Source organism: Centropristis striata, chromosome 13, assembly GCF_030273125.1.
Source record: "Centropristis striata isolate RG_2023a ecotype Rhode Island chromosome 13, C.striata_1.0, whole genome shotgun sequence".
In the NCBI taxonomy this organism is placed as follows: domain Eukaryota; kingdom Metazoa; phylum Chordata; class Actinopteri; order Perciformes; family Serranidae; genus Centropristis; species Centropristis striata.
In genome coordinates, this window is record NC_081529.1 from 30,136,385 (window position 1) to 30,280,563 (window position 144,179).

The 144,179-nt window shown below is 39.7% G+C and overlaps 1 long non-coding RNA gene across 1 annotated transcript; it reads right to left on the bottom strand.

Annotated features, from left to right (window-relative positions):
• Positions 1–13,736: 13,736 nt before the first annotated feature.
• On the bottom strand, positions 13,737–84,341 carry LOC131984156 (uncharacterized). The gene is made up of 5 exons (XR_009395527.1): positions 84,234–84,341; positions 82,808–83,497; positions 35,223–35,284; positions 17,754–17,818; positions 13,737–14,579 (listed from the first exon to the last, which is right to left on the bottom strand). It is a non-coding gene; the product is annotated as an uncharacterized LOC131984156 (long non-coding RNA).
• Positions 84,342–144,179: the final 59,838 nt, after the last annotated feature.

The following is a 144,179-nucleotide window of genomic DNA, read 5'->3' on the forward strand; positions in this document are numbered from 1 at the left end:
ATAATGGCCGAAGAAAATCAAAACGTGCTTCAGCATACGAGCGTGTCACACAAAACATTCACATGCAGAGGGCCTGACCTTTTGGAGTGAAAGAGCTCCATTTAATTAGCTATTATGTGTTGTATGTCACTACTGTCAGACGCTACTGCTGCACTTTACTCCAGAACTCTCACTGACTGGACAAAGTCCAGTGCAATGCATTTCCACATCCAAATAAAATCCCCTTAAATGAGTGAATTCATGTTTGTTTCTGAGCACATTGAAAGTAAACTCTTGGGAGTAGCTCGGCTCAATTACTGTGTTTTTTTTAGCAAATGGACTTGCTGAGTCGTGTCCAGACACTTTTGAACAGTTTAATCGCACAGAGCTTCAATTCTAGAAATGCTGGACAGATGTTTTGAAAATCACCATAAAATGAGTCAAGATTTGATTTTTTTTAAAATTAGCATCATCATTTGGAGGACATTAAGCGTCACCATTGAAGACATGGCTAATTGCAGTATTTCTATTATTTTCTAATACTTCCATTTTACAATGAAGAGTCAAAAAAAGGGTACATTTTTTGTACTTTGGCAACAATTGAGATTTGCACTTTAGACTACACTTTAGATTTACGGTTGATTTTTTATTTTGTTGTACGATTTTTACTTATACAGACTGAAAATTAATTTTTAAAAATCATATTTTCTATATTTTTTCCGTATTTTGTAATATCGTCAAAAACATTGTTATTGCAAAAATACCGTGAAATATCGTGATATTCTTTTAGGGCCATATTGCCCACCCCTAATGACTAATATAGAATCCTCCTTCCCTCCACTACATGCACTAACTACAAGTAAGTTTTTCATTTCCACTTAAGTGTTTTATAAATAATAAACATTTTATATGCTGAATTTGATGCTTCCAATGGCAGTCCACAAACCAATGGGTGATGTCACGGTCACTACGTCCATTATTTATACAGTCTATGAGGCAAACGCAAAAACAAAACTGACTGTGACAAAGCCATAACCCTTAGGTCATGTTTGCTACCTGGCTGCAATGACCGATCGCTGCATATCTCATCATGACACCTCTGTTCTCTAATAAAGTGGAAGAGTAACTGTACATTTATGTTGTAAATTATGTATAATTCTGGCATTAAGTTGGACTTTTGCAGCATTGGCTTCACTTCTCAGCCCCAGAGGTTGCTGCTTGGTTAGAACCAGCATTATTTTTCTTAAACTGTACAAAAGATAATGGCGCACAGTTTAAAGTTAAAGCCAAAAACTCAGTTTTGCCCATCTACAAGTCAGCAGAGGTTTACAAACCTAAAAAGACACTTTTGTTTACAAGAATAATCAGCAGAGGAGATTTAATGAAAAGAAAAAGAACTCAAATAACAGCAGATTAGCATGTTATGGATATTGTGCCACTAATGAACTAGACCTTAACTTAATCCTCTACCAGCTAAAATGTTATACTTGACATATCAACTTATATCAAACTATGAAGTAAAAAATTAGAAACCCAGATGTTAAAACCAATCATTATAACTTTCTCTGATGTGTAAGTGAAAAGAACATTTATATGAACAGATGCTGAGGAACTCAAAATGGGTCAAATGCATACACAATAAAATGTGATGATTACGTAACATCCCCTCAAGTCAATGCACCCGAAAATGGATTAAACATGATATACTCTAAAGAATTATGAATGGTGTTGACCTCGGTGCTTTCGATGAAATAGGAAGCGTTTTGAATTTCTGGCGAGGACAAGAACATTCTGGGGCTTGCTGATAAGATCACACAACGTCAACTTTCTGGGCTACATTTCAAGCAGGATGAACAGGAAGACAAAGCTGCCTTTGAAATACAAACACAAGTGAAGAAAAACCCTGAGTCTGCAGTATTCTGATCATCCTCCGTTTCAAGATAAAAAGCAGGCCCTAATTTTGTCTTGGATTCCTCCGATTTCTGCCTACATGCTGGGTTTTAACCTTTACCATCTTTGATATCATTACCAACCTTTAGCAGCTTAAATATAAACTCATTAAAATCTACAGTCATAGCAGCAGTTAGAATATTTATGTGGCCTGTAGCTCATTCACTTTTCAGTATAAACACTGATTCAGATTGAAAGTGTGCCACGGTCCCCGACAGAAGGTGGGAAAGGACTAGATGGTGTCGATTTTGTCCGTATCTTTGTTATGTCCTTGACTGTGTGCAAATATGGGTGTCCAACAGTTATCCTGGTGAATGTACATGTGTGACGGGGGTGAAGCACCTGAATCAGAAGTTTGTGTTGCTGCTGAGGCCCTCACTGGCTGTGTAAACAGGACCTGAGCTGATGGCTATCGACTATCCCAGACCCAGGAATGACACGTCTTATCTGGCTATGTGAGATACATGTCTATGTGTGTCAGTGTGCACAATACCTACAGTCTGTTTTGTGCTGTCTCAGTTCAAACGGGTTCATACTCTGTGCAGCAAAACAAGAAAGAAAGATTCACGTTGCACACAATGCCAGTGCATGAGTGACACAGCACCAGCGTCTTGTCTTTGCGATCATTGTGATAGATGGCCGTGTGAGTTCTCGTTGTTCCTCACCCCTCTGCCAGCTCTACACATCAGGAAACGAAATTCAAGTGCTGCATGTAAAAAGGAACTTTGTGCGTGTGGGTCAAGGGGTCACTGCTTTCTCTGACCAGAGGATTCCTGCAGTGTGGGAGGCAGGGAACTGCCAGCTCTGCCAGGATAAAGTAATGAGATCCTGGGGCCGGATTCACAAAAGTGTTAAGATAAAACTTTAGAAAATAAAAGATGTGTAAAAAATAAATTGTTCCTATGAATGTTCTTAAATGCCACTAATGAATATTACTGGGGATTTCCACCGGACGCGTTACAGCAGCAGCACGTCAATTTAGCGAGCCGGCCATATACACGCGAGATCACGCGATAATCCTGACCATACGGGAGACCGCAAGCTCCCGTGATAAACTTTAAACTCTATTTATACAGTCTATGGATAAACTGTGTGTATAAAGTAAACAACAACAACAAAAACCAGCTTACTTTGCTTCTCTGAGGTGAAAGATATGTTGATCTGACCATCTATCCTTATAAAAACAATGTGTTATAACATAACGTTGATGTGAAGTAGTTTTAGGCTGCATGAACTGCGTATTGTGTTTTATTTTGAAAGGGGCGGAAGTGTTTTGCGCTGATTCTGAGTCGGACTTCCTGTCTGGTGCGATCTGCTCTGTTGAGATTCACGCGATTTGGCAGCGTCTCGCGGAGAAACAGAAGTCCTACCTAATGCTCGCGTAGAGACGCTGACGCGACGCTGCAGTAACGTTACGCTACGCGCCCAGTGGAAATGCTCTCATTGATTAGAGTGTTACCTATTTGTAACGTCATACGCGACGCTGCAGTAACGCGCCCGGTGGAAATCAGGCTTTAGTGGCATTCAGATTTTAAATTTTTGATCACTAGATCATTAATTAAGTAGTATCAAATACAACAACTGCCTCTGTGATTTACTAAGAGTATACTGTAGTGTAATCTATAGGCCAGAATAACTAGAATAACAGAACAACCAGAAAACTGCCAGAATAAGCTTTATGTACAGGGGTCTCAAACTCAGATTACCTGGGGGCCGCTGGAGGCATTATCAAAAGACCACAAAAAAAAGACACAAAATGAATGAAAAAACACAAAATTACGAAAAAAGACACATGACTGGAAAAAACACAAAATTACTTTAAAAAGGCACAAAAATACACACAAAATTACAGAAAAAACTAAATTACTTAAAAAAGGAAACAAGACCAAAAAAAGACACAAAATTATTAAAAAAGACACAATTATTAAAAAAACACACACAATTATTAGAAAAAGACACAAAATTATATAAAAAAGACACAAAATTACAAAAAAAGGTCATTAAAGGGACCTTCCACACACAACACGGTAAAGTGCCATTCATATAAATGTCACAATAAACTTTCATATCAAGGTGAGGGCCACAAAATATCGTCACGAGGGCCGCAATTAGAGTTTGAGACCCATGATGTAATACATTCACAAAAACTACCCTGACCAACCTTCAATGAACAAAATTAGTCTAGGGCTAAACTAAATATTAAAGACATCTAATAAATGTCATACAAATTTGTTCAAGTAAATCCATATCAAGACTTACCTTTTCATTGTAGCCGTTTTAAGACTGGTGAGGGCTTCTCTTAAAGTTGTGAATAAATATGAGAAGAAATCTAAGAACTTTGTTTTCAAGAATCTCATTTGTTCTCAAGTTCTATCTTAGCAAAAAACTTAAGAAGAAAGTTAAGAAAAAAACTAAAGGAAAGATAAGAATTTCTTCATGAGTACCAAATCTTCTTAAAAGTTGTCTTACTCTCAACACAACACAGAAGGCAATCATTTTCACCGACTTCATTTGGAAATTCAAGCTTAAAAGCTGAATATTCTTTAATTATACCTAGTAATTACATACTAGTGCTGGATGCAGCATTAAAACACTTGATTTTAAATAAGGCAGGTAAGTACCAAATATGGGATTTCTTTGGATATGCATGATGAGTCTGTGCCACAGGTGGCTCCAAAAACAGTGCTTTTGTTTTTGGTGAACCTTAAACTGAAGGTATACGTTTGCAACAAATAAACTTGAGCATGAGCTGTTATAACTCGACTATGCTCATGTTCTGTTTTATGGCACCTGAGGATTTTCAGCACCAGGTATGCCAGTGTTGAGTCAAAGTTTGTTCCCCCATTGATGTAGCATTTCCCCCCAGTTAAAATGTTGTTTCCCACCGAGTTTTGTGTTTTCATTATCATTAAACCAGAATCATCAAAATTACAAGAAAAACAGGCTTGAAATATTTCACTCTATGCTTAATGAATCTATATAATGTATCAGTTTCACTTTCTGAAATGATTGACAAAAATATTGAACTTTTTCATGATATTCAATTTTTTTGAGATGTACCTGTACAGACTATATTTTTCGCGCATTAAGTTATTTACTGATGCTGCACCTCACCCATCCAAATGGATCAACGAGCCTTACAATGCCAAAATACAACTTATTTGTAGCCCCACTATATTGTCAGCTTAAGGGCAATGATGTTGTATAAGACAATCGAAATGTGTCATGCATACATAGTTGCAGTGGTGGGAAGTAACTAAGTACATTTACTCAAGTACTGTACTTAAGTCCAATCTTGAGGTACTTGTACTTTACTTGAGTATTTCCATTTTATGCAACTTTATACTTCTACTCCACTACATTTAGAGGCAACTATTGTACTTTTTACTCCACTACATTTAGCTGACAGCTTTAATTACTTTTCAGATTCAACATGAAAAAATACCATATATTTAATATGATTACACATTTATAAAACATAACAGTGTATTAAGTAGTTAACATTAGTCCTATCTGGACAACAGTAAAATGCTACTTATATAAATGCATCAATACAAATAATCTTATAATATATTTAGAACATATAAAACAATCTGAGTGGGTTCATTCTGCATAACGAGTACTTTTACTTTTGATACTTTAAGTACATTTTCATTCTGATACTTTTGTACTTTTACTTCAGTAAGTTTGGAATGCAGGACTTTTACTTGTAGTGGAGTAATTTCACAGTGTTTTATTAGTACTTTTACTTAAGTAAGGGATCCTAATACTTCTTCCACCACTGCATAGTTGAGAAAACATATTAAATATATGTGGATAGCTGCATGTGAGACTTACCTTTTTAGCCAAGAAGCTAACAGCTGAGCCATTCCAACAAGGCCTTCCTTCCGGTCGTTTCCCTTACAGAAGCTTTTAAAGCCGTGTCAACTGCGGCGACTTTTTGGAGACTTCGCTAAAATAAATCCATAATCAAATATCCAACACTGAATGTCTCATATCCATTTTTATCGCATTGAAAACAGTCTTGGTTGTTGTTAGCGACTACTAGCGGTGCATGATGTCTTCCGGTTTTGTCTGTAAACACATTAGATGCCGCATTTCGCACTTACCGACCAATCAGAGGCGGTGTTTATGATTGCGTGACAGCGCTGCTTTCAAATGCACTGGGTAAACATGCCTTCGAGCTATATCATCAGAGCAGCACATAAAATAATGAATAGATTATCGTCACCTTGTTAAAATAATCGCCTAACTCATTTTTTCAAGTTTTGCAGGAAACACAAAAAACTTCACCAAAAGTGTAACATATGACATTTATTAATCATTTCACTCAAAAAGGATGTAACAAAGGATGGCTATTGGCATAGTAATAACACTGTGTGTAAATAATTTAACTTAAGAGAAATAAATGACTTAGGCAATTTTTTGAACATGCCTTTGTGACTTAAGCAAGATATGGTAACACTTTATTTTGAAGGTGTCTACATTAGAGTCACACAGGCCTGTCAGAAACATGACATGACAAGTATGAGCATTAATGTTACTTCAAAGTGTCATTAATGTTCATGACACATCCCATGTCATGTTTATGACTCGTTCATTCATCTCAATAGTAACTGCTTCCTCCTCCTTGTCTACGTTGCTGGTTTTGGACAGCTTGACGTTTCCAAAATAAAGTGTTACCATATATTGCTTAAGTCACAAAGGCATGATTAAAAAATTGCCTAAGTCACATTTTATTTTGACTTAGGCATAATAAATCCGCTTAAGTCACACACTTGACATAGGCCATTATCTTAAAGGGGTAAAACCACATGATCCGATCAACTGAGGATGGAGGTGATTTTACCATAGGTGGCTGGCATCATGGGGAGATGATTTACATGTTTGTGAAATAAATGATGTTAAAATTATTTTTAAAAACTTTCTTTTTCACTTGTGCACCGTTATGGTACAATTTTACCTACGGGCAACAAACCCCAAAAACTTAAAAAAATATATATATATACTGTATAAATATATATATATATATATATATCTATATATATATATATATATATATACAATTTCTTCAGATTTTGATTATTTAGTCTATTTTAATACAAAAACACTCCAAACTTTTTTTTTCCTTACTGGCATCATAATGCGTACCATAGAGGGTTAAGGTATAATTTTCTCGTAAATCTGCATTTTAATACCTTCTAGGCTTTAGGAAACATCTAAAACAAACTTTTAGGGAAAAGTTATGAGCTGAAAGGCTTGTAGTTTTTATCATGACACTTTATTTGCATCATAAAAACCCAAATGGTCTGTCAGACTCTCTTGGCAGTACATTGCCTTATAGATTGCATTTATTTTCAAACATAAAAGGCTTCATTTGATTAGATATTCATATACAGGCCTCTTTTTTTTCAGAGCCGGTATTGTTTCATGCGTAGGACACAAATAATGTCACCAACTTATTGAAACATTTGTTTCTGGCAGCTTCACATGAAGACTTAATTTATCTCTGCAGCTGACAGGTTGACACCCTCTGTCTGAATTCACCAGAAGAATAATGAGACATCTCAATCTGACTATGTTTCCCAAGGTAAAGTCCAGAGTATCACCACTCCTTCCAACGAAGAGGACAAGTGCTGACATAGCCTTTGACACGACCTTTCTTTCACAGACAGTATAAATGAGCAACACTGAAACCCACCTTTAAAAAGTTTTAGTGTCTTCTGTTTAAATGTGATCCTTCCTCTTTAGCGACCAGTGAAAGGTCAAGCCACTAAAGCTGCTGTGCTGAATCACTCTGCTGGAAATTTTTCAGATTTTCAAGCAACAAAAAAAAGGGGGGGGGGAGAAATAAAAAATAATTTGTCATAATTTCCCCTGTCGGACTGACTCTGCTCAGCATCCAGTCGGCAAAAGTTCAAACGTTGTATCCAGCGGGTGGGGAGTGACGTTCTCACCAAACGGGGACAACCCAAAGTGTTTGAGGTGGTCTCTCAGCTGGAATTCTGAATCCAGGAGTGAAATAGCCTGTCAGGGTGATGTATGATGTCGAGGGGACAGAGGGCTGGCATCCTGGACTTGAGAACGTCTCGCATGCTTCTTCAATTCACACAGACAGGCAGGAAGCACACGTGCACATGAATTATTTTATTGTCTCACACATACGCAGGAAATATTGACATATACTTGCATGACGAATGTGTTAAAGGAGGCAAACAACTCAACAATAACGCTATAAATTAAGTTGAAATCCTAAAGTATGAGGACTTGCTGCGAATCAGCACTGACTGCAAGTCATTAAAACTCACTCACCCAGTCATGTGTGACCTAAAACATAAAACCAAATGCCAAGTGGCTTAATCAGAGATAAAAATGTGCATGACTTGTGACTTCACATTTGATGATGTACTGTAGTTCCTCTGTCTATAAATATTTCTATTCTTGTAATCACTTCTCCAGAGACCAGACACGAATGAAAAAGGAAACACTGCTCACATCATCTTCGCCGTAACTGAAAGTAGCTCTGCATCACTCTGCACCTCGCCACCTCTCTCACTCTCATTACAACCTCTTCTCATGATTGATTTCCATCTTGGACTGACACCCCCCCCCCCTCTCCATCCCGCCCAGCCCCACCCCCACAACTCTCCCACACCCCCTTGCCCCCGCCCCTCGCCTTGCCACTGCCTCTCTGCATTGATGCTAATAATTACGAGTGAATGGATCTGCAGATTCCCATGGATGTCAGTGGAGCCTTTGGCCTGTTCTGTTGCTCCCCTCCTCCTCTTCATCCTCTCCTGCTTCCCCAGTCTCCCCTTCCCCTTCTCAATGGGGATTAAGAGAGAGGGAGAGAGAGGGTGCTTGCCCAGACTGAGGGATGGTTTCCCATGCAACTGCTTCATCTGTGTCACCTTGCCAATCAACGCTGTCACCGTGAATAAACCTGAAACACTGCTGTGTGCTTTATGATTTTTGGGAAGTACAGAACCTTAATGTCACTATCAATTTGCTGTTGATGTATTGATAAAGTTCTTACTTGGGAAAATATAGTCATAATAAACTCAAGGTAAATCCCATGACACATTAGAAAGTAAAAACCTGTTGGAAAATAGGTTACCTCTATAAAGAACAATTGTGGAAAATAGAGAGGAAAGGAAAAGCAGTGAATTCCCACCATTTCTCCTGTGCAAGCGGAGCTGAGTGGATCGACGTCATAGTGACTGGGAGCCCACGCACCCTCAGCATGCCAGAGGTAACCGATACCCAGTCAACGCTCATCCAAGCTCGAAAACCCACTAAAGCTATGCGTTCTTCCAACAAAGTCCAAGGAGGGGCCAACCCGGCACACCACAGTTAATCACATCACACCACAAGGAGCGGCAAGAAAGGGAAAACTGTAAAGAGGTGCACTTTAATGTGGGTAAGAGACTTGGCATGATGGACAAGATAAAGACAGAAAGCTGTATGGTAAGCGCAAAAAGAGAGAATTATCTTATTTTTCCATTAAAACCAGTATGTAGCAACACTACCATGCGTCATACATGACTCTTTAGTGCAATATGTAACGTTCAACATGAAATGTGGACATTTTCCAACACCAAGTAGTAATTGTGTCATTTTTTCTTCGGATGCAGCTCCAATTTGAGGAAATGGTTTGGAGTGTGCTTAAAGGCGTCTACGCTGCAGGAGTGTTTGGAACCAACAAGGTTTGGCTCCGGGCTGCATGTCAACCTCACTTCAAATTATCCTCATTAACGACAATTCCGAGGGGAAACGGCCATTTGTATGTGTGTGATACTCTGGTGTACAGGGCCTGTAAAAGTCCTGGATGCACACCAGCATGAAAAGTGGCATTTATTAGTCAGGGTCACAGGTTGTACCGAGCTGAGCTCAGCAGCCAATAGCAGCTCCTCTGGCTTTGATACTGTGGAAGAACCCAGGATTTGTTACTTGACGTCAGACCGACAAAAAGAGGAACACCCCAATTACTGCCCTTTGTTGAATTGTGGATACATAGAAAAAAAGTGGGGGGAAACGTTTATCGTAGAAGCCTCCATCCTTTTTATTTGATTTCTAATTTTCAAAGTTAAAAAAATAACAGTAGATTTACAAATATTTGGAATGTAATGATACAGTTAATCAAATGTAGACAATTACAATCTGTAATCCGTAAAAAATAGCGACAGTCATTTTTAACAGCTGAGGGCGCAACCTACTACTAACTTCAATTTGTTTGACATCCTTTGTAATATTCATCGGAAACTGGACCGAGGCGACACACTGAGCGGAGCCGGCCCAAGGCATAAGCAAACTAAGCGACTGCTTAGGGCCCCATGGCCATTAGGGGGCCCCCAAGAGCAATTAACAAAAAATATGTATATATTTTTTTAAATATTTTGCATGTATGAGTGACGCTTTCTACATGATCAAATATATATTATTGGAGAAAAATACAATTTTATGTCAACAGATTGCTGCTGCTGATGGCCTAGTGATTCTAACTACCTCTATTTAATGTCAAAGATCCGCTGCAGCGGTAACGTGTGCCTCCTGCCGTGCAGTGAGCACTGCTCATCCAAAATGCAGGTAGTTGGAGGCAAAACAATGTTGCAAAAAAGGACATATCCTTCAGTATCAGAGGAAAGGGAGAGGAAGAGGAGAAAAAAACGCCAAGATAAAGGTATGTTTGCAAGTTTTTTGAAGTCAAAAATAATAAACCAGATGACATTTTTACAGTAAATAGGCCTACAATGCTTTACCATTTGGATTGTTGTGTAAATCAGCCCCAAGTCACTCTTGTAGTTGAATGTGATACATTTTTAGATTAAAAAACAGATGTGATACCCTGGACATCATTTAGTTATTCATTGGTATTATTTGTATTATTATTGCATTAGTATTATTTATGTAATTAACTGGGCCACCCCCTTAAATGTGTGAAGACATATCAGGCTGATAATCAATATTATTGGCAGAAATAGAAGGCCCCAAAATTGGATTTTGCTTAGGGCCCCATGGAGGCTTTGGCCAGCTCTGTCACTGATGATGCTAACTTCATACTGCTAGAAGGTTTGCTACACAGAAGCAAAACAAAATAAAAAATACTTCCAATTCTTGCCATCACACAAACATAAACTGCCAGTAGCTTCTCACAGCACACTGATTGGTTGAACAGCTGGCTGTTGTGACACAAATGCATTTCTTGAAGCCTGACAAGATGGATTCACGATCTTTTGATCCTGTGAGTCTTGCATGATATTGCGAGAATCCAGCTGGTAATGAGGATGCACCCTCCTGTTTTAGATCAGAGACGTGGCAGCGTTTTGGCTACAGCAGAGAGCTGCTTCAGGGACACTTGTGACATGATGCAGCTCCAGTGGCAATGTCACAGCCAAACACGTCACATTTACATCTGATGGAATCCAGAAAATGAAATAGTTAAGTTCATACCACAAAAGACAGAAAACAGTGTGCTTTGTGAATTTCAAGATAGCTCCGCTCCTGCCTGAAAATGTAGATATGATGATATTAAAAAACCAAAACATGCACATTCCAAGCTGAAAACACAGACCAAACCATTTCTTTATTTTAGTGATTTTCATAATATGCACTTATTCATTGAATTCAGGATTTGATTTTGTAATTAAAAACAAAAGGTATTTTCAGTTTTACTTTTACAAAAAAAGGACATTTCTGTGTAAAGATTATACCCTACCCGAGAAAAAAGGAGTCTTTAATTTGATAAAGAAAAGAAGAGGGAAAACACATTTTGTATTTAGATCAAAGGAAACTTGTTTACGTATAATTTCTGTCTTTACATCCCTTACTTATATACTAAAAAACATGGATTTGGGTGAAAATAAATCTCAACGTAGGGGAAATTGAACAGGCGTGAACCTTCTGTCTTCATTAATTAGAGAATATTAATCATGGCTTGTGGGCCGTGCATGAGCCCACATCCCTCTTAAATAGCCCCTTTTCCATCCCACAAACACACACACACTCCCTCCTTGAACCTCATGAGAGAGAAAGTGAGACACAATAAAACTTGCACCAAAACTTGGCAGAGCTTCAAGTGAGAGCCCACAAAGCTCGTGCTTGACATTAAAAGTTTGTGGCTTGACACTTCCTTCCTTCTTCATACATGTCTTATTGCACAGAGTTACATCAACGCTCCCTGTAGAGCCGGAGGTGGAATGAAGATTATACCCAGGACAGTGTACTCATCTCTCCCCTTCTTCCCATCTCCTTCTATCATTTCCCAAGACTGTTTACCGCAAACACAAGAGCAACGCCGCCTGAGCTCATTATGGACAGCCAAGCCGCAATATACTGCCAAGTCCTGCCCCATATCCTGGGCCTAGTGCGGTTGTCTTGGGAACCCAGCATCCAAGAACATGGAGGGGAGGGTTGGTTGTGTGCCGGTGCTGGTTGTGATGCGTTGAGCGGAGGAGGAAGGGGGGGTTGCATGATGTCATCCTGTGGCATGGAGGGGGCCAATCAAACCCTGAGAAAATTATGTCACCTTTTGTTGAGCCGGTCCATTCAGGGCTATAGAAGTGCAGTGAATTGAGAGCTGCAGAGAGGTCATTTTTCCCCTGAGCTGTGTATGTGTGTGAGAAAAAGCGGGGGAGAAAAATAAAAGAGGGGGAGGCAGGCAAGTAGGGAAGTCCATTGTGGACATGCTAATGTTGTTGACCATAAGCAGGGCCATAAAGATGTCATGAAGCTCAACTTCCAAAACATCAGCGCCGGGGCCTTCACACCCCTTTTCTTTTACACATGGAGATGACCTCGTCCCCCTCCCACAAATTTGATTCTTAATATGATCCCTATGATGCTTTGAACAACTTGTCAGAACATTGTCAAGCGCCAGAATAAAAGCCTGAGCACACAGCAAAGGAGCCTAACCCCGGTCCGCTTTGTTTTATCGCGGAGAGAAAGACAACAATAAGCAACCCCTTGAGGAATAATTACCCCCTTAGCAACTCCGCTTCCCCGCGCTCCTGCACCCACGTCCCATCCCCCGCAGGGCCCACAGCCCCCCCCCATCCCGAGCAAAACCTTATTGAATCACAGCTGAAATTGACAGTGAAAGACAGTTGAATGGGAAGTCAGTGCTGAATTGTTGAACTCACTTAAAACTAATTGAACACAATAAATGCATTTGTAGTGTACTGTGGAATGTCTTTCTGCAGAAGGCTGTGGAGGGGCTGTGGGGATTTTCATGCACAAAGTGAAGAAAACTCCCTGCAGTTTGACTCATGGTGACCTATGTGACAGTAAGCACTTCTCCGTCAACATCCTACAAACAAGGTTTCCAGAAACTAACCGCAGAAGCAAACACATTTTCCATGAGGTCATCTTTTTTTAAGGAAAACTCTCACTTCTAGAAAACACCCTGTGATAAAAAGTAAATCTTCTTGCGCAGTAAATTTTTACACCACTTCAAAATTGACCTTATTATTCACACTGGGATTAGTGAAGTAAAACCCTGTGATTTCCAATAACGATACAGCTGATCGACATTTAAATGTCACTGTTTTCCATTTTCACTTTAAACTTTACTTTTCACTTTCTTGTTGCCTTGTTGCAGGAGAGAAAAAATAAAAAAAATAGTGATAAAACTCCTGATAGTCCTCCTGGTAGCAGATTGGCACATACTGGCCTAACTGGTAATGAAGCCAGAGTGACTAATAATAACAGCATAAGCACACACACAACGAACATTGTGAAAGGATCTTATCAGTTATTAATCTCACAGATCTGCAGCTGCAAAGACAAAACAAACAGACAGCATCTTGGATACACTTTCTTTATTTCCGTTAATGGGCAGACACAACAAAATTATACAGCTATTAATCAATATCAGAATAAACAGCTTGACAGGATAATTAACCAAAACTAACATAGGCTGCCAATTGTCAAAATGAAATGCAGTGTCAATAGATGCATTCATAAGCACCTTGATTACAAAGGCTTCTTTGTAATCACAATTAGAAGACATCAGGTGATAGTTACATTCCTAGTGAATGAGTAATCCTTTAGAGGAATCTCAAATTTTACACAACAGGAAACATTTCTTTCGCTCTTCACAAGACTTTGTATGCGACTGGTGTACATACTGGTGTAAGCGCTGCCTTTCGGTCTGTAAAAATAGGCCCCAAAAATGAAAATAACATCTGATTATTTTCCATTTACAGTTCCAACGCTTGTTGATACTGTATCCAGAATAACACAGTATATGTCACAATTGCAGTGTATGAGCAACAGCGTGAATAAACACTGGATATCGAAAGCAGATGTATATACGGGAAAATATTAATCCAGGTTCAATTTAGAAAAAGTCAAACAATGTGTAGATCCATTGTGGTAACTACGGTAAACGCACATTCATCCAGTTGACTTTCCTATCGAGCGCCTCTCCAGACAAGGTTGACTGATCTGTTCCATAATGTCGGAGCAGCAGAATACACTCCACTGTCCCGCTGAGTTTATGTCACAGCTTCTCCAAGTCCAAGCTGCTGGCGCTGGATCCTGAGAGCGAGATTGTCAGTGATGGAGCTCACGCTGTTTCTCAGCCATGCCAGGAGCAAACATCTGCTGCAGGGGATGCTGGTCCACGGTCCAAACCAGGATTTAGTATGATCCTAGAAACATAATACAGAAACTAATGATTGATTGAAGCCAAAAACCACTTGCAGCTTGAACATTGACACATGTTTCTCATACCCATACTAAAGAAAATTAGAAGTTTTAATCTTTTCTGGCAACATTTTATTTTTAAATGTTAAAAGCAACTGTTCAGTGACAGTAACTTAAACATCCAGAGGTTCATAAAAACACCCAGAACTGATCAACACAAAGCTGATGCCTTAAGCAGATTTGGCTGCTTTTACAAACTTTCCCCACAAAAAAGACTTGAGGATTCAAACTGGAATTAAGACGTTGCACACAGTGAGAACCACTCAGAGGCTCATCCACAGCTGAAAATATCTGATATATATTGTGATGGGTGGCAAAATCTAGGCGGAGTGTTTTCCAGAAGTGCCGATACGAATCGCCGAGCTTTCTCACGCTGCAGCTGGAATGAGCTACTTTTCAATCCAATACCACAGTTACACTGCTCTGTACCCCACAACCCACCCATGGGTTTAAAAGGCATACTTTCTTTTTTTTCTCTTTTTTTTTTTAAAGCCAAAATTACACCATTTATCATAGTCAGAGCATGTAAAATCTGAAATTATTTTCAGATTTTGCAATTTCTGATGGTCCTCGCTTGAATCATGCGTCATATGAGATCCTGTAAAAAAATAATTCTGCGCTTCTCAGCACAACTAGGATGTCATGAATGACTTGAATCAGTAAAACTTTAGGCTGTTTACACAGATCAGAGAGGAGAGGGCAAAAGAAGTTGTAAGTAGAGGTTGTAAAAACGTAAAAAAGTTAAACATGTATCGCATGTGGAACACTTGTGAGCACTTCAATTTTATTTTCAAAATTAATATCAAAGAAAATTTAACTTGCATCTTTCGTTTTTTTTTAATCAATAATGGCATTTTAACCGTCTTATCCTACACAAAATACATGTTTGTGTTCCCCTATTTCTAGCCATGATTGTGCTTGTTATTATAAAGGCGCAGGAATTATATATTTACGCGATTTACGTATGTGCGTGCATGCATAAGCACCTGCACAGATTTATCTTGTTAAAAACACTTTGCTTTTTGCACAGGGTGAACAACATATATTCTTACCACTAACAGCTCTATAATATAATTTAATTTACTGCATTTTATAAAGCGATGAAATTCACATGGAGCAGAATTTAGTTCAGAGTATTGGTCCGGCCCTCCGCAACTTTTACAGCAGGGGTCTCAAACTCAAATTACCTGGGGGCCCCTGGAGGTAGTATCAAAATGACCAAAAAAAGGCACAAAATTACAAAAAAAAAGACACAAAATCACAGAAAAAATTAAATTACTTAAAAAAGACACAAAATGGCCAAAAAAAGACACAAAATTACAAAAAAAGACACAAAATCACCAAAAAAGACACAAAATGACTGAAAAACCCTGAATGATTTAAAAAAGACACAAAATGACCAAAAAAAGACAGAATTACCAAAAAAGACACAAAATTATTTTTCAAAAGACACAAAATTATTCTAAAAAAGAGACAAAATTATTTAAAAAAAGACACAGAATTATTTTTAAAAAGACACAAAATTACCAAAACAAGACACAAAATAATTAAAGGGACCTTCCACACACAACACGGTAAAGTGCCATTCATATAAAACTCACATTAAACTTTCATATCAAGGTGAGGGCCACAAAATATCTAGACTATCTAGACTATAAGTGTGTGAACAGTTGAAGGGGAAGATAAGAAAATTGTTTATATCCGGAGCAACAGTTGCATGAATATGTTGTCTGATGAGAGACGTGTTGATGAACGTACAACATCTGCTTTTTTCACAAAAACATCAGAACTCCCTGAGGTGAGGTAATGCATGTAGGTGGCCTCTTGACAACCTGTACTCTGCTTTACCTGTGTTTGTGCGCACAACCGCCCACAACATGACATTACGTCGTCTGCCCCCACGCACTATGCACTCAGCCAAAGTGGCGGGACCGGCCTGTCCCGCCTGTCTTTGCCCGGGGACGAAACAACGTGTCAGAGGATAAGGAGTCATCCATCAATGTTTCTCATCTTCTTTCTGCCTGTCTGCACCTCTGAGCTGGTTTACCTGCGAGGAGTCACGTTCCACCAGCGTACAGGATGTGGCCTCACTCGCGCACTCTTTCTTCATCTCCCTCTTCTCTCTCCTTCCCCCTGGGCCTCACACATCATCATCTCTCTCCGGCCTGCTTCCCCACCTAACCTAAGCCACAACCACTCTAGTGCTTTTTGTTAACACTCTCTGTTATTATCTGCCCTCATTTTTTGGTTGTGTGCTTTTTCAGCTCCACCACTCAACAATCATCCTTTCACCTGATTTTCTCTATCGCTCTCCTGGTTTTTCCCTTCCCACGTTTCTCCTCTATGCCTCACCTTTGGAGCAGAGCCAGTAGAGCAGCATCAGCACACAGAACCAGGCCTCAACCTGCCTCTGAGTCTCAGCCTGCCCATGTACGCCTGTCTGTGCCTGGGGCCTGCGACTCAGGCCGGCCCCTATCGCCCTCCCTCATCAGCACATCTACTGTACCTGTCTGCTGGCACCCTGCCATCCACACACACAGTTCCCCTTCATTTACCCAGAGAACCTGGTAGGGGGAGGGAGAAAAAAAAAGATAATGCATGTCTAAAATCTATAGAAAATGACTACTCATGTCGGGGTCAAGCATGTTTGACCTCCATTGAGAACACCCACAGCTACCCTGAGAGGCGCATGCATACAGTGCCACTCATTCAGCTTGCTGGCTGCCCCGCACAAGCCCATCAACAGGTTTCTTTGAAGGCCACCGACTCTGTGGTGGGCCATCAAAGCATATCTTCATTCAGTTCCATTGAAAGGATCTGAGGCTCCTGAGAGACGCCGTGTTTGAAGTGATATCTCTGTGCCACTGCATTCTTTACCGTGCTGTCATGACTTGAGTTACACAATAAAAAAAAAAAGAAGCAAGAAAATGGGTATGGAGCCAGTGCCACCACCCTGATCAAGTCTCACATATATGTGAACTACTGCTACCTCTGTTTGATCAGTGGATGTACCGAGTTCTGGATGTTTATAGCAACTGTCAGTTCATAATAAGGTTGCCCTGTGTGTGATCACATATTCCACTGAATGAAGATCAAACAAACACCAGAGTCATCCTTACCTGTTAAATCTCCTGAGATCATGTTTCCATTAGTCAGCCTCTTCTGGGTTCTCACCTGAGATCATCTGAAAAAGAAAAAGGACAGGGAATAAAATGATTCAGAGAGGAGCCAAGAAAACTGTAGAATAAGATGTAATTTTTTTTTCAGCTCTGTCCAAACTTGCTTTAACACCTCAACAAACATTTATTTTCCTACAGTACAAAGAGAGAGAAATCAGTTCCTTCCTCTGTTTTCACAGGTACTATGATGAGGTTCTCACCTTTGAGTCTCAAAATGAATTTGAGGAATTATGAAATTATATAAAGGAAAGGAAAATGGGGAGAATAAAATGGAAATTGTAAATAATTTTTTTGACATTCCTCTAAATGTACCAGATTAATTTACCTTTCCATTCCTCTAAACATTAGTCAAATAAAACAAGGAGAAAAAGCACTTCTATTTCGTGCATACAGTGTGCAACAAGTGATGATTGGCAACATATACACAGTACATCAGTTTTATAGGAGAAGAATAAGAAGTCTACATTTATGTCTAGTCATAAATATGATCCTGACTAGGAATGTCCCAAGTTTTTTTGCCCCTGATCTGAATCATAAAATATTGAGTGTCTGCTAATACCGAGTCCTGATCCAGTACTTCTTTTTTTCTAGATAATAAATGCGCAGTGGAAAGCTTCTGGTACAATAAAGTTATTCTAATCAATGAAATGCAATATGCTTGACAGTTGTATACCAAGAAAAAAAAACTCTATCAATTTTTCTTTTTACAAAATAATAAAATTCTCATTGTAATCTATTTGGAGCTGTCACTGTCTAAAAGGATTGTGACTAGAGTGTCTTTTTTTTCTGAGTTACCTGAATGAAGAGAATTGTGTTTATCGCTTATTTTTTTCAAAAGGTGACAAAACTACGGTGGCCCTGAGAGCTCACAGTGCTGCAACTTAGGAAAACACAAGCAAATTGAAAAAAAACATCTTCATCAATTTGACAACACAAGCGCAGCATTGAGAAAACGCGCTGCAAATAGACAACAGAAGTGTTTCCAGAGGACACTTAAAAGTGATGCACGTCTGGACAACACAGGTGATTTTATTACATTTATACATTTATAAGTTATTTCAAGATAATGGTAATTACATGTTATAATGTTATAACGCGAAATTATCACCTTATTTCATGATAATGGCATTTTCATGTTATAACGTGATATATAGCATTAGCCCGCTAGCACAAGCCCGTATCAATCACATTGCAGTTAAACGAAGCAAATAAATAAATGATACACGTTGTAGCTGGTCTCTCTCAACGGCACCGAGTTGGTCTTGGTCTTGCTAGCCCGCTAACGCTACATACTATCGATTGCCGGCTAACGCTAGCAGACGTGTGCATAATTTTTAAGGGTCCTCTGGAAACAGTTTGTGTGTTCTGGTCTATTTGCATCGCCTTTTCTTATTGAGTTGTGTTGTGGTCTTTGCAGCGCGTTTTCTAAATGCTACGCATTGTGTTGTCTAATTGATGATGTTTTCTCAATTTGCTTGTGTTTTGTGTATTTGCATGTGTTTTCTTAAGTTGCAGTTGCTGTGAGCTCTCAGGGCCACCGTACAAAATGGCTCATGTTATCACCCAACTACTCTGACTGCCTTGTTGTTGCACTACTTTTTAGTCTCTTGGTCCACCAAACCTGGTTTTATAATGACCACATGCATCCAGACCCTCTCCAATATCTTCACAGGACATTAAAAAAAAACCTGGAGTGGCGACATAGATCACCCCACTCTGTTTAATGTAAATCTAAGGTTTCAGTGGAGCTCTGCAGTAGCTGGCAGGTGAAGAAAAAGGCGGCAGTCAGAGTGGCTTTTCCATTTTACTATGTTAAATTACGTGGTGTGCTGGTTTTATTCTATAAGGTTAAGAGGTTCAGGTAGATATTGGATCGAGAACCTTCTCTTGATCGCAGGTTTCTTTGTACAGACGTGTTTAAGACCGAGGCTGTGCTCTCTGGACCGGTGACAGCTCCAGTCCCTCTTCATCCATTCACGGACAAAGGTGCTCTCTGCTTCTGAGTTTCACTGTCCCAGACCTGTTACCTTGGAAACAAATGCACTGTTTCCGAGTGACACAAAGCCTGAACTTAAGAACCTCCTTTCAGGTTGAAGGCTCCAAGAGTTGAGGGGAAAACAGCAATAACAGGACGGCGGGGAGAGAAACTGAATACCGGCAAATTGCTTCCCAGAGTTTCTGGAGGACATGGTAAAATGATTCTTTCTTTCCTCTCCCTTTTAAAATACCTTTCCCTGGCACCAGGCACCATAGGTAGTTGTGCACTGGTCCCATTTCTTTTATATCCCTTCTTATATTTCCCTTTTTTCTAGCTATCGTACTGAGCTAAGTGAGTTATCATGTAGACCAGCAGGCCGGAGCAGCATGTGGCTAGGCTAAGCCTCCAGATGAGGTAATGTTTAGAGGGTTGAGGAGCCAGGAGAGGGGTTGGTCAGGTCTTGATTAGCTCAGGGGTAGGGTCTCTCTCTAATATTGGACACCCCTTTGTGTGGTGAGATTACTACCTTATGAAAAGCTGCCCCTGCTGACACGCCTGATGGGATCAGAGCTTCCTGCTCGCTGCAATGTCCTGCTTATGAGCTCTCCACACAGGAGAGAAAACACACAACCAAACACAGAGCACTTGAACCTCTGAAAAAATGTTCACCGACAGACCGATAAGCACACACATGGCTGCAAACGTCACCTCACAGGGCCCCCCTCTCTACCACTTGTGGATGTGATGACCACAACTGATGACCCCCAGATGGAAAACAACCTGCATTTATTAACGAGGCCAGATGACACACAAACACACGCTCACTTGCTTTTACTGTGGTCGTCTCCTCCGGCCACTCTCCAATGAAAATCACATGATGGACCGCATCCAGCAGAGAATCTCCACCCCGAAAAAACATCAACAAACAATGTTAAAAAACAGAGAGGATTCCGAGGCAAAGCTTTCAGGGGATTTGATCCCAGCAGTCCTCTAAAGAGGGCTGAGGCTATAGGATGATTTCAATTATTTGATATAATTTCTGATGGTCCATTAGTTCAAAATAAAGCTCTGATTATAGGAGATGTGTAAACAGAAAGTTGCAAACAAAACCTGCATCAGAGTCTAAAGCAGAGCTGTACTTTTTTCCAGATGTGTAATCGACTGTTAATTAGCAGTGGCCTTACTTTCATGTAACCTTTTCCCAAATAAATCTGATTTAAAACCAAGAACAACGGAATAAAGGCAGCATTCTGGTTTGTTCAACCGCAGAGAAAACTTTTACACCTTTGTTTTTCTACTGTTTAGGAGCGTGCACTAACAAATGCTCAAGTTTCTGCAATGCACTTTGTGAAGACAAATAAGTATTGGGCGTACGCACACAAGCATGCAACTACACACAGAAACACACACACGTTTGTCCACATCACTTTTGGGGACACTATGCAGACTTAACTTGACTTAACCTAACTGCTACTTTCTCAAGTCTTCAGTTTAAAATGTATTGATTTACCTTATAAGGACTTGAATTTTGTCCCCACAAGGAAGGCAAGTCTCCACAATGTGACTGTATAAACAGATTTGTGTCCCCACAACATGAGTAATACAAGGATACACACACACCAGTTAGGGACACTGGCACAACCTTGCGCCAGTGGTCCTTTAAACCAGTCATGTGAAACGACCCGTTCATTTCTGCAAATCAGATTACATCTCAGAGCTGAGGTCTGCAAGTCCACACACACATTTAAAGCTCGGGGCTCAGGTCCACACACACACACCCACACACACACACACACACACCCACACCCACACACACACACACACACACACACACACACATGCAGCTTAATCAGATTTTGTCCCACAAACCTTCTCGTCTTTATGAATGTACGCAAACTGCAAGTATCAGCCAGGCCCAGGAATACTGGCTCAAACTATACATATAAATTAACATGATACAGTCAATATACAGCTTGTAGACTAGAATGACTGTAGCTAAGGCCACAGATTCCCTTGAATAAGTACAAAACAAAACAATTTCTTTGTCAAGAAAAATCATAGAAGTCTGCGATAAGCCTCCTTTCAGCAGCGCTTGACTGCTGTTTGGCAGCTCGGCTGTGGAATGAGCACATGTGGAAACATGTTTATAGTGTGTTTGGCAGGAATGCAAATGATAGATGATTCGCAAATGATTCAAGTTCTATTCAGGTTAACAAGCACTGATGTGTTAAAGCAGGAAAATCAAACTTATTTCTTCTACTTACATTAATGTCATATCTTCCTGGGTCACTTCTTTGTAATTATTCTATTGAATGATTGAATAAGCAGACACTTGAAAAAGCATAGTAAGAGCGATAAAACATGGTGAGCATGCAAACATTTTTATACCGTTTGCTTCTTTGGTGCTAAACACTTTTAAAGTCTGTGCACATTTTAGCTTCAGTGATTGGATTTGCAACTATCCAAGTTTTTATCTCCGAGTCTTTCATTCTAAGTCACAATGTGAAAGAAGCTGGTTGGCTGGCTGCTGGTGGACTGGTCTCATAATTAAACCCAGACAGTTGGAGGAAGTACAAGTCTCTGTCCCTACAGGATCTACATTAAGTCTCCACTCTGCTAATCAGAAAGGCCTTCAACTACATCAGCATGTCCCTCTGGCCCAACCGAAAAACCAAATCTCATTTGTCTTCACAACTTTTTAAGGAAATTGGAATTACTTATTTGAGTCTGGAAAATCAATCACTGCTGTCCCGGCGTACATCGCAAAATCCTAAATAAATCAGCTGTGTAGCTCATTGTCTGAGCTCTTTTTGCCCTTGGTGCCATGGAGGTCAGAGGGTGGGAAGCTGTGGGTGGCAGGAAGCTGAGACAGTTGCGCTCACAATGGGGTGTCAGGACTCTGTCAGTCAGCCCAACTCAAGTTCAACTCAAGCGGGTTGATTCTCTCCTCACAGTGACATCTGAGAAGGCCGGCGATGGAGACCGGCAGCGAGGGGGACGGAGGAGCAGAGGGACCGCACCCTGGGTTAGATTGCACAGCACGCTCAGATAAGACGACAGGAAAGGGCAGATGGGGGCGGGGCAACGGGGGAAACTGGCTGGAGCTACTGTTACCCCAGGAAGAGCTCACTCATCCCTCAGATCACCTGCCACACCTGTGGACGCCAGATTCTGATTCAGTCACACAGTGGCACCAGCCAGAAGATGGGAACTGGTCACCAGAGCCTCAGGTTGGGCTCAACATAAACTGATGTACAGCACAGTGTATATCGTATTTCCTCAAATAGTAGCCGGGGCTTCTATTAATAAAAAATCAGTTTGGGACCCGGCTAATAATAGGGGCAGGCTATTATTTGAAGGAGGCTTTTATTAAAAAAAGAAAATCAGAGCAGCTCTGACCGGCACTTTTTAGAGTGTTTTACACAGCGCATTGTAGCCAGTTACCCGGATGTCGGCCATATTGGAAGTACTCAGATGTAAACAAACAATGAACAGTACGCTGAATGTACATTTTAAGCAGGATTTAAAATGTCTAAACTACTAAAAAGCCCAGAAGAACGTGCGTAAACGGCTCGACTTTACAGAGAATGACTAGGACAGTGGGAGAAACAACGATATTTACCTACAGTACTAACTCGTGTGGCGAAACTTCAAAATACAGGTGTTGTGTTGAAATCTGTTACCCGTCAAATGATGTTTCCTGAATAGTGTTCTCCGTAGCATCACCTCCTGGTTGGAGTTAGGATTTAAGTTTAAGGTTAGGCCTTGTAGAGAGAACTGTTTGGGGTTAAGGTAAACTTGGGCTCATGTTAACAACTTAAAGGAGGACTGGTTGGGGTCAGGGGTCAGGTTGGTGCAGGTTAAGGTAAGGGGGACACATATCGACGGGGGAACAGACTTTGACATAACACCGGTAAGACACCCGGCTTATAAAAGAGGCCGGCTTTTATTTACTAAAAATAGTTTTTACACCCGGTTACTAAATGAGGCCGGTCATTAATAGGGACCCGGCTTTAGATTGAGGAAATACGGTAATTAATTATTGTAATGATGGTTTTAGCTGTTTTGACCAAAGAAATACAAATATGTGTCCACTTAACATTACTGGCAATCATTTTCCAAAGCATACCAAGTGTTTAAATTTTGAACATTCCAGGCAGCCATTGGTTTTTACTAATTTCAGTGCAGAAACATGATTTATAGTGATTCATAAATGTAATCTCTTCAACATTTTTGTCAAAGTTAGATTGTTATGTGCATAGTTTTCATGAATTCTTTACAGTTAACTCCCAGGTCCATTCTTACAACGCAAGACACGCTGATAAACTTCATCTTCCTTTTTGCCGCACTACACATACTCAGGCTCCATACTTTGGAATTCTCATATTCATGTAGTTAAATTATCTTCATCCCTCAATAATTTTAAGTTAAGACTGAAAGCTTACCTGTTAAATCAAGTATTTTCCAGTATAGTTGTCATTGGATCATTATCTCTTATACAAGCTAATACACTCATACACTCAAATACAATTATTTTACGTTTTATACACACCCATGTTTTTATTTCTGACTTTTTTTGTGTGTGTGCAATAAAATGGCACTTGTATTGCTTTCTTCTTTGTTGTTATTTGTTGTTGCTTTCTCTCATTGTTGTTGATTTATTTTTTAATGTTTGTATATTTCTTGGGGAGGTGCTTTTTATAAGCCCATATAGGTTTTTTTTAACCTCCCGCACTTACTATTCTTGTTTCATTTCTGTTTTTTTGTAATTCTCTTTTCTTATGGTGCAAATAAATGAATTCAATACAAATACAAATAGTCCTTTTTGCTGCTAAGCAAAATTTGTGTACAACTGCAGTACAACTGGCCAACAGCAATAACAAGACAAGCAAGTTTCAAGTCTCTGCGTAAAACCAAGTAGCATTTGCTGGTTACAGCATCTAAAATATAAGGATTTGTTTTTCATTGTAAATTAAATATTTTCCTGTTCATCAGACAAAATGTTGGCTCTGGTAATGATGGTATTTGTCTTTATGTTTGACAGTTATGAGTGAAACAAGTGATCAATTCATTGATTAAAGTTAAAATTAACTATGGGCTGAGTAAGTAACTGGATATAGAAATGCTGTGATGTAACTTGAGAGACATATGGTAAGTCCTACAGCACACATTCCTGACAACACACACACCGGTAAAATAAACCACATTGTAGTGTCTTCATCTGGAGTGCATTTCCTGTTCTCTAGGTTGGCATATGTCTGCTAGTTGCTGTTTCACACCACTCCATCTCTCTGTTGTAGTTTCCTGTCTGTTTTACCACTGGAAACAGAACAGAGCTTTAGGGACAAGGACCATGATCTTAAACTTCTGTTCAGGGTGTTGAAAATCTTAAAACAATGAGATGCATTCCCCACATCTGGAAACATCCTACATGGTGGATTATGTTGGTTTAAGGTATAGTTTTGACAAGCAAAGTTCCCAGTTTTGCTTAATTCTCCCACCAAGGAGCAGAGAGGTGCAATCATCAAACACTGACCCAAAACTCACTACTGAATGGAAATTAAAGATGTTACATCAAACAGCTCTTTAATAAGACAAATTTGAAAACTCAACCGTCCTCCATTGGTGGAAAGAAACTCATTTGTGTGTCAAATTTTACAACGTCAGAAGTGAGGTGACAGTTCTTAACAAAAATGTCACCAAATGATCTTCTATCATCTTTTTAACCCAGTTGAGGTACTAACCAGAAGTGGTCACAGGAGCTGTGAAATGTTAGTTTTAGAGTGAAAGTAAACAGCCTCTCCCATGGTGGGCCTGTACCCTACACAGAGTAAGCACATGTTTCCCATTGTGGTTAAAAGGGAAGGGGATTAAAGTGTAGTGCAGCCGGAGCCACAGTCATACACCCCATGGTGGGATCACAGTACTCTCAGGTCTTTCAGTACTGCTGATGCAGCCCAGTTGGAAGTGGCTGGCGTGTAGGGAGAAGCCGTGGCCAGATCTATCAGATGGACGAGTCAGGGTCCTCCAGAGCCCAAATATGAGGCCTTTCTTTGGGGCTGAGGAGGCAGCCATGTTCCCATGTTGACAGAACTGCCTGACTGAAGCTGGCAGACACTCACACAAACACAGGCTAGGTAAGGATTATGAAGAGGTGTTGAAACCGAGCGGATTTAGCTTTTCAGAGGCTCAATACTGTCCCAGTGAAAAAGAGATCACCTTCAAAACTCTGGTTAAAGACAGAAACAGACTGAAAACAAAAGCAGAAAAAAATGAACGGTCATTGGTTTGGGCTGCCAAAAAAAGAGGTTTTCACCCCGGGGCCCCAGGGTCAAATAGGCCACATTCAGGTACCACAGGGGACAGTTAAAGCAGGAGACTGTGACTGTGCAGCCAATTAAAGGACACTTTAAAAAAGGCAAATAGTGCAAGGGACATTGAGGAAGATATGCATAGTGAAGCATAACTGCACTTACCAAAAACTGCCAATTAACCAACACCCCATGAAGCTCAGCTGTGACCGCTGCAGCTGGACAGCTTCCATGTGCACTGAGTAAAAACACTTTCTGTGCAGGGTAACAAAGGTTGTAGAGGGAGGGTCAGACCCTGTTTGAGGGTTTTATCGAGCTTGACTTCAAAAATCGGACCCAAGTCATAAAAGTTTTGACTTGAGCCTTTACTTGAACTACTCTAAAAACTTAGACCTACTCTAACAGACTAACCTTGAGACGTGGATGCCAAAAGTCACAAGTTTTGGGGTGAAAAGAATCGCACAATAAAGAATACATAAGAAGAATTTAGACACTTTGAGTATTTAACTATTGGGCCAATGGGAATTACTTGATCTTAGCTATGTAAAACCATCACAGGTTAGTTATGGAAATGTTTAAATGCTGTGCCATTTCAACCCTGTCTCCTAAAATGTATGTTTGCATTGAACAACACTAAATTCTACACTGAAAATGTGTCGAGGTCAGCTGAAAACACATGGTTAATGTTGTGAATTTTAACAAAACTACTTGGTTAGGGTTAGGAAAAGATCATGGTTTGGGTTAATAATAATTAATAATGTTAAAATCAGTCTTGACTTTTTGGATTCACATCAAACTCTGTTTGTTTTGACCCACCCACTTATTTGCGATATGTCGAAAACAAATGCAATCAGGGAGAAAATATGTTGCTCTTAAGAATGCAGCTTTTTTGTATGGGAAAGTAATGTTTTTGGAGACAGAGCTGCCTGGGTTAAAGTCCCGTGCTTGCTTGACTCATCCATCCACACCAACCTCCTCCGCCTCCCATATTTTTGACATGACAAAAATGAATATAATTACTAGGAAAAAACAAGTTTCCCTAAAAAAGTATGTGAAGATAACTGTGAGTAGACAGGGCTCGCCATTCACTTACATCTTGTCTATTTGTGCCTACAGAGACCAGTGACTTGCCCTAAATTACTCCAAACTTGAGTCGTCTTTGCCCTGAATCATGCCAAGTACACTTTGCTCTATTCAGTGAAATGAGACTATCACACAGACAAGTTTAAGTTAAGTATTCAAAAAATTATGAAGTGTCATTCTTAACCTCTTGGCCTCACCGCCCACACACATAAACATAGATAATTACATGTCAATGTCATGAATATCTCTGTCAGTCTCCAGTTGGTGGATCTTCTTCTGTGTATGTTTGTGGGAGGAATTTGGGAGCAGAGATTTTGTGAAGGGCCTACGTGTTTGTGCAGATCTGCAGGACTTTCTCACCCACAAAAACACTGTGGGTAAAAGAGTAAGGCATGTTAATGTGCATTTGCGTGGTCGTGTTTTGAAACTGGAAACAGATTTATGTAGTGTTAGGGATCAGCTCTTTAAAGGTCACACTGAACAAGCTAGGTCTACTGAGTAAACCCTGTTCCCTCCCTGATCCAGGTGACTCTCGGCCAATAGTTTCACAACACACGGGATGGACACGTAAGCACCACTCTGACCACTTTCTCCTCCTTCATGACATCAGTAATTTCCAATTTCCAGTGACGCCAGGCTGACATTCAGCATCGTTGATTAATTGGTTCCTATAGGGCTCTTTGTGTGTTTCCGTTTGAGAAAAATGTCAGAAAACACTTTCTGGAGCCCTGAATTGGTAGATCTGAACACGCCCCCAGCCGCAACTAGGGCCACAGAGCAAGATGCCCTGGCATGGGATAAAATATCAGCCTCAGTAACAGAGTTTTCCTATTGACACTGTTCACAGCGTTACATGGGATGGAGTTAGAGGGGATATTTATCAAACTCCCTTGATTACAAACATCCTTCAGCGACACATGTGAAATGGCACACACACTCAAACACACATTGCATGGACACACAAGCCTAGAAGCACGCCGTTGCATGCAAATGTGTGTGTGTGTGCATATGGTCTATGCACACATTCACAAAACGTGCAAAACTCCTTATGTAAATGCCAGGGACTGCAACGCTGGAAAAAGGTGGGATGAGGAGCACATCAAGGCTAATCCAGCAAGGGATTAGGAGTGGGCAAATATCACCAATAATAAACAAATGACTAACGTTCGCGGTCTGTGTGGTTACAAGCCCCAGGGCTCCAGCAAGAACCCAGTAGGGTCTGGATCCAATCCCTGCTGTTTATCAGTGCAAGGAGAAACGGCCACTTGTGAAAACTCCATGATGAACACTTGGGGGACAAATGCAGAATGGTTAACAGGGTCCAGAGGGTTAATATATGACAAGTGGTGACACTGCAAAAACAATTAGGACGGATTATTAATCAAATTAAAGTTATAATCATTGATTTATGCTTTGACCCAACTTTTGAATATTACTGTGATGGTTCAGGTCAGCAGACTCTTTTTTTTGTCTCTCGATAAAATTGAATATGTGAGTTTGTAAAATCATGCTACAAAGTCCTCGAGCTCAAGGGCAGAAATGATTTTATGGCACGAGAAATCAACAGGAGAAAGAAAGCAGAGCAGCACACCTGGTTAGCATTATTGACAAAATATTGATTGCTTGTCTCGGCGTCACCATGGAGATTATTGCGGAGGAATGTTGGACAGATAAAGTAATGGGTCATAAATTCCTTTAAGTAGTAACAGGGTTGGTTAATTAGCAGCGTGTGATGAAACTGAGATCAAAGGTAAAGCGGTGAAAGTGGGTTGTAATTTGGTCGCAGCAGTTTCTGCTACCAGGAAACAGTGTGCAAGAGGGGAAAAGGCTTCCACTGGAAATGCACACGCAGCAGGTTTTCCTCCCTTTTCTACCAGCTCTTTTGTCTTATGTGACATCAGATGAGACGCTCCAATAAATCTTAACTTGGGTGGATGTTCGGAAGCCTTAATCTCACTCTGAATGTGGGTGTGTATGCGGGTGTGCCGAGAAGTATGTCCTCCCTTTGCGCCAATCCAACTATTTTGTTTCGGTCCACTGTTCAGAATCAAGGTGGAAAAGTGCCGAGACCGCAGCATTTTGCCTCGCAGTCAGTCTGGCCCACAGTGCTTTACCTGCTGAGCACAGAGACTCAGCGAGCCTGAAGGACTCTGTAGCTTTAACCCTGTCCCCAAGCATGTCCCTGGCCCGCACAAAAGCCATCTGGGGTGCGGCTGAGAGCTTTAGCAACAAAATAACTCTTTCAGTCTGCACTCTGCATGGTTCTGACTGCAGGGCGCTGAGGTCGCCAATACCAAGACTCTTACTGGACCTCCTCCTCCTTCTCCTCCACCCTTCTAATCCTGGCCTACATGACTGACTCCAACTGAAAGCCCCACACGCCAGAGGTGGGAGCCAAAAGCACTGTGAGATTCAAAAAAGACCACCTGCTCATCAAACTAAATTGCACTCACTGAAGGCAATGGGGACCAGAACGAGAATGAAAAGGAGGGGAGCGGGAGGGAAAAAAAAGTAAGAATAAAAAGAAAGACAAGTCATTGCTCTCCCTCTGTGATCTTGGCAGACAAAAGAACAAATTGCATTTCTGCGTCATGGCACCCGAGGGTCAAAATCGGCATAGGGTCCCTCTCAGTGCTGTTTGTGTGCGAGCATGTTGATAACGGTTCCATCAGTTCCCACAAGAGAGCCAGAGAGGTGCACAAGCCTGCATTTCAGCCTTTCATCTTGGCTTCTTTTGTATTCCGCTACACTCTGTTGTCTCTCCTCTATTGGGTGGAATTGACTGTTATTATTCCAAACAGCATTATCTTTATTAATGCCACAGGTCTCAGGACTGTGCACTCCCCGGGAGCCGGGTCTGGACAGAGCTGCAACCAATCTCCCTAGATAAAAGCTCAGCGGAGAGCTGTATGCAAGCCAGACAGCTCGGACAGGCCTTCATCCTCCCTCCTCAGTCTCACAGAGAGGTATATTCCCTACAAAGACGAAGATATGGCTTTAATCTTAGCACTTTCAGTCAGACAGAACATTTGAACTGAAAGCAGCTCTCTAGAAGGCTATCAAAAGTCACTCGGGGTTGTTAGCCACTAGTCAGAACAAACAAATTGCACTTTGAGCAAATGCATTGAAATAGGTTTTGAAAATTGCAACAAGAAAAAAATAAAACTAATGAAAAAGTTCTGAAAATCTGGATATTGAGGCTATAGAGTCACAAACTGTTCAGGTTATAAGTCATGAAACTTTATCTCCTGGTGCTACAGTTTACGAGCGTGCCCTCCATTTCTGCTGAGGCTTATATAGTCGGTGCCTCGTACGTTCTTGGAGCCGAGGCTGTTTCCCGAAGCCGGCCATGCATGACGAGTTATTTTAAAGGTGGTGTGGAGAGCTGACGTGTGGCCAGGCCAGGCCGGGCCAGCGGCTGGGGTCTCGGCTTAGTGCCTCAAGCCCCCTCGCTCCACTGGTCACACAGCATCAGCTCCCGGCCCGAGCCCGGACACTGATTTATGGGACAGGGGGATTACCATCAAACCAGCCGTGAGGACCACCCAGATGGTGGCACAGGACGACAGCCACACAAACACACACAGGCACGCAAATTCAAATATAGTTATACATGCATGCACCTTTTTATCCACAGAAATCCATATATTTACACAATTGGCAACTTAAAAAAAAAAAATCTTGCCATTTTAGATGTTTTACGAAGTATTAAAACTTTCTGGGAATAAACAAGCATAAAAAGCTGCACATGCCATTTGTAATGACTCTGTTAACCACTCGAGTGCAGTGGGAGGGATTAGTTTGCTGAGGCTTCCTCATTACCACAAAGCGAGGGAGCCAACTTTGCTCATCAGGGTTCATATGTATCTACAGGATGTGCCTGGTTAGAAGTAATTCCTCTAAATCACGTCATAGCATTTCTTTTTTCTTGGTTTTTTTTTTCACCTCAGTTTGCATAATGCATAATTGAAGAGTGACGACTTGTGTAATTTTCTATCTTAACTGACCCAGGTCCAAAACAGGAACCTTCCATGTATACAGATGTGGAGCAGAAGCCAGTTTCAATCTCTGGCTTCCATCAAAATGTTTGTAAGTTCTCTGAAACTGGTGACATTCAACTTGATCATGATGTTTAATAATTCACTTTAGGTTTAGGTTTATTTGCACACTTAGAATTACAAAAAATTACAGAGATAACATATAGTGTAAAGTGCAGGGAGAGGCAGAAAACTCAGATGGGCTTATTTAAACCCCATAAGAAAATAATAATATGTATAACATCAACAAGTTATAATGACAATAACAAAAATAATATAAAAACAAAAATGAACATGATATAAAAGTGTATTTGTGTGTGAATTGGAATTTTAAAACAGCAGTTAAATGGACTTTTAATCATCTTTTGAAACATTTTATAGAGTTTGGAAAAGGTTTTCCATAATTTAGTCCCTAAATTGAACAATAAATTGACCTCTGCATGTAAGAAATCTTGGAGGATGAAGATCTAAAGATTGACGTGTTGGATAAGAGTGAACCTGATAATTAAATTTAAAATAAGTCTTAAAGTGCTTTGGAAAGTTTTCATGATCTGAGTATACCTAAAAAATAAAAACACATACTTGACAGATATTGATGTCATGAACAGTAAGTATCTGAAGGTACAGATGATCATGTGACTCAACTTTATGCTGCAGGTTGCCATCCTAATAAAATGTTTCTGAAAAAACAAAGTTCAGTTCCACTTTTGCAGGTCTGGACTCTCTGGATTTTCATTCTGAATCCATTTACCATCCTTAATACTTTTCCACCAAGTCGCATTTGGGTCCAAGAACATGTGCAAATACACTGAGCAAAGCAGGAGAAAAGAGAGCACATATTTCTCACTTGCCAGGGCACAGCACAACTCAAGCTCAAGGCACCGGTCGGATGAGGCGAACAATAAGAGTCAATGACAAATCGGACGTAGAGCATTCCTTGAGCAAACACTCACCTCATAAAGGGAGACGGGTAGGCAAACACTCACCTGCCCTAAGCTAATAACTTGTGTGGAGGCAAACACACAACACACACACATGTACACACTTGAGCCATTCGATATGTTGAGACAATGCTGGGAATTAAACTGTTTTGGCATAAAGATAGGATCAAATTTCATCTCAGAGAGCCACATGTAGGGTTTTATCATTACAAAACCAAGAGGAATGCCCTCTTTGCATGGGTGGATTATGAAACTATGGGCCCCTGGGCACAGACATGTAAAAGGCCCCACCAGCTCTCCTACATATGAGTAAAACACAAGTTGCTGAATTTTGCTATAGTCTCATGTCTCTTTTTAGATGTTACGCTTCTCTCTCTGATCGTTTTCTGTCTTTTTGTGTTTGTTTTTTCTCTTACAATAGTAAAAAAATTGTCTGTGGTTGTTGGCCATTTTGGAGTCACATTGCCTCTCTTTGTAGTTTTTTTTTGGCTCTTTTTACTTGTTTTGTCTCACTTCATAGTTCATAGTGGAGCTTTTTCTTGTTATTTTTAGTCTTTTTGTGGTTATTTTGCCCCTTTTTCTAGTCATTGTTAGTCTCCATGTGTCTCTGCAGCTGTTTTGCATCTCCTTGTAGTTGTTTTGTGTCTCTTTGTATTCATTTGTGTTTCTTTGGGGTCATTTTGAGTCTCTTCCTGGTTGGTATGTGTCTCTTTGAGTGACATTTTATAGGTGAAGGCCAGGAGGGCCCCTGACACTTTGGGCCCCAGGTCCTGTGCCTTGTGGGTCCATTCAGTAATGAATCCATGTCTCTTTGTGCTGTTTTGCTGCATACTAAAGCATGGAAAAAGACCAGCACACAACTATAATGTATATGACAGACCTGCTCTGTTTAGGGTTTCTCTTAATCATTGCACTGCAAAAATAAACAGAAATTGAATTATTTTAACGAAGGCCATCACAATGGCTGCAGGAGGAGGATTTAGGCAGCTTACACATAATGTATTTTATAATAACTTGCACATTATAAACAACATGTCTGTACATAGCTTTCTCAAAATGTGTGCGCCTGGCCCGACTGTGTGTTTAAAAAATTTCCTAGCAAACAAATCAAACACATTTCCCCCTGAGGCCTGAGTTCCCAGCAGAGCAGAGCTCCAGTGACAGCACCCTCGACACTTCCTGACCACGTGACTCCCTCCAGCTGCCTTTTGATTGGCTGCTCCGAGGCGGTGAGGATGAAGAGAGAGGGGGCGGTTGTGGCAGAGGGTGGCGGTGGCGGGGAGCTGGCTGGCAGCGGACACATGAGAGAAAACAAATTCCTGCCCCATCGCCATGGAGATGAGTCAACAGCAGGTCGGGGGGGCCGGGGGTTGTGGGGCACAGGCTGACCTGCTGTAGTTAACAATTCATCCCCGTATCCGGCTCCCAAATGATTGGGCAAACACGGAGTGCTGCGGAGTCAAAAGGGCCCCAAGGGGCTGAGAGAGGGGCATCACCCTGGGGTGACATGCTGACAGGCGCACACTGGTTGGTAGAGGGTGGACCAGCTGAATGAGTAAAGGATAGGGGGCACCAGTGTGGAGGGAGGGGGGCTGATGGGATGTGGGAGAGCGGCTAAGTACACTGAGTACCGCATGCTACAGCACAGTCACAGAACAGAATTGATGGCTGTGGCTTTAAAGAGCAACATGATTCAATGATTCGTGTATAAAGTGACATTTTGAGGATGAGAACAATCTTTTAAGCAAACCACAACAAATATCGGCTAGTAAATTATGTCTAAATTCTTCATGTTAAGCTAAATAATTAACATTTGGCTGCCAGTTGTGCCAACAGTTAAAGCAGGAGTTGCATCAGTTTTATAAGCCTAAACCACAGTAACACTCAAACTCTCTGGCTTTGTTACAGATAGTGAAAACATTCAGCACATCTGGGTGAGCCGCAGGAGCTGCAAAGAAAACACGACAGGATAAAAAAAAAAAAAAAAGCTTGTAGATCGCAATAGAACATAGACTCATCACAACTGACTACAAAACCAAAGAGCAAATGCCAAAAAAAGATGCGTAACAGTCAAACACTGTTGTCACTTGATGTCATTTTTTTGCTCTCAATCAAAACAATAACAAAAGATTTACGACAATTTGGTCATTTGCAGCCTGAAGCACCTGGAGCTTCTTCATGTAAGGATTTTATCATTTCTACCAGAAGCTGAATTATACGCAGAGGTCAACTCTCCTCAAAAACAAACGGACCCCGATGATTAAAACCGGTAGAAATACAGAAGTGCAGTTTCATGTTGAATATCTGTGTTTTTCCGGGGTTTTTTTCAGCAGCTGCTGCTAACATTTGCTCAGCTTGTTTCTCTGATAACTTAAGATCCAGATGTCCGCTGACTAAGATGCTTCATCCGGGTATATTATGTGCTTAAAAAAAAAAAAAAAAAAACAAGATCTAAAAAGTGTATAATTAAGTTGCTTGAAACTGAATAAAAAGGCATTTTATGTCTTGAAGACAACACAAAATGTTTTGGGATAACTTAAATACACAACTCAACAAAATATGTGATATAATATAGGTCTGGTTGTCTTTTGACATTTTAATGCAAAATAAAATTGAATGAAATGAAAGAATAAAAGAATAAAAATAGGCAATACACCGAAAAAATATATATTAAAATATAAGAAGATTAAGAAATATAAAACTGAAGAATGAACATTAGTCTGTATATGATTTTTTGTTCGAGCATATATTTTCTTTCTTTTTTTAAATTTTCAGTATAAATCTACAGGGAAGAATACATGAAAAATAATGTAAAAAGGGTAATTGGTCAGCATAAAGTTGTTTTGGTTTGTCAGTACTTGTTCTTTTATTATTTTTTAATGAGTTGTATGAGCTGAAAAGCAACCAAACCAAACCAAACTAATCTAAACTGAACTTGCCCAATAGGGACTCATGATTAAAGCCATAGACAGGGCCGAGGTTTACAGCAGAGAGCTTTCACACTGAAACACCAGAAGCACACTGAGACTATTTTCAGTCTTTTAAACACATATACTCACCAGAGGATCCCTGGGAAGCAATTAAAGGTTGACATCTCATTCCAAGAATGTGGATTCCTTCACTGTGAGGAGAAAAAAAATCAAAAGAGGACAAACGTCACTTCACACACCAACTGCAGTTTATAGTATTACATTGCTATATCTGCTTAACTCTTCGCTCTCCATTTGTTCAGCTGGGTTCATTTAGGTATAACAGCGTTGGAGCATGTAATATGAGGTATGAATGGAAAATGGTTCAAAGCCTCAACCCACAGGACAAGGTTCCAAAACAGTGACCACTTTACAGCGGAGCAGAGCGCCGCTTGACAATAACGGGTCAGGAACAGAAATAACAGACGGGCGGATCTCATCAGTGTCACATCGTACAGAAGACTGTACATATACTAGGGTTTTCACGATACTAAAATTTCCAACTCGATACCGATACTCAAGAAAATATTCGATACTCGATACCATTTTCGACACCACAAGGATAAAAACAAAGACCCCAAATTTAACAGAAATATTTGTATTAACAAGAAAAATGCAACATGTAAAAATTAACAGAATCACAGGTTAACCCTTAATAGGGCATTCATTGAAATACTTGCAAATTCCAAATTTCAACCCTAGACAATATTGGAGGATATTACATACAGCCAGAATGTGTAAAAAAAAACATACGAAAATAATATTTTGAGAAAAAAGTTCATTTACGAGATTAAAGTGGCAAATCTACGAGAAAAAAATGCGTAGATTTATAAGATTTAAAGCGGCGAATCTGCGAGAAAAAAGTTGCTTTTTTTCCACTTTTTTCTCGTAAATCTGCGACTTTTTTGGCGCAGATTTGCCACTTTAAATCTCTTAAATCTGCGACTTTTTTTCTTGTAGATTTGCCACTTTAATCTAGTAAATTTGCAACTTTTTTCTCAAAATATTACCTGAAGTTACCAAATATAGTCCTTTGCCTGATAAAGGGTTAAATATTTATAATAAAAAACAGTTGTGCAAAAAGAAACTGCAACTATGATAACAAGCTTCAGATACTCGATACTTTTGAAAATAAGTATCGTATCCGGATACAACGTTTTAGTATCGATACTTTTTTGACTATTGATACTTTTGACAACCCTAACTTATAATAGGACAGACTTTATGTACAGTAGGTTTGGTCTCAGTCACTAGAGGCCGGCTTATGTAACTTTTTGCACTGTCACGGCTCGGTTTGCTCACCAGAACGGCAAACCAAATCCCATTATCCAATTGGCCATTTTACTTTGAAGGGCTGAAATGCCACCATTACAGCAGACCTTTCACTGGGCAGCAGTGTGAGGAGGGTGTGTGAGCAGAGAGGACCTGTTACTGGTCCTCCACTGCTACTCACGTCAGAGCATAGTGTTTTCATAAATATTGCTGAAGCATGCCCTTCCTTTAGCGGGAATTAGGAGCCTCTCTGTAATAATCCACCCAACAAATCTTATAAATGAAAAACAGGACTGCATCATTTATAGTGTGTCCGTCAGAGAGAGAGAGAGAGAGAGAGAGAGAGAGAGAGGATCGAAAGGAGGAAAAACAAGGGGAAAAAAGTAAGACCATGATAAAAATAGCAGATGTTGAGAGTCACTTCTCGAAAGGTGTGTCATTCAGGGAGTTTGGGACGTGCTTCTGGCCGCGGCCGAGCTCTAAATTTAGCATATTTACTAAAATAAAAAGTGAGTTCAGTTGCTGGCACTGGAACTTTCTCCTCCCCAGTTTATGACCTCAGTGGTGCTGCCGGCGTCACTCGTGACGAAATACAAACCATATAAAACAACAAAAAAAGACCTCCTCAAATACTCGGAGTACATAAGGAAACAACCACAACTTAATGTTCCCCGTAAATGATCTTATTATGGCAATCCAAGTCCAGATCAACAGAAAAATATGGTTTTGCACTTTCTAATTTTAGAACAGGGTATAAATGACCTTTTACATAACAACTTTTAACAGAGCACAGTGTCAGAAATTATATTCAGAAATTGAGAACAGGAGTTACTAGAGTTAGACACGTTAACGGTACATTTTTTCTGGTTTTGCCATGTTGTCTGAAGGGAGGTTCAACACATGTAATGATAATGCAATAAAGCAATGCTTTAGACCTGATCTTTCCCCCGTGATTCCTGGTAAGGTTACAGAGAGACTGTTTCATTTTTTAACTTGATTATTTTGTTTGGGAAAAGTTTTCTTTTTCCTGTGAACTCATTGAATATCATTAAAATGTGCATGCTTTTATTTTTTATTAAATGTCACTTTATTTTGAAAGGATGCAAATAGAAATGACAGAGAATACATTTGGAAAGGTGGGAAAAGCTTATTGAAGCTGAATGCTTTTTATGAATTAAAAAGTACATGCAGTGTAGAATTATTATTATTCTTTTTTTGGTAATAATCCTGAAACGCAATCAATGTTTTTCTATACATTATATGAAGCAGGATCAAGCTTTTTCTTACCATTTATTCACAGCTTTTTTCCTTTAGTTTGACTGTTAGGCCTGTTGACATATGTTGTGTTTGTGTTTTTTTTTAATATTTTGGTCTGTTTTAGTGTGAATCTGGGGTTGAACTATGTTGAATGTGCTTTATAGAACCGAATCAACTGAAAATAAACAGAAATGAGCCTGGTTTAATTGCTAAACTTGCTTTTTGGAACAATCTGCTGGTGTTTATTTTGTGTTTTTTGCTTGTTTTTTGGTGCTTTACATCATGTTTTTGTTAATAACAGTAAAGAAAAATGTACTTAAGTTGCCATGAATGTTCACTTGATAGTGTGTGCATGAAGGGAATAAAGGGCGTATGACACAGGGAGCTAGTTAGTTAGTTTGACTGTTAGGCCTGTTAACATATGTTATGTTTGTGTTTTATTTTATATTTTGGTCTGTTTTGGTGTAAATCTGGTGTTGAACTATGTTAAATTTGCTTTATGGAACCGAATCAACTGAAAATAAACAGAAATGAGCCTGGTTTAATTGCTAAACTTTCTTTTTGGAACAATCTGCTGGTGTTTATTATTTGTTTTTTGGTGCTTTACATCATATTTTAGTTAATAACAGTAAAGAAAAATGTACTTAAGTTGGCATGAATGTTCACTTGATAGTGTGTGCATGGAGGGAATAAAGGGCGTATGACACAGAGAGCTAGTTAGTTAGTTTGATGGTTAGGCCTGTCGACATATGTTATGTTTGTGTTTTATTTTATATGGTCTGTTATAGTATATTGGTCTGTTTTAGTATGAATCTGGGGTTGAACTATGTTGAATTTGCTTTACGGAACCGAATCAACTGAAAATAAATCAGACTAACAGAAATGAGCCTGGTTTAATTGCTAAACTTGCTTTTTGGAACAATCTGCTTGTGTTTATTTTGTGTTTTTTGCTTGTTTTTTGGTGCTTTACATCATGTTTTTGTTAATAACAGTAAAAAAAAATGTGCTTAAGTTGCCATGAATGTTCACTTGATAGTGTGTGCATGGAGGGAATAAAGGGCGTATGACACAGAGGGCTACTGTGTTTGTTGACTGTCTCCATACATGGCGGGGATGAGCCTGTGTGTGGCAGGCTGGGGAGGATGCCCCTGGGCCAGGCTGAGCAGTAACTGAAGCAGAAGTCCCATCTAAGCTCTAAAGCATGCGAGTATCAGGCCTGTAACTAAAACACAAGGCATAAACACAGGCGATGTCAGGGATTACACCCTGCAATACCGCCGCAGGAAACCACAGACAGCGCAGGTGTAACCATCGCCACCGACACATTCTTCCCCATCTCCGTTCTGCCAGTGGAGGTGTGACTGACAGCTCATCATCGGCCCTCGTTGGCTGTGTGAAACTTGTGTAAACATCTGCGGGCGTTTGTATGCCTGTGTGTGTGTGTGTGTGTGTGTGTGAGGAGTGGGAGCCACAGGTGAGGAGGACACACACACACAGAAGGATTACAATGGCCAAATGTCATGTTGAAGAAGCCTTGCAGCACAATACCACACACTTTTTCAGAGACAGTGAAATATCTCTTTCGAGAAAATGCTGTGATTATTAAAGGGCGCCCCCTCTTAGTCAGTTTTGGTCTAAGCTGACTAAGATATCTTTAGTCAATTAGTCATTTTTTTAATGTTTTTTTCTTATTTCCAAGAAATGTATGAGCACATTTGTTGACACGAGATTCAAAGTGATGCCTTTGCATGATTCTTTGTGCAAAAGCTAAGAAATCTGTTGAATAAATCACCATATAAAACTCAACATAATTACATGGTGTTTGTTGACTTATCATTTCTTTATTTGAGGACCGGCCTAATTTATCATATTGCTTAAATTTGTGCAACTCTCCTCTGAGAGTTGAATCTGATTTGATGATACATTTGGAAAAATATCTGCTAATAGCAATAAATCAAAGGGCTGCACGGAACATTTTTAACACTGTTTTCACTCGTAGGATATTTAAAAAAAATTTTTTTAAAGACTAAACATGTTTAGTGAAAGCAGCAGGGAGGAAGAGGGAGGAAAGCACATTTCCTCAGTAAACAGCACCCTCTAGAGCAACACCCTACTTTCAATCCTGCACCACCTCATTGCTGCTGCATGTCTCTTCACAAACAGCACAGAACTATGCTCACAAGGCAGATTCATCAGTAACAATTACTCAGTTGTTAAAGAATATGATCAGACAAGCTCCCGGGCTATTTTTTTTTCTTTAAGAGATACCAAATAAGCAGGTTGTCTTGTTCTCCGGCTTTTCCCTGAGGCACATATGTGCGATTACAGAGGTGAGGTCGAAACACTCATTTTCCCAGTGTGAGTTGATAATGAGGCAGGCCGTGATTAAGATGTTTGCTTTAATCGTGTGCAGGGTTATTAGGGGCGGTTTACAGTACACAGGAGAGATTAACGGAGGCCACGCATGACGGAAAGAGCTGAGGAGGCCAACGATAAGCCAGCTACCGACAACTGTGAAGAGGGCTGAGAAATATGAGCGCACAGTGGGACGTGAAACCCAACAAGACAAACCTCTCCCTCTCTTTCTTTCTTTCTTTCTCTCCGTCTCATTCGCCCGCTCTCTTTTTTCACCTCAAATCATGTTACACAACCACAAAGGAATGCCTCGTATATCGGAGACAGATTTAAAACAAGCGGAAAGGAAAAGAACAGTAAAGAGAGGATCGCAGAGGGATGTATAGAAGCAGGAGGTGTTGTTTGGTTCCTTTCTGTTTGTATAAAAGGACAACATGGCAGGGAGCTTGGCAGCACTGTAAAGACACACTGCAGTGACACACAAGTCCAGACACATAACTACTTCACACATGCTTACATAAACTAAATCAGCCCGGGACACACAGTTGTGTGCACCAACCGGGGAGCACTACACGTTTTCCTCCATATTTTTCCATGCCATTAATAAAAATAGACATTGTACTGTTTCAATACATTTTGTTGGGATTAAGGGAGTACTTGGAAATCCATCATTTTATGAGCTTTTAAACTTTCCCACAGAATTCCAACTGGGTTTTTTTTTCCATGCATTTGACCCAAACACATTAAAGTAGCACTCAATTAGGACAGCACACGGTGCCTGAAATTTGGCACTAGTGTGCTACTTAAACATGACATATAGCACCCACCCATGTTTATGAGACCCGCGTTGCATTCAAAACAAAGCTACTTCCTGACTCGTAGGGTTGTTAGAAAATATTGATACATTTCAGTATCCCGGTGTTGTTTTGTGATTCTCAAAAACACTGTATTGATTTCTATTTAATAATTACATGCAAAGATTTGGTAAAGGTTGGTTAAAAAGTATTGCTGTGATGCTGAAAGTTACGGTGATAAATGCAAATACAGAATCCACTGATTGCATGAAAAAGTTAACTTTTATAACTTTGATTATGATAGTGTGTTCTTTATGAGTTTTCTCTTAAATTAGATTTAAAAAATGACAATATTTCGCCTTGCTTACAGCATTGCAATATATTAAATCTTAACCTGATACATATCAAACTAATAAATTCTTGCCAAATTTACAGTCTTACTGATACTAAATGTAGACAGTATGGAAAGTCATTCATTAAATACATTTAAGAGATTTTTTTTTAAGATCTTAAACTTTTTTGTCTATCTTTTTAATCTCAAAAATCACAATATAGACAACAAACACTGGAGGTGCAATATTTTTAAAGGAAAAAATATTATATATAATAATAGTAATAATACCATTCAAAAATTAGGTATTGTTGTACTGCAGCCTAAAAATAATACTTTACAGACTTAAGAAAAAAAAAATCACACTGTGATCATTTTATCATATTTTTCATTGAAAATGAGAATAATAACACCAACATTATAATTCTACCCAGTCACATACCAATTGTAATAATACTTTATTATAAAGAATCCAATAGTTTTTTCCAAATCATTTAGCCCTGAGCTGAACATGTCAGTAACATCAGCACTTTAGTGTTATTTACCCTCCTCTACTTTAATAGGGGGAAAAAAGTCGGATTCAAGTTTGCGTCATTATTATCTGTGTCTTTGTTGCTTTATTGTATCCAGTTGCACAACATTAAACCACAAGAACCTGAGATTATAATGAACATTTCCCAGTTCCTTTTGCACAGCACGCTTTGGCTGCATAAGTAAAAGGTGTGTGTGTGTTTGTCTATGTGTGTATCAAGTTAGCAGAAGGTCAGAGTGGTGAAGTATTAGAGCTCTGTTTGCTCTCCTCCATGTACTCTTGGGGACCAGCCTGTTTGAGAGTTTGAACAGTGACGTGTGAAACCCGTAAAAACAGGACATAGCGCCGCTCTGTTTGCTTAAGAACACCCAAAGAATGGACTGCCATTACAAAACAAATCCCTCAGCCTGCATTCCTCCTGTCCATCAAACCCTACCTGTTGAACAAGATATGACACAGAGCGGAAAAGGTAGTTACAAGATGATCTACTTCACGGTGGGATGACTGGCATTGTGGATGCGTGCTTCAAGGAAAGACAACAACTTTACACAAACACATACACTACAGGCCAAAAGTTTGGAAGCAACTTCAAGATTTTCTGTTCACAATTGCTTTCTTAAAAACCAGTATGGATTCTTTGGATTTTTGGATGTGTTTACTGGAACCTGGTCTCACAGGAATCTGTGGAATAGCCACGGAATCACTCAAATTTCCATGAAACTGACACGGATTGCGCTACAATGCAAGTTAATGACAGTCATATCCCGTGGCTATTCCATGGATATTTTTTCCTATTGGTTTGTTCCAAGTCACGTGACTTTCAAGGTCCCGGCTGTCAGAACAAAAAACATGGCGGACAGTTCTCTCATTTTTAGTGAAAAAAAAACAATATTTTGACTTAGTTTCTGCATAAAAATGGATTTTGATCACATTTCTAACGAGAAATATATGTTTTATTTTCTAAATATTCACTCAGTGAATGTACATAATCACTTTGTATGTTGGAATAGCCACGGGATATGACTGTCATTAACTTGCATTGTAGCGAAATCCGTGTCAGTTGCATGGAAATTTGAGTGATTCCGTGGCTATTCCACAGATTTTGAGTTAAACGAATCTGTGGCTATTTCACGGATTCCTGTGAGACCATGTTGGTTTACTGCATGATCAGACTTATTGAATTGAACCATTTTCCTCAACTGACCTTTAGGTATACATTGATGCTACCAGACCATTGCTGAATAAATGTTAACAAAAGAGAAGAAGGGCTTAGTTTTAGGGTTGAGAAGAGTCACAACTTCAGTGCAAAAGAAAAACAAATCACAACTTGCATTATTCATGAGGTTTTTAAGTCCTCCTTAAAAACACACCTTTTCTCCCTGGCTTTTAATCAAGTTTAAGTGGACATCTTGAAAAAACATTTATTTTTTTATTTTTTTAATTTTAATTCATTGTATTCTATTTTTATTTATTTTATTCTATTGTTGCACTGTGTTTATGTATTTTAGTATTTTAGTTTTTACCGTATTTCCTGCAACTGTGATATCTGTACAGCACTTTGGTCAACCCCCGTTGTTTTAAATGTGCTTTATAAATAAAGTTTGACTTGACTTGACTTGACTTGACTTATTCGCTTTAACTCTTTGGCTTTTGAGTTTCGATAAAAAAAATCCCAATAAATCTCAACTCTGTTCATATCTCTGACAAACTACCACAGAAATGGCTAAAATTGAAGCAGCTGAGTAAAGAAAAAAGAATAAAAATGTGTTCTAATAAGTGACTCTTCATATAATAATCAAATTTTTTTTTTTTTTTGCAAAGTATAGCAATTAAACTATCTTTTTTTGTGGAATTTTTGATCTTGCATCCAAACTTTTGGCCTGTAGTGTAGTCTCCTTTGAGCACGAACAAGCAGCGACAAGTACACAGTGGCACATCAGCAAGGAAGGTATTATAAAGTTACTTCAATTGTGTGAATGGCTATTGCATCACAATAATTGTGTGAATGGCTATTGCATCACAATCCTTAAAATACATTACACAATTAAGCTAATAAAACCACAGCATTACAGTTGATATTTAATTAATTTTTTGTGCAAAATACCTTTATAATGACCTGGCAGTTTCGTAAGCACATCCTAACTGCACTTTGCTGTTTGACCTGTTGCCAGTAAAACAAAATGACAGGTCGAAAACAGACGACTTTAGAAATGACGACTACTTTAGTTTTTGGTGTAACTGCACTGATGGAGCCGTCACTCAGGGCGAGTTCTCGTTTGCTGCTGTTGGTTGGAAGCTGCATTTAAACAATATTTTGTTCATGCTAGAGTGCTAGAGATGCTGTCTGAAACGGACAAGATCTATTTACCTAAAACAAGACAACATATATAAAAAATAAAATAAAATAAAATCTATTTTAAAAAAAGAAGCTTGTAATGTTTGCAATAATTCAAATTAATACATAGATATACAATTAAAACAACGTCAACTTCTATAATGGATTAATTGTTTAAGACATTTTTCCATTAAAAAACCCAAGAAGAAGCAAAATATTTGATAATTAAGGTGCTTTTCTAAGTTTAATATTAAAATATTTAAAATGTAATAACGTGCCCTTTTTAGATTGTCGCCTTAAGCTCTGGGAAATTAAGATTGACATTGTTTTAGCTTTGTACAGACATTATCAACAATTAATTAAAAAAAACAGAGTAGGTCGGTAACTAGTAAGTACTTCACTATTGTCTAATCTGGTAATTTTTCTTTATTTTATCTATGAATAATGAGATAACTGTGAAAATGTCGAATCGAAGGTGACTCAAAAGTTTTGTTTGCAATACTAACAGTCCAAAACCCCAGGCACAATTACATGTGTTATAAAGTAAGAAAAATAAAGGCAGAAAATCATGACGTTTCACAAAAGCTTTGGCCATTTTAGCCTTAAAAGGACTTGATTAATCAGCAATCAAAATAGCTGCCAATTACGTGTGAAAACACTTAATGCAGCCCTGTCACAGTCCTGCTAATCACAATGCTGCAGGTTGTCCTGATGGATGTTTTCCCCATATATTGTATCTTAAGGCAACAGACAGTTTAACTGTGCCTTTTTTCTGCCTTCTGTCCAGCATCTGTTATATCAAACAATTTAATGATGTTTTCAACAACTTGCTCTTATGTAACATGTGATTCAGCGCATGAAAACAAACCGATGGATCCGATAGTAAAGCTCGGGGGTGACACTGGGTGGAAATCCATCAACTGGAACATATGAAAAGGGAGAGAGGCACCACGAGATTCCAGCCCCCTTCTTTCCCCCTCCCTGCCATCATCCTCGTATCAGAGGAGCCATTGGGAGAACTGGATGTGATTTGTATGTGTGTTTTTGAAGAGGGGTGCTCATAAACAGCCATGAAAGGGGCCCCTCTATTCAGCTCGCCAGCAAAGATGCGCTTCATTGGGTCGGCCTTTTGTTTTCCCCTGTTCACAAAACCTTAAGCACAGAAAAAAAAGGGGTTGATTCTCTCGATGTGTGCAGGCTCAAATGATGCCATTAGATTGGTGCCCGCTTTGGGTGAAAAAGGCTTCAGTAGCGCTTGAAGTGATTTAAAAGATGCAGGAGAGAGAGCTGCCTGCAAATCCTGTTTGGGAATAACACTGGGAGGAGAATGGGGAGGCAAAATGCCAAGCTAGTGATCGTTCTATAGTATGCAAAATTGCTCTCAACTCCATGAGTGCCGTGGATGTTAAAACAAAAGATGCGGAACATTCCTTTGTCACGTGATGAGGGTCAATGTGCTGCGGTGGTGCGTGGGGTCAGGAAGTTCACCAAACTTCCCACGCTGCCTCACACCAGAAGATCACGGCTGAAGCCTGTAACACTCTTCAATAATGGGCAGGGCAGGGGGGGATTTTTTTTAAACATTTTTTCCAGAAAGAGCCAGTGCACAAGTGCCCACACAGGGATGAGCCATCAGAAAAAGAAAAAAAAAAACATCCAGCACTTCCTCGTCAGTATGACAAGGATTAATGATTACACATGAAAGAATGAGTGGGAAAAAAACACAGACAGAAAAAGGTGTTTTCACATATAGGTTTCACAATAAAAACGCATCCGGTATGTTAGTGATGTCACAGTGATACAATGACAGTGCAGGTATGTCATCAACTGATACTGTAACACTACACTGCAGAAACATACAGTACGTGCAGCTTTCTACTCAAGTGGTCTTGAATGGTTCCAGTCATGCAAACAGGTGATATGTGACGATGACACCGTGCCAGCCTATGGCATTGTGTGGGGACATGTCATCACGGTGCCCGCTCGCAGACAGCAACCTAATAGGCATGAGAACCTCGCAGTGTCAACAAAAGGGACAGTGCCAAACAAAACCACTTGTTGTGAGTGAGAGCGCTCCTGAACAGGCTAGGTCCGGTTCCACTCTGCTCGGCCTTCATTCCCAGTTACATTATGTCTCTTTGGCATCTCGGCTATCAGGAAGAACATTTTATGTTTGTTTTCTTTCTGAAATGATGCATGCGCTATTAAAAGTAGCCACCCACGCTTACCATCAGATGTTATCAGTCTTTGAATTCTTATTATTGTTCTTAGTTTATTTAGTTTAGAATTTGTTGTCGCTGTAAGTGTGACACACTGACAAGAATATAATAACCTTTAGTAATAACCCATAAGGAATAATAAGCAGGTACATATGAATGACTTTTACTAGGTATGATTATTGAGGCATAATTAGTCCTCATTCCACAAGGCATGAAAAAAATGATCATATCTTTGGCTCGTGGGAACTTGTAGAAAAAACAAAGCTGTTACAGGTTGAAAGTAGGGCTGGGCGATATGGACCAAAATTAATTTCCAGATATATTTAGGCTTAATATCGATATACGATATATATCCCGATAAAAGTGAGAGCAAATGTTCAATCAAAGTCAAATATGGCATGTCACAAGTAGTTTTATTGAAACCGTTTACTTAACTGAACATAAATAATGTATAATAACAGGAGTACCTTTTTAAAAAAAAAAATAAATCAAAGCTCCATAAAGTGCACATTTAGAAAATATCTTGAATAAAAAGGCCAATCTTTTTCTGAAATAAATATATTTATATGAGAAAAGAATAACGAACATTACAAAATAACTAAATATGACAAACCCTAGTAAGGGCAGCATTTATATATAAAGAAACTTGAACTATATCGATACATGCCATATGGTCTAATTCCATATCACTTTTAAAAATATATCAATATATTTTTTATGTTGAGAAATATCGCCCAGCCCTAGTTGAAAGGTAAAAATACAGGAACATTTAATCTGTAAAATACCCAGGTGAGCCAACAGTGAGTAGGTTGGAAACACTCTGTGACTCAAATGGGCTCCAAACTGATGGGTTTTCCCCCCGCTTGGCGTGTTTGTCAGCTGTCTGGCCTGCCAAGCAATATCACCTCTGATTGCACATGACAGGGCAGTCAAATGCCCTAAATACCTCACTTATCAGTGCTCGTTAGTAACACAGTTCGAGACGTTTGAGATAAAGTTTGTGCTGTCGACTACAGTCACCTCTGAGACGTATGGACAGTAACTCTATGTGGACACACTGTTTTCTTCCTGACGGGCAGAATTATCTGCAGTATCTGCTTCTTCTCAAGGTTTAACTTCCCCTCAGGACAGTATACAGAATACAGTTTCACTACAAGTAACTAATTAATGCTGGACCCTGCAAGAAGCTTAAACATTGAGCAGAAATGCTGAGAGATTTCCTCACTGCAGCTGCTCCTTGAGAACATTATGTTTTACCACATACATGGTATGTAAAAGATAGCGAAAAACACAATTAACTACCTATCAAAACCTGTGTTTATGAGTACGATATGATGATGATTTATTCGTCCATAGTGCGACCACACTCAACAGATTGCAGTAGTTAATCAAATTCAGGCGTTCCCTGACAGAATGTTCCTGGAAAAATGCCTATGAAATGCCACTATGAATGTTCTTTAATATTAAAACAAACATAATTTATGTCACGTCAAAGAAAACAATCAAATGTTCTTCTTTCTTTTTGTACATTACTTGGAAGCAATTTTGAGTTTCACAATTCTGCATGAATTCTAATAAACCTAAGATAAGATTAATAAGATAAACTGAAGAGAATGTGGCTGCATGATGCCCATAATGCTCTTTCACCTTGTTAAGCAGATTCTAAAAAGGTGAAACTGTAACTGAGGAAGAACCTGGAGGCCATGATGTCAGTGGAAGTCTTTACCAGGATGCTTGATATGGGTCCTGTGGGCTCCTGCTGATAAGATTGAGGAGCAAGTCATTAACAGACCCTCAGCATACTGCTCGTCGGCTAACAATGCTGCCTCAGTCTCGGCTATCGGACCATCTCGCCACAGACCACATGTGGGCCAGTCGGACACAGGTAATCAGGGCTGTCAGAATGGGACCAGCTCCTCTTGCAGAAACCATGAACCGCCATATCCACCTTATAAACTATTTCTACTGAACATAAAGTATATTTGGGCATAAACACATCTATAAAAGCAAGAAGCGTCTGCGTGTGTGTGTGTGTGTCTAGGGCATACCTCACTGACCGTTAGTCAGACTGACCTCAGATTTCGTATATGTTGCTTGCGCATGGCACGAAGGTGTGCATCCTCGATTTTGAAGATTTTTGAATTCATTTATCAAAATATCATTATTTACGTAGGACGTGTTGTTGCATTGCACTGTTTCTGATCGGACGCCTTTTAGGGGAGCTCCGCCCCATTGTGTGATAGACCTACACCTGGTCAGTAACACAATTCACTCTGGATTTCCACGCCTGATTCATCTCATCTGTAAGTCTATTTAGCCTACCTATCTTTCGGAGTTTTAAAGTGCGCTACAAGGTTCAATTTTCCAAAAATATTCAAATAGTTTCCAGCGAATATCAATGTTCAATGTGTATGTGCTGGATGGTGTGGTACCTTATGAAAAGTAAGTGTTTTATGGAGTTGCAGACGTTGTAGTGGTCTGCATGTATTGTGCAAATCCAGTTATTCCTGGTTAGCATGCTAAGCGGAGATTTAGCTTTATTCACTTCTTATGTTGCATAACTATGTAATTCAGGGATGACATTCATGTTGCTTAGCATAAATACCCATAATCATTTCATATGAGATACTTACATGCAAAATAGTATATCAGCTAATTTGGTTCATGTTAATGTACTTTTAGTGCAGCATACTGCGTAATGTGCTATCTCACGATTAGCATGCTAACAAATACATACTTCCTATGGGCACTGCCATAGTTTTACACTTAAATTCTGAAGGCAGCTGAGCACTTCTGCAAGAACTCCTTTGCACTTTGTGTCGAGTAAACATGTCTCTCCTCTTTAAGTGACCCTCCTTGCACAAGCATCAACGCAGACTTTCTGTCGAACCGGTTGGTGGCGAAATCACTGTTCATTGTGATGCCCTGTTGTCATGGATACACCCAGGTGTTGCTCACGAGCCAACGAAGAAGAATCAGAGAAGCTGAGGCGCTCACTAATCCTCCTCCATACCAAAGTGTGTCAATAATCAGGAATGTACTGCCTAAACTAAACCATTGTTCCTCTGCCAACAAAATCACAAATATAAGCACCGACACTGCCTCTGGGCACTGCCGTCTCTGGGACTGGAAAAGAAATGAAGTGAAGAGAAACAACAAGAGTCAGAGATGGAAGAGGGAAGCTTTGATACCTCTCCAGACAGCTTAATACTGTCTAAATCATAAAGCTTTCTACTACAGTGCATGGGGGGATGTATAGTGTTGTACTGTTGGGGATTGACTAAAGCTGAGTAGTTGCTTTTTTTGTTATACAGTAGGACAAAGTCAGAGCTCCTGAGAAGACCAGCTGCTGTCAACAGTTGGAAGGCTTTGAACTCGCGCTAAGCCCTGAGACAGCAGGAAATATCCTCTTCTCTTCTTTGAACTCGGCCCCATCAATTCAGAACATAAAATTTAATAGAAAAATAATCTCACAAGGATTTATACAGACGCACCTCACAATGGCGTCTGATCTTTCCGGACAAAAGCTACCAAACAGAACTAGAGGTTTCCTACTGTGCGTCTGTCCTGGAGAACAGTTTTATTACTTTGCTCCTGAGCATGTGGCAAGTTGCCATTTTTCAGAAGGACGGGGGACTCGAAAAAGTCGTTTGCCTACTGTGTCATAACTCTAATATCTCTTACTTTTCAGAGGTTGAATGGTAGTTGACATGTTTAAGAGTCGTCTAGAGATAAAGCAGCAGCAACTCAACGGTCTTTCACAAAACTACAGCTCATACTTGAAGATCAGACATGCAGACATGAGTAGTTGTGAGTCCTATGTTAGATAAGACAATAGCTCGCCTGTTGTCTCCCCTCATCTCTGTGTGTGTGTGTGTGTGTGTGTCAAATATTGCGGTATCACAGAACAGACAATCGCAGAACCGGGTGAACGGATGCGGCCGGAGTGGTGAGACCATAGTGGAACGCCCCGGCACTGAAAAGGTCCTCCTGAGAGCTTTATTGTGTGGGGCGGCTAGCCACAGCAAGTTCCATTTCCCCGAGATGCAAGGGCCTCGCTGCGAGCCACAACAATGAGCATCTTTGTGGAGCAACACTATTATCATCGCACATTACTGTAAATGACAGGAGAGGGGTAGTGTGCTGAAGATCCCATTTAATGAGCTCCAGGTATGTGCTTGTCATAAAACAAGAAACTAATTTAAACATCTGCAGAGCTGAGCTCATGCGCCTACGGTGTCTAAGAGCGTGTAAGTGCTGATCTGAAAAGTGCTACCACAAAAAAAAGTCATTTTTTTCCGGTTTGAGGAAATATAAAATATCATCAATTATGTTAAATAGCGTCTCTCAAAACATCTTGGGATATGAAACTGCATTCTTTTGGGCCACACAAAAATATAAAACTGTTTATCTTAGAGTGCAATCACAATTTTTCTCTGGCCCAAACCATAAATTAAATGTTTATTTTGCAATTTTTTTTGTTTTTGTTATGTTTGGGTTCACAATTACAAGTGGGACAGGGCTAGAAACCAAAGGTTAAATGGACATGCAAGTGACTTTTTGACTGGATGGAATTTTGGTAGTTTAGAGACTTTAACCCTCCGAACCCCACTAAAGCCGTTTTGGGGCATTTCTGCCACATTTTACTCACTGTGGCCTTGTTTTTCACTGCAATATATAAATCTTGCACCTCAATGAAAATAGCACGATGATGGCTAGAAGAAGGGAGAACTAAGTAATTTGTGCAGCATAACAGTTATACTACCATAAATCATAAAAAGAAAAATACTACTAAAATACTTGGAGCATTAATTTCACAGAAATTGAAATTAAATGTAATCTATATACAACCTTTCTCAAGTGCCCATAAGTGTTACCAATACTGGAAACAAAAATGGGGGCTTTACATGCTATTCATATTTAACTATTTACATTTTTACTTCCTCTACATGTCTGGCCCACTTCTCTTGATCTGTGTAAACAGCCTGCAGTTCAGTGAAGTTCACTGAATTTTTGTCACACGACTATTAGTCTCAGCCAAGTCGATAATGGCTTTGTAGTTGCGCTGCGGAGCACAGAATTTACTGCTTTTTACAGGATCTAGTTAGTATAAATGATTTATTTTTGGCGAAATTTTAAACGAGACATTTATAATGAATAGAAAAAAGTGATTTCTTTTCACTATTTTAAGCTTAAAATAAGTTACTTCTACTGTTAGAAGCATTTGTCCCAAATGATTTGTTCAGTAAACAGTCATTTTTGTGATTTTTTTTCTTTTAAGAAAACATGCTTTTCAGACTGTAAGCACCAAAGAGAAGAGTTTTTCTTGGTGCGTAAATTAAAGCAATGGATCAATTCTCATCACCACAATTAAAAAAAATATGTAAATGTTCCAGAGACTGATTAAAACATTAACGCTTGGTGTAAATGCACCCTGAAGAGCTGAAAACACAGATCATCTTGTTAAGTCAACAGGTCAAAGGCAATCAGACAGGCAGAGGCACTTGAGTCGCTCTGCTAGATTACAGCTCCACCTGAACTTGACCCCTCCGTCACCCGATTTAAGAGCCTGCATTTTAGACGAAGCTGGTTGGTTGAGGATCATCTGACCCCAGACTTGAAGAACTTGGCCCTCCTCACTTGGCAAGTGCTCACTCGTCCCGATGTCATGCGTCTAATTGCTCACACTGCGTGGGATGTGAAGTCTGATATAAGGTACATTGTTGACTGAGTGCACGGGCTTGTGTGTGTGTGTGTGTGTGTGTGTGTGTGTATGTCATCAGGAGCAGAGCTAACACTTGCCTGCAGCAACACACACACTCATGTCTTCACCCGCCACAACCTATCATTACCGCTGTCACGTTGCCACCTCCGCAGCGGGCCTCACAAGCCCCGACAACCACCGGCACACACACCTGGAGGGCCAAACACTTAGTTCCCAGCCCTGTGCTTCATAAACACAGCCTTTTAGCACACACACATATATACATAAACACACACACACCTATTCATATCCTGCAGCCTCAGCTTCTACCTTACCCCTCCCATTCTCTGTAAAGTATGTCTCACTTTTCTATCTCCCTGACCGCAAATGCTTCAGTGCTATTTAATTTATTTCCTTTGTTATCATTTTCCACACCAGCTGAGTGAAACAGCACACAAAGTGCAGAGCCAGGTTGGCAGCTGCTTCCAGGCTGCTCCTGTGACTAGACAAACAACAGGCCGCAGTATGTATTCGAGAGCAAACACAGCACGGAGAAATGGATTCTGAGAAGTCGAACGGTGCAATTCAACAAAAGAAAAAGGAACTTTCTAATCCAGTCTCAGGCTGAGCGGATTATAATACTACAAACCTGATATTTAACCACAATGTCTTCCTTCTTGCATGTTTCTTCGTTTATGTTTGCTCAAGCCGGGGCAACTTGAGAGTGTACACGGTTGAAAGAGCACATAAGACCACTGAGCAAACACGCACACCTGAGCCTGGCCCTCCTGCTGCAGATGTATGACCTTTACAAAAGCTGTCACTGTGACAAATCAGACACAAGAAGAACTTGTGATGATCCCAGCCTGCCGGTTTAGGGCTGCTCAGTACAAACAGACACTTCAGTCAGAGTCAATCGAAGGAACAATGGGGAACCACTGGAACGTGCTACCCCAACAGAAGCCTTTGAAAAAAGGACAAGAATCACTGTGGTGTTTGCCCTCCTTTTGTCATGTTACAGGGTTGTCTTGGGCCTGTGCTTGCTCTGCACCATGTTCTATTCAGAGAGGGCTTAGTGTGTAGCAGGTTACTCTGATAGGTGTGTGCAACTTGAAACCCACAGGCTTTAGAGACAAACGATGCAAATGGAGAATCCTGAAAAACAGCATGTCACACCTTTCAGGCTTCAAGACCCAGAAACTAAAAGCAGATTGTCAAGGAATTATCTTTCAAGGACCTTGAACATGAAACTTTTCTTTTTGAAAATTACCAATTGCAGCATGCTGTGTAATGGAATGTGTATGAATAAAATGCAAAGTCAAGAAAAGAAGAAAGAAAAAAAGACTGGATGTTGGGTGTGATTTCTTTCTCCTCTTAAAGGAGACTTTTGTTAAGTCTGTCTTAAAGGGGAACTCCACCAATTTTACAACTAAGTCTGACTAAAGGTTTTGATGTCATACTGCAATTGTGAAAAAAAGCCTTTTGTGTCTCCATAGGGAGGCTTGTATAGTCTGAAATTTTGCTAAGCATCCTGAAGGCTATTTTGGTTGTTGTTTTTTTAATAAAAATAAATTAATAAATGAAATTGTCATTAGCCCAGTTGCATTGTGGGTAATGAAGACACAGGGTTTCAGGAGAAGAGTGTGTGGAAGAAGCAGCAACCTCCAGGGCTGAAAGGTAAAGCCAAAAGTAAAGTACCTTCAGCTGCATTGTCTCTCATGGCCAGCAGGGGGCGACTCAACTGGTTGCAAAAAGAGGTCTAATTGTATAGAAGTCTATGAGAAACTGCTCACTTGATTTCATTACCTAACATATTCCTTATGACCTCAATCAATAGTTTCAAGTTTTCTTCAACACAGCATGATGTTCATTTTGTAAATTTTGGTGCCATTTAGAGTAAAATAAAGGATAAAAACGTTTAACACTGTCCGTTGTAAGTCTGACAATATTATAATTTAGTGCCATGCTAAATCAGTGGATTATTGTTTTATAGTCAGATGCCTAACTGCAGTAATTAAGCAAAAGGTAAAACTGAGAAAAACTGCTTTGAAGTTTTATAACGTTTTTCAAAGGGACCAGTAAAATTGGTTATAGGTAGGTAAGTGATATGACACTTATTTCTAAATGTATTGATGATGTATTTTTTATGCTAAAAAATCATGATGATTTACTTGACCCTTGACCCCAAAAACATAGTTACTGCATTGCTGTAAAAGGTTCTAATAGTAGGCCAGTACAAAAACAGCGTGCAGTAACAACAATGTTGTCATCTTCTTTCAGGTTTTATATCTTGTTTTTAGTGAATAAAAATTATCAAATTGAATTTGTTATAAGTGTGTTTGAAAGTGTTTAACAACTCTATTCTTAGTGTAATTTTATCTCACTTTTTTACCTCATCACTATCTAGATAATTTCCCTTTCAAAATTAACTTATAATTTCTATCATCTGTATGTTTAAATTAGTATATATATATCCAAAGCAGAGTGCAATTACTGCTTGGTTTTGAGTTGGATTTTGTTGTTTTTATATAATTATTTCTCTGAAATAAAGCAAAACTGAAGATACACAAGATAAAACAGACATCAAGGAGTTCATTTTTAGTTATAACTCAATTTTGACCAAAAATGTAGTTACTGCAAGCAGGCTTTAGGGCAGTATGGGTATATTGGAACATTCATACCTATTTGTGAAAGATCCAGGCTTACTTCTTTTTGTCTACCTTATTTCTGTGCCTACAATAGTGTGCTGCCTATGTGCGTGTATGTACTGTGTGTTATGAATGACCTAATCAAACCCTACAATATACAGCGGAGGGGTCTGGGAAACATCAGGTTCGAGCTACGCCACAGAGCCCCGACAGTGTCTCCCCGCTTCATTTACATACAACAATATACAGGTCCACAGCCCACTCCCAAACACACATACACAAACCATTCACGGCATGCTAAACTCAATCTCACTCAGAGTGCGTCTGCGAATGTGTGCATGTGTGTGTTTGTTTGTATCAGTCTAAAGAAAGGGCAGGGTTCCCGAAAAACATGTCATCTTCATTCAGCACGGTGAGCGGAGGGTTTTAGAGGCATATCGTGAGATGGTACACTGATTTCGTTGCTCAAACGCAGTTAGCAAAAAGTTAAAAAAATCTTGTGTTTCTTTGTCTTAAAATAGACTAAATCAACTTAATCTGATGACATTTTATAATTCTTTTTTTTTTTGGATGTTTGTGGGGTTTGTTGCCTGCAGGCAACACTGAACCATAACGGAGCACAAGTGAAAAAGACAAGGAGAGAGGGCGAGGAGGAGGAGGAGAGCGAGAAAGAGAGAGAGGAGGAGGACAAGGAGAGCGGAGGAGGAGTGAGAGAGAAGGAGGACAAGGACAAGGAGAGAGGGGGAGGAGGAGAGGGAGGAGGAGGAGAGAGGAGGAGGAGAAAAGAGAGAGAGAGAAGGACAAGGACAAGGAGAGAGGGGAATGAGGACAAGGGGAGAGGAGAAGGGTGAGGAGGACAAGGAGAGATGAGGGGAGAGAGAGAGAAGGAGAGAGGAGGAAGAGGAGAAGGAGAAAAGGGAGAGAGAGGAGAAGGAGGACAAGGGGAGAGAAGAAGGAGGAGGGGGACAAGGAGAGGGGAGAGATGAGAGAGGAGGACAGAGAGAGAGAGAGAGAGAGAGAGAGAGAGAGAGAGGAGGAGAAGGAGGAGGAGGACAAGGGGAGAGGAGGAGGAGGAGAAGGGGAGAGGAGAGAGGAGGAGGAGAAAGAGAGAGAGAAGGAGAGGAGGAGGAGGACAAGGACAGAGGAGAGAGAAACAGAAGGACAAGGAGAGAGGAGGAGGAGAGAGAGAGAGAAATAGAGAGAGAGAAGGAGAAGGACAATGAGAGAGGGGGAGGAGAAGGAGGAGGAGGAGCAGGAGGGTCTGAGATGTTGTGAGATATTCAGCTGCAGACAGTTAAACAGTTAAATGACAGAAAAAAAAGAGTTGAAGCACTACAAGTATATGTCATTGTGAAAGTATTCCTTCACTCCTTCACACTGCTGGATGCTCAGAGTGATTGCTGTGAGAAATATGCAGAACTGTCTCCAGTCAGAGAACTTGGGGAAAGATCCAGCCTCAGGATATATGTGTGTGTGTGTGTGTGTGTGTGTGTGTGTGTGTGCATGCAGAGGGCTCAGGCATGATCAAACAAAGCACATCCAGGTACAGTATGCCATCTGTACTTACCCCCAGCCCCTCAAAAATTCACTCTCCCCCGCCCTCTCCATCCCCACGCCGAATCTTTGCGGTACATGGAGTGTAAGAATGAAAGAGGCCTTGTCTAAGAGGCTAATCCTTGAGCGATTAGTCAACGCGTCTCGATTAAAAGCTGCCAATGCTGCCACGCCCCCCCATCCCTCAAGCCCCCCTCCTCAGTGGAAATGGCAGCCCACAGGTGTCCATACAATGTGTCTCATTACAAAAAAATGGTTGGCGGGAGGTGGGTCGGGGGTGACTTTCACATGAGACAGAGGAGAGGAACGAGGCATGAGCAAGGCCTGAACAATCCCGAACAAAAGGCTTGACAGCGGATGCAGGAATACCAGCACAGAAGCCTGAATAAGCATTTTTTTGTTTTTTTTTTAAAACTAGTGCAGTGCCCGTAGAAAGTATGTATTTGTTAGCATGCTAATCGTGAGATAGCACATTACGCAGCTGATATACTATATTGCATTTAAGGATCCCATATTAAATGATTATGGGCATTACACTAAGCAACATGAATATCATCCCTGAATTACATAGTAATGCAACATAAGAAGTGAATAAAGCTAAATCTCCGCTTAGCATGCTAACCAGGAATAACAGAATTTGCACATTACATGCAGACCACTACAATGTCTGCAACTCCATAAAACACTTACTTTCCATAAGGTATGCACACCATCCAGTACATACACATTGAATATTGATCTTTTGACCTTTTGAGCTCCCCAAAAGGCGTCCGATCGGAAACAGTGCAATGCCCTGCGTCCTACGTAAATAATGATATTTTGAAAAATGAATTCAAAAATCTTCAAAATCGAGGATGCACACCTTCGTGCCATGCACGAGCCACATACAAAATCTGAGGTCAGTCTGACTAACAGTCAGTGAGATATGCCCTAGACACACACACACACACACACACACACACACACACGGTTTCTTTTATAGATAGATTTGCATGCATGCTCTCTTTCCCATGCTGGAGTTAAATGAGCTTTTTCATACTTGAAAATGCACGAAAAGTCAGTAAGAAAGAGAAAGACTGCGAGAAAGAAAGAAGCAGCACATATATTTTTGACAGATTATCCACTCATCAGCCGGTGTTTTCTGTAAACAGCAGTTTTGAAGTGGAAGGATTGAGAGCAGAGACAGGTATTTCACCTAATCAGCCTCATACACCCTCACTTTCCATCAACATAAATACCTCATCTTAGGGGTATTACCATGCCAGAACATGCCACCGATGACTGCAATATCCTGGCTTTGACGACACTGTACACAATCAGTTTACATAAACTTTATATCACAATGCTCAGAGGGAGCTTCAGTGCACAAATAGTCGCCAACTGACAAAGATACAGTATGTTTGTGTTGTAACAGATTACTCATTTGTGAGGTGTTTGTATATTGTCTTCAAACTTGTTAATCACGTAAGTGTGTAGTTGGACACAAGAGCTTAAGGACAACATGAAAGAAAATTTCAAAAAAGCCTCACTTATAAAAATAACTATATTATTTATATGAATTTAATTTTGCAATATGTTTCGTTTCCCACTGTCAGAGATGGACACAAATACATAAAGAAATATTTTGTAACAAATACATTTTGTCCAAAAGGCATTTTGTAGCTTCAAAATGAGCCCATAACAAAAATAAAATATGGTTGTTGCATTCAGCCAGATTCGGCTTATTGAGTTTTTTTCTTACAGTTTAAACCTGGAGATAAAAATGTGTTTAATTTGAGAATAAAATAACATTAAATTATGTATTTTTAGTATTTAAAATATACAAATACAAGCTCTAAAACCTGAGGTACTTTGTAACAAATGTTATCTTGTTTTTTTCTGGCCAGCAAAATACAAATTGCTTAATACTACGTAACTAATTAGATTTTTAAAATACATTTAATTGAAATACTTCCCATTGGCTTCAAACTAGTAACAAATACTGATCACTTTATGTAATTACTGTGTAACTACTTAACTATCGGTGGCTTAATTCCTCCATTGTCACAGTGAATTTAAGCCTTTTTTCTTAATCTGCTCCTAGTTAACCCGTGGCAGCTTGAGTATCAGGAAATGACCTTTGGCCCTGGGGACAGACTACTGTACTTCCCCAATCACATCCATCGTGTGCCTAACCTTGAATGAAAGCTCCAAGCGGGAGGGAGGGAGGGAGAGAGGGAAAGAGGGAGGGAGGGGTGTGTCTTTGCAGACCGGACACAGAGAGGAATCGCTTACCACTTTCCCCAAGAGACCCCAGTGGATTTACACAGAGGGGGGATTCAAATAACAATGGCAAGAAGGAGGGGCTGGATGTTTCCTGAGATCACATGTTGTTAAGAGTACCACAGCACTTGCCAACCAGCCTGCCAGCCAGGCCGGCTGTATGCGGAGGTCCACAGGGTGAGAACACACATGGTTTGAGTTTGGCTCCGTGTAGGACCAAGAGGAAAGAAGGGGCCTGGTAAGAGGAACCCTCCAATTCTCACTTCCTGCTTCTGCTGGAAACGTGATCTCTGTGCCCGTCGTCCCCATCAACACAGAGCGCAGTGTTCACCCGGCAGCTAAGGGGATGGCATGTTCACCCACAGGGCACCCCATCACACCAAATCAGCCTGTCAGCACCCTGAAACCCAGGCGGGTGTTTCCCTAATGAGCTGGAGGGGGAAGCAAAGATAATCTTATTCAATCACGTTGCCAATCCTCCTGTGCCACAACGGCAGGTTAGGTGATATTTCTTTCTGCAGGAAGCACTGTTCAAAGATAATTAAATGGCGTCTGTCGAAGCTGAATAGGCAGTTTGAGAAGAAGTATTACTTTGTCATGAGCAATGCTAGAAACAAACAGTATCTTTAGCCTCATAAGTCCAAGACTAAACTGGTTTTCAGCCACAAACAAAAGATAGATATTTACGGTTCATAATGAGAGCAGAAAGAGACAATGTACACGAGTGACACATGGGGAGAGGCTGTAATTATAGGCTTGTGCAAATGCCTTAATTACCTTTACGACCTGAAAGCCAAATCAGTGTCACTTAAACAGCTCCTGCAGGAAAGAACTTCAGCTGACCCCGCCACCCCTCCTCGACAGCGGAAGATGACTCAACTCAGAATACCACAGGTTACATTTGGTCAGGTAAACACACCACGCTAATAAAACCACTCGAAAGGCCCCACATGTACTGTACGCACCGATGACTCGCATTTGAACTAATAACTAAAAAACACACAGATGAAAAAGACAGTAAGACAATACCGGGGTGACTCAAGACGATTCTGCACTTTTGGGCAGCAACAAAAGTTGGGCAAAGTATTGTGTGTCCATGTGTGCTGTGTGTGTTTCCACGGCCCGAGCTTCATTGTTTATGCTCTGCTGTGTCTGGGTCAGCAGGGCTCTTGACTGAATTCTTGCCCCAGCATGCAGAAAGTTTTAACGGTGTTGTTGCAGGAGGAGGAATGATTACATTATAAAAATACACCGCACCATATGTCCTAGTGAGAGCCCAAACCACACGATGACATACGGTAGAATCCAGCGGGCCTTTAACCCTGCTTCTGCACCTCACGAGCTGACACAGCCTCGCCGCGGCTTTGGGCGATCCACTCACCTGAAGTTATTTCAGAAAAAGTACAGTATGGAGTGACTTCCAAGCACAAATGCTGATTCAGCAAGTCTCTAGATGATGGAAAAATGGGACATCATAAGGGAGATTTTGTGCTTAAAAAGCCTTCGGTTAGCTTAATGTCTGGCTTTCAATCATCCTCTGTCATGACCCCAGAGTTGGCGAGTTTTAAATCCAACCAAACCCATTAGCAGCTGATTTTAATGATGTCCACACACCCTCAACTCCTTCCTTTTCTTGAAGACGTGCCAGCCAGTGCAATTAGCTAGTGTGGTGTGTTTGGTTAGGGTGAAAACATGCTCCTTGGTCTTGATGACACTATTCAGCTACAGAGTGAGGCACTGTGGGAAAAGGTGCCGGCAAAGAAGAGTAAATGCAAATGCGGCTTTGGCAGCAAAGGTCATCAGTGCTACTTCACAACTTCACACATACAAAAAAAACGCGGCAACTTCGAGATGGCTGCACAGCTTTTGCATACAAAGTTGCCCCTTTCTGTGTGAACCTTCCCACACAAGTTCATCCTGGTTAGGAGCCAGTCAGTTACCTCGATCAGAACCTCGCCCTCTTTCTTCCCGTCTCCATTTCACTCTCTCTGTACTCTCCTTGTGTCTCATAACAAGACGGAGCATGCTCACTGTAAACCTCTTGGGGGGTGAAAGGGATTGGGAGATTAAATTTATTTTGAATTCCTTCCCCTTAATGTGGCAATTACCTCCCCCCTCCTTCCCTCTCCCTCACCTCTCCTCTCCTCTCCCAGCAGCACAGCACGGAGTCTGTTCCAAAGCACATCTCGTTTATGTTTTGTACACAGAAAGCATTTCTTTTCCCCCCAGCCGAAGCTCAAACTTCACAGAAGAAATGGCCTGCCACTCATTCAACTTAAGGTGGATTAGATGTACCTGTACTGCTGGAAAAGTGTGTGTGAATGAATTCCTCAGTTTGAGAAGGATAAGAAAAGAGTCAAGCAAAATCACCACTAGTTATCACTTTTAATGTTAGATCAAAAAAAGACATGGCCAGCAAAAACAAAAAAATGCTTTAAGGATCACAGAAATTGGTTAAAAATGTAAAGGACATAGCAATTATTTTTTTGGAACTACAGTTTTCAAACCTTGAATTTGGCATTTTGGTCTTCACCATTTTTAGTATTTTTGGAGCCAGCAGTGACCTATATATTGGTTTACAGGCTGCAACCTGGCTGCACCATGCAACAAAATTAGCTTCCATAACTCGGGGTTACCCAAAAACTAGTTCATACCTATTTAAACGTGCACAGTATCAAGGATATAGGTCAGCATGGGAGCGACTTGTCAAATGCTGAACAAGACCTTTTTTAGGTGACCAAAATGTTACTATGAACTGAAAGAGTCAAAAGTCAAAGACAAAAACACACAGTACAACTGCTATTCAGACCATAAACAAAACGTGCGATCGCACGTTAGCCGATCGCACGTTAGCCGGTCACGTTAGCCGGTCGCACATTCGCTGGTCACGTTAGCTGATTTTTAAGCATCGCTCGATTAAACTTTGCATGTAAACGCACTGATAGACTTCTACACAATCAAACTTCTTTTTTCAGGCAGTGGGGAGGCCACCCTTCTGTATTGGCTTCACTATTTTAAGACCTGGAAGCTACATCCACCTCTTTAATACAGTCTGTGCTTGTTGCCAATTAATTTCTTGACATTAGAGCAGAACATGCCGAGTTTACTGCTGACTGAAAAAACTCTGGCCTTCAACTAGTTAAACTAGTCTTGTGAAATGTGTTTCCTTAATGAGACAAAAGTAGATGGCTAAAAGCTTTAAAACCCTAATTCTATGGATCTTAATCACACATTTTTTGCTGCGTCATAAGCCAGGTCATTTGTGTCTAATCTTAGTAAGCAGATCAGAAACCGTGTGTGCGTGTGTATGTGTGTGTGTGTGTGTGTGTGGTGTGCAAGATGCTGCTGTGCCATTTTCTCAAAAGGTCAGAAATGCTAAGGTCAACAATCCTACAGTTACAAAAGTGTCCGATTGTGACGTCTGAAATCCATGATTTAAATCACTTGTGTAACAAAACTAGCCGGGGACGTGAGCTTTCCCGACTCAAGTTTTTTGTGCCACTTTTCAACGCTCTGTGTCTAACCTCTCAGAGGCGACACAGACTCTCCTTTGGTAAATGGATCCCACCAAAAAGGCTCCATTTCCCTCTTTTCTTTGGTTGGAGGGCCAGTCACAACCCCCTTTCACTGCATTTTCACACATTCAATGTATCCAAAATGGTCTCGTTTTTTTTTTTTTATCAGCTAAGCTTCTTAATTGACCGTTCTATACAGGGAGGGATTAGCTGATAAGAGGGGGTAAAGAAAGAGAGGGAAACCAAAACAAAAAGAGGAAGTAAACGGTCAGTTGGAGAAGGGGGGTTGCAGGACACCAAAGGATTACCCTTGTCATCTGTTCTGTGATAAAAATACATCTTCAGATGTGTGAGGAAAGACTTTGTGAGGCATCCAAGAAAAACGTGTGCTATCAGGCACTTCGGAGGCACCCTCTCTCTAGGAGGGAACAGAGGAAGGCCCCTGCAGTGAAGATTCAGTATTTCCTCCACCAGTAGCAACAGTTAAGACACTCTGAGGACCTCAGACTCTTTCCATAACCTCCGATGTTCTCTCACATTGGCCCATATCTCTCCTGCTCTCTCTTTCTTTATGTTACATTAAACAGCTGCACAGGGCCCACTCGTGTGCTAAATATTTTGTCGCCACGTCATGCTGTAATGTTCTAACTGTTCTTTCCATTGTTTGCAGAGTTGCCAGCATATTGTAGGGTTTTCAGTACAAACAAGGAAAGTCAGGTTGTAAAAATGAATGTTTTGTGGTGTTACGAGGTCTCCAAACTCTTTAGAGCAAAGCTGTAGAACGACTAAGTACAACAGGGACTGATATACTCTGTAACCTGCGAGCACACACAGAGTCACTGAGTGCCAGCTGTGCCACTGACGTAGGTGGAGTCCGAATATCAAGCCAACACAGGCCTTTATAATGGTGCTAGATTTATAGGTGTGGTGCCTTGTGTTCTATATCTAATTACAGATTTTTACAATGATAGCATGTTAAGTGAAATGCAATACAGGAGTGTAAGAAGCATTGCTTTGACCTAGACATAGCAGCATGAAGCCCTACCTTTTAATTTCACCGTATAGGGTTTCAGCGAAAATAACTGATAAGCTTCCTCCTCAGGGTGCAGAGGTAATGTCGCTGGCAGAAAAGCAGACAGGAAAGTTTTTTATTTTTTATGTTTCAGTCTGTCTTTCATTCAATCTGCCTCTCATTTTTTAGGCTTATCACTCCATTCTGTCTCTCCTCCTCTGTTTCTCTTCCCCTTTCTCTCGAAAAAAGGCGTGCTTTTATCTTGTATTTGACAAACAAAGGTGCCATTAAGTGGCATGCCTTCTAACAATATTTCATTAGGTTTAAACAGGTAGGAATGGCCAGACTCCGGGGAAATTCCAGCTGGGGATGACAGGAGCCGCGGGGGTAATGGGAGGGATTTGGTGGGGGTGAAGCAGTACGGGGAGGATGAAAGTCGAGCTCCATCTTTTTTTGACGGATTGGTACAGACACGGGGGAACTTTACACGCTGTTTATTTGACCATGCTTTCCTTACGCGCGTATCATATTAAAAACCACAAGTGTCGGGAGAGGCCTCAGAAGAAAAGGACTCTTTCCTTCCCTTCAACAATACCAGAGCTGTTCAGGCTGATTTATGCAGCACTAAGATCTCGGCCAGGGGAGGGAAACACACACTTTCATGTGTCACTCACCAAACACACTGTAATGCCACCGATGATCTGCAGTGGCACATCGAAGCTGTCATGTACACAGAAACACACACGTGGACATAAGCTCACACACACTTAAAGTAGCGAGTGCATCTGTCAGTTGTAGCTGTAATCTTCAATCTGACACCTGGCGATCAGCAAACAATTATAAAGCCATCAGGCAAGCAAATCCTGGTGGTGTTGAAACCGTGATAAAAAGGCCAGGAGGTGAAACTGGTGGCACATTTTAAACTGAAACCTAGAGGAGCTGCATAACTTCTGAAACACAAACCTATCAGAATGTAAACTAATTAATGTAGCACTAAACTGACTGCTGACAACTGAACCTAATCAGTCAAACTGTTTGGCTAAAAAGTACGTTTTTCTTATCATACAATATTTAGCTCTTGGGCAAATGGACTACTGTTTTTGCAATGTACTCCATTATAATTCAGGGGGAAAAAACAGTAGCCCCATGTATGAAGTATGAAGTAAATGACTGTATCTCACAACAGGCTGATGATATAAGATATCCATAACCCTCTATGGTACGGTGTTGCCCTCAGGCAACATGCCCATTTTTGGCTTGTCCAATTTCTACAATGCATGTTTTTGAGTGATGCGATACTTTAAAAAAGAGGGAAGAGTATAGGGAACCAATAGCAATGCTTTAATTTGTCACATGACCTCCAGGAGGCCATATTGAAACCCTATTTTGCAGACTTTTCCAAAAGAAACAACTTTGCCATTTTGCACCACAAAAAATCACTCAAAATGTAATTTCCTGACCCCTTTTTAATTCCTGTCATGTGAAAAATAGTCTTTGGGCACTTTTTTTTGTTTTGTTCTACATCTGCAATAAAGTTCTGAGAAGAAAATAAAACATGCTGTTATACCACTATTTAATTATTATAATACTTGTCAGCAGCATTAACAGTCCTTGTCTCCATGTGCCCTCACATTTGCAAAGCAGATGTCTTGATTTGAGCATACCAAACCAAAAATCTGGCATCCCCTTGAACAAGAGGGACATAAAAAGTAAATAAAAAAAGTAAAGTAAATTCTGCAACATTATACCGCTTTGTTTTCTAATCGTTTCAAAAATAAAAGCATGTATTTCAAAATAAATTTAAAAAACTGCTGCATTTACAATCCCCTTGAACAAGAGGGACATAAAAATGCACAAAGACATTTGATTTAGTAAATACTGCAACATTATACTGCTTTGTTTTCTAATAACAGCGTAGCATGCTGTTGATTCGACACATAGAACATCAGATTGCACCTTAAATAAAATACTGGATTCAATCCAAGATGATTAGTGAAGAAAAGCGAAGACCACCCGTGTGTGCCCATATAAAAACTCTCATGTCCAATCACGTATCATAGATCAGACTGTTTATGAGACAACCTGTAAAGACCAGAGGCAAAGGCTCAGCCACATGTTTTACTGCTCTGTTTGAATAATCAGGTACAAGTAAAACAAACAGCTACAGAAGGGATGTTTAGCAAGGAGCTCAGGATCCAACTCGAGGGTAATAAGTGTTCATTAGTTTTAATAGCCTGGCTCCTGGACCAAATGAAATGAAGACCAGGAGGCCACATCCAGCTAATGTAAATAAACCAAAAATCTCCTCCACTGTCTGTCATGAAAACATTTCTCTCACTTTCTTTACAGATTGCATAAGAGTGAAGCACTACTGGAGGATGATGCCATCTGGACCGAAAGGTACAGTGTGTATACTGGAGAATTCACAAATAAATGCAATAATAGATTATTTACAAAAACTAATGAATGCACTCTGGGTACAGAATAAATAAAATTACAGCGACTCTAAATGCACACTTGAAACACTTTTTTATTCTGCAAGACTGTTTTGTTTTTAAGTGCTCTGCTAAGACTGCAAAGTGTTAAAACAAAAATGTGCAGGACACGAGTCAATGATTGTTTAATCTAAAATAAAGAAGTTTAAAAAAACATATCCCCAGTGACTCAGAGGTTATGTTTTAAGCCTATGTTAGTCCATTAAGCAGATGCTGGTGTTTGGTGGCACATCTTGATTCCACCTGAGCCTGGAGAGAGGCGGTGAGGCGGGCCCAGTGGTCCAGATGGCCCCCCAACGCAGGCCTGAACATAAACATGGCTTGGGTCTGGTTGAGGAGAGGGAGACCCCGTTTATTTATGGACATGTCTGGGTCTGGGACACAATTATAGAAAGATAGATAGAGGAGGTGAGGGACAAAGGAAAAGGGCAGGAGGGTGGTGCGTCCGACTTTACACATGTGGATGTCCTCCAGTACGCTGTGTGATCTGGCCCTCCTACACAGCAGCACACTGTAATATATATATATATATTTCTTGGCAAAATCTTTATTTTATACTAGGGTTGTCAAAAGTATCGATACTCAAAAAAGTATCGATACTCAAAAAAGTATCGATACTAAAACGTTGTATCCGGATACAATACTCATTTTCAAAAGTATCGAGTATCTGAAGCTTGTTATCATAGTTGCAGTTTCTTTTTGTACAACTATTTTTTCATTATAAATGCTTAACCTGTGGTTCTGTTAATTTTTACATGTTGCATTTTTCTTGTTAATAAAAATATTTCTGTTAAATTTTGGGGTCTTTGTTTTTATCCTTGTGGTATCGAAAATGGTATCGAGTATCGAATATTTTCCTGAGTATCGGTATCGAGTTGAACATTTTAGTATCGTGACAACCCTATTTTATACAGTATTTTCATGTCAATTATAAAGCAAAACAATGTTTATTTTGAGGGAAACATTTTTTATTTATATGGTAAAATATGGAACAAATTACCAACATTACCTGTATCAACAGTACAGTACATCTTTTTACTGTAATAGCAGAAAAAGTTGTACCGTATATATTACGGTAAAATTCTGGCAACCATAGTTGTCGTTTTTTTACAGTAAAACAAGGTAATATTTTATGGTAAAATCTTTAATTTATGCAGCATTTATACAGTATTTTCTTGTCAATTATATGGCAAAACAGCGTTTATTTTGATGGGAAAACTTTTTATTTTTACAGTAAAATATCGAATAAAATGGCAATCTTAAATGTGAAATCAACAGTGGTAATGTCCTTTTATCGTAATTTTAGAAAAAGTTCTAGGGTATTTATTATGGTAAAGTTCTGGCAACCACAGCTGCCGTTTTTTTACCGTAAAAACAACAGGGTTTTTTTTTTTTTTTTTTTACAGTGCAGCTGAATATTAGTGTGTGTGTGTGTGTGTGTGTGTGTGTGTGTGTGTGTGTGTGTGTGGGCCAAGCTAAAAGTCCTGCATACTTTTCCTTATCTAAAGATCCAGTCCAATGTACAAACTATAAAGTAAAATAGATTTTATTAAACTGGAGGAAGAAAGCAGCAACTCGCTTGTTTGAGGAACTAATTGATCTCTCTATGACGTCAAACGCGCCACAAACAAGCCCATGTTGCCAGAGGTATTGGCTGCAGGGCGGCAAAAGTAGAGTGAGGGTGTGAGGCCGGGGAATTCAAAGAATTTTCCCGTGTGCTTACCGGTAAGGACCAAGCCCACTGTAGGTTTATGAAGTATGGCTGAGCGAAGGCCTTTTCATCTTTGCTGCACTCTCCTCAAGTCTATCGGTTCAATCTAGATTTTTACAATAGGGCTTTACAGCTTAATAGCCTGGCTGCAGAACCCAGACATCGTAAGGTGTTTTATGGCGCTTGTAGCTCCTTTATGACTGGAGCAAATGTCATTGCTTTACTGTACACCACAAGGGCGGGCAGTTCTGTGGTACTAGATAGTTATTTCATTTTCATAATCACTGTCGGATTCCTGAAATAAACCTGAGAAATTTGTGGTCAGGTTGAGGAAGCCTTGATGAGTACGCTATTGGCCCTGGCACACACATACGCACACAGTTTGCACTCAAAGACCGCAGCTTCAACTACTACATTTCTTCTGCCAGCTCATGTGTTTTCTGTTGCCTTTTACAAAACAACCAGCGAGTATGAAAAACCAAGTTACACACTGAAGCAATCCTTACTGGAGCCTGAGCAAAACTGCAAGATGTTTGATTGTGAGGAAATCAGTGTCTTTTATTTCTCACTTGGAACTTTTTTTTTTGTGATGCTAGGGTACGCCTTATGTTGCACAAAGTAAGATAAGGTACACATAAAAAAGCTTGTTTTTGACGTTGACAGTTATCAATCATCAAGGTCACTGTGACAGGCGTCTGTCTCACTTCAGCATCGTTACAACACAGGGCGATAAAACTCAGGCTAGGTGATTAGCACGGTGGCCTGACACAGCATGCACACACACACACACACACACACACACACAGACACACACACACTCTCTCGCTCTCTCTCTCACACACACACTGAAGTATAAACATTACACAATCACACCAAACATATGAACAGCTTCAGCTAATTAGGACCACGCTGCCTTTTAATGCCTGTTTATATCTGACTCTTAAATGAATGCTGCCCCTGGAGCTGCTTCCAAAACAGCTCAGTCGAAGGGTGCAGGAGAGGAAAAGGGAGGGAAAGGAGGTGATAGGACAGGTGGGATAAACATTACAGTAGGAAAGGGAATGGCAAAAAAATCATGCCCTGCAGTGCCCTTTAGTAAAGGTCAGGAAAGCAAGGAAAAAATTGTTAAATATGGGTGAATAGAAGAGCGACAGCCATGAGCAGTATGAGAGAAATAAAGTTATTTTTTAACATTAAAGCCTGGTTTAGCTGAAAACCAAAAAACTAGTACGAACTTGAAAATGATAATAATATGTCCCCTTTAAAAAATTGTTCATCTGAAAGCTGTGTAACTTGAGGATAAGTGTTTTTATTCTCTTAGCAAACCTGTTCATTATACGATTAAAAAAATCCACACAAAGGCCATTTGAGTCAGCAAGACATTTGAGACATAAAGATTATCAAATATGCCGGCCCGTTCCAATTTCTTTGATCTTCATGATCCAGAGAATGGGTGAACGCGAGCGAGTGAAAGGCAACTTTAATACCTCTCAATCAGTACCATGTGGGGCTTTATTGGTGTGCTGCTGCCATTCTTGCTGCCTTGGCGGGCATGAAGGACACAGAGACCCAGGGGGCAGAGGGACTGGCCATCGCTCGCTCACATCGTTAAAGTCGATAAGCTGGCAGCGAGCGGGAGGGAAACTTGCCATCAGTAACCACCAGGTCCCTGACCACTTCACTCACATTTTCCAAAACCTTTTCTCAACGTGCTCTCCACCTCTTCTCCCCCGGTTCGCCTGGACTCGGCCCTCCAGAGCGCAGGCTCATGCGTGGCGCCGCACTTCTTCAAGGGATTGGAAAAGTCCAACCTCACCTGGGCGACCTTTGACCTGTCCTTAAGGCCACCAGGCTCTCCAACTGGCCTCTGAGTAACAGTAAACATGTGAAAACCAGCTACTTCCACATACCTCCCTGCCTTTACAGGCCACACAGCGCATATAACGCACAGTTAGTACAGTTTATTCTGATTTTAGAAATGTCACAGTTGTAATTATATCTGAAGGTGGATTACCCAATTTAATATGCACAGATTTTGGGACACAATGTTTGGATTGCAAGTTGCAGCTTGTATGGACTTGGGGATTAACCGAGAAGGGTGGCGTAGGCATATGTGTGTGTGTGTGTGAGAGGGAGAGACAGATGTCTGGAAGAGGCTAGGTTGGCAGAGTTTACAGTGGAGGAGTTCAGGCTTTGTAAACCAACAGAGGAACACACACAAACATACGTACCCACCTCACACACACTCCCCTCCTTACACCACATTGAAACCCAAGCTTACAGCAGCCACACACCGCTGCTAATGCCCTCCTCGTGTGTATAAGTTGTGTGTTCATGCACATGTGTCTACATCAGCTACGCTACAAGTCGAGCTCCTTAGCTGTCCACACCCCAATGCATGTGCACCCTATTTAGGCCGCTGGGGGTAGCACCATGAGGGGAAGACGTAGTTATTAATTTTCATTGCGCTAGGATTTCCCTGGGTTTCTAATTGAGGTATTGCCAATGCTAGAGGTTACCCAGCAGAAGGGTGAGACAGCGTTGAGCAGAGTTAAATGGGGGTGCTACGTACGTTAAGAAGGCCCATAAAGGAGCTGCTGCCACTAACAACACCCCATTAACGTCAACCACAGGGAGCAAAGATGCAGAACCATAAGGAATAGTTATAAGAGAAAGGCTCACCATGTAATGCTTTATTGCACTGCTGCAGAATGTGGTTAATGCGACAGCCAGTATATGCATTCTGAGGTTTGAAATTTGAAAAATGCAGCTAATGAACTAATGTTTTCCTAAAGCCTCGACTGCCTGCAAAATACAGAAAGCCAGAGTGCAGAGTGGATGATTAACTTGAACAGTAGACAGACGTTTACCTGAGCCATCGACCAGACAGATATGCACTTCCTCCTCTGTATCTCAACCAGAGCTCCACCTTACTCACTCTGCCATGCCTCAACATATTGTCTGCCATAAACAACAGCTTGGGAAAAACATGAACGTCTTCCCTAAAGGCAAGTTCTCCTACAGTACCTGCCTGGCTGAACGGGACACGTCTGGTCAGGTCCTCAGCTCGGCTGGCCTGCGGTAGCTGTTATCAAAAGCTGCTGAAGGATTTGGATGATCAATTATTATGAAGAGATGAGTAATTTTGGAGGGCTTGGAAGAGATGGAGGCGATAAGCATGTGGGAGCGGTTCTGCAATCACTGACTCCTGTTCTGTTGTGGGTTAAAAACTGCCTCTGAAAATGAATGAGATTTGACGCAGGTGCTAATGTCAACAAGCTCTGCACAACACAAAGGCAAGCTTGCACTTTCACTGAGAATAAACAGCAAAGAAATGACCAAAAGGAGCAGAAGCAAATAGTGGCCAGCAGCTCTGATAAGCCCTCAGTTTGGAATTTGATTTTGGTTTTGGTAAGGAAGGAGAGCAGATAAGAAGGATCCGGAGGAACTGCACACAGCATATGAAATATTACAAAGGTTATGCAGGAGGCTGTGTGTACATGCCTGTGTGTGTGTGTGTGTGTGTGTGTGTGTGTGTGTGTGTGTGTGTACAACTTCAGCTCTTCAAGGTGGCTAAAGTCCCCTCAGTGACAAACCCAAAAGGAGAAATCTGATTAGCTGTAGATTACGGAGTTGACATACACTTGTACCAGTGCAAGAGGCGTGGTTATGTGTGTAAAGTGCATACACACACACTGTACTGAACCTTAAGAGGCCTTACTGCACATGTGCACATGATATGTAGTGTGGATGCATGACTGAGTGTGAGGTGAAACTATATCAAACACACTGCATGTGCACACAGTTGCACAACACACAGATTAACTTATGAATCCGTGCATGATTACAGCTTCTTCCCATGACACTATTTCCCATCATCTCCAATGGACAGGAACCTGAATAACTACATACTCTTAAATCTGATTTGCTGAAAGAAAATTGGTCAACGTTCAACAATGTTTCCTGTCGGTGCACACACCGACAGGAAACTAAAGTCAAGTGGTCTGTTCCATAAAGTGGGCTTATTTTCTGTTAGTCTGTTTGTTTGGTTCCATAAAGCAAGTTCAACATAGTTCCAAGCATAAGTTGCCATAGTATCTGCTTAAACCATGTTAAATGTGCTTTATGGAACTGAATCAACTGAAAATGAGTCAGCCTAACCAAAATAAGCCTGACTTTTTGGGTAAACTGGTGTTATGGAACAGGCCTCAGGCGTTTCAAATGAGCAACAGAGCTCTTAGAAGAAACTGTGATATTCAATATCAACTGGAAATGCATTCAGAAGACGTGGATCAGGAGCAGCTGGAATTAAACTGTCATATTTAAACTGTGGTTACAATGAGTTAGCTCTGCAGAGGTCAACGTAGAAAAGTTCTAACACATGAATGCAACAATAAACAACAATGATGAATGCATGTGCCCGAAACAGCACCATGACACTGCAGGACACCTGTGGGAACCAAACTATAAGTGGCATTATACTTTAGCTATTCCTGTCACCCAATCATAAGCTGCCACACCTGTTCTTTCACCATTTCACCTGTATCTTTCTCTCATTCATTCTCTGTGTTCTGTAATGTCGGAAGTTTACAGAGGAGGAGTGAAGCCAACAAAGAGATTAAGGACTTGCCAAGTTTCTGTATCATGATACAAACGGCCAGACTGGTTGCCGATGGTGGTTTGCTGTTTTCACATTGCTAGCAACTCTTAGTGCTGTTTCATACTGAGCTACACTACCATATATTTAAAATTATACCTCCAACTTTGCTCAGAGTAAGAGATTTCAGAGTAATTTCAGCAATCAACATGAAGTGCTGCACGATAGTTGACTCTTTTGGTTCAACAGCGTTTCAACTTGTAAGGCCGAAAGGGGCTTAGGAACGACAGATGTACAAAGTGAGCAGTTGGCTTTATTGAAGTTCACTCTGGGTTTATCAGTGTCGGTACACACAGAGGCACACGGCCACTTTGATCTTCAAAGGGAGATGAGCTAGAATGAGGGGCAATAAGAAGATAATAATGCCAATCTACATCCATTACTCCATAGATCACAGGGTTACCCCGACAAGTAGCTTTTACTTTCCAAAGGAGGAACTGTGTTCCGTGTGACCACATTGCCATCTAGTGAGTAAACTTGAGATTAACCTTTACTCCAACAGAAAGACTAAGTCACATGTGCTGAGTTTACACTACATCTAACAGCAGTTTAACTTTACTTATTGATTTAAAAACATTAAAAAACAAGCCAACTAAGCAATCTGTAAGGGAAGCCGCTTTCAGCAAAGCAACTGAGATTTTTCTTGTACTAGATTCTATCCATTATTTTTTTACATTTATGGATTTTAAACAAGTTCAAGAAGCAAATGCAAGTCAAAGAATGTGTAAATATCATCATGTTTAGGGATTATATCTTAGAAAAGAGAAGTAGAAATCTGCCCATTGTGCTGTAGAGGACAGCCATTCATAGCCTGATGCAAGAGTGACACCTTGTGGGTAATGCAGTCAACTGTAGTGCAGTAGTGTTGCACACAGCAACAAGCAGGCAGATAAAGTCTGCATTGTACATGAACATGGTTTTACCTCAAGATATGTGCTACATAATACAGACCTCTAACTTTGAGTCATGCAAAGATCAAGACTGAGTCAAAGTCACGCCACTGAGGAAACATACAAGTCAACAACAGATCCATATATTGGCTCTATCCCAAAGTCAAGGATCCTTCCTGGGTGGGATCCTTCCTTCGGAGTTGGGTCCTCCAGAGTCCTTCCTTTCACTGTAATTTCTAAACCAGTTCACAACATGCATGTGAATTTGGCATCAGCGCTCTGCCACATATTTGTGGAAATGGAAGAAGATGCTTTAAGGTTGAATCTCCACGATTTAGCAAGTAAAAGCCACAAAGTGGATGAAACCTGAATATTTCACTGATCCTGGCTGAATTTGGCCGGTATTCAGTTTCATAAAAGCAGCGGCGCATAACTCACCATGGAGATATGTTCTGGGATTATTTTTGTCCCTTTTAACACAATAAACAAATGTATAACTTTCTGAATGGCATAGCTACGTATACTTTGCACATAGTACATCATCATCTGACGCATATATACGAATAAAGAATTAATAACTTTAGCAACTGAGATGGCATTAATTAATTAAACTGGCAATGTATCAAGGTGATGTTAATTATCTTTTAGCTAAATATACTATCATTTGTTTATGCATATGTTTTGCTTAACTTTGAACGCAAGTTTTGTAAGTTATGTGATAACATTCAGTGTAAACTGAAAATACTTATATATTTAAATTCATATTTCGCCGCCGGCGTCGCTGTTTCTTTGCTCGCCATCTTTAAATCTCAAACTGACCGCTGTGCATGGAGGATACACACATGCATCCTTGGAATTTGGGAAAAAGAAGGACTCTGTCGTCCGGAGGATCCTGGACAATGGAGAGTGGAGAGGCTGCACAGCTTCAAGTACCTGGGTGTGCACATCCAACACCTCAGCGGCCGTGAAGAAGGCCCAACAACGGGCCTCCACTTTCTGAGGATCCTCAGAGGGATCAACTAAAAGAGGGAGCTGCTGACTGTCTTCTACCGCTGCTCCATTGAGAGTGTGCTGACATATTGTATACGTGTGTGGTTTTCCAGCTTTACCATGGCACACAGAAAGGCATTACAGAGAGTCATTAACCCTCTGGAGTCTCCAAAATCGCCAAGTCATGACTTCTTCATGACATCCAGACTAGAAAACAAAGCAGCGTGGAGCCCTACTGTAAATTTACCTCTAAAGTTCTGGCTGTAAACTCCATGAGGCCAGTTTCAGTTTGATGATGATATACCAAGTAAAACTGGAGACAAGGTCAAATATATTTAGTGAAAAATTATAGAACTGGATGTAATTTATATGTTATATTTGCAACCTTTGTTCACATTTGCAACATTTAAAATTCTTTATTGAGCATAATAGTGTTATGAAAGTAAAAAAAAGATTCAAAATCACATTTTCTGTTGGACTAAAGGACTAAAAAAGACACAAAATGACTAAAAAAAGACACAAAATGACCAAAAAAAGGCACAAAATGACCAAGATGACACAAAATGACCAAAAAAATACACAAAAAGACCAAAAAAAAGGCACAAAATGACCAAAAAAGCACAAAATGACCAAAAAAAGACACAAAAAGACACAAAAATGACTAAACAAAGACACAAAAAGACACAATATGACTTAAAAAAAGACACAAAATGACAAAAAAAAGACACAAAATGACTAAAAAAGACACAAAATGACCAAAAAAGACACAATAAAGACACAAAATGACTTACAAAGACATGAAAAGGATTAAAAAATGGACAAAATAGCCCAAGACTCCATGGAGTTAACAGCCCAGAAGATAATTGGTCACCCTCTCCCCTCTCTACAGGATCTCTACAGCACCCGCTGTCTGAATAGGGCACGCAGCATTCTGAAGGACAGTACCCACCCAGGACACCAGGCAGACGTCTCAGGATGCTTAAAACACGGACAAACACACTGAGGGACAGTTTCTACAACAGGGCTATAGCCCTGTTAAACAGAAACAGTTGACAAACTCGTGTTGTTTCAGCCACATCGTTTAACATTCATGTACATTCATGTATGACATGTTAAATAGGCTTTATTTTTACTGTAGAACATGTGCAATAAGATTTTTCTCTGTGTGACATGTGCAATAGGTTTTTCTTTTACAATGTGTCTCTGTTTACAGTCCCTTACTTTGTGATTTGTGTGATGTCCTTTTTTTCGTTTGTTTGTTTGATGGGTGCATGCCTTAGTTGGTTATTTATTTAATATTTATCTTTTTTGCACTGACAGGAGAACTGTACCTCAATTTCGTTGTACTAACGTACATTTTTTTACTACCGTGCAATGACAATAAAGACTCTATTCTATAAAGACTCTATTCTACATTGGGACAGTCCTTCAGCAGATGTCGATGATGCAGTATCCTTCAAATTCAGCTGTTGCACTGTGAATGTGTCAATTCCTTAACTGCATCTCAAGGAGAGAGAAAGTGTGCTGGTGGAGCTATGAGTCAGGATGGAGTTGGCGTGAATTTAATTAAAAGTAAAAGCTGTCATGTTCAAGGTTATGCTCATCTGAAAGAGAGCATGAAATACAGTGGTAGGCTTTGAAAAAACAACAGATGATGCCCACTTCTTATTTAATTGTCATCACCTTAGAGTTCTGATGTCTCATTTTGTTATATCTGTTTCTTTGACTCCTCACTCGTCCACCTCCTGTACAAGTATCTCAGGTCACAGGAACTAAGATAGTAGGAGAGGAGGCAAGGAAAGGGATTGAGGAAACGAGAAGAGGGGAATGCCTCCCGACAAGGATCAAACACTGACCTCTAGTGGTGACTGAAAAAAAGTGACATGTTTTCTGCTTAAAGGTATGTGTGGAAACCACAACTAAACATACTATATTAACGTATAAACATTTACCCAAAGTGAAGTTCATTAATCTATCTATCTATCTATCTATCTAAAATACTATATATTTCTTAACCTGTTTTAACACAATATTTTACCACTGATGGTGCTGTGCCTGCCACAAAATTTGGTACAACTTTTGATATTTTTAAACTTTACTATTCTTTCCATGTTTTTATGTTCATTATGTCTATTTTCCCAATTGTAAATAATTCTATGCTGCATTTCTTGTATGAAAGTTTTAATGCAAAATATATTTTATTATTATTGCTACTGTTATTATTTTTAAGATTTTTTTTGTTTGTTTGTTTTTTAAAAAGGGGGTAGTTTTAAAAAAATAAATACAAATTTCAGAATGAAAGTTGCAGTTTATATTTTGAGGTTGGATATACTAATAACTGTGTCACTGAAAAGTAAACGCCATTTAAGGAGGATCATACAATTGAGAGAAGTTGTACAGGTTACAGATGCATGCTGTGCAGTTGTCTTCTGATTAATCTTTGTGTTAGAGAAGGCTTTTTATTAGATTGCAACAGCAGGTAAATTACATTTCATAATGTTTGCAAAAGCAACCATGAGACTAAAATATAAATGTGGTCTGGGCTTCAATCTGCAATTTTCTAATAAACAATGAGATTTATTTTCTTTTAATTAGTAAATGATTTATAATTATATTATTAAATTAATTAACACAGTGCACTGGTTGTTGTGGATAATGTATTTCATATCCAGAATCACTGGGAGAGCATAGTTTAATGGAGTTTTAGGTTCACTGCACCTTATTTGATTCACGGCACCTATATTTCTATACTGTATATTTATATTTTATTCTGCACTAGAACCCATACTCCTTTTTTAGACATTTTTATTTTTATTGTATTTTATTGCTTGAAGTATGTCTAGGTTGTTCTTTTTATTTAATTGTGTTGTTACTGTCTCTGTGTGTAATTCTGCTGCTACACTGTAATTTCCCAATAAAGTATATCTATCTATCTATCTATCTATCTATCTATCTATCTATCTATCTATCTATCTATCTATCTATCTATCTATCTATCTATCTAGTAACTATAAGCCATTATTTACTATCAATGCAGACCTTGTTTTTTATATTCCTGTGGATTATGATCTTTGGTCATAAGAGACACTGTTTAGAGTTAATTCTGTAGACAAACAGCTTGCTAGAATTTTTTTTTTTACGTCCAAAACAAGCATGTAAATTAGCGCCACATATCTTTAGTGGCCAACAGAGGAAATACAGCCCAGAAAACTATTATTCTGTTACTGCACAGATTGTCCAGAAGGGGACAGCAGAGTCTAGCAAATACAAACTCAAACACTGACTGCAATACAATGTAGCCACAGTATCTGAGGGAAAGATTTTACAGAAACAAAGTAACTAAATGTCCTTTTTTCCCCCTAAAACCATTTGATGGAGCCCATCAGCCGAACCTAACATTAAATCGTATTAAATGCAATGATTAACAGGCTGCTGAGGAGCACGAATGTGCCCGCTGAATGAGTGATGCCGTGTGATGACAGCCTGATGTCTGGACAGCCTCCAGTCGTTTTTAGCTGTCATTACAGCACTTTGGCTCTCTATGCTTATCTGTGTCTCTGGTTAGGGACACTGACAGCCACTTCCACAGTGTATCTGTCACAAGCTCAGGGCTCACTGTGCTAGCTTGACCACATAGCATACAGGCCTACTGTTAGAGGCTGAAACATGGGAGCATCTGGCTCCCCGTCACCCTGCCTACAGCAGCTTTTATGTGACATGATCGTTTGTGTGCACCTTCTAAATGTCAGGACACTTAATCCAACTTAATTGCACTTTTTTATGTGGAGAGGAGTGTAACTCGACCTCATTCAATCTCCTTTAAACAAAGCAAATAAAAAACAGACACGCACTAAAAGCTGTCAGCAAGCGTCACACGGATCTCCCACACAAACGAAGGATTTAACACACTCACACACACACGCACACACACACACAGTCGTCTGAGGAGCCTGGTGGTCTGCTGTGTCCCGGGGAGGTCACACAGGAAATTTCACGCTCCTCTTCACACTGAAAATGTCTCCTTTATCCTCCCCACTGAGAACGAAAGAAAAGGGGAGGAGGAGTGAAAGAGTGGATCGAATAGGAAAAAAAAACCCTCCTGAATGAGGATGGCTTACTTATGTAGGTGTGACTCGCTGAAACGAGGTGGTGTTGCCGTGGCGACCCACACCCAGCAAAGTAAAGGCCGAACATGGTCACAGGTTCGGTGGAATGTGACATTTGTGAGAGGGGAACAAAAAGGAAGGAATTTTCCCTCCAAAACGAGAGCATGAAAAGAACAAGTGAGGTCAGTTTGAGAGAAAACAGGAGGAGGAATGTCTGGTATGAAAAGCATCACAAAACCAAGATCATTTAGATTTTTCTGCAGCAAGGCAGGTCAAAAAAACACCTGAAGGTCCACCACCATACACCTGGGGGACACGTACAAAAAAACACATGCAAGTGAGCAATATCAGTATCACAATGGGGAAGAATTACAGTAATTTACTACTAGGGGTGTCAAAAGTATCGATACCCAAAAAAAGTATCGATACTAAAACGCTGTATCCGGATACAAAACTCATTTTCAAAAGTATAGAGTATAGTAACTGTTTTTTATTATAAATATTTAACCTGTGGTTCTGTTAATTTTTACATGTTGCATTTTTCTTGTTGATAAAAATATTTCTGTTCAATTTTGGGGTCTTTGTTTTTATCCTTGTGGTATCGAAAATGGTATCGAGTATCGAATATTTTCCTGAGTATCGGTATCGAGTTGAACATTTTAGTATCGTGACAACCCTATTTACTACATTTCACTTCCTCAGTATTGTGCATGTGAACGCTGTGCTACACTTCTTCACTTACAACCATCAAACTGGTGTCCGCAGTTGTTTTCCAGTGCAGCTAGCAGAGTGTCAGCCTGTTCTTAAAGTAGCATCTCTTTCTCTTCTGCACATCCTTGCAGTGAGGTGGGTGGTGCTGCAGCCTTCCTGTGGCCGAGTGGAGTTTGAAAGTGCTGTCTGTCTGTCTGACAGAGATGCCCCTGTGCTGCGCTGTGTGTCTTTGCTGTTTGCTCTGTGTGCGTCAAGGGCCGTATTGGGGAAAAGAACCTGTCCTCCACCCATCTTCCTTTCACCTTTCTGTGCTCTACGGCTCTTCTGTGCTTTCATTCTTCTATATTCCTTCACTGCGACCGTGCTTACACAGGAGGTCAAGGACAGAAAGGATTGCAGGATTTCAATGAAAGTCAAAGGAAGTGTGCCAGATTTTATCACCCAATAGGGACCGGCGGGGCCATGCGGCACAGAGTAAACACCAGGTGCAGGCAGAGGGAGCTTTATCAAAGAGGACAAGCTTTAAGTGTCACACCCAGAGGCATCATTTTTGAAGAATCCCCCACTCATGTTCACCACTTCCCTTAAATCACCCTGCCACACTTTCACTCAAGCACATGCTGTCTGTTCCTCTCAGCCTCCCACTTCCTGATAATTCCCAAAGCAGGATAACACACACGCCACCCCCTCTGTAACTTGTGGTTTCCCTGTAGGAAATCAGCAATCTGCTGCCATTACCCACCAGCATTTACTCCTCCCTCCTATTTCTTTACCCCCCCCCTGTTTAAACAAAGCATCCCTCTCTCTCATGAGCATCATTAGAGAGAGAAGACAATTGTTTGGAAGGCCAGTAGGAAGAAAGCACCACACAGACTGTGGCAACAGGCCAGGGGAAAACACAAAATAGCTAATTAGTCTGAAGGGGTGGTCTGGTGTCATAGCATCACAGAGGTCTATAGCTTCATGTAGCATGATAGACACTGTGATGTGTATTACTGGAGGTGCTTGCTTTATGATGGGGCTATTGGACAAGTGCATCTCCTCAAAGCTGACATTCAAAACACAACACTGCATGTATAAAATGTCAAAATGTTGGCAATTCTGAGGAGATAGCTGCTCATAAAATGTGTGTAATGTGTTATGATAACTATTCATTTGCCAACATTTTCTTATACATGTCCCCATCACAAAACTGCTAAGAGAAAATGACAAATTGAGGAAAAATCACCAAAGCACTGAGAAAAAGAGAAGAAAAAAACTTTACACCAAGCTCCCAGCTTTTTCAAAACCTCTCTCCTTCTCCCTCTCTCTCACACACATAAACACATAGGCACAAACACATACACCTCGAAACAAAGGTGCCATTTTACTCAGGAAGGGTCAGCAGTTCTCTCCATCAGACAGGGGCTTGTTCTTGGTCAGAGGCTGCTGCCCAATCTCAGGCCACCCTCCCCTGGCTCCACCGGCCCCCTCTGGCCCCCCTCTGGCCCCCACCACCCCGGAGACAAGCTCCCCATTGTTCCTGCACTACTAATAAATGACAGTTCTCCTGTTCAGACAAACTTTAGAGCCCATTCTAAACACACACACACACACACACACACACACACACACACACACACACACACACACACAGAGGACTGAGTGTAAATGCTCTATATGAAAGGATACACAACGGCTTTTTTTACAGCCTGATATTTCTCATGGAGCTCATTAAAGGGTTATCTGACACTAATGATGGAAGGATATTTTCCTGTCATTTGAGCCATGTGCCCCGCAGACCTGATGAGGTAATGCTGAGGGCAGATTTTGCTAGAAAAAACAAAAAACCAGGGCGTAATTAATGTGTAATAAATGCTTTCCATTTCACCTTCAGCGCTCCAAAACGGTCACGACACAGAGACACGGTTCAGCAGGAGGTCACGCTGCTCAGTCAGCGTTGTCACCTGTGTGCAATGTCACATACAAACACGCCAGATACTGAGCTCCATCAAGGCCAAGGAGCTGAGGTGAGCCTTGAGTTTAGACATGATAAATCACCACTCAACATAAGCTCATAAACAGACCATTAACACGCTCGACCACAGCAACTCGATCTGTTTACCTTAACCACTGTGCCGGGGTCTATCGCTCCCTGGCAGGCCTGTATTAGCATTAGCACGCCTGGGGGTCTGATGCACATGTCTATCACTGGGGCCGGGCAGCTCCAGCTCTGGGCCAGGGCTCAACAAGTGGTGCTGCTTCAAACGTTGTCTCAGCGCTCTATGAGGTCATTTTCCAGCATTTTGGGCTCACTTCCATACAGACCAGGTTTATAACTTCAAGGAGCAGACTATGGAGCTCTATAGAATCACAGCATAACACCACTAGTGTGGAAAGAGTGTGTCTGTTTAGTCTAAAGTGTACCTGATTTGGCCAGGTAGCATGTTAAGGTAATGGAAATTTGTGCTAATTGTCTAACAAAAAACTTACTTTATTAGGTAGAAAACAGATAATCATTCTGCTGAATCTGATTTCAAGATTTCAAACTTCCTAGGAAATGTTGAGCGGGGTAAATACAGGGTTGTTAAGTGACTCTGACCCTGGTGTGTATATGGCTCTCTACTGCGGTTCACCACAAGCATATCATATGACAGCTCAGCCAGCACACTCAGCCCTGTGAGAAAGTAAATTCCTGCCATGGACCAAGACATAAACAAAAGTATCCAAAAAAGAAAAATCTATTGGAATATTCTCACTGCTTTGATGTCTGTGTGTGTGTGTGAGAGAAGTGGGTGTATGACAGTGGGCGTGCAGGGGTGTATGTGTGTTGTTACGGTGCTTTACACAGCACAGAGGTGATGTTGGCCGTGTGCAAGACAGATGCTGGGCGAGCGGGGTCACGTCAACAGACATGCTCCCGCTCCGCCGTTCAAACGACAAAAGGAGGGAGGAGGAAGAAGAGGCAGAAGTTGTGAGAAGAGGAGTAAAAAAGGAAAAAAAAAGCCCCAGTGTTTAGTCAAGGCCTGCTCACTGGCACAAAGTCTGTCTTTGTCTGCCTCCCAGGGTGCCAGATAAAGGAATTCTTGTGTGTCGGGGGCTCTGACCGAGTTTATTTGACACTTCAGCTCCTTTTGTGAAGCAAGTGTCCCACCGTCAATGCTGGCCATGAGAGTCACTTGGCATTAGACAGAGGGTCCCTCTTCAGTGGAGAAAGGGGGTCTTGTTTGGAGAAGATTTTTAATGGAGGGGGTGTGTGGGGGGGGGGTTGCTGAGTTGGAGGGGAAGGGGGGGTGCTCTGCGCTGTATACAGACATATAGTGGGGCTCTGTCCCCCTGCCCCAACAATAGATGGAATTCTTCATTACTAAGGAAGTGGACACGATTGAGGAGCGAGAGCTGAAGGAAGAGGAAGGTGGGAGCTTCATTGGATAACTTGCATGAACACACACCTACTATGAACGCACTGACATTATGTCACCATAAGTTTGCCAAAGATGGAAACGCCAACAAGCAGAACAAGTACAGTACAAACGCCTCTCTCATACGTTCACATGCACCTGCAGGTTCCACTCAGATGAAGCATCTACACATCATCCAGATCTTTCTGTGCATTAAGCGAACACATGGCGTGTGTCAGGTAGCAGCAGCTTGTACGAATGACAGCCCCCTCACATGGCAGGCCCTCAGAAAATCTACTCTCACCTGAATGGAGTCACTGTGGGAGAAGTGGGTGTAATGCTTTCTATGGTCACTGTATCCACATTTACTTTCCTGCACCTGGTCTTTCACAGCTTATGACAGGTCCTGGCTGTGTGAATGGGCACTGGGCACATAGCTGTGCAGGTGTATGGTGACCCCGGGGTAAGGACAGGTTATAAAAGGTGTCCATTTGAACAAACTATGTCATTTTTGAGGGTGAGAGATGAGAGCGCAATGAGCCCAGAGAATGCTCTCACGCTGAACAGGTGAACCTGGAGCACCTCAGGGGGGTTTATATCAAACACGCCCCCCTCAGACACAGATCAGACCCTGACTTTATAAGAGCTGTCCTCAGGAATCCCACCTGAGAGGATTGTTTAGTGTAATTTGGTTATGAAGGTGTAGGCCAAAGGGGTGTGTAGGGAGATAACGACAGAACCTTTGGTCAAAACAGCCATTGTTGTTGAACTTTTTGTTTTATTTGTGAAATAATAGCGGGAAAAATGAATTATTCCTAATGTGGACCCCTTCTGAACACTCCACTGATTACACTGCACGTTTTACCAACTCAAAATAGAAATGACAACATGCATTAGCTCATAACATTTTACTGCCAAAAAAAGTGGTAGGTAATTCTCACATACCTGCTGGATGAGGAGATGTCATTATCCAAACTGCAGGACATCTACGAAGCATCGCTTTCAAAATATATTCCAGGATAATCCTTTAGTCTTTGCCAAAATCCACAGCAATACATTTCCAAAAATCATATCATGGCCTTCTTTGACACTGGCCACACGCGTAAAGTATCCCAAGAGACTCGTCTGTCCGACAAACGGCTTGTCCAGCAGAAGGAGTCGGGCAGCAGGAGAAATGGACACCTCTCATCCCGTGTCAGAGACAGCATTTCCTTATATCCTACAGCACAATTCACAGCTGGAGCACTGAATCCATCAGCCATCCTAAAGTTTAACCAGTAAAATTAATAATAACAATAACTCCTCCACGTGTGTCAGTGCCGTAACAGCGTTTAATCCTCTCTGCGTCCAAAGAATCCGTGCGTAAAGTGATTGCTGCTTTGGTAAATACAAGCAGATCGATCAGTGTGAATATTTCCAATAAGCGATAAAAAGCAGCTGATTCCTCCTTGTGGTCCAGTGCAGTGATGGTCTCTGCTGGAGCTCCTACAGGCGTCTCTGTAGCTGATACGATGCGCTCCTGTGAAGAGCCTGAGCAGCACTGTGCCATAGTTGGAGCAGGACAGCGCAGCACATGCTGCTCTCAGCCGACGTAGGCGCGCAAGGCATGATGGTACGTGGAGTTTATTGTTGCTGCTGATAAATATTTGAGAACAGGAGATTATTTCCAGGTTAAAATATTTGAAAATGCAACACAGATTGCAAAAAAGTTGCGAATGTAAATAAAAACAGAATGCATCAAATTCACAATTTTTTTTAAATGTATCACTTTGAACATAAAATATACTGTCTTTGTACAGTTTTAAATTTAATAAATATCATAAAGGATTTAACAAATTCTGTTTTATTGACATTTTAAACAACCTCCCAACTTTTCTTTTTTAAATAATTATAGCAAAAAATAAAATAAAAACTGTGAACATTACATGAAATTATATTACATTATATTCATAGCACAAATGGCAGTAAAGTATCATAAGTACTGCAAAATTATTTTGGTTTAATTAATTAATTTGGTCAATTTATATGTTTGCCTATATATGTTTGTATACCTGTTAATATAAAAAGTGCTATTGGCATCATTAGACTTTGCATCATTTATTTATTTATTGTTATTATTATTATTATTATTATTATTATTATTATTATTATTATTATCTGTAATAGTCAAATAAGGTGTTATGTCATAAGTACAGGCTGTTATAATCTTGGTTCAATCACTCATCATGTGTCAGTTTGATCCCAGGGTTGCGTGTGAGCTCTGTGTGAGCACTGTGAGTGAGTAATAATGATCTTCTGTCGCTGTGCAGAGATACAGGGATGTCGGTGCCTTGAATCACCTTCCCATGAATGAATCTCTTGTCTTTCTTACCTCACTTTCATGTCCTAACCACCTCCAGGCTTGCTTGTATTTCTGGGATCGTACCTTCCTTGAAACCGCAAAATAAGGAGTGGATTCCAGGGAGCGGAGTGAAGGCTCAAGACCAAAATTAGAACAGACCTGAACCTACAGCAGTGTTTATTCTGTCAATGAAAACAAGAGAGAACTAGTAATTGAGAAGCTATTTGTCATGACCCAAATAAGTTATCTTTGAATACAAGAATTGTGACAAAATATATTTCATCTTTCATCAACAAATACAAATGAAGTGATAATGTGGATTACAGATGGGTAATGTTAGGTCAACAGAGACAGAGCAATTTCATATCACATGACTACACTGTAAAAAATGTTTGTAGAAGTTACAGTAAAACACTGTCAAATTACGTCAGAAATAGGGCGTAAAATTGAAAATTGTATATCGGCAGCGGTGGTTGCCAGAACTTCAACATAAAAAGTACAGTGAGTGGGTTTCCGACTGCAAATTTGAATGTAAATCTCAGCAAAAGCTCAAATTTAGACTGAATAATTCCATTATTTTTAGGGTAATTGTGTCATTGTGACATCATGGTATTTCTCCATTAATTTTACATGGAAATGTTATATCTTTACAGCAAAACTGTTTGTTTCCTACAGTTTATGACAGTAAAAGTTAAAGTTTTGTGCTATTCTTTGATTTACGGTAATAAAAAGTGTCTAATACCATGATATACAATTTTTAATTTTATGCCCTATTTCTGATGTAATTTGACATTGTTTTACTATAATTCCTACAAACATTTTTTACAGTGTAGAACTAAATGAAATGTTGGTTACATAAACTGAAGCTGAATTAAAGTTTTAATCATTAAACGTGGATCAGCGCAAAGAAATGATGTGATATTTACCATAATTTGTGCATTTGTCCTGTGAGAGTGTTAGACTGTAAGGAGATAATCTGACATCCCTGGGAATAAACTATTTTGAAAGAAAAAGTATTATGTATGTCATTATAAATCCCACTTTGATGGGAAAAAACATTGTATATGACAGAATTAATTATGGCTTTAACTTTGATACAGTAGAGTACTGAAAGTGATCAAAAAAGGCATAATATATGTTGATGTGGGTGAAAAGATGCAAGAAATCTACCTTATTTTCCCACAAAAACTACAACACATTACATGTCTGTGGGGATTTAGATCTTTTTACATTTCTATCATAAAATATTATGTGTAATACAATGAATAGATACAGTTAAAGTGGTTTTCCCCTTCACTACAGCACTGTTGCTCTCCAATCACAAGACTTAAGCAGGTGAAGCTCCACTCCACCTTTTCCTTAACTCCCCATTTGGCCGTGCTCCAGTGCAATCCTGGAGTACCTGAATTGCACGCGATTCTGTCAATTGCAGGTACTTGATGGCTTTCTTGTGTGCCGGGGTTGAAAAGTTGCTGGAGGTTTGCGCACACAGCATTGCGTGACTAGAGCTGGGGATGAAAACACAAAGACATTGTTTTCAGTGATCAAACCCCCTTTATAGTAACTCAACAGCATTCCTGTCTCGCATTCCTAAGCCACCGCTGCTGTGTGAAGGTTTTTTTTTTCCTTTTGAGAAAAAAGAAAGAAAGAGAAGGAAGGTTACACATTTTTATCTGGTTCACTGTGTTGACCTCGCCTCTTAGACAAAAGCCATTCTGCACCCTTAGCTCATTAATCATTAATCAAGGCTGAATTAACGTATTAGCAGAGGCAATTATCTTGTAGAGATAATTAAGAGGTAATGATCTCTTATCCGAAACGATGTGATGAATGTAAACAACAGAGCCGGCAATTCCTCCTGCTTTCATGCGTGGCAATCAGTCAGAGCCAACAGAAATGAACATTCATTTTTTTTCTCAACGTGTGCATGTGCAAAATGCATGTGTGTCTGCAGGCTTGTGTGTGCAAGTGCATCCTCCTCCTCCGTGTCTCTACTCACGCCAGTGTGTATTCGTAGGTATGTGCTAATGTGCACACAAATGTTTTCCAGATTGGTGTGACAGGGATAATCATATCCAGAGAGCGCAAAACCATTCTGAACACAGATGGGAGGAAAAGCAGGAATGCATCTGAGAATGCAGGGAAACACGGCCGAGATTTAGATATTCTCAAGCAGCATAAATAAATTGCTTGGCATACATATTGAGAACTGTAACATGTAATGCAGTTCATGCATCGACTCTGCACGGTAAACAATTGTCTTGTAAATTAACAGTAAAATACTGGCAGCAGGGTTGCCAGCATTCTACTGTTAATTTTACAGTTCCCTTACTGTTATTTACTTTACAGTATGTTACTGTGATAAAATCACATACTGAATTACAGTAAAATCCTGCATTTCATTGATTTTTACAGTAGACTAAAACACAGTATACTGCAATATTGTTGCATTTGTCATTTTTTGTAAATAGAGCATTTTACTGTTTGAAAGCCAATCACTATGAATTAAGGGCTGTCTTCACTGTAACCTCAGTAATTTTTTGTATTTTATGATTTATATATCATATATTTTATGGGAAGCTACCTACAAATATTGCCCAGAATGCATTGTTTTCTACAGTATAATACCATTGTAATGGAAAACAGTATGTTACTGTCACAATTTGGCTGTTTTCTTACAGCAATTTGTTACAGTGGAGCACATACAAACGGCTCAGTGATCACCTGGTGGTGGCGAAACAAATCTAATATTTACTGGAAGCAATGACCTCTACGACTTCTGCTTTCAACATACAAAACATAGAGAGGAGGACAATGGAGTCAGTCATATCTCCAGTGTGTGCTCTGAGAGTGATTAAGACTAGAGGACATTCATTACTGGCCCGGCTCAGACAGAGAGGGGCTTCAGAGCAGAGCTCTTGTGTTGGACTGTTTGGATGTCCTATCCCCTTGTATCTCTTTGACTACCTCTAACACAAGGCTCTATTCAACCAGACTGGGAACAAATGTTTCCTTATGTGGCTCTGAGTGCCCGAGCTCCAGCGACAGGATAGAGAGCAAGAGACGGAAAGACAGAGAAGGTTACAATAATGTAGTCCATGCTGCTGCTATTTAACCACTCAGCCCATCTTATAGTATGATGCGAGCTTTTATTAGACGGAGGGGGTGGGGGGACGTCATGGAAACCAAGGGGTAGATGAGAAATGACAAGTATTTCCCAATAACAGCATGCCCTTTCACTGGCATGGCCCCCACCACAGGCTCACTCGCCTGCCACACTTGGTTTCCCCTCCTTATTTTCCCACTCGTCCACTTTTCATGGGTGTTGTTATTTCTACATCCGCCCGGGAATTAATTCGGTAAATATCAGCCAGGAAACCTGAGGTTGGATTCCATGTTGGCAGCTCGTGTAATTCCGTGTACGGCCAATATGCCTGACTTCCGTCAGGTTTCTGGCCTCTCCGTGGGAACGGGCAGAGTGAAGCTAAACAGGGGTCACGGTGAGGTTTCAGAGTGACGTGGGGGTGAAAATTACTCATGTGAAAACTGTTAAAAAAAAAAAAGAAGGCTTGTGCCTGCTCTATATAATAAGCCATAATGCGGCGTGTACCTCTTTTCTATAGAATCACCCAGGATAAAGAGCTAATCCTCTTGTGCTATGAGACTGATAGGGTTGGACTACTTCCAGCACCTCAGGGAGTCAGATCTGTGGCAGGGAGGCTCTTTCAAAGGAAACCATGTAATCAATGACCCCCCCACCTACTATGTTATTCTTAACATTTGATTGTAATGTAAAGATTTTTGGTAAAAATCACTTCCTTTATTCTCATCATCTGCCATTATCCCTCACCCCCCTCCAGGCCTTTCCCATCTCGCCATGCATTAAGATGTCAAACTGTAACAGGGGTTCTCATGTTTACTCAAACATGTTTTCCCACTTAAGGAGAAATTAAATGAACTTTTGGCCTGGACTGGCTATACAGTACCACTGACATGTGCATGACTCATTTCGACTTCCTCCTTCCTCCCTAACACACACTCTTACACCAGGCAGAGGTGGAATTTCTTTAGACTAACACACCCTTCCTGGAGCATTACCATGGTGTGACCATGAGAAGTTTGTAACCTGCAGGTGCCCCGTTTTATTGGGTTTCTGTGTCAAAGAGCACACATTGCAAACATCAAACACATTAATTTCCTGCAGGAAAATACCATGTAGCATGTAGTGAGCGTGCAGCTGTACACAATGGCATGCACATTTTGTCTATGTTCACGTGTGTCATTTTTTAAGAGATACAATGTCGTTTAAGTTACATAATCTTGGTTGTGTAATTCCCGAAACGGCCCATATTATGGCTGATTTTCTATTTCGTTTACATATGATGTTGTTCATTCATTAAGCATTCCTGTATGTTGTAATAGAAAAAAAAAAGAAAGAAATTAATTTTGTAATAATGAGCAAGATCAAGAAAAAGGAGAAAAAAAAGTAGGTAAGAATGATGGTGCACATACAAATATAAATTCACATGCATGCATAAAAAATATGCACATTTCCATACATTACTTTACACTTCTGAATGTAAATTCTTAATATGAATTGTAATGAAAAGTTGACTCTTCAAGCCATTCAACGCTGAATACTTAAATTCTTTAATTGATCTCATATTTATTCACTTCTTGTTCCTGAGTTCAGCTTATTCTTTCTATTTCTAAAATACTATTTACTTTTGACTTCCAACTGTTAAATAAAGGTGGATTAAGTTTTAAAAGGTGAATGTTAAGGGTTAAAATAAGTATAAAATAAAATGAGTGTCAGCACTCAACCCGTATGCTAGCTTTTGTCTGTTGATGCTCCTCTAGGTGTGTGTGTGTGTGTGTGTGATCTCAGTGGCAGGCTGTGTGTAGGCAGCTGGGAGTGTGGCAGGGCTATGCGTGACTAGGAGAAATACACCTGTCTCTGTGCTCAGGTACGGAGGGGGAGCCGGCACGCAGGGGCCTGCCAGCTGAACAATGCTCCCTATTGTACCTGCGCTCTGACTGCAGACGCTCACAGGAGAGGAAGCACTGAGCCCAGTGTGTGTGCAGCTCTCGCTCTCTCTCTCTCTCTCTCTCCCTCCCTTTCTCCTTGCTCACACAATCACACGACATACAGAGTCAAATTATTTATAGTACACATATTGTGCTGACCGCAGGCGCCCCAGGCTAAATCCCCAAACTCTGCCTTTTACACGCAAGCTGCCAATCAGAACTGTGACTGACAGATTTTACCACCAATCACAGAGAAGAAGACACAAACTACTGCCAAAAGGACATGGGTTGTGTTTGGTAATAATTGTCTCAAGTACATTCTGCATGCACGTCATTATTCAGCTAAATGCAACGTATGATAAGTCCTCTTTAAACAGAACAAATCCTTTAAAAGTAGTCTTTTTCAAGACCAGTGTCTGCATTTAAATGAATAATATTACTCTGCAGTTATACACACATTTACTGAGATAACCAAGAGGTGTTACTGTAAAGGTCTATGGAGAGATTTCAATATAAACCCATGTTGTGACTATTGTTCAGTAATCTATTATCAGTCTTACACCAGCCCAGGATTTTCCAGGCTTTTTGTTCTCAGTGCTGATAAGGCAACCTTGAGATGGAGAGCCAAGATACGGTAAATGTAGAGACAGACAGTCAGACAGAGACCCCGAGAGAAAGCAGAGAGGCGGCCTGTCTGTAAATCACCGGGACTCTCTTGTGGTTTCCACAACAAAGCCTGACTCTCATTTTGTCTTGATTTGTTGGCCAATTATGATGAAAAATGAACAGGGCAACCGCAGAGAGGGTCGGGGGACGAGGGGGAATGCTGAACATCTGCTTTCAGAAGTTTTAGTTTCTGGGTTGAGCTGGGATAGACACAAGTACCCCCTTCTGTCAAACAGAAACTCCAGCTGTTCTACAGATGGGGTCAGTTATTTGGTCCCATTTGGTGTAAAATGTGTGGCCACAAAAGGGTCCGGGTCTCTTTGAACGCATTATCTGGGAGTCACGAAAGCTTTCTACACCTCCTTTACAGGGTTTCACACAGATAGCTGCAGTGCAATTGCCATCGTTGAGTGTGTGTGTGTGCGTGTAACTCCAGCAGTATCATACGTGAGTAAGTGTGTGTGTGTGCTCACTGACTAACGCAATACAGTCTTCATAAAGGTAGTATTGTTAAGTTGCGTGCGAAGCTCATGCTTTAGGCTTTGGGTCCCCGCCCACCCCTGTAAACCACGGCCTTTTTTTCCTCTCCTTTTTTCCCTTCTACACCTTCCCCTTTCTTTTTGTTACAGGTAAACATTTGATGTCCGCACGCAATCCCCAGAGAGTCTCCTCCCCTTGTTCTCTCCTCGGCTCCCTGGCTTCCACTCAGCGTTACTCACACTCTTTCTCTCTCACACACACACCTCTCTCTCTCTCATATGCACACACAGACACGCTACCTTTCCCTCCCCATTCTTTTGGCATTCCACTCCTCACTGACTCAGCACCTGTTTCCTATAGAGGTTATGAGGTTTATTTCTCTGTCGCTGAAGTGAGTGACACAATTTTTCATTTATTTGAAACACTGTCACACTTTAGTGGGAACTTCTACTCTGTGCTTTTTCTTGTCTTTAACTTAAAAATCTTAAAAGTCTTGGTAACGCTTTATATTAAGGTCCTTGTAATAACCATTAATTAACAAGTAATAAGGCCCTTGTAAGTCCTTACAAGATGTTTATTAACATTACTGTGTGTTTATAAGCTTATATAAGTGTTAATAATGGCATTATAATACAGCTAATAGCAGGCTATAAGAGATGTATAATAAGAACATTAATAAAAGCCTCATGAGTATCTTATAATTCTTCATAATAGCATTACAAACACCCATAACCCACCCATTATGTCTTTGCCATGCCTTTATTAATCTTTTGTTTGCTTATTGATATTAAAATATACTTTATTGCTCATCTATTATAAGTTAACTATGCACTTGTTAACAGTTAACTATGCTTTTTGCAGCTAAAGGGATCTAAAGCGAGAACAATGCCTTATTACTTATTAATTAATTGTTATTACAAGGACCTTAATATAAAGCGTTACCAAAGTCTTTGATTCATCTGAAATTGGTTGAAACCATTTTTGAAACCATGAAGTTTGTCCTGAAGAAGAATGAGTAAATGCCCTTAAATGCCCTTATTTTATCATCATATTAACAAATCCAATGTTTTATTCAGTTACAACTGCAAAAAACATGAAACTTACCAATTATTTTCTTCTTATATCTAGCAATAGTATCTTAATTATATTGTTTTGAGTATAATTTACCTACTGACCATAGCTTTATGTGCTTATTTATTTATCTTATTGTTTAAAGACTTGCTTTTACGATTGACATTTTGCGCTTTTTTCATGCTTTTCAAGCTATTCAGCTGTTGAATATGATGAGTTTTTACCTAAAATATTGGTTTCAATTGAGAGTTTTAGTTGCATGTAGTTTGAATGTTATTTCAAAAGCATTTTATACCACAAACACATGCTTGTTTCAAGTATTGCTGGCTACAGTTGGCCTTTTCACATCACAATTGCGCAAAATAAGTATATATGGAGTTATTATTTCTAGCTATAATCGTTTTTTTTTTCCAGTGCCTCGATATTTTTAACTTATTTAAAGAATTCTTACAAAGAAAAATGTACTTAATGCATGTGCAGATACTTTGACTTGTTTCGAGCATGTATTTGCTTAATTCTAGTTATTTATTTCTTATTTTTTGTCAGTTGGTTTTTGCAGTGTACTGAAAGTTAACCTCTTACCAAAATCTCAGCCCCACCAGGACCAAAATCATTTTATCCAACCAATCCTAAATGAACACCAAACCTGACCTCCGTTATGGCATCAGTGAGCTCAAATTCTCCTTTCAGCATCACAGCTCCTGAGCTGCACCCTTTATCATTCTGCTACATTATTCTTGGAATCCTGTAGAAATGATTATGGGTGTAACTTCCAGTGAAATAGTGGCAACAGCAGTAAGAGTTAGTCTCAGTGGCTAACCATGATGGCTAACTCCCTACGGCGAAAGTAATTTGCCGTCAATTTTGCAAAGACTGCATTGTTTTTTAATAGATATTTTTAAGGGATCGTTCAGATTTTTAAAATGGGATTGTGTGACAGTCTTTACCAACTGAGCTGAAGCCATTATATCCATCTAAGCTCTCCAGACTCCTTAGAGAAAAACAATAATTTTACCAACACAGAACACACACTGCAAAAAAAGGTGTGTCTAAAAACAAGCTAAAAACACTAAATCTGAGGGAAATTATTTTACTGCATGGACAGATAATTTCACTTGACAAGATTTCTTAAATTAAGATTATTAAATCTAGAAATAAGCATGTTGAACGCTTAAAATAAGAAATTAACTCTCAAAACAAGATAAATTATCTAACACTTCTAAATCCTGTTAAGACAACATAACAGTAAGTAAGTAAGTAAGTAAGTAAGTAAGTAAGTAAGTAAGTATTTGATTTTGGCACATTTTTAAAAGAAAGATAAGAAGACATTGGGAAAAAAAGAACAAGGAATATAGAATCATACATAACACTAAATGATCTAACACTTCTAAATCTAAAGTTGTTGTTTTTTTTATCTTAGTAAGAAACAAATAATTTGCACTCTGCTCGGACCAGTTCATCGCTGCTTGCAGCTTTGATGTATCTTGTTTTAAGAGTTACTTTCTTAATTTAAGTGTACAACATGCTTATTTATAGCTTTACCCATCTTAATCTAAGAAATCTTATCAAGTGAAACTATCTGTCCATGCAGCAAGATCATTTCCCTCAGATTTAGTGTTTTTATCTTGTTTTTAGACACACCTTTTTATTGAAGTGCAGGACTTGCTGGTGTATCGCTGTCTCGATCAGTTTGTTTGTGTTATTGTGTGACTTTGGTGCACTTATTCAGGTTGTACCACCTGAATAATAGACAGCTCTGTGCTCTAAAACTATGACTTCGGTTCAGCAGGGACTGGATGTTGCACAAGGTATCATGCGGGCTATGAATAGGGTGGATATGGGGAAAAACTCACTTTCAGCTTGTTTGTATTTCTTGTGTCATGATCAATAAGAGAGATAATGCAAGGGGAGGAGAATGCCATGTGTGAGGCACAGTCCACATCTGGTGAGTCAGACTAATATGTTCACAATATATGGACAGCGGGGCGTTTATGAGATTTTAAAGGCTGTATAGAGATTGTGCTCCTCTAAGGGTGCCAAAAGGAAATTAAAGATTTGTGTAAAAAAAGAAAAAATTGTAAAATTGAAACAATCTGTCAGAAACGCTCCATAAACTTTAGCATTGCAGTTAATTTCTGTTCTCGGAAACAGTAGGTGTGACCCAAGAGCTCCAACTCAAAAGACCAATTAACAGATTTTCTGAGCTTTTTACCATATCTGACACCCCCATAAGCTCCAAGAAACCTTAATGAAACAGGCTTGGATGCAGAATACACACTCTTTGTATGATAAGCATGCTTGCTACTGTATGGCCACGTGTATCTGTTGGCTTCATTCAGCTGTTAATAGATTCATATTATACAACAAGAAGAGCACGTTTCAACTGATTTTATGACCTTTAGTTTGCATGTATTGTTGCTGCATGGTTTTGGTTACAGATTCCACAAAGACAATATGTGTGAATAACATCCAAAATATTTATTGGTGCGTGTGAATGATTGTGATCTAACAGATGTTGAACACTGAGGGAAGGTAATAAAACAAGCCCAAATCTGGTCTGTGAACTCCAGCTCTGCTACCAATGCCAATCTCAGTCACGCACATCCCTCAAGCTGCACTCCAGCTCTAACTGCCAGACTGAAGGAAGGTCTGACTGCTTCTGACACATCATCGGCCACCATCATGTCCAAGCGGAGAAAAACACAAACCTCTCTGCCAACGTTACCAGCACAACATATGACTTCAATCAACGCTAATGAATGTATGGGCAGAGAGGGATAGTTTTAGCTCGTTAGCTATATCAAAGACACACACACACACACACACACACACAACCACACATGGATGCATGTCTGCACAAATACTCACGTGCTGCCTACTGACAAACCCAGACATGAGGGTTAAGTTAGTGCATGGGGATTTCACACTGCATGGTTACCAAACATTGCATTGTTGCTGTATACAATCCATTAAGATTTAGTCACATATAAGCATTTAGAAGATTGCTTTCTAAATATGGAGTTCAGCTGAGCCCTTCCTGTTCTCTTTATTTGGAAAAGTCAGTCAGTCAGAGAAGGGAGGAGAGTCCCAGTCAGGCATAAAAGAAATTATTTCAATCCCTACATTGTTGTGTCTCCTTTGATAATTGTGTCCTCTGCTCCCTTTCATCAGGGGCTTTTGGCTCCCTCCAACCAGCCCAATTAGCAGCCCTGCTGAGGTGGAGTGTATTATGCAAATACAAACAGTTACTGTACCAGCATGGGCAGCCCCCATGGGTAAGGCTATGTTAAATGAATATTAGATTTGTTGTGCCTACAACAAGTTACCTATTGTTGTGCTGGCCTTCTGCTGCTCTGGAAAAGCCATTCAAACAAGATAATCTGTCTGCATCTCGTCACTGCAGCGCACTGTTTCCCCGTGCGCGGATGAAACGCTGAGACAAAGGGGCTGTTTGATTAGGAATATGAAGCAATTGGTGTGGGAGTATAAAGGGATACTTCTTACAGTCTCCACTGTTTGTTATTGGACCTCTCTATGCAGGCACAAACACTGATCCAAATACAGAAACTCGCATTTTCATACAGTTTCTATAATCCTCATTATCATTTCAATTTTGCCATATCATCCTACATATTCTAAGCTTTCAACTCAATCTTTCTGTGTCCTATCTGTGTCTATTGTTTCAGTTAATCTCTGTCGCTCTCTCCGCTCACATTGGGAACAATTGCCTTTGTCCATCTGAAGCCAATGGATGTCCTGGATATAAGGTGTGGCTGTTGGGTCAGGGCTGTGAAAGAGCTGCATTGTCCTTCCTCACACCGCAAGGTGTGCTTGGAGACAAACCAACAACATGGAAGTGCAACGATGAAATACGTTCTCGCTGTAAATGTAACCACATGGCTGTTAAAGGAACCATTGTTTCTTTTATTACCCATATTAGATGGTTAACAAACATCTCACTATACATAAAGTACAGTAATGATGATGCCCTTTGGAAGCTGGAAGGCTAATGTTACAGGGCGTCTTCATGCTTTATCATACAGCCATGCAAGTTATCATAACCATCACCAGTGTTGGGAAGATTACTTTTGAAATAGAATAGGTTACAGATTATTACCCTGTTAAAAGTGTGAAAAGTAATTGCTTTAAATTAATTACTTCATGCAAGTTACAACATTGCTTACTAAAGCTGAAAAGTCCTAAAAACATACATTTAAACCAGGCAGTGTATACCCAACCCACTAGGGCTGGGCCATATGGAGAAAATCAAATATCACAATATGTTTGACCAAATACTCCGATATTGCAACAGTATTGTAGGGTTGACTATTGCTGGTTTCACAAAATATTTACACATGAAATTTTTGATAAATAAAAATCAGTCATGTGGATATAATAACTAAGTGGACAAATAATCAAACAGAACAATCTGGTAAATTCAGAAAATTACTTCACTTTATTGTAATGCACTATTTAAAACCAGGAGAAGATAACTCGTATGCCATATTACAATATTCTACATCCAAGACAATATCTATAGGACTATATCAATATAATATCGACATAGTGCTCAGCCCTACTCAACACTGATTACTGATTACAAATTTTTACTAAAAAGTTCTTATACAATTTCTAATAAGATTGGATTGAATGGATTTTATAAGACTGACTAATTTCCAGCACTGAAAGGTGTTCTTGCTGGAAGATATGGCGGCCCTCCTCAAGCATGGCAGACTCCTGCACACTTAAAGCAAAGTGCATTGATTTGATTGGCAACCGAGAGGCAGTGCATATTCAAACGAGAATGAAAGAGAACCAATCAAAAACAATGCTAGAAATTTTAGTGCATATCAAATAAAAAGAGCCAGAAGTGTCAGAAGACCTCCAACACTTTAATGGTGTTGCACGTGAATTTGTCCAACCGACTTTGCTGACCCACGATGTTTGGGAATATGCCAAGATGGCGAAAAGATGCAAAGCAACAGAACTGATTGTTATATCAGCTATAACCCCCACCACATGGACAAACAAGACCATACTATGAGACTGTACTCAATACAATTTCATTTATCTCTGCTGAGTACACTGACACCTTATGCAAGTCTATACGAAAAACGGTTCATTAGTTAGGAATAGGGGGCGTGGCTAATCAAAAAGGGCTTTATATAATATTGTTATGTAGAACTGTTCAGTGATGGAGCATCATCATGCATGACAAGTTTGAGGCAGATAGCACAACGTATGGTGAAGTTATACAGTCTCGTGTTTTATGCCAAAACATCTAAAACCCCATTTTCGATCCAAGACGGCCGACTTCCTGTTCGTTTTTGGGTATGGCTTCTTGAGACTTCTTGGTGCGTCTTCCCATGATACATATGTACCAAATTTCGTGTCTCTAAGACAAACCTGTTTTATGGGCTCAATTCTAGGGGGCGCTAATAGGTCATTTTGCCACACCCATTTCTGAAACCAATGAATTACGTCAATTTTTGGCGTGATTGAATGTTGTTTGGTGAGTTTTGGAATATGATGAAGCCCGCAAAACTGCGATTAATTTGCCATTAATAATTAATATAATAATAAACAGATCAATTTCAATAGGGTCCTCGCACTGTTAGTGCTGAGGCCCTAAATATTGAAATAATTCAAATTTAATTTTAAAATAAAAATGATCAATTAATTGATTTGTATTATATATATATTTGGATGTTACCCCTTGGTAATCACCAAGATTTTAATTAGTAGCTAGAATTAAAAGGAGGCTCAAGACCCACCTGTTTGGTCTAGCTTTTAACTGATTCTTTTACTATTTATTTATTTTTTCTCCTATTTAGCTATTTATTTACCTATTTAGTTGTTCATCACATTGTTTATATTTTCTTTCCCATTGTATTTTAGTTTTTATCCTGTCCTGTTGTCTTTTAGTTTTTATCCTGTCCTGATGTCTTTTAGTCCTTTAGTTTTTATCCTGTCCTGTTGTCCTTTAGTCTGTCAATCAATATGTGCTGTATGTGAGTCTGAGTGTGTGTTTGTGTGCGTGTGTGTGCATGTTTGTGTACGTGTACATACAGATGTGTATGAGGGGATGGGAGGGGTGGGTTTTGTCATTTTCATTGTCTGTTTTTATTCTTATTTTTTGTGAAGCACTTTGTGTTGCATTTATATGTATGAAAAGCGCTATAAATAAAGTTTGATTTTATTTGAATTGAATATTTTTCTCAACAAATGCAACAGATTACTGTTACATTAATTTTGTAATTTAATCACACAAAGCTGTTACTTGTAACTAGCCATTTGTTTTATTTTTAACTCTATTGTTCACCGTTATTTTTTTAGAAGCAGACAGAACAGGTTTGCTCCAATTCTCTTACACAATAGCTTTGTTTTGACACTCTAACCGTAATGTGTTATCAGTAGACAAATGTCATCCAGGCAGGCGGGCAGATACAGACGAGTCGGGGGTGTGTTGCAGTACATAGCGTGTGTGTCACTTTCTCTCATCGGTCATGCCAGGCAGCTGTTTGTAAACAGTACACCCCACTCCCCAGCCGCCTAATGACAGGGTTGAGCTGGGATACAATGGTGGCTTCCTGGCACGCTCTAGCAGAGAAAAGAGCAGCACAGACAAAGCGCCTTTGAAATGAATACAGGAGGTTTATCAGCAACAAAAGCAAGAAAATCATAGCTGTCTTGTTGACGTTTGACATATTCCGTCTCTCTTCATGTTGATGAAAGATCGTGATCCGACACACATGCCATGCATTTCTTCCGACAGGTCACTGCTCATGGAGCAACTTGTATATCAGTGTGGTATTGATTTTCCTAAATTTAAAAAACAATTTTAATTTTTAATACATTGAGTTGCTTTAACCCTCTATGGTACGCATTATGATGCCAGTTAGGAAAAAATGTTTGGGGTGTTTTTTTTGTCTTAAAATAGACTAAATAAACACAATGAAGATGAACATGAAGAAATTTATAATTCTTTTTTTTTGTTTTTGGAAGTTTTTGGGGGTTTGTGCCCGTAGGCAACATTGTACCATAACGGTGCACAAGTGAAAAAGAACGTTTTTACAATTTTACACGTGTAAAAAAAATTTTTTTTTTTTTTACACGTGTGAAAGATTCAGTAACTTCAACAGGATACAATACATAACATTTTAAATTTTAAAAAAATTATAAAAGGGACCTTTTTAAACCGGTTTCTTGCCCTTCGGCAACATTGTACAATTGAACCAACGACCCATTGAAATTAATGTCTTGAACACTTTAAGTGTATGAAACTATCAAAAATGAAGTTTTACTCACCTATAAGTAGGAATATATTTTTTTCCAGATAGAAAAGGGAAGGAAATGACGTTTTGAGTTATTTTTTTGTAGCGCAAAATGGCAAAGGTGTTTCCTTTGGAAAAGTCTGCAAAAATAGGGTTTCAATATGACCTCTGGGAGGTCATGTGACAAATTAAAGCATTGCTATTGGTTTCCTATACTCTTCCCTCTTTTTTAAAGTATCGCATCACTGAAAAACATGCATTGTAGACATCTGACAGGCCAAAAATGGGTATGTTGCCTGAGGGCAACACTGTACCATAGAGGGTTAAAACTCAAGACCTCAGTGACATTTCTGAAAAAATATGTGCATCATGATTATTATGAGTATTAAAAAAAAACCCACTAAGACACAGAGTTTTTGCAGTATTTAGCCTCTCCTCTGACCTGATCACAAATCAGGAAGCTCTTCCACCTACCAGGCCAGAATGCTGGTATTTGTATTGCAGTAGTTTTTACGCAACCGTACATTAATCATCACACGTTGCATGCATCAGACGCCAACACCAGTCATTACTGGAGGATCACCCTGTTTGTTTCCTTGCTATGAAGGAACACCCACAAGTAACACATCCGACAACCACTTCAAAGGAACAATAGAGAGATTCTCTGACCCGCCAATCCAGTATAATTGTCATTATCGCACTTCACCTGGCAACTTAGTGAGGTCACACTTGTGTACATCTGTACCAGCTTGAAAGAACTGGTCAGGGAACTGTTGAATATTTGAATACCACTCCATGGAGGCTCAGCGTATGGAGTCACTTTAGCCTCCCTTTGATGTGTGAGAATGGTATGCTGAGGTCCAACTTCTTTTGCTGACACTGACTCACTCAACTGAGAGCTAGCGTGACAGCTGAGGCAGGTTAATGTGTTCCCCCTCCAGACAAACACAAAGAAATACGACTAACTGACTGTTGCCTTAAGGCTGAGGACATGAAGCGCAGAGGAAAGAAACTTTTTATTAGCATGTCTTTTTCTCACTCTCTAAAAAAAAAAGGAGCAATTACATGGGGCTTATCTCGTCTTTGTATCTAAGAAGTCAGAGCAATTACTGTGATATACCACACCTATTGTATGCACATCAATGCACACATTAGGAAAGGATCATTACAATCCCATTTGAATCCAAAAGTGAATGTAAATCCATCCCGCCCCTGGGCAGATATAGTGCACTCTGAGCTCTGTAAAAACCCTTTGAGCGTCTCAGATTTATGTTTTGAGGCCTGCTAAGTCTACATGATATGAGTATTCAGCGCCTCAACTGACACAATGAATGTTTTTTTTGTTCAAATGAGTTAATGGCAGCTTTAGAAGCATGATTATGCAACTATTTTACCTAAAAATAACAGCTTCAAAATCATTTAAATGTGACACTGTTTTGTAGTACACTGTAATAAATTATTCTGTAGTCATTTAATTTTACTTAATATATTTGATAAAATGTATAAAATATAATGCGTCCTTGATTTTGAGACAGTTGTTTAAGTAACTTTAATATAAAAATGTTTGAGATAGAATCTACTTATTTTGATCACATTAAATATAATCTTTATGTGTATGTAATTCTAAATCAAGAGAATTTTGAATGATTCCAACACAATAGAATTAGTCCTTTTTTAATCGACAGGCACTTCCTGTTAAGTTGTTATTAACTCAACTTGTAACGTAATTAGATTTAATTAATAATATTGCGTGCAATCTGTTGCCTAAATTTTATTGAGTAGCTATTGTTTATCCTTTTTTTACAGTGTAGATAGACCCTTCACTATGTTACTTTATGTACTTTATGTATACATTTATCCTGTTTTTGTTTTCTGCCTCAGCCCTTTATGATTTATGGAGTTTTCTACTGGAGTGAAAACTTTACATGTCAGAACTGTGGGCTCTGAGCACCAGGGCAGTGTTGGTGTTTACACCACTAGCACAGGAGCTTTGGACCTCTAGCAGGAGGAGGTTTTCAGGCCCATGGCAGGGTTGAATGCTGGCGCAGAGTGACACTGGTGTCTTGCCTGAACTGAAGAAAGCAACTGAACCAGGTTTAGCAGCCTGTGCAGACATCATGGTAGAGAAAAAGAGTCCAAGAGGATGTTGACAGAGGAAGCAAAGAGGAGAAAAGAATGGCAAGTGGCTCCTGGGCTCAGACTGGCATTAGTTGATGGCAAGAGCTTTGCAAAGTAAAAGGCTGCAAGTTTTGCTTTATAAGAAAATTGGCGACTACTTTAAAAAAAAAAAAATTGTAGTCATAACAAAACCTGTGTACAGCTTTTCATATTTATGACAGCAGTGTAGAAGTAAAGTGCACTCTGAAACTGATGCTGCGATTTATCGCCAGAAAATAAATAAACAAATAAAATACCATTTCTACCCAATGTTGCTTTAACATGCCTAATGTTGGTTTTGTGCTGCAGAGTTACTCATGAAAACAAAAGCTTTCAGCAGACCCAAAAAGCACACAGATATTCAAAGATAAAGCTGAAGGGCACAGGCAATACTATTGATAATTTATGACTGATTGTAAAAACAATAACAGAAGAGTGTGTGTCATATCCGATTTTTAAGACAAACAGCAGCTGTCTAAATCATCCTGAGCACTGTCGTGGATCTGTACACATATAAACACAGCTCTAAACCGCTCACGTCTCTCAGACGGCTGTCAAAGCTCTGGAAAGTAAAGAGAAATATTGTCTCAGGCCTACAGCAGTGCCAAAAGAGTTGCACTTACAGCCAGTATTTGATCTTTCTATGGATTCAAGCTTTCATTCTTTTATTCATTCACACGTCCAGGAGCCTACACGTGACAGTAATTTTGCAACATATCTCACATCCCCTGCAATACACCCACAGCACGTTACTATGCACCCGTATAGCAAAACAATGTGGGTTTGAGCAAAAGCAAAGCCACAAAGAGTGGAAAGCTTTTCAGAACCATATCAGCATTATAATCACTTTATGTTTATTTAGTCAGAGGTGTAAACCGTGCATAGTTCCTGTGGTTGGATCACTAAAGAGGTGGGGAACTCTTGAGGGAAAGCATGGTGGTCCGGCTAGATTGAAGAGAAGGAGCTGTAAAGGATCTGAGGGTAAAGGGAAGTAAGGAAGTTAAGTATGTGGTGGTGGTTTGTAGAGGTTGGATGATGTGTTCTAGGAGGGCGAAGTTTGTGTGTGTTTGCAGTGGGTGATGGGGGTTGAATGGGGCACTTGTTGTTAAAAGGACATTTTGCAATACATCCACTGCTGGTGGCCCCTTCTTTCTTTTTATTGTGCAGATCACAGTATCTCTTCTCACAGGAAAGGAGAAACCAGGGGGACCAGCTTTAGAAAAAGGCTTGTGATAAGATAACAAAACCCCAGCTCATTCATAAGAAATAGTAAGCCCACCCTAAAGACAACATACTCACAGTGGAGCACACACAAAAGGTGTTACTACACAGCAACTCTCTTTCTCATCTCTTTCCACTGACTGACATTTATAGCACCAACAATAGACCGTTAACCTCACAGTAGGTCTTTATGATTGCAAAGGATCTGTATTTTATTAGGGGCAACTGTTGAAATTACTGCCCATTCTTCTCCCCAGCACTGCGATGTGTGATTTCTGCCTGTGACACAAAGTCCAGAGTCTGCTGCCAACACACTGAGGATGACGCGGAGGATTGGTTCACCTACTGAACACTACTCAGAGCTGATTGCTGGGACGCTGCGACAGTCAGGTGCTGCTCTGGGTCAAAGAGTCATCCAGGCAGATGGCAAATGCATAATAACAAGTAGGAACACCAATGTTACAACTTGATGATCACATTTTTTATATGCATTTATACACACACACACACACACACACACACACACACACACGGTTGCTCATAAAGTTGTGACAATGTGATTTACTCTTGACAGATAAAGTGTATATCTTCTAGTCAAGTCAAGTCAAAGTTTATTTATAGAGCACAAAACCTCAGTTGACCAAAGTGCTGTACAGTTATTAAAATAAAATTAATTATACACAAATATAGTTATAATAAAAACAATAAAATACTAAATACAGTAAAACAATAAAACAGAGTTGGAGTTAAAAAAAAAAAACAAGAAAAAAAAAAACTTTTTAAAAACTGAATTATTCTTTATGGGCGACTGTGTGGAAATGATGTGTGTGCATTTTGTTTTTCAGTTTATAATAATTTGTTTTATATAATATGTGATTTAAAAAAAAATAAAAAGCAACACAAATACACAAACAAAAAAGACGTAAAAACTACTTTGAAAATGGCCTCCAGCTCCTGCTAAAACATTTAGGCTGAACTTTGTTTCGTGAGAAAGAATTCCATGTATTTTTGCTGTAGGTGTTCCTTCTTGTAAACAGTATTATTATGCTGCATACGTAGGTGTGTATGGTTTGATAATATCACCCTCAAATGTCAACAGCGGTTGACTGACTCATGTTCTTGTGCTAACTATAATCATTTTTTCCCTCCTGGAAGGCTGCAGGTAATGTTAAGGCTGCAGGTACTGATGAATGAAATGAAATAAGACATGGATAATTCCTTCAGCGACAAAGTAAGCAAAAATATAGACTTCGAGATAATGAAATTAGGCAATTTCCGCATAAGGAAATGCATGCACCAAAATCACCTTGACTTCATGCAGGATGCAATCAAACAATACCTGATGTGTGAGTGTTTTTAAGAGGAAAGACTGAGTCAGTGTGAGAAGGCGAAAAAAAAAAAGACACTTTGTACGTGCCAATTCTGATGCCTGCATGTGTATCTAAATGTATGGATATTAGCCCATAGGTGTGAAGCTGCATGCAGAGTCATTCAATTGTTGTGTGAAGCGGCGTTGCCCTGAGGGCTGCAGCAGCGTGAGTGTGAGCTACGTTGTGCTCTGGAAACAAGAAAAGCGGCTCTGTTTTTGGATGGCTGTCTTGGCTTTGTATGAGCGCTTGCTGGCACGCAGTCAAGATCCTGCCCCTAGAGAGGGAAGATTAATGACAGCTAGTCACGGAAAGGCTTTACAGCAGCAGAGAGCAAAAGAGAGGAATAGAGTGGGAGAAGGAAGATGGAGAGAAGGGAGGGAGGGGAGAAAACAAAGGTGAGGAACTGCTGTGTTTAGGTGGGAGTAGGTATGGTGTGTGTAAAGGTGTGTGACTGAGTGGTGGTGTCATCCAAAAAGAGCCCAAGATTAAACAGATTAATTCAATCCTCATAGACATTTATAATAGTTGTAAAAACAGTGAAAAGTGAACACAATGACTGGTTGCATTCTTCTTTGAATTTCATCACACTAATCCAGCTAATGTCCACATGACAGCTCTGACAGCCACTTAACTCACAGGACCTCACCCTTCTCCTCTACCTGTGACCGTGCTCTATATGCTCAACACCTCTGCCAAATCCTGGGGAGGGTGAAAGATGGCTAATTACACAGTTTTTGTTTAGTTACAGTCTAGACATTACACCTATCTCCTGTCTTGTAATGACACCTGAACAGACAGTGCTGTGAATCCTCATCTAGCACATTGTTTTCCCTCACAAAGCGTGACGTGGTACTCGATGTTAGCCAATGTCTGTTTGTTTAAGCTCAAGTATTTTATTGAAACTATAACAACAGTATTGTATTTATGTCAGAAGCCAAGGCGGATGTAAGGATGCAGAGTATAAAGAACAACAAAGTCCACCAAGGAGGGTGGGAGAGGTTAAATAAACACAGAGAAAGTAAGCAAAAATATAGACTTAAAAACGTTAAAAATTAGAAGATTCACACAAGGAAATGCACTAAAATCACCTTGACTTATGCACGATGTCTTGAGGTTGCTTTAGTCAAAGTCAGAGTATAATGAACAACAGAAAGGGTGTTTCCACTACAGCCCAATACCCGGAATGAGGCGGGTCTCACTCGCCGAATCGCCCCTAATTTGAATATGAGCCATCTAAAGCGGTCTTTTGAAGGGACTTTTTTTGGCCCTGTCGAAGAGCAGGGCCGTTTTTCTCCCCTGAAAAAAGCCTGGTTACTGATTGGATAGAACACTTTGCAGGATGTGATGTAGTACTCAACACCACAACAACACGTGCCATTTGTAAAAGCCAGCGAAGCAGTGTTGCCAGCTTACAACTTAGGGACTTTGTCGCTATAGGCTAACAGTTAGCTCTGTAGCAGTACAGTGTGTATATGCTGCTGCTGCAGGAGCAGTGTTTCCCCTACCATTACATAAGGGGGGGTGCCGTTGGGGGGGCCCTTGACGATCAAGTTAATTTTATTTTCTATAGAGCGCCAAATCATAACAGAAATCATTTAAGGTTACCTTTCCTATAGAACAGGTCATTTTACTCAACAAACTAAATAGCCTTATGTTATTTATTTTATTTACACCACGGCGTGTCATTTCTGTCATGTTTGATGTGTACAATTCTCGTCCGCTCTCTGTATTGCACGCGGCGGAGTTCTGCCCCAATGCGTGCACACGTGCAGTTTCCCATTAATTACCTAGACTGTGGCGGCCTGCTATAGTCTAATTTGCCACGCTAAAGTCACATTTCAAGCTATTTGAAGTATATTTACACTTTTCCCAATATAAAGTTCTACTGCTCTGTGTTGCCGCTGCTCAGCAGAGTCTGTCACCCGCCAGTCACTGATTCCCCCAACCCCCCCACCTCTTTGTCCTCCTCCGAGACATGAGCGCGCATTCACACACTTACACACGCACTGAATATACCGAGCTGGTTTACCGAGGTCCAAACACACTGCTGTATACGCCGTTTGGTAGCCGCAAGCTAATATTAGCTTGCAATTAATGTTGCTCTAATCACAAAAGCTTAACTGTGAATAACGATCTGAATCACTTCCTGTCGCTAAACACATGCAGCTTTCAGAATAAGAGCACAGTGTGTTAACAGAATCCACCACAGAATTTACAAGAAGACTGTCAAAATAAGATACCTTAAATCAAATATACAAGAACCCATATTTTCCTTTACAATAATTCATTAAAATTTGCAATGATTAAGATCAGTGTACATGATGGAATAGTGGCATTAGAATGTGTGAGAGGGCACCAAATTTGGGCTTTTTATTGAAAAAATGAATTCTCCAGGGCGCATAAATATTCTATGTCACGGTATCTCCCGACTGTGAAAAATGTTGTTTGAGGTGTTTGCTGTTTGTGTTTAGTTCTCAAAGTGCACAAGATTGATGCATTTAAGTTAAATTGTACATTTTTTTTTCCTGGGGGGCATGGGCATCGCAAAATATCTTTACTAAGGCTAAGCCTGTAGTTTTGTTTCTTTTGTTTCCCAAACCTAACCAAACTGCGACTGTTTGACAATGTTTAACTGCAATCTTACGTTTAGATATGACCTCCTGCTACCAGTAAAGGCACACATTTAGGAAACTCTCCTGTGGATTGTATTAGACTGTAGGAGCAAACGGCCGATTTGGTTGTCTTGTTTGAAGACTTCTTGGTTTAATCCTGTAGAACAATGTGGCTTTGGCAGGAAAATGGGGATTGAGAGATAAAGCAAAGAAAGCAAAGAAAATCTTGAGCAAGAGTTCCCGAAGGTAAGTAACCTGGACCAGGACTAGTAAATGTTGAATGAGCCAAGAGTTGAGGAGAGTGCGATGCCACGAGGCCTGACCTCTCTCCCTGTCTCCCAGCCCAAACCCCAAACCAAAGTCCCGGCCTCCAGGGCAGACCTAGGTCATGGTGAACTCACTCTCCTCATCTCCTCTTTCATTCCCTGACCACATAGTTGATGACCTCACTCCTCTTGGAGTCCCTGACGAACTTCAGTCTTTGTAACACAGATGAAAAATCTGAAAGTTTGCCTGATGGGAGCAAAGATTCCTCAAGTTGAGAGAGAGAGCGAGAGGGGGGGGACATGAGTATGTGTGTCTGCTTTTCCAAGCTGTTTACTTCATTCTGGAGACGTGCTGGATTCCTCCATTATAATGCATAGTAAAATGCTCCATTTCTTGGTGCCAGGCATTTCTAACCACAAGAATGAAGGAAAAGTTTTTCTGTAAAAAACATTTTCATCCGGAGAACATCTCTCTGAGCACAGAAAATTACTTCATGAGACAGTGTTGAAATATCAAATTATGGGCTGTATCCAGCTCACACTCTCTGGGAAAAACAGTTACATTAGACAATTCTGCAGACCGCAAGTGGCAATGGAGGGAGTGGTGAACTAAATCATGGAGATGGCAGTAGATGGCCACATAATGCGGTCGATTTTGGTACCGAATTTTGTGCTCAGACCTGAAATCGTTGGTGGCATAATAGAATATTTCATCACCATCTCCAGAGGAAGGTTGGGGAACTGTCTCAAAGTGATGTCATTTCAGGCAATGTCATTTGGGGGATTTAGGACTACAATTTTGGAAATTACAAAACAAAAATGTGGTTATAAAGATGCGAAATTACCAGACCTCTGTAGCTTTCTATTCTCTTTTTTTTCTTTATTTTTTACCTGAAACTAGCCACTCAAGGCAACATTAGAGGCTATAGGACAACACACCTGACACACCCATTTTGGCCACCTGGCGGCAACAAAAGCAACTAACAGTGACATTGTCATCACCCTTTTAAGTAAATATGATCAAATTGTTGGCAAACAGTTGCTTATGTACACATTAGCAGACATAGAGAGAAATTATAATTAATGTGGAGTTGTGTTTCTGGCTATTTGATAAATCAAAGTTCAATATTCACTCTCTTGTAGCTGTTTTTTTGGTCTCTACCAACTGTTTTTAGCTTCTATGTGCTCCACTTTGTACACCAGGTGCCTGCTGTTTAGTGCTAAACAATCCCATAAAGTGGGATTTTTCAATTTTTTTTTACTGAAAACAGCTGCCTGCTGCACCCAAACCATTGCAATAACAGCTTCATAAGTTAACCAAAAATTGTGCAAGCTCAAGCTCAATGCGTCTTTGATGAAGCAAAAATCTGTTGCGCAAGCCATTACTTATAATGCGTCTCAAAGAACAGTGGTATAGTTGTCATGATGTGTCTGAAATGGCCTTAAGTTGATAATTCTCTGAACGTTCATTGTCACATTGTTTTCACACTGACTTTCAATCCATTGTTTAATAAAAATATGATATACTCTTTGACGATACTGTAGTACACTGTAGAAATAACAAATAAAATAGCACTGTGAACTGTTCAAATCATTTGTCACTTAAAGTCTTTATGGACTTTGCAGATTTTCCAATGTTTGGTGAGCAGGTTTCTTTATTTCCAATATGTCAAAAAACTCTGCAGAGAGAACTTAATCTATTACTGCCATCACCACATTAGGAGTGCGATTTTACAAAACTGAAAAAGAATCCACAGAACATCACTCACTGAATCCCTTCAGTGTTTCCATTGGTGCACCTGGAGGAAATTAATTTAGCTAAGGAAAACAGTCAAACCCTATGGTAGCTTTCAGCACGGGTTTTATCTGGCAGACTACTTACAACACAGACTCTCCACAGCTGTGATATCTTTAACTATTGGTTATCTACAGAAGACAACAACACATCTGTACAACAATGTCTCCAGCCAGGTATATCAGTACTTAACTTTACACCATTTCTGTCCATTTCCTATACATGCTTCCTATACCCTTTCCATGGCATTTTGGCCTAACACCTGCCCCCCACTTTGCCACTTTGGAGAAAGCAGAGTGGGCGGAAGGGAGAGAGGGAAGAAGGGAGGGGTGCTATTGTTGGCACACTCCTGCAGCTCTGTAGGCGAGGGAATGTGTAGAGGTGGAGAGGGGGGATTAAAGAGAATAAATATTATTCTTTCACAGAACTGCTTTGAATCAGCGTTGAACAGCACATTTTAAGCTGTATGGATTTGATGAGATCATTCACGGGAAAATGCTGCTATGGCTACCGATACAAAAAAGGACAAAATGTTCAGTGGTAACAAGGAAAGAATCAAAAGGGAAGAGGAATGGAGAAAAGGTGGATACGGATTAGTTGATTAGTAGAGGTAGATCTGTGGGGGGCAACATATCCAGGCTTTGACCATTTTTAGGAGAGATAATGAGAACTTTTAGAGGAAGTATACTGCCCGTACTGCAGAAAGTATATTTGTGGTTGAAATTGAGTTATTATTAAAAATGAACTAATTGATGTCTGTTTTATCTTGTGACAAAGTTTTAGATTTCAATTTTGCTTTATTTCAGAGAAAGAATTATATCAAAATTTGCAGTAACTACAATATCCAACTTAAAACCAAAGCAGACAGTAATTGCACTTACCACAGTTCGCTTTGTACGGTGGCCCTGAAGTGCAAATCACAACGGCAAATCAGAAAACACAACGACAAATCAAAAAACACAACAGCAAATCAAAAAACACAAGAGCAAATCAAAAAACACAACGACAAATCATCGTCACTGATTGTACTGGTGGTCCGTAGACATCCAGTCCAATCAGTGACGACTCATGTCGCCCGAGGGTACCTACCTTTTGCAGTTTGGTTAATGTCGTTGTCGTTTCTGATTTGCTGTTGCGTTTTTTGATTTGTCGTTGAGTTTTTTAATTTGTCGTTGTGTTTTCTGATTTGTCTTTGTGTTTTTATATATCATATATTTTATATATCATGAATTGATATAATATTGCCACACAAAATACGGTGAAACTAAGCTGTACCGATTTTTCCCCACCTCTAATATAGGGTTAAAATAGATAGGAAGCTGAATTACTGCCTCACAGTTGCTTTAATCAACCAGTCAAGTGGCAGTTTACATCCATATCTGTCCAGACTCAAATGTAGCCATGACAGCAGACAATGCTTCAAATATGCTGCTGCAAAGATGCTGGAATTTCTAAGACATTGATGCTTCACACAGATCTTCAACCCAGCAGCACAGAAGATCTATACCAGGGGTCTCAAACTCAAATTACCTGGGGGCCGCTGGAGGTAGTATCAAAATGACCAAAAATCGACACAAAATTACTAAAAAAAGACACAAAATGACACAAAAAGACACAAAATGACCAAAGAAAGACACAAAATGACCAAAAAAGACACAAAATTACAAAAAAAAAGACACAAAATTATCTAAAAAAAGACACAAAATTACTAAAAAAAGACACACAATTATTAAAAAAGACACACAATTACCAAAAAAAGACACAAAATTACAAAAAAAGTAATTAAAGGGACCTTCCACACATAACACGGTAAAGTGCCATTCATATAAAACTCAAATTAAACTTTCATATCAAGGTGAGGGCCACAAAATATCATCACAAGGGCCGCACGTTTAAGACCTATGATCTAAACACTCACCACAGCTTCAAGGTGGGCGCCCAAGATTAGTGTCACCAATTCAAAATCTATCAGTAGCTCTCAGGGTAACTGTACACCACTACATCCCCAAATCTTCCCACGAGATTAGCCATACTGTAGACAGAGGTGGGCAATGAACCCTGTTGAGATTTGGCTGAAGTGGTCATGGGGGTGATGCGGTCCACAGAGTCCCATAGCAAGAAGGAGAGGCGATAGTTGGTCCTGGGTTGCAGGGCACAGAGAGGGCAGTGTCTAGGGGAGAGAGGAACTCTGATAGACAGGCACAAAGGGACCATTGGTTTGGCCCGAGACGCAGCGGGAATTCAGTTGGAGTTCCGTGGGAAGAGTTGGGCTCAATGAGAGAGATCTCTCTCCCTCTCTCTCTCCCTCTTCTCAATGAGTTTGTGACAGAGAAGAGGAGATGGAGACATCAACAAAGCACTCAATAATTCAGTGCAGGCATTATTTCAATCTAACATGAGATATGCACCATTACAATGCTGCTAGAGGGGGAGAAACACTAATCAGATACAAGGTAATGAACACATATATTACATAAAAAAGACCATGATCTGTACTTCTGGAAAACATTATCTGTAATTATTAACATGCAGTTTTATTGGAGAGTTGTTCATTATCTGTAATGTTGGACGGGCATAAGAGAGAAAGGATAAAACCAATGGAAATAATGAGACTTTTGTTATTGATCCATCCTCCATCAATATCTTTCTTCTGCCAAACACAAAGAATAAGACTCCCTTTAGCCAAGTTCCCCCTTTAATTTTATCTGTATCATGACCCGAGCCAACACATGCTGCAATCCAAAGCACACACCGATTCCCATGAAATAAAAGCATCAATCTGATCCAAAACTACTACAGAAATCTCATTGTTCTTCATCATGCATCGCTGACCCTCCACAATCAAGCTCTATTGGGAAACTCCACTGTTAAACACTGTACCAAAATACACACATGCACACACTTTTGGATGTCCCGAGCAGATGTAGGGAGGTGGAGGGCAATGGACAGTGAAGACGGAAACACTTGGAGCTAAAAAAATAGAAAATAAAAAAACAGCATGTGATGTTGAAACTAGAAAATCAACTCTTACAGTGTTCATTCAGGCATTTTCGAGGCTTTTTCTCTGCCATGAAGAGCTTGACTGGCTTGGGTTGCGTGATTGCATCGCTGCGTCCAACTTTCCCTACTGGACTAGTGCTGCCACCTGTGGCACCTGGCCTGAGGAACCACATAGACCACAGCGTCCAGAGGGAGCTATTCCAAACAGTGCTAACACTTAATATCCTCAAACCCCCACCACTAGGCATACGCTGCACTGGAGACAGACAGGAGGAATTTCAAAACGCTATAATCATGAGGTTCCTGACTTTTTATACCTATGCTTGCTTTCTACTAAAGTTTGTACTGGTTGTTTTAACCCTCTAGAGTCCATGAAACCATCTGCACATTGCTTCTTCATAACATGAAGACATAAAAATGAAGCAACATTGAGCCTCTCCATCAGCTTCCCTCTAAAGTTCTGGCCATACCAGATGTTCTTTGGATTATATTCCAAGTAAAACCGGAGATATTGTCAAATATATTTAGTACAAAAATATAGAACTAGAGATTATCCTCATTTTACCTCTTATATGTTATAAATGCACCTGTAAGGGCCAATAAGGGCCAGTTCATCAATAATAATTTAAGTTAAAAAAACAGTTAAAAATGAATGATAATAATTTCATTGTAATTCATGCAATACTTAGAGTACGTTAGTTTAAAATATACAATGTGTAATGTTTAAAGGGTTAAAAATGCTTCAATGCTTTAAATTTTACATTGTGATGTCACTATATAGTGGTAACTATGGTAACTAACTGTTTATCTTAAGTTTCGTTTTTAGTCGGAACATGGTGGAAGCAACACAGTCTTTTGACCGTGCGTCACGCTTGTAATTTACTTTGTTGTTTTTAAGTAAACATTTTAAAGACAAAGAAGTTGTCATCTCTCGCCGTTCGCGTGGAAAAAGAGTGTTTTTATCGACTGACTATAGAAGTGGCGCAGTTAAGAAGGAAGACCAAACGGAGTGCCGCTACAGCACCCTGTATTCATATTTGCAATATTTAAAATTCTGTGTTTTAAAACATAATTTTCAAGATCAGATTTTATGTTTTCCTTAGTTTCTTTTGAGTTCAACATTTTTATCAAGTAAGTCAAAGTTAAACCCTTATTTTCAGGACATATAGGTGAGGTAACGCTGAAAAAACTGATACCAACATGGCATGGTGAAGATTTTTTAGCAGTTTTTTTAACGGACATAATAGCCCAAGATTTCAGAGGGTTAACCTTTAATAGGGCACTCATTGAAATACTTGCAATTTTCAACCGTAGAGAATAGGGGACGGGTGGTAATATTTTGAGAAAAAAAGTTTACAAGATTAAAGTGGCGAATATATGCAAAAAAAATGCGCAGATTTATGAGATTTAAAGTGGTGAATCTGCTAGAAAAACGTTTTTTTCCCCACTTTTTTCTCGTAAATCTGCGACTTTTTTCCACGCAGATTTGCCACTTTAAGTCTCTTAAATCTGCGACTTTTTTCTTGTAGATTTGCCACTTTAATCTAGTAAATTTGCTACTTCCCCCCCTCGTTCTCCTCGTACTGAAGAATAACTCTGTTTTTTCAATAAAGTTAATATTATTATACTATTATTATAGTGATTGGTCAAATGTCATGGTGTCACTGTCTGTGACGTAGCCTGATCTTTACTGATTAGCTGGAAGAAATCCATGTGGCTCTACGATCTCACAGAGAGACATGGGGACCTCATTTTGGATATCCTCTGAAGTTACCAAATATAGTTATTTGCCTGATAAAGGGTTAACCCAAAACTTACATTACTGATGGTGACCCCGAGCCTCAAAGTCACTTCTCTATTCCCGACCACTACCCAGAAGTTAAATACTCGCCTCTTGCCCCCTGCAGCCTTTCCGACCCCCTCCATCGTCCTAATACCCCTGTGACCTCCCAGACTCGCCCCTGCCTCCTGCCCCCTGCACCTCCCCACCCTCCCGTGCCCTCCCTGGCACCTTTGCCCCACGGCCCGGCCTCATTCATCTAGCCACCCCTCTCCGGCCAGGGGAGCTGAAGGCCTTCTTTGTATGCACTCCCTGGGAGATATTAACCCCCCGTCTCCGCGCTCCCACCAAACAAAGGAAGCACTTACTAACCGCTAAAGCCTTAACAAACAGCGCCTTTCAAATGAACCCTGCTCCATGCGGTGAAGAGGGAGGGGAGCGCCCAGGAGAGAAAAGCCCAAAACATTTGCTTGTTTTCGCAGATTACAGAAAAACCTGGTGGTGCTGTACTCGGATTTTGTCGAGTTGACTCGCTACATCGCTAGGTTCCTACTGAGGCTCAGATAGCTGCCACTGGAGTTAGGAGGGAAGGGAAGGCCCAAACACACACTCACTCACACTGCAGGTATCAGTTTGTATTATTGTAAGAAGACTTCCTATTGACACCATGGCTCCAATCTTAGTCTTGCCAGTATTTAACCTTTAACCCTGGCCCTTACTGTGTTTGTTTACCTGGGTGCTTATTGGTTGTGCTGCATCACAGAAACTTTTTCTTGAGTCTAATTCTAGTCCATTATTCATAAAAACTCTGGGCAGCGTAACATGATGACAAGGGGAGGGAGCTTTGGGTGTTCTATTACAGTGTAGGTAATTTCATATCATGACATTGTTGCATGAAAAATATTGCCATAAAGCAGTCATGCTAAAGTATGTAATACCAAAAAGAAATTAAAAGTATTGATGTCTCAATATATTTAGGTTTTTCTATTTTCTCCATGTATTGATATACATTTAATAAACATTTTGCTGCAGCTTCTGCCACAACATATCCACCCCTTCAAAGCCACCAGAATCCTTTGACAAAAATAGTATTTTTTCCTTGTTGGTGGTCAACTGCTGCATTAATTAATTGATTAGTTTGCTTGTGCTACTGTGTGACTTTGGTGTTTTAACCCAATTAGGCCTAAAACGGCTGTAAAAAATGCCTGTAAAACCTCTGGGCGATTTTAAAATAACCCCCTTAAACCTGAAGTTTTTCTGGAAATTCAACAGAAGTGTCAACGCTTCTACTAAATAATAGATTTTTCAGCCTCTGTAGCAGAAAGAAATGAAATTCAAAAAGTATTTGAGAGCTTATAGCTGTTATATCTGAGCTCCCTCTGCTATAGTTGTCTTCCGTCATGATTTCAGTTCTGGAAAAGTCCCATGTTGCATTGCGACACTCCCACATGTATTCAGAATTTCATTGGCCAAGAGACCGAAAACAGGTGGAAAAAACTACAAATACTACAAAACGACATATCCGTTTTCCCGGCTTTAATGGTAGAATAATGCGCCCCCGGCTTTAATGGTAGAAATGCAGTAATGCTTTCCGGGCTTAAATGGGTTAAAGGGTTAGTTTCGATTCACAAAAGTCACATAACAAGACAAACTAACCAGCAGATTTTGGCATCGTTAGACCAGCAACTCTTGTGTTCTTCAAGGTAAAATTACAGCATTTTGTCTACTCTAGGTAATACACTGACTATGAATAAGGACCACATACAACTTCACTTCAAAAACTCTGAACTATCCCTTTAAGATACAGTAATAACATTTACACCTTTGAATGACATTACTCCCTGTAAAGGATACACCACTGGAAAACACTGAGCAGACCCTTCCTTTTATAAAAACAACCACTTGTTGGAAACCGCCTTTGTTGGTTTTGTTGATCAGGACCTATCAAGACAGTAAAAACACATAGCCATGTCTTAAACAAATAGACACACACAGGAAAAAACCCACACACCCGAGTCTCATGAGCGAGTTTCTGGGCAAGTGTGTAATGTGGTTGAAGGTTCGCAGCACGATCCAAATTCACCCAAGCTGCCTCCCAGGTCTGAAATAAATCTGCCAATGACCTTTTATCCCCTCAAAAATGTGCACTTAATATGATGGGGGGAAATGACTTTATGATGAGTTTGCCCTCAAACGTTTTGGCGAGTGGATTGGCTTTCTGGTTCAGGGGAAGAGAGGAAAAACGGAGAGAGGAAGAAGAGATACAGATGGAGAGATAGAGTCCAGATGCAGAGTAACGACTGAGATCAGATTGATTAAAGGAGTTGTGTGAGAGTGATGACACTGCACACCTGTGTGGAACAGAGACGGAACAATTGCACACCTTATTATCCATGACGTATTCCACCAGCACATAGTTGAACGAAAGGTCAACAACCTCTGAGAGTTGAATTACTGCCAGTCTCAGCGAAATGAATTGCAAACATACTGTATAATCATATAATGTAGTTAGGAACTGAGGAATGAGAACAACATGTGGAATAAAAATGTGTTTAATGTCATGAGCAAAATCATGTTTGACTAAAACGCAATATTTAATGTAACGTATAATTTAATTATAGAGAATTAAGAGTTATAGGACACTATAAAGCACAGGCAGTTGCAGCTGAGAGCTTTACAACCATTGTTCTGCTGAGGTGATAAACACTGTTTAAACTGCAGAATATGACCTTTATAGGGCTTCCTTACAAAGGGACGTGTTGGGTTGTATTTATTGCCTTGTGGACTTCATGTGTGGCATCATTCTCGAGGGATAAAGACTGCAAGTTTGTATCTACATGTATGCTTTTAACCCTTTATTGGGCGAAGAACTATATTTGGTAACTTCAGTGGATATCAAAATGTCTCTCTGTTTGGTTGTAGAACCACATGGATTTCGAGAAAAAAGTTGCAAATTTACTAGATTAAAGTGGCAAATCTACAAGAAAAAAAAGTCACAGATTTAAGAGATTTAAAGTGCCAAATCTGTGTGAAAAAAGTCGCAGATTTACGAGACAAAAGTGGGGAAAAAAACAACTTTTTTCTCGCAGATTCACCACTTTAAATCTCATCAATCTGCACATTTTTTTCTCATAGATTTGCCACTTTAATCTCGTAAACCACCCTCCCCCGGGTCCGTATGTATTTTTTTACACATTCTGGCAGTATGTAATATCCTCCAATACTCTCTAGGGTTGAAATTTGGAATTTGCAAGTATTTCAACGAGTGCCCTATTAAGGGTTAAAGGGCAGTTTTTTTTGAGTATTAGTCATATATTTGTTGGAACTCAAAGGTAAAGTTTCACCCGAACGTTGGTTCCTGTCAGTTTTTTTCCTCAACGGTGAGTCACACAGAGGAGTCAGAGGACTCGTTGGTAAGCTGCAATCAAAAGGTTGCCTGTCCTCTCAAGGTGTGCCATCACCTTTACAGCTGTCAGGTATATGTCTGCAGGCCACTGACTTCTGGCTTATGGCTGCAACATATTCACTTGCTGGCCAAACACAACATAAGCAAACAAGATGATGAATAAAAAGGTTACTGGGATCCTGTAAGTTATCCAAAACACACACATCACTTGACATGTTCATATAAAAGATTCATTGTTAGTACATGAGCAGGTATTGTAACCAATTAATTGCACCTTGTAACATATATTGTTGGATCTATTTTGTCTTACTCCACCTTTTCTCACTTAACCCTTTGATGCACAACATGGTTTTAAAGTGACCTGACTAAGTTTTTGTATTCTATATCTTTCCAATAAATTAATTTCATCATTCAGTATTGCAGGTTTTCCTCAAATAACTTGTTTTTGATCATCATACATCCTAATTTTTAGTTTTCATTTCTTACTTTTTGAATAAAACCCTTTTTTATCACTATGCTTATAATGCACAAGGTCATTTTTTACCCATGTTGTGCATTAGAAGGTGTTTATATGTTGTCATCAATTCACCAATCACCAATTTAAAACCTGACAAAGAAGACACAAATATTAACTATCCTATTTTGTTAAATTGCTGTTGTTTTTTTTTAAATGAAAATTATTATTTGGTGGCTCTAATAAGTCTCAAATGTTAAAATATGTGTTTTTCCAATGTAATCTTGTGGTTCTAACAACTCTTTTAAAGTTAAACCTTAATAATAAGACAAACATAGTTACACATGTACTCAAATTGTTAATTTAGTGTATCACTTTTTGTATCACTACGCTTCTAATGCACGAGGTCATTTTTGACCCATGTGTGTAAACTTGATGTAATAATACAAAAAATATTTTTCTTCATAAAGTATGACAGGAAAAATGTATATAATGATCTGTTGTAATAAAAAAAAAAAGATATTCAAACACACAGCCAGCACTAAATAACATGGGAAATGAATGCGGGTAATTTTTGACCCATGTTGTGCATTAGAAGGTGTTTATATGTTGTGCATCAAAGGGTTAAATGGAATTTTTTTCATTTTTTCTCACATCAAAAGTCAACTGTCTACACTCCTCAGACAGGAATACAGTACACTGTATAAATGTGCACCTTCCCACTGTCCGATCCAACGTCCCTGTATCCATCCAAACACATGTGGTACAACCCCCCGTTCACAGGACAACATAAGACCCAGAAGGAGCGGACCGGCTCTGGTCCAAGTCACAGGAATCGTCTTCCCACATCTGAGCTTTCTGCCAATGAATGAGGCTTTGTCTGCAGAGGAATGAGATCCATATCTCCCATTTGGCATCGCTCATGTCGTCACTAATCAGAAGCAGATGAGCAGACAAGTTGCGCTCTGCACTGACTGTGTGTGCGCATGAATATGTGCATGTGTGGGTGTACAGCTTAGATGGGTTTTACTGCTGAGCTATGGGACATGACTGGGGTTAAAAACATGGTTTATGTAGAGATCAGAACACGCTGATTTAAAACATGCACTCTGGTCTGCATCACATTTTATGACCACTGTCAGCAAATTACTTACAAATAGGCATAAGTGATTTCTACATGTCTTCATTATTTCTTTTGAGAATAACAACAGGCAATATTATAACTTTTTAGAGTTTTAGAAGCATCTAGTTTTAGAAGCATGAGTGAGTCTGAATAAGAAGTAAGAAACTGTTTGTGTACAGTGTGTGTGATCTTCTCTGGTGTCATCCAGTACAAATAGCTACTGCTGAGCTGACAGAGTGGCAGAGATACAGCCATGTGCCACCCATAGGTCTGATCGGGAACAATCAATTTCTCAGGGAACAATAATGGAGATGGTTTAAGAGTAGACTCTGAACTATGAAATCGCCAGGTGGTGTACTGTATAAACAATAGTGTAACACTGGTACCTTTTATCTCTTGATCTCTTGTTATGATTAGCAACGCCTACAAAGTCAATGGTTCCATTGAATTTGAAAAAAAAGAAAGAAAACTGAGCACAAAAGAAAAATAATAAAACACAAGACGTCTATTGAAAAGACAAGAGAAAGAGAAATAGGTGCGTAAATCAGAATAGCATACAATGAACAGAGAGTATGTAGTATATGTAGTTTAAGAATGTAGTATAGTAAATATATACTCAAAACACAAGGTTTATATTTCAGCAAGTCCAATACTGGTGTAGAAAAAATCCAACAGAAGTGCAATAAAATAGGTCCAAGAAAAGACTTCAATGAAAAAGTCCATTAATAGGTCCAATGGGTGTGCCTGCAAAATGCACTGTCGGCAATAAACCTGTTTGGAGCTCCAATGTGAAAGTTAAAAATCAGCTACACCACATCAACAACAACAACATGGCTTTGTTAAATACTAAATTGTAATTGGTAAATGACTGCATTATACGGTCATTGTACAGCAGAATGTTGCTGTAAATTGCAGACCGTTGCAATGGACGCCGTTGTGAACCCCAGGGACTTTTATAGAAATATATAATTTATGAATCAATGTTTTTCTTATTATTTGGCAAGTAGTTGTGTAATAAGTATGATAATGTACAGATAGTGGGTCATTACTGCAAAAATAATCCCCTTCAAGTTGAATGAAGACCTGACTCCATTAATGGTTTATTTGGAATTAATGGTCCACTCCCCATACATGATCAGGGTAATGTACAGCAAGCTGATCATTATTTTGAAATAAACCCCCTGCACCAAGACTTGCATCACCCTTAAAGGTTTTTTTTCCACAATGATTCACTATAAAATATCCCTTACATGTACAATGAGTACGCATCTCCTGAAGTTCGCAGATGATACTGTGTAATCAGTCTGCTCCAGGATGGAGAGGTCGATCATGGGCCGGTTGTGAAAGACTTTGTAGAGTGGTGTGACAACCACTTTCTGAAGTTAAATGTTCACAAAACTAAAGATATGGTCATCAACTTTAGGAAAACCTCTCACTCAACCTTCCCAACTATAATCAAGGGCTCACTTGACGGTTGAGTGCTACAAGTACCTGGGAAGAACTTAACCCATGACCTTAATACATCTGCAATCTGCAAAAAGGGCCTGCAGAGACTTTATTTCTTGCGTAGACTGAGTACTTTTAATGTGGACAAGACACTGATGGCTTTATTTAATGAATCTTTTATTGAGTCCATTTTAGCCTTTTGTTTAATTTCTTGGTATGGGAACCTCTCAGTGCAAAACAAAAATAGTTTGTTCAGTATTGTTAAAGTAGCCAACAAAATAATTGGCGTGCAGCAGCTTTCTTTAGTAGATATCTATGACAGACAAGTTTTGCAGAGGGCACGGTCGATCCTGGCCAGCTCTGACCACCAGCTCTTGGAGGAATTCAATCTTCTCCCTTCTGGGCGGAGATACAGGTCCCCCAGAGTAAAAACCAATAGGTTTAGATTTTCCTTTGTTCCAAGTACAATAAATGCACAGAATTTGGTAAATGGACCTGCACTTATATTGCGCTTTTCTAGTCGCATTTGCGACTCATTCACCCGTTCACACACACATTCATACTGGTGGCAGGGGCTACCCTAAACGGTGCCACCTGCCACCATTGAGAATTAATTCACACACCGATGAACGCAGTATCGGAAGCAATTTGGGGTTTGCTTAAAGATACTTCGACATGTAGGCTGCCATGGTCGGGGATCGAACCACCGGCCCTCTGATCGGTGGGCAACCCGCTCTACCAACTGAGCCACAGCCTCCTGGCTTGATTGCACTGCTCAGCAGCACTTTACTAGCAGCACTTTACTGTGACCACTATTTCATTGGCTTGATACTTTTGTTTTTTTGGTTGTTTGTTTGCTGTAACTGTGATTAATGTCCCATGTCCTCTTTATGTTGTCTTGTGTTTTTCTTTTTGCCCTCTACTGTAAATCAAATTTCCCCTTGAGGGACAATAAAGACCTGAACTGAACTGAACTGAATTGAACTGAACTGAACTGAACTGAGCTGGTTGCAATTCACTGTATTGCTCAAAGGCCCTTCAATAGGCCAAATGTCTGTCAAACTTCTACACCCTGCTGCAGGGGGTCTCAAACTCAAATTACCTGGGGGCCGCTGGAGGCAGCATCAAAATGACGAAAAAAAGACACAAAATCATAGAAAAAAAGACAAAAAATGACAGAAAAAAATGAATTACTTAAAAAAGACACAGAAAGACCAAAAAAAGACACAAAATTACTAATAAGACACAAAATGACCAAAAATATATACAAACATGACTGAAAAAACACTAAATTACTTTAAAAAGACACAAAATACCCCAAAAAGACACAAAATGACCAAAAAATACACCGAATTACCAAAAAAGACACAAAATTATTTTAAAAAAGACACAAAATAATAAAAAAAAAGACACAATTATAAAAAAAGACACAAAATTACAAAAATAGACACAAAATATTTAAAAAAAGACAGAAAATTACAAAAAAAGACAAAATTACTCAAAAAAGTAATTAAAGGGACCTTCCACCCACAAAACGATAAAGTGCCATTCATATAAAACTCACATTAAACTTTCATATCAAGGTGGGGGCCACAAAATATCGCCACGAGGGCTGCAATTGGACCGCGGGCCGCGAGTTTGAGACTCATGCCCTACTGCATCTGTCATACACATATATTGGATGATAAAAGTGAAGCTGGCGTAAAGACATTCATCATTCAAAGTGCGTCCCACAAACTGTGTGGTTGTGTTTTGAGTGACTGGCTCAGTCTGTCAAAGGCAGGTTAACGGACATATGGCCAACCTCAAGCTCCTATGTTGAAAGTAGATGGTTTCCTACCAATGGGGCTTTTTAAAAGCAACTTTGTGATGTTTCTCAAACCATGCCGTTCCCAAACTTCTCATGGCCACATTCATTCTGTACAAAGGATCTCTGTTCGCTCTGGCCTCTCTCAGTATCCCTTTGTGAACTTAGTCGGCAAGTCCTCTGCACTGGAATGCCTGTTCTCAGGGTTAGGAGGTAAAACGCACACAGAGGGACACACAAACACTTTCCCACATATTTTTCAAAGACACCTACATTTATACATAACCAAAAGCCAAAGACGGGTCACTGTGTGTTCTCTGATTGAGACATGCGGCCCTCGTTGTGATTCTGGTTAAGCTCGGTTCACGATGTTTAATGACTGTGTGAGTCTCATGGACCTGAATGGACGAACATTCACTCCAATAAAGAGAGAGATGGACGGATTTTGAGAAGGGAGGGAATATCTGGGAGAATGACAGGAGATGGAGACGGAAAGAGAGGAGGCAGAAAAGAGTGAGAGCTTGGGAGCTTCAGACGACCTCTTCACCAGTAGAGACTGTATGAGGGGGATGAATGTAGTCCTTTGTGCTGGGCAGACTGTGGGCTCCAATGTATGTGTGTGTGTGTGTGTGTGTATGTGTGTGTGCGAAAAAGAAAGAGAGCTAGGCGGCCCAGGCTCAGGGCCTACAGATGTCTGGAGCTGCGCCGCTCACCCCCGGCCTCCACAGGCAGCAAGCAGCTGTTGTCAGAGAGAGACAGGCCGCCCCGGAGAGACTGGGAGGGGGCCAATGGGCAGAAAACAAGAAAGAGCCTCTTTCACAGCCTGGTATGTCCTTCTGGATCCCCACACAATGTATCCTTTGAGGACCCAGAAGAATAACATTTAGATTTAAAGTTTTCTCATCCTGGGAAGTTTGGGTCAGCTCACTCAGTCCTCTAAACTGCTGAAGGGTTGATGCTGAGGTTAGGGTTGGGGCTTAGGGGAAGACTGTGGCTGGAGTTAAGACCAGACCTGCGGCTGCAGTCTTCAATCCAGGAGCTCTGGAAGATAAAGTGAGCACCGAGGCATTACTTCAAGCAGCCCTTGACTAATACAGACAACGGAAATGGAAGAAATGTCCTGACAAAAAATCAAGAATTTTTTATGATTTCCTCTGCACGAGTCATGCCAAATGCTCTCATATAGCCTACAAAATCAAAGTTTTAGTTAGACTCACTGACTAACAGATGACAGTCCAGACCGTCTATCACTCACTGTAACTCAGACAATCACAGTCCAGTGTCGATGCGCCAGGATTCAGAGCTCCACACACTCTAAACTCCCAGCAGGTGTTTATGAAATGTGCTCCCAGCACCTGCAGAGTCGAGGGAACTGAGCCACTCTGTGTTTCCACGGCTCCGAAGTCAAACAGGGCACAACGCATTACTTGTTGTAGTACAGAATGTGCTTTGGCAGTTTTGAAGCCAGGTTTGTCGAGATGTTTCCACAGAGGAATTAGGGAAGTAATATACTGAGGGTATCCAGGGAGGAAAGGTTTTCTCTGTGGTCTCTGTGAACACGTTTTGTCAGCTGGAAGGGAAAGGAAGGAAGGAACTTCTCTTTTTTCAGCTAAAAACAGTCAGGTCTGTCATAATATTGGAACTGTTTTAAACTAGATTTACAGATTTAACCCACACATCCTTGGCGAGGAATGTTACACCTGTGACAAAAAAAAGCTTTCACACACTGAAAGACAACAATTACTTATCAATAATTATGCATAACTTACATTATAAATACATTATGTGATACATAAATACAAAATATGTGATCATAAACTTATCACCAGTGCACCAATATCTTGGTAAACCATAATCAAAATATTCCAGTCGGTGACTCAAGGAATTTAGAGGTCAGCCGTTATGGTCCAGAAGTAATGGAAAATAAATGTTCAAAGACAAGTTAAAAATACATAAAAATGATTTAGGCCAACATTGCCAATGCTGGCTACTAGGTTTTGGTAATGGAGTCTCTTAGAGGTTTGAGCCAGAAGCAACAGTGGTTTACACGGTCTAATTTTAGAGATGAACACAGGCAGGCAGGTCAGGCCTGGGTGAGCGTGAGTTTGGGCTTTCTTGTAGGGTGAAAAGGAAAGACGTGCTCTGGATTTATAACACAAGACAAAACTAGACCATTTTTGCAAATTGAAATGCAGCAAAATCATTTTAACTTGACTAGTGCAGTGCCCGTAGGAAGTATGTATTCGTATAGTGGGAGATGAAGTAGATTTTTCAATTATGGCCAATGTCTGCAACTCCATAAAACACTTACTTTTCATAAGGTATGCACACCGTCCAGCACATACACATTGAACATTGATATTTGCTGGAAACTATTTGAATATTATTGGAAAATCGAACCTTGTAGCTCACTTTAAAACTCCTAAAGATAGGTAGGCTAAATAGACTTACAGATGAGGTGAGTCAGGGTGGAAATCCAGAGTGAATTGTGTGACTGACCAGGTGTAGGCCTATCACACAATGGGGCGGAGCTCCCCTAAAAGGCGTCCAATCGGAAACAGTGCAATGCCGCAACACGTCCTATGTAAATAATGATATTTTGAAATAAAATAAAAAAATCGAGGATGCACACCTTGGTGCCATGCGCAAGCCACATACGAAATCTGAGGTCAGTCAGAGAGAAATGCCCTAGACAGACACACACACACACACACACACACACAGACACAGACACACACACACACACACACACACACACACACACACACACACACACACACACACACACACACACACACAGACACACAGACACACACACACACACACACACACACACACACAATAATTTCCTTAAAAACCATAATCACTATATTTTTATTTTTACTTTTAAAGCTAAAATCAGACTTTTAGAATAGAATGGTCACACACAACATACACTTTAAAATGTAAAACTATATACATGGGGTATAAATAACAGTTAAATAAAACTAGTGACAATAAAATAAAGACCAAGTAACCATGAACTAAAAAAACAAGTAACTAGTCAATTAAAAACAAAACAAAGAAAAACCTCTGACCTCCATTACAACCCACTCGAGAAAAGCACAAAAGACCGAAAAAGGGAACCAACTAAAGGAGGTAATAGCTCAGGTCGAACACATCCATTAGGCTCTAAAGCAATATTATCATGTATGCAGTCAGACCACTTTATTGTAATGACAGAATTGCACACTTAACAGAAATGTGGTGTAGTTAGAGAAGCAAAAGCTTTTAACAAACAGGAAGGCAGGGCTGCTCTGTCATCCCTGGAAAAACACAACTCTCCCTATTCACTGTTCTATATCTCTGAAGACATCTGCAATGATAATTATTTCTTTGTTTGGCCTTCATAGCACATGTGAGATTTAACTTTTGGGCAGTTGGGCATGGCTGATGTGTTGTCATAGGGAAGGGCAGAGAGGGATACTCTGCCAAGACTAACACAAGGGAAGAGTCAGGGAGTCAGACTGGTGCCTGCCATATATATGCCCAGGCCTGACCAAAACATTGGCATGTTGAGGCAGGAGTTAAAGCCCATAGATTAAGCAAAATCCATTAATTAAGTCTGGCTGCAAACGAGAGAAAACTAATTAAGTTTGTCAGATGGAATTCCAGAAAGTGGGAAATGAATGTAAACTGACAAAAATCATTACAAACATTAAGTTCTATGAGGGATGAATAACCAAATAACCAGTAATAAGCCTTCCAAAATCCCATCTTGCATGGTATAGTCATTTCCGTGTTCATTGATATTTTCTATGAGTGGACCTGATTCAGAAAGTACTTCTAAAACAGCACCGATGTCAGAGGCCGAAATATCCTGAAAAGACAGTTACTCTTTGGTAAATTGTACTAAAGTGAGTCTAAACTGACACAAAGTTAAGTATTCAATTAAAAAATGTAAAGCATCTTATCATCACCTACACAATGTTAAAGTTAAACTCCCAATATTACATTACAACATAAAATGAAAAAAAGGCAAATATTCTAAAAACCCCCTTGTTATTTACTATGTAATAAAAAAACCTATATACTCATCCTTCATCAAATTTAGCCGAATTAGTACTCATGCATGCACACATCATCAAACATTGGCCCCAATAAAAGCTCTTATGACATATTTTTTTGAGAACCAAAGTTCTCTCGAAACATTTTACACCAGCCGACTGATGATAGATTAGATGGATCATTTATTATTATAGTGCACTGACTCATTGACATTGGTTCTACTGTTATTTATGCCACATGCTGAACAATGAGGTACATGAAGATTTATATCAGGTAAAATAAAAGGTCAGAGTAAGAAAATACTACTTGCAGGATGTGTGTGAATAATGTTAAAACAAGTATGTGAGTCAGGCTTCTGCCTACTGAGTCATTGTCTGGTCAAATTTCAAGGGATTAGACAAAGTGTTCAGATCATTTTCTATCAACTATTCAAATAGTTGGTGGTAAAAGTAGAGTATGGTTAGCAGTACAAAAAAGCATAAAAAGTACTCATAAGTACTTTAGAGTAGATGCCAAGAGGAGAGCTCTGAGTCTGACAAGTGAAGCCAATGTCTTAAATCTGTATCCGTTTTAATGGAGCTGGTACAGGTTAATTTTTTATTAATGTAATATTCTGTTTGATCCAACAAAAATACAGTATACAGGTACATCTCAAAAAATTAGAATATCATGAAAAAGTTCAATAGTTTTCATCAATCATTTCAGAAAGTGAAACTTGTATATGATATAGATTCATTACACATAAAGTGAAATATTTCAAGCCTGTATTTCTTGTAATTTTGATGATTCTGGCTTAGAGATAAAGAAAATCCAAAACTCAGTGTCTCAGAAAATTTGAATATTACATAAGATCAATAAAGAAAAAAGATATTTTAAACAAAAATGTCGGGCTTCTGAAAAGTATCTTCATTTCTATCCATCAATACTTGGTTGGGCTCCTTTTGCATGAATTACTGCATTAATACTTGGTGGCATGGAGGAGATCAGCCTACAGCACCATGTTGCTTTTATAGCAGCCTTCAGCTCATCTGGTGTCTCTCACCTTCCTCTTGACAACAGCCCATAGACTCCTATGGGGTTGAGGTCAGCCCAGTTTGCTGGCCAGTCCAGCCCAGTAACACCATGGTCATTGAAGCAGCTTTTGGTACCTTTGCCAGTGTGGGCAGGTGCCAAGTCCTGCTGGAAAATGAAAGCAGCATCTCCAAAGAGCTTGTGGAAGCATGAAGACTCTAAAATGTCCTGCTAGATGGCTGCTATGTTGACTGTGGACTTCAGAAAACACAGTGGACCAACAGCAGCAGAGGACATGGCCCCAAACCACCACTGACCCAGGACCATCACATTACACTGACCAGAAATATTCTAATTATCTGAGACACTGAGTTTTGTGTTTTCATTATCTCTAAGCCAGAATCATCAAAATTACAAGAAAAACTCTGAATCTATGTAATGTATGAGTTTCACTTTCTGAAATGATTGACAACATTTTTTTTAACTTTTTAATGATATTCTAATTTTTTGAGATGTACCTGTATTTGATGCACTGTCATGCTGTCAGATACATGGAGAAAATGAAGAAATTGTGTCATATTTTTCTCTAAAATGTAACTTGACATACTCAAGTTATAAACAGATACCTGAAAGAGCTTGAGTAAATGTACTTATACGAGGTAAACGTGGTTCATTTTCACTGGTGGAGCTAGAATAGAGGTTATCACCTGCACTAAACTGTCTTCATGGTGGTTGAGAGCATCAAACACACACTCTATTTGCACTCTATTTACACTATTTGCTTCCACAGAAGTACAACGTTTGCTTCCATAGAAGTAAAAAAAAATCCAACCCATCAAACAAAGATAAGGTTACCATGTTTTTATAGATAACGTTGTATCACTCAACAAACATGAGAATAAAATACCAGTTGTGCACAACCAGTTTCATACCCACATTGACTGACGCTGGATTCAGAAAGAGAAAACTCCAAAGCAAGAATTATTTAAGCATGAATGTGCAGGGAATTAATGTTAATGAAAGTATTCCTACTTTTGTGCAATTTCTGGTGAGTTACTTTCAGTTTTTGTTCCATCACAAATTCTTCTTTCTTTTATGTATGTAATGTAAGTACATATAATTTAATTAAAACTGTAGGGACTGTCTCAAAAGTGCATGCAAATTGGCAGAGGGATGTTTCTGCTTTTTGTCAATAGCTTTTCTTTATTTTTTCAGAGACTAACTTTTTTTTTCAGAATTCTGACTTAGTATCGCACCATTATGAAATAATTTCTCAAAATAATGTGTTAGTGTCTAAAAATAATGACTGAGTATTCAAAAATAATAAGAATGTTTCTCAAAATAATGACAAACAGGATACTTACTCAGGATCTGTATAGTGAATTTGGGTAATGTGGGACACTTTTTGCAATATTTTATGTAATTTCAGGCACATGACACCCATGATAGACCAATAGTAAAGGTTTTTGATGACTATATTTACTTTAAGCAGGAAAAAAAACAGCTAAACCTTAAGTTTCCCCCATTCCCAAATGTCCCACATTACCCGAATCCACCCTATGTATGTAATGAAAGTATAGAGAATTTAATTAAGACAGTTCGGGCGACCACCAACACCTTTGGCTCCTGATGAGCCCTATTTTGTTCAACCACTGCTCTTCAGGTGAAGTCATCCATACATAACGCATGTAACATTGGCTGCATGCATTCCAATCCAAAATAAAGAATTAATTGGATAAATGTAGAATAACATATTATCTACCCATACGAAGGTATATCATTGAGAATAGAGGAGTTGTGAAAAAGAGACAAGGAGGTAAACAAGTCAGCGAAGAGAACGAGAAAAAGAAAGAGGAAGAAAGTCTGGAAAATGTTTGAGAGAGACAACAGGAGAGAGTGGAACATGGGAAACTAGAATAGCTCAACCGCAAATAGGCTCTTTCACTGAAAGAATGTATAAACATACGGTTGAGTTTCTTAGGGAGTCTGGCTATCCGATGAATGGATTGTTTGTTTGTTAGCCACTGAAACGATGTGGGGAGCAGCGCATGAGACATTAACAGAGACAGTAAAAACCAACTGATTACTGCAAAACCCATCAGTTTAACTGCTCCCTCTGGGCTTATAGCACACTGTGCAACACAACCTCTGACAACCTCAGTGGTCATATCCATATTGAATGTGTCACTTAATGTCTAATATCTCTTTTAAATGAAACAAGGGGCGAGAAATTTTCAAAAAAGTGAATTGCCAATCTACCTTCTGTTTTAAAAAGCCACTGACCAGGCCTGGCAGCAGCCCAGGGCTCAGTGAGGTCATCAAGACTGCTCAGGAAAGTAGCAGCCTATAGGGACTGTCTGTCTGTGTGTGTGTGTGTGTGTGTGTGTGTGTGTGTGTGTGTGTGTGTGTGTCTCCGTATTCTTGTACTTCCTACATAGTGAGGACCAGAACACGTTTTTAACCAACAGAGTGAGGACCTTTTTGTGAAGTGAGGACATTTCGGCCGGTCCTCACTTCTTTAAAGGCTTGTTTGCAGAGTTCAGACTTTGTTTTAGGGTTAATGTTACAATTAGGCTGATGTTAGGGTTAGTGTTGGGCATTTAGTTGTGATGGTGAAGGTTAGGTTAAGGGCTAGCGTAAGGGGCTAGGGAATTCATTATTCCAATGAGGGCCCTCACAAAGTACAAGTGTGTGTGTGTGTGTGTGTGTGTGTGTGTGTGTGTGTGTGCCTGATCTTCTACTTGAGTTTTTGCAAGGGTCGGTTAAGAAGTCTAGACTATGAGAATGAGGAAATATTTTGAGGTAATTTAGGCTGGTCCTCACTTCTTCAGAAGCTAGGGATATGAACAAAAACATTAATTGAATATGTATGTATGTATATAGATGTATGTGTATATATGTATGTGTGTGTGTGTATATATATATATATATATATATACAAAACTAACTTAAACTAACTAAAATTATAGTGAAAATGTCCTTATTTCTTGTCTTTGTCAACTTTTTTCATTTTAAACCTTTTTGGTTGATATGAAATCTATTTCATCTGGTGTTATGACTTAATAACCTTATGGGGGCTGAGATGGATCAGACAAAGGAAATAAAGGCAACTTTTATTGTGACCTTATTGAATCGCACCCAACAAATACCCCATCACAAAAAAGAAACTAAAACTAATAAAAATTAAACTAAAACTAAGCATTTTCCAAAAACTAAAACTAAAACTAATTAAAACTAGCAAACACACTCTAAAAGCAAACACACTCCAAAACTCATTAAAACTAACTGAATTTGAAAACAAAAATTAACTAAAACTAATAAAAAATCCCAAACTATTACAACCTTGCAATACATGAATCACAAAAGTAGAGTTTTTTCATAAATTTGGACATACATTTTAAACAAGCACTCGCATGTGTGCATGTGTGTGTGTGTTTGAGTGAGACTAATGTTCCCATTAGGGCCCAAATGAAGATGGAATGAGGAATCCAGACGGGGGGAGGTGGAGGGAGGGAGGAGGAGGAGGAGAGAAGGGAAAGGACCCCTATGGGCTTACCAAACAGCCCAGGAATGTAGTGGTAAAAATGAGTTGGGCTCTCTGGCACAAGATGGCCCGTGTGACTGGGTTTAGATGATGGCCGTGACAAAGACTCCTTTCTTACTGACTTTAATAACTACAATACGCTGCGGAGCCACACACAAGCAACCACTTGTTATAGAAAATACGGATACATGCCGACATGCCAATCAGCACAAACACATAAGGAGCGCACCCTTAGTGTTCGATGGAAATACACTCTCGACTTTTCTATTTGGAAAACTGACAATACCATCAGGATGCAAGGTCAAAACACAGCATGGTTTAATATATATCGATGTAAGAGGCATTCCTCTTACAGAACTGTTGAAGTAGACCGCTGTGGGAAACAATCCAGATAAAACAGAAACAAGTCATCACAGCTCATCACTGCTGAAAAGCCGCCTACTGATGCTTTCTTTCACAGGGTTGTGAGTGTCAATTAGTCAAATGGACCCCTGGGTGCACAGGTCCATAAAACCACTCTCCCGCCTATCAACACTTCCCTTCCAGGGTCATTTTAAAAGAGAATTAGGTTCATGTTATGTTGAAAAAGTCAGACCTACAGGCAGATGGATCATGGTTGGAAATACAGGCCCGAAAGCAACAAGACAACACATGCACAACACATAGAAATGCTATAATCAAAATATACTCAATGTAAAAGGCCTGAATTAAAAATGTTTGTGCAATATATCTATGAACACTGCATAGCATCATACCTGCTTCTGGCAAATTGAATTGAATTGAAGACTGTGCACCTTACCTCCCTTTCTTGCCTATGTTTACACTATCGTATATATATATATATATATATATATATATATATATATATATATTTAAATTTCAGGTTTTTTTCTTTACATTTACTTGCCTATGTATGTTTATGTTTATATTGTGTATATTGTGTATATTTTATATATTTTTTATTTATAGTCACGCTGCTTTTTGGAGTCAAATATCATTGTACATGTGTATAGTCACAATAAAGGCATTCTATTCTATTCTATTCTATTCTATGTTTATGCAAAAGTGCAACAGCATTATCAGCAAAATGGACTTAATGTTTAAAAAGCAAAGTGTGCAGAAAGGCACATTTAAAAGTGTTATTCACTTTTAGAATAATGTATTATTTTTATTTTTTATTTTTTATTAGTTTTTCACTAACAAATAGGTGTAAGAAGAATATTTTAATGTTGCAGTTCCTCAATGTGGAGGCAACTTCAGATACTAGGTAGAGTAATAACACAGAACCTCATTATGTCATATAAGAATATCATAATTTTTGTCTGAGAAAAGTATTGATAAGTGTCAAATGAATGTAGATGTGTATTCACCTCTGAATGTTATGGAGAAGAAATATAAACTAGCATTAAATGGAAATACTCAAGTTCCGTTCAGTTCAGTTCAGTTCAGTTCAGCTTTTTTATTTCGAACATGTGCGAGTAACGCAACAAAGTAAGCTCAAAAACAAACAAATCCAATGCGAATAATCAAAACAAAACTAGCAATAGTCAAAACAAAAGCTATAATGTGAACGCAACATGTCCGAAAAGGAGTAGGATGAAGCATGCTTATTTAAACCTACCCCTTCTCCACTAATCAATTAACATTTTTTTTCCTAAACATACATATTTACGTAATACCTATTTACAAAAAAAAGAAAATAAATAGATTAAATAAACAAATATATAAATCATTTATCATTTATGAAAACACGCAGTTGTTGAAGCCCTTCTTCCTCCCTGTACTGTGTACCAGTACTTGAGTAAATGTACCTCATTTACAATGATGTTGTGAATACAGAGAAAACACAATGAAGAGCAAACAGCACAGACAAAACATGTGCAAAAACATTAAAAACTGTTACAGTGAAAGGCAGAGTTATTGGTTATCATAGTTTTAAACTGGCCCATAGTTATAATTGTGTTGAGTTTGAGTGAATGTTGTAAGATGTTCCAGGTAGATGCAGCAGAGAAACGAAAAGCTGTTTTTCCAAATTCAGTATTAGTCTGGGGAACATTGAGCATTAATCACTAGAGTGTGTTGGATAATTACTATGTGACCAGTTTAATAAGGTGCTGAGGTATGATGGCATGTCGCCTATCAAGACTTTATAAATGAAGAGGAACCAGTGCATGTCTCGTCTCACAGATACAGGTGCCCATCCCACTTTGTTGTATAGTAGCAATGATGGGTGGAGTAACTGTCACCAGTGATGAATCGTAGTGCTGAGTGATAAACAGAGTGTGTGAGTGGAGGCAGAAGAATGTTTATAGATATCAGCATCATCCAGAACTGATAAAAAGACCTGAAGCCTGAATAATCAATTTCCTACAGAACAGAGGGAAGTTTGTTTTGTTTCTGTATAAATATCCGATTTTTTGTTTAAATTTACTTGTATGTATGTCAATATGAAATTTGAATGTGAGTTTTTGATCCAACTAAACACCCAGATATTTGTATTGTGAAACCCTTTCAATGCTGTGACCTGTTAAAGTGGTGATATGTAGTCCAGTTACATTCTGCTAATGCACATAATGTAGACCAGGGATGGGCAACTGGAGGCCCGGGGGCCGCATACGGCCCGCACCCTCACTTGAAGTGGCCCTCAGTACAACTACATGCATTTGAGCATAAAATCTCAAAAGTGCAGTGTAAAAATGCACAAAATTACTTCTTGGAATTAATGTTGGTCTGCTGTTCTTGCACTAAAAAAAAGAAATCACAGTAAGTGGTTATTTTTATTTTCTTCAAACCTTTTGTATTCCTATTTATACTGTTATTCATGCATTTGAGCATGAAATATGTTAAGTTACTGCACTGTAAACATATTTAAAACTGCAGTTTCATCATATCTGGTGAAGTGCACGGTCCTACACTGTAACAAATTGCTGTGGATTTACAACAGTATCCTACAGTATTTTGTAATAATTGTAAAATACTGTTAAATATTCATCCCTCACATGTAAATTAACAGTTAAATTGGTCAATAACAATAGATAACTGTAATTTAAAAGCATTAAACGGTATTATACTGTTTGATAAATTACAATAAATGCCCTGTAAAATAACCACAACACCCACCATTATCCTTCGGTCATATACTGTAATCCAAAATAGGATAATATATATATACTGTTAAAATAAATTATAGTACATGGACTGTAAAATAACAGTTAAATACTGGCGTCCCTGCTGCCAGTATTTAACTGTTGTTTTACAGTGAAATTCATTACAGTGTATATGTGGCCCTGTGGTAGTGTCGATGAAAAATTGTGGCCCCCTCCAGCATTAACCATTTTATCGGGCGAAGAACTATATTTGGTAACTTCAGGTAATAATTCGGAAAAAAGTGGCAAATTTACTAGATTAAAGTGGCAAATCTACAAGAAAAAAAGTCGCAGATTTAAGAGATTTAAAGTGGCAAATCTACGCGAAAAAAGTCGCAGGATTATGAGAAAAAAGTGTGAAAAAAAAAAACTTTTTCTCTCAGATTCACCACTTTAAATCTCATAAATCTGCGCATTTTTTTCTCGTAGGTTTGCCACTTTAATCTCGTAAACTTTCTTTCTCAAAATATGACCCCCCTCCCCCAGGTCTGTATGTTTTTTTTTTTTACACATTCTGGCAATATATAATATCCTCCAATATTCCCTAGGGTTGAAATTTGGAAATGCAAGTATTTCAATGAGTGTCCTATTAAGGGTTAAGTTGCCCATCCCTGATGTAGACACTGACACTGGACAACGGAGCCACCCGACCATGTGACATTATGTCATTCAAAGAAAGATTTTTTAATAGTGTGGACTGTCCCAATGCTGTTGCTCAAATTATTCATCCCTTTTTTGTTGTACACATGTAACATGCCATTTTCACTTTGCACTCCCCCAACCCCCCCACCCCCACCCCCACTATCCCATATCCCCCCACCCTGTCTTGCCACTCCACATCTGGACAGTGGTTTCCGGTGCATTCCGCAGGGTCCCGTGCCTCTCAATCGCTCCATTCACATCCCCTCCCCGCCCTGCGTGACATGCACCTTACATATGTGTGAAGAAAAATTCCCAGCCTTCCAAATGTTATTCCATGTTTGTAAAAAGAAAGATCTGAAACTTTGAGCAGCTGGCCGCCCAATGCAAAGGGCACAGACTGCCATAAGGAGGCTAAAATAGTCTGGTTTACTTGACCATGCCTACTCCCTAATGTATCCCATCTGGGCTGGAAATAAAGTAATGCTATTCACTCTTCATAAAGTCCATACCTGGATCTGTTACAGCTGATTCTGGTGGAACAGCTGTCAGAGCCGCGGGGCCTTCAGAAGTTTCTTATTTGAAAAATATGAGTATGCAGTGATCTTGAAAACAGTGCTCTGTTCAGGAAAGCGCTCAGATCTGAACATGTTGAAAGTTGAAAATGACAACTTTGTTCTACTGACAGTTTGTGAAGGTTTATAGCCACAAAACTTCTGAAAGCAGTAGTCTTTGAGTCTACATGAATTGTCCTCTGGCAAAGACTTAAACTTGAAAGATTTGAAAACGAGATTAAAGTGTTACCGTCTTTGCCTCAGTTAGTATTGCAAAGGAAGCTGAAAACAAACATGATTTTGTTATAGAACAGTTTAAGAGGCTTACTAGCAACAGAGCAGAAGTTTATTGTCATCATCTTCATCCAAAAGTTAAAGCTAAAAAAGTTTAAACCTAGACCTTAAAGGGACAGTTTGGATTTATTGAAGTGGGGTTGTATGAGCTAATTACCCAAAGTCAGTGTGTTACCTACATTGGATGGCGGTTGGGATGCCCCAAATTTGGAGCAGCTGTCCTGGCAAAGAAGCTAAACAATGTACTGCTATGGAAGGGGGCATCATCAAAACAAAAAAAATAATTACCTGCTTCAGTGTATGCTAAATGAACAATATTTTCACCACTTTGCTGTCAAACAACCCTGTTCAAAGTCACCAGACCCCATTGACAAAAACAGTAATTTTACCTCACACAAAATGGGAGTAGCTTTATTGTTTAAAATGTGCTGTACATGACATTTAGAATATTAACCCTTAATAGGGCACTCATTGATATACTTGCAAATTTCCAATTTCAACCCTAGAGAATATTGGAGGATATTATATACAGCCAGAATGTGGACTGTGGAATGTGTAAAAAAACATACGGACCCGGGGGAGGGGGGTCATATTTTGAGAAAAAAGTTTACGAGATTAAAGTGGCAAATCTACGATAAAATTTTTTGCAGATTTATGACATTTAAAGTGGTGAATCTGCAAGAAAATTATTTTTTTTCACTTTTTTCTCGTAAATCTGTGGCAGATTTGCCACTTGAAATCTAGTAAATGTGCTACTTTTTTCTCTAAATATTATTATTATACTGATTGGACAATTGGAAGAAATCCATTTGGTTCTACGACCTCACAGAGAGACATGGGTATCTCATTTTGATATCCACTGAAGTTACCAAATATAGTTCTTTGCCTGATAAAGGGTTAACATAGCAGCAAACAAATGCAAAATGTGCTATGTAAAGATATAGTGCAGTTTTCTGTTCTTTGTCCTGGTAGCTGTTCCAGCTGTGCATGCATGTTAGTGCATGTGGGTTCCCAGCGCATTAAAAAGTGATGCCATGGAGCACTGACCAAACATTAGCTCCGTTTCACCAAAGTTGTACCATAACAAGAACAAACAAAACAATCAAGGCAGCGGTAAACCACCAACTGCCGTGATCTGCAAGGTAAATTACTGTTTTTGTCAATGGAGTCTGGTGGCTTTGAAGACAGCAAAGACAGTGGCTTCAGTTCCTCCTGTGTTAACGTACACAGCTGAAAGTAAGGAAAACTGGTAAAAGTATTCTAAATAAAGACTTATGTTGAGAATTTATTCGTCTGAATAAAAGAATAAATAAGTTAATACAGGTTAAAATATAAGTTAACAGTAATATTATTAAAAACAGTTCATGTGTGGAATATGTGATTAGAAAGAGACTACATTTAATTTCATTTATTTGGAGTTGCATTAAAAAAGACTTCATTTCCCAAGATGCTCTAGGAGCAGAAGTAACCTACTTGATTACGTCAGAGTTTGTTGTGTTAGCCAGAAATGTGGAACCACGGCATGAACGCACACATGTATGTTTTTTGCTCTTCTTTAATTTTCACTAAAGAACATCTGAACATGAAAGGTCTGAAAAGGTCTCGCTAAGTTATTTTTAGTCAAGAAGCATTTTCTGCTACAACTTAAAATGATATAGATTTTTGAGAATATGTTTTGCTGCTGCCCTTGTCTACAACAGTACATTGCTTAGCTTAGCTTAGCTTAGCACACTGACTATGGATAAGTACCTTTTAATATAAGAAAACAGTGCAAACATGAAGAAAACATTAATTCCTCGTTGGATTTTTGGATTCAATGTGCTAAAAATCCCTATGACTTGCTGTAACTGTGGTATGATCAGCTCTGGGACAGCTTTATTCTGCAGCCCCTTCCAGACAGTAAGATCACATACTCATGGACTTTTGCCAGAGTCGCTCCTTGGCCGGAGATGAGCCATTTCCCATCTCCTTCTGATCAGTTTTCACCTCTGCTACCAGTTCAGGTGTTACTCTCAACAATAGCCATCTTGTCCAAACTGTCACCCTTCACATTCCTAAACCCGTGTAATCCCAGCTCCACTACATCATAGTGTTACCACAGGTGACGAATATATCCAGCAGACACAGTGGGCTCTTTGTTCCCCCTATGTTTAGTTTTCCTTCTTAAAAACATGGGATAGCCAAGATCGGACACAGGCCCTGGTGAACTACACGGGGTGGGATTCATTAGGAATCTGAGTCAAAGACAGGTGTACAGCTTTGAGACGGATACCCAGCACCTGCTGAGTCAAAATATCCAAATCCAGTTTGCATGCAAGAAAATTCAGTAACGCTTTATATTAAGGTCCTTGTAATAACCATTAATTAACAAGTAATAAGGCCCTTGTAAGTCCTTACAAGATGCTTATTAACATTATTGTGTGTTCATAAGCTTATATAAGTGTTAATAACGACATTATAATACAGCTAATAGCAGGCTATAAGAGATTTATAAGCACTAATAACAAACTTGTTAACAGTTTGTAAATGCTTAAGAACATTAATAAAAGCCTCATGAGTATCTTATAATTGTTCATAATAGCATTACAAACACCCATAACCCACCCATTATGTCTTTGCCATGCCTTTATTAATCTTATTTTGTTTCCTTATTGATATTACAATATACTTTATTGCTCATCTATTATAAGTTAACTATAAGTTAACTATGCTTTTTGCAATTACGGGATCTGAAGCGAGAACAATGCCTTATTACTTGTTAATTAGTGGTTATTAAGGACCTTATTATAAAGCGTTACCGAAAATTCTTGTAATGTAAATACCATAATGGACACACCAACGGCACAAATATATATATAACTGAATCACATTCTACAGGGCGTTTTTTCTGCAGGTTATTGTGTCTTTATCATGAGTCCACAGAGGCAGCAACAGAAGGGAAAGTGCTGTTAATCACTACTAACAAAGGAACGCTTTGTCTGGTTCATAAGAGACAACCCATCTTGAGCAAATACACTAAGGCTGGAGTACCAAGATGTGCAAGAGTTGTATGAGTCTTGTTGATAAGAGACACGTGCACCGTTGAGTTTCAAATTGTATGTACGTCTATGGTTTGACCAGTAGGTGGCATCACTAGACAGCAGAGGGGGGCTTACACCTGTTTACACACTCACATAAGGAAATGAGTGGTCCTATAGAAATTATGCATTTCAAGTGTTTTGAGCTCTATGTTGTGTTATATTTACATAATCCATTGTGTTTATTACATAAGACATAAGACCATTTTTATTAGTTGTATGGATCAGGAATTAAACTAAATCAGTTCCATACATTGTCAGCAAGTTGTATCACTGTTCAGGATTTCTGCCATCAGACCTTTCAGCTGCCTGTTAGGAGAATGAAAAAATATAATCACTGTGGCCTATCACTTTTTCTGCCCTGACTCTCTCTGATCTAAGCCTCTTCCATCATACAACTCCCATGTCTGTCTTGGATGGTGTTCTGATAGCTCCTTTAGTTCTGTGTCATCAGAGTCACTGTGCCATTGTGCTCTGATAAATCACCCTCTGGCTGTGTGAGCTCCGAAGCCCCCCGCCAGCATCCTGCTTCATTCATGAGCAATTACCGCTCCCAGACCATTCCTCATAACAACACAGCCTCAGACACACTAACTGCTTATGCAGAGACCCCACTGTTTATATCTGCAGGTGGGCGAGGCTAAAAGACAGACCCTCTTCTCTCAGGAGAGTCTGATAAAATTGGCCTAAATCATATCTAAAGGAACATATATAAGTGGGAAGAAACATTTATTGTACACTTCTATTCAATTTATAAAGGTGATCTCAACACAGTGTACATACAGCACTGATTATAGTGCCCCCTGCTGTAATTTTCTATTGAAAATGCATGTCCTGCTGCATCAATTCACACCTATTTTTCACATTTCCTATTATTGCTGTACCATCTCGTTTTAGTATACTAACATATAATATAATATTGTTGTAATTTCAATTTCCATATTATTCTTACTGAGTCATACAATATTTAGACATATGGCCTGAAAGCAGACTGACATTTAAGACTCATGTTCAACATTTGACTCAAAAACTAAAAATCAAAGTAAGTTTCTTGTATAGAATTAAAGAATGTTTTCTTTTCCCAAACATTGAACTATTGTTGAGTCATGCTTCCCTACTGTCCTTGACTATAGAGATTTTCTGCAGCAGTATGCCGCCCCATCAACAGTTTAGCTACCATAATGCATTATGCTTTATCACAATTGACAACCTTCATACTTATTATTATTCCTCGTGTCACACTGATGGATGGACCTGTTTACAGTCAAGAAAAAGCAGCGATCTTGTGTTATTTATTGATAAAGGCTCTACTTTAAAAGCTTCCAAATTTACCTCACATCTCTTCTCCCATTTAAATCTAAGTACGCCATCCAATAACTGCCTAACTTTAACTATCCCTCTCATACAGCTCAAATAAGAATCTTACATTCCCCTTTGAGATTTTAATTTCTGAGATGCAGCAGTATTTGAAGAAGCCAGAATGAGATTCACATTTTTTTTTTGATTAAAATTTTACAAATATGAACCTCCATGGCTTAAAAGTTTATAACAGAAAGAGTCAGTTGACCTTGTTTGCAGTTTGAGTTGGGGAAAATTATGTTTTGGGGTTCTTGATTTCTTTAATTTAGTTATTTTAGTTTGAGTTCTTAAGACATCTATGTGTATAAGTCTGTGAATGCATTTGGAAGTTATGCTGTCACCTTTTTACTACAGGTGTCAACCATTGCCACTTCTCCTTTCAGACAATATGCAGCAGCTTAAGGCTGTTGACATTTTGAGTGACATTGAAATCCTCGCCTTTATGAAGGTGAATGTACTGTAAATATATATCGTCACACTGTTAAAATAATCGCCTAGGTCATTTTTTGTCAAAATTGTGTTTTTTTGCCTAAATCATCTCCTCATAGCCACCTATGGTAAAATCACCTACATCCTCAGTTGATCAGATCATGTGATTTTACCCCTTTAAGATAATGGCCTATGTCAAGTGTGTGACTTAAGCTGATTTATTATGCCTAAGTCAAAATAAAATGTGACTTAGGCAATTTTTGAACATGCCTTTGTGACTTAAGCAAGATATGGTAACACTTTATTTTGAAGGTGTCTACATAAGAGTGACATGAGCGTGTCATAAACATGACATGGGATGTGTCATGAACATTAATGACACTTTGAAGTAACATAAATGCTCGTCATGATACTTGTCATGTCATGTTTCTGACAGGCTTGTGTGACTCTTATGTAGACACCTTCAAAATAAAGTGTTACCATATCTTGCTTAAGTCACAAAGGCATGTTCCAAAAATTGCCTAAGTCATTCATTTCTCTTAAGTTACATAATTTACACACAGTTATTATTTTTACTATGCCAATTGCCATCCTTTGTTACATCCTTTCTGAGTGAAATTATCAATAAATGTCATATGTTACACTTTTGGTGAAGTTTTTTGTGTTTCCTGCAAAACTTGAAAAAATGAGTGAGGCGATTATTCTAACAGGGTGACGATATGAATGTTGCATCAACCAAAATAAATAATATAATAACACATATAAAATAAAATACCTCAAGAAAACATTTCCTTCACATCCACAGTCAGTTCCTCGTACCCTCATAACCTCACCATGTTCCGCACTGACACTCCACCTCTGCACGGACAGCACCACCACCAGCAGAGGCCATCTGTGCCTTTCATAGCTTTTGACTCGCCTGCCAACAAATCACCAAATTGCTCTGTAAGTTTCTCACTGCTCCGAGACAGAATGTGTCTTTCGCAACAAATGTGGGAAGGGTGTCTAAATCTCTCAACCTAAAATCTCCTGTTGGTTGCATGAGAAGCGGTTTAGACTGTGATCTCCTGCAGGGTGCAGACTGAGGTAGATGTCTGAGAGATCATCCCACGTTCATAGGGCTTCACCGGATCAGTGAGAGATCACAGGCATCTATCTAAGTCTTTCTAAAACATCCCACTCTCCACGAATGCAGCACCAGAGCTTATAAGAAAAAACAGAGGGGGACCAGTTTGTTAATAATCTCGTAAATCTTTCAGGACTGTGAGCTCTGCTCCCCCAGATTGAACAAATCTCCCAGACAGATCTATAGGGCTCTCAGAGGCGTCTGCTATAGAAGGAAAAAAACACTGCTGAGAAGTGTTTAGTAGATCTTTTATTCTCGGAATCAATATTGCCACATCTAGACATGGCTAGGGGTTATTGCTGTGCTTATCATGAGTTACTCCATTTGATAGAGACAATATCTAGGGACCATTTGTTGTGTCATAACCATAAATATGCAGGTTCATCTACGGACACAGCTCTAGTACCGGAAGGTGGATGGTAGAGTAAATGCAGATAGTGGCATTTTGATTGAAGTGTTGTTGTTGTTGTGTGGGCGCTAATCACACATCTCTGCATGTGCAGCCAAAGCACATTGAGGGCCAGTCATTTGTGACATCACCAGAGCACACTGCCCAACACAAGTGCAAGATCTCTGGAGAAGTACAGTGATGAGCACCTCTTAGACATGAGGAGGGCCGCGGGGAGTCCTTGTCTGTCGGCTTCCGAATGACGCACAGAGCTCCAGAGCAAATTGTGATGCTCACAAGATCACCTTTTACATAAACACTTCTGATTACGGCAATCTATGTGAGAGAAAGCTGTGTTTATCCGTCTCCATGTTCACTTACGAGACCGCACTGAAGTCACAGAATTGAAAGAACGGAAACAATTTGGGAAGGAACACACTCCAACAAGCTGTAATTGATGCAGGCCAGTGCCATTACAGCCTTTGAAGTCCTCTGACGATTGATCAAAGTAACTATCCCGCAGGCATAAAACCGCCATCTGCAGTCCACCATCCAATCCCTGTCTCCTATTTGTTTCATTGATTTTAACAATAAAGCCTGGAACACCGAGTGAGCTTTGCTGATTTTCTAGCATTCAATTCTTTCAAATTACTCCACAGTCCTTTGTTCATTTTGCAAACTTTTCGATTTCAGTACTTCAATTACATGGTTCGATGCAACACAAAAGCTAAGGACTGCAGTCAGGGAAGAATTATTTCATAAAACAGCAAGGCACACAAAAAAACGTAACTGGCACTTCCCTGCAGGGGGTTGTCTTGTGGCCACATGGGGTGTTCCCACATGGAGTAATTCTGTGACTGTATTGTGTTCTTTACTTTCATACAGGAGGGTCCATGTATCCTGTGCTAAAGATAAGAAATGATGCAACAAAGCACATTTCCTCCGCATTTAGAGAATCCAACCAGCTCTTATAATAGCCGCCACTTAGATACTTCCAGGTCATTTCACTCAGTGAGGGAAAGAAAAAAAAAAGTTTTGACTGGGTTTTGATACAATTTATCCAAATATTTTTAGTAACTTACCTGAACTTTCTGATTTCAGTCATTCATTATCCTTGACCAAAAATCCAAAATCGGGTCGCGGGGGGCTGGAGCTGATCCCATCTGACATTAGGCGAGAGGCGGGGTACACCCTGGACAGGTCGCCAGACTATCACAGGGCTGGCACATAAGTCCCTTTCATAATGCGGTCCCGAGAATGTCCCGCTTTATTGCCGGAAAGATCTGAGGTGGGAGGAGATGATAGTGACGTGCGACAGAGCAGCAGCAGTGCTGAGCAGTAGCACAGTGCTAACAGGCTAACAGTTAGCTCTGTAGCAGTACAGTATGTATGTGCTGCAGCAGGATGTGTTCACTACCCGACACTCGGTTAGCGTTTGTTTATAATGAGCGGCGGAAACCACAGTACAGTTAGCATGCCGGTTTGTTTACAATAAGCAGCGGACGCTATGCACAGTTAGCAATGGCGGCTCAGTGAACAGTGATTCGATTCACCTTGCTGGGATGTCCCGTTCATAGTGGTCCCGCTTCCAACAGTCCCACCAATTTTCCACCACTGTGACTAAATCTGTGGGCGCTTCGGGCGCATTTATAGTGCAGGTAAGATGCTACAGAGCCATAAATGTCGGCATGAAACGGCTCTATAAAAGGGGTTATAGAGACAGACAATCTTTCGTGCTCTTATTGACTACAATGGGAATTTTTATTTCATAGTCATTAATAATTTAACCTAAGCTGCATGTTTTTAGACTGTGGGAGAAAACTGGAGGACCCAGGAAGCTTACAAGGGGAGAAGATGCAATTCACACAGAAGAGCCACAAGCCGGATTCGAACCCCCGACTTCCACAGCCACTTTCTAACTAACTTGCAAAAATAATTACGTTCCCAACATCCTAAGCTGTACTTTAACTGTACAGCTGCACAACTGTCTTTACTGCTAATTTGTAGATGCAAGCACGCTAACATGCTAAACTAAGATGGTGAAGAGGGTAAGTACCATCGGCACTGAGAGTATTTTATTATGCTGATGTCAGCATTTACCTCAAAGCAGCGCTGCGCTTCAGTACAGCCTCACAGAGCCGCACGGCTAAAAACTCTTATTTATCATCCTCAGGAAGAATAAAGAGCAACAGGTCAGACCTGTGGTATTCAACAGAGGCTAATGAGCTGTGTCTCGTTTTAATGACCTGCCTTCATATAGCCTCCCTTCTGGCCTGGCATTTGAGTTTATAGTCAGCCAGGTAATTACGAAGCTGTCACATACCCACAGACACAGCACACATAGTCATAAGAAGAGCAACTCGTCACAGTCTCTTCTTTTGTCTTTGTAATGGAATACTCACAATGTATTAAAAACCATCTGGATGAGAATAAAGGTTAAGTCCCACAGGAATGTGTCTGAGGGGAATTCATTTTGTTCATATCATGGCTTCGAGACAAGCAGTAAAACTAAATGTGATAAGCATGATGATCAAAACAATGTTCATTCAATTGAGGCAATCTGCGTTTTACACTGAATGCATAAAATATGACTTCCCAGTTCTTTCTCTTTGATACGCTCAAGCCCCCTCCCATAATGAGCGGGTCGCCCATTTGAGCAAGGCACGCTAATAATATTTAAATGCAGCTAGAATAGAAGTCTCTCCTCTCTTTTTATTGTGTTAACAGCTTGACTTCAGCGACAGTTTGGGAAAAAAAGAAGTTCATGTTTGAAAGGTCTCATTAAAAAGAGTCATTATCTGCAAAGGATATGGAAAGAACAGCGTCTAGAGTCTATTATGTGTTTTTCGACAACTTATCAAGTACTTCTTTGAGTAACCAAGCATAGAGGGAAAATGCTAAATTGTGTCCAGTGTCCCCCCCTTAGACTACATGGTGGAAAGCACAGCTGAAATTGAACCTCACACCTGGATTCTAGGTATGGAAATATGCAGCATCTATGGCAATTTCCTGTCATATTTCATTAACATTGAAGAGCTGTTCTGTTTTTCCTAAAACCCTGATTCCAAAACAGTTGCGATGTTGTCTAAAACATAAATAAAACAGAAAATGTCATCATTTTCCAATCCTTTCTGACTATAATTCATTTGAAAACTGTATAAAGACCATATATTTTTTGTTCAAACTGATAAAGTTAGTAACTTTTTGTAAAAAAAAAAAAAAAAAATACACAAAAACACTCAGCATTCTGTTTTTCTTCATGCATGTCCCAACTTTTTTGGAATAAGGATGTAGTTGTGTTGCAATATCCCAAAAACACTAGCATTATAGCTTAGTCAGGCCACGTTTCAACGTGTAACAGAGTATATATTTAACAGATTATTTCTATTTCTTGCTGTGACAAAAG